At 53.5% G+C, this 117,988-nt stretch overlaps 4 protein-coding genes and 1 non-coding gene across 20 annotated transcripts; all 5 read right to left on the bottom strand.

The window, feature by feature from the left end:
* Positions 1-704: 704 nt before the first annotated feature.
* On the bottom strand, positions 705-57,290 carry SLC43A2 (solute carrier family 43 member 2). 11 transcript variants are annotated; one of them, XM_063798162.1, is made up of 15 exons: positions 56,758-56,775; positions 54,860-55,065; positions 43,757-43,964; positions 42,176-42,231; positions 40,377-40,453; positions 20,078-20,170; positions 18,458-18,591; positions 18,161-18,363; positions 17,694-17,840; positions 13,730-13,741; positions 12,687-12,825; positions 9,527-9,656; positions 4,560-4,633; positions 2,907-3,030; positions 705-2,062 (listed from the first exon to the last, which is right to left on the bottom strand). In XM_063798162.1, exons 2-15 carry the CDS (start codon positions 55,017-55,019, stop codon positions 1,901-1,903), a joined length of 1,719 nt encoding a protein of 572 aa, XP_063654232.1. In that variant the 5' UTR covers positions 55,020-55,065; positions 56,758-56,775; the 3' UTR covers positions 705-1,900. The 11 variants fall into 11 exon arrangements, with proteins under 11 accessions (XP_063654232.1, XP_016786621.2, XP_063654235.1 ...); XM_016931132.3 differs by lacking the exon at positions 56,758-56,775 and adding an exon at positions 55,940-56,034; XM_063798165.1 differs by lacking the exons at positions 13,730-13,741; positions 56,758-56,775 and adding exons at positions 52,994-53,158; positions 55,940-55,982.
* LOC112206188 (small nucleolar RNA U13) lies at positions 43,387-43,490 on the bottom strand. Its single transcript, XR_002940386.1, has one exon. It is a non-coding gene; the product is annotated as a small nucleolar RNA U13 (small nucleolar RNA).
* Positions 57,291-61,583: 4,293 nt separating the features above from the next.
* On the bottom strand, positions 61,584-74,698 carry SCARF1 (scavenger receptor class F member 1). 4 transcript variants are annotated; one of them, XM_016931140.4, is made up of 11 exons: positions 74,453-74,698; positions 74,071-74,132; positions 73,727-73,828; positions 72,335-72,860; positions 69,462-69,680; positions 68,926-69,054; positions 68,652-68,755; positions 67,818-67,938; positions 64,680-64,801; positions 64,448-64,594; positions 61,584-63,332 (listed from the first exon to the last, which is right to left on the bottom strand). In XM_016931140.4, exons 1-11 carry the CDS (start codon positions 74,551-74,553, stop codon positions 62,473-62,475), a joined length of 2,493 nt encoding a protein of 830 aa, XP_016786629.2. In that variant the 5' UTR covers positions 74,554-74,698; the 3' UTR covers positions 61,584-62,472. The 4 variants fall into 4 exon arrangements, with proteins under 4 accessions (XP_016786629.2, XP_016786631.2, XP_016786632.2 ...); XM_016931142.4 differs by having other exon boundaries at positions 64,448-64,557; positions 74,453-74,643; XM_016931143.4 differs by having other exon boundaries at positions 61,584-63,418; positions 74,453-74,643.
* A 308-nt stretch (positions 74,699-75,006) lies between these two features.
* Positions 75,007-78,693, bottom strand: RILP (Rab interacting lysosomal protein). Of its 3 annotated transcripts, none has more exons than XM_016931144.4 (8): positions 78,398-78,693; positions 78,233-78,326; positions 78,021-78,127; positions 77,659-77,904; positions 77,210-77,355; positions 76,695-76,817; positions 75,761-75,844; positions 75,007-75,474 (listed from the first exon to the last, which is right to left on the bottom strand). In XM_016931144.4, the coding sequence occupies exons 1-8, from the start codon at positions 78,623-78,625 to the stop codon at positions 75,297-75,299; spliced, it is 1,206 nt and encodes a 401-aa protein (XP_016786633.3). In that variant the 5' UTR covers positions 78,626-78,693; the 3' UTR covers positions 75,007-75,296. The 3 variants fall into 3 exon arrangements, with proteins under 3 accessions (XP_016786633.3, XP_016786635.3, XP_016786636.3); XM_016931146.4 differs by having other exon boundaries at positions 78,233-78,320; positions 78,398-78,665; XM_016931147.4 differs by lacking the exon at positions 75,761-75,844 and having other exon boundaries at positions 75,167-75,474; positions 78,398-78,665.
* A 758-nt stretch (positions 78,694-79,451) lies between these two features.
* PRPF8 (pre-mRNA processing factor 8) lies at positions 79,452-113,230 on the bottom strand. Its single transcript, XM_016931138.4, has 43 exons — positions 113,088-113,230; positions 112,780-112,890; positions 111,842-112,010; positions 110,435-110,599; positions 110,128-110,346; positions 109,786-109,998; positions 109,237-109,362; positions 109,034-109,139; positions 107,917-108,107; positions 107,597-107,716; positions 107,323-107,512; positions 107,068-107,187; positions 106,824-106,958; positions 105,877-106,006; positions 105,288-105,484; positions 104,817-105,023; positions 104,519-104,682; positions 104,240-104,366; positions 103,960-104,152; positions 103,492-103,679; positions 102,783-103,021; positions 102,080-102,226; positions 101,691-101,901; positions 101,416-101,532; positions 90,199-90,446; positions 89,903-90,082; positions 89,568-89,703; positions 89,290-89,459; positions 88,995-89,124; positions 88,729-88,875; positions 88,343-88,503; positions 87,859-88,050; positions 87,024-87,261; positions 86,751-86,879; positions 85,469-85,582; positions 85,213-85,386; positions 84,169-84,362; positions 82,601-82,840; positions 82,366-82,507; positions 80,471-80,611; positions 80,237-80,376; positions 79,931-80,133; positions 79,452-79,779 (listed from the first exon to the last, which is right to left on the bottom strand). The coding sequence occupies exons 2-43, from the start codon at positions 112,877-112,879 to the stop codon at positions 79,625-79,627; spliced, it is 7,008 nt and encodes a 2,335-aa protein (XP_016786627.1). The 5' UTR covers positions 112,880-112,890; positions 113,088-113,230; the 3' UTR covers positions 79,452-79,624.
* Positions 113,231-117,988: the final 4,758 nt, after the last annotated feature.

Raw genomic sequence — 117,988 nt, forward strand, 5'->3', positions numbered from 1 at the left:
TCTCCGTCTCCCCGGTTCAAGTGATTCTCCTGCCTCAGGCTCCCGAGTAGCTGGGATTACAGGCGCACGCCACCACGCCTGATTAATGTTTATTTTTAGTACAGACGGGGTTTCTCCATGTTGGTCAGGATGGTCTCGAACTCCTGACCTCAGGTGAGCCTCCTGCCTTGGCCTCCCAAAGTGCTGGGATTATAGGCGTGAGCCACCACGCCCAGCCTTTTTTTAAATATTTGAGTGAAATAAAGCCTAGGAGATATGTGTTCCAGGCGCCCAAGCTGTTAATGCGGAGCTTGAATGCGGCCTGGACCTGCCCTTTCCTCTTCTCCTTTCATCCCCCTCCCTGCCGCCCACATCCTGAACTGCTCTGAGCCTGCAGAAGAACCCAGCGGGAATCTTCAGGGTTGTGGAAGGGTGTAGGGATGGAAAGGGACCAGGATTCGCCTGTTTGGCTGGGAAAATCGGCAGAGGAGGGTGGCTCACACTTCTAAGACGTCTGCACAAGCCCAGTTTGTTTGGGGGTTGGGGAGTAAGGTCTTTTCCTGGCCCACTGTCCCTCCCGAGTCAGCAGTCCCCCAGAGAGACGAAGAGCAGCTGGGCACGGCTGGAGCTGGTCGGTGGCAGAGAATCTTGTCCTGCCTTTTCTTCTCAAGCTCAAAATAGGCACATGCAGCTATTAACTGATATGCCAGAAGGGGCATCCCTTACCCGGAGGAAAGTGGATTTATTGCTTTATAAAAAAGAAGTCTAATAAAACTGAAGAGAAAATAACTAAAAATCCAAACATCAACTCACCCCTCTAAGCACGCCCAGGAGGTCTCAAGACACACTTCTGGGGGCAGTCAAGGTGGGCGGGTTGGTGGGCCAGGCGGACGGGCCTCCCCCGTCATCAGCTCCAGGGCCCCACGGAGCCCGCCGGCAGGGGGTGCTGTGGGCCTGTGGCCTTGGACAAGCTCCTGGCCCCACGCCAGGATGGCTCCTGGGCACTGGCCCAGCTGCAGGCCTGGCGGCTCCCGCCTGGTCAGTGGGGATAAGGGCTAACTCCTAGAGCCCACCCGACCCCACACACCCCTCGGACCCACCCACGTCCCCACCCCAGCCTGGACCTCCGTGTCTGCCGGCCACAGCCTTTCGTCCACCTCCACAAAAGCAGCTGTGTGTATGTAGGGGGTGCCCTGGCGGCGGTCCTCAAATTCCCTTCAGGCGGCAGACAGAATGAGGGTGACAGTGAAAACGTGTCCGCGGCATTGGCCCTCGGGGAGGAGGCGAGGGGTCCACCCAGCCCGCTAAAACCTCTCCAGGGCATAAGCCAGGTGGGGCTTCTCCACCGGCCTCCAACGGGTGGGCAGGCCCTGGACAGGCGACAGGGGGCTGGAATTACAAAGGAATTAGCACCAACAACAGGAAGCGGGTCCTTCCTTCCTCAGGCAGCCTCAGACTGGCCGGGGAGGGGGTGGGGGCCAGGCGCGGGCGAGACAGTGCAAGCCTTTGTCCTCAGGCAGGTATGGCTGTGGGCATGCAGCCGAGGGGCAGGTGGCAGGCAGGGGATGGCAGCCCCCTCTGCTTTGGCAAGAGGCAGAATCCAGACACTGGCAGAGCGCCTGCCTGCCGGGCGTTCCTGGCTCCTCCTGCAGGCACCACAGAGACCCCAGGCCCCGGGTCCCCAGGGGGCGGCAGAGCAAAGTCAGGGCAGCCCCTGCGTTCGGCAGGAGAAAACTCGCATGTCCGGGGCCCTCTCCCGTCCTTCCACCACAGAGCTCCGAGGCAGGGCCCCGGGAGGGAGCGTGAACGCTGGCATGGAGACGGCGAAGGTCCTGGGGGTGCGTGGGGTACTCTGGAGGGGCAGGACAGGGGTCAGTCACTGAAGCACAGGCAGGAGACCGCAGTTCCGAGGCGGCAGCCACTACACGAAGGCCTCCTGGTTGGACGAGCCGTTGATCTTGAGGAAGAGTTTGTCATCCTCCTGCCTCTGCTGCAGCTGCCGCTCCAGCTGGCGCCGGTAGCAGATCAGGTAGAGCGGGAGGCAGAAGCCCAGCAGGCTGAGAAGGAGCAGCCCCACGTTCACCTGGGGAGGCAGGGAGGCCACGCATCACAGGGCGTGGTGGTGGGCCGAGGCTGCAGACCCGCCCTCCACTCGGGTTTGGGAAAGGGGAGAAGGTCACGGGGTGGAGGGGGGAGCGAAACAGGAAGGCCCACGAGGTCCCAGGGCCCGTCGTTCCGTATGCCAGCGTCCCAGTTCCCAACTCTTCACAGGCCATGTGGCCACCCTCAGGGCCTGGGCCCCCAGGAAACACGGGCTGATCTGAACCTCTGGGCTTGGAACAAGTTCCTGGTACCTGGTGAGGAAATCTGGCCCTCGGAGGTGGGGCGGGGACAGGAACTGTGTTCTTTTTTTTTTTTTTTTTTTTTTTGAGACGAAGTCTCGCGCTGTCGTCATTCAGGCTGGAGTGCAGTGGTGCAATCTCAGCTCACTGCAATCTCCGCCTCCCGGGTTCAAGTGATTCTCCTGTCTCAGCCTCCTGAGTAGCTGGGATCACAGGCACCTGCCACCACACCTGGCTAATTTTTGTATTTTTAGTAGAGACCTGGTTTCACCATGTTGGCCAGGCTGGTCTTGAACTCCTGACCTCAAGTGATGCTCCCGCCTCGGCCTCTCAAAGTGCTGGGATTACAGGTGTGAGCCACCGCGCCCGGCCCAGGAACTCTGTTCTATTTCTCCCCAAATCAGGTCCAGAGAGGACATGTTCCTTTTCCTGCCTGGCCACCATTCACAAAGGGACTCTTAACCAATCCTAACCAATGCTCCCACATGTCCTCGGGGCCCTGAAGCCCCCGAGGGGGACCTTGCAGCTCGCAGTTAGCAGAAGGGGGCAGGCGCCCATGACCCACCATCCCCCGACCCCTCTTACCCACAGAGGGTCTCCCTGGAGAGGACCCATCATGGCCAGAAACAGCGGCTGCTGCAGAAGGGCGAAGAGCGCGCTGATCAGAGACTGCAGTCCCGTGAGGCTGCCGAACTGGGTGGAGGGGTACCTGCAGGGCAAGCGACAGCTCACAGCCATCCTGCCTCCTGGGCTTTGCTTGGCCCCAGGTGTCTGGTGACCCCGGGCTGCACCCTTGGTGCCAGAGAAGGGTGGGGTGCCAGCCCTCGGATTCCTTCCTGCTGGGCAGTTCTTTTTTTTTTTTTTTTTTTTTTAAGATGGAGTCTTGCACTGTTGCCTGGGCTGGAGTGCAATGACACGATCTCGGCTCACTGCAACCTCCGCCTCCCCGGTCCAAACGATTCTCCTGCCTCAGCCTCCCTAGTAGCTGGGATTACAGGCGCCCGCCACCACATCTGGCTAATTTTTTGTATTTTTAGTAGGGACGGGGTTTCACTACATTGGCCAGGCTGGTCTCAAACTCCTGACCTCGTGATCTGCCTGCCTCGGCCTCCCAAAGTTCTGGGATTACAGGCGTCAGCCACCGCACCCGGCCCTGCTGGGTGGTTCTGCAAAGTGTTTCTCTTTGGACCAGCTCCAGGCCCCAGACTCTGGGGAGGGCCCACCCCACTCAGCTGTGCCCAGGGCCTGTGGGTGTCTGGCTGAGCCGAGTGGAAAGCGTGGTGCCAGCGGGGACCTGCGGTTTGGGAAACAGGCCCAGAGAGGAGTGTGGAGGCTGGGCTTGGCTCTGCAGTGCCCTCGTCCAGAGAAGCATTGAGTAATCGCGGAAACTCAGCACCACAGATCCCGCCCCCTCCCTCAGACCCTGCCAGGACAGCCACAGCTTCCTCCAGGCCTGGGGAGGGGCAGGCGGAGGGCAAGCGGAGCTGGGATTACCCCAGGGGCTGTTGCGGGAATTGGGAGAGAGTTCCGGGCTAAATCTTAGCACATGTCAGGCTCTGCTGGCCCAGAGGTGGGAAAGGAATCCCAGCAACACATGAGCTGGTCCCACATCAGAGACTGTGGATGATGATGTTTGAGTTTCAGTTTTTGGGTCAAGGCCTGAGCCAGAGAAGAAGGAACCACTGTGGTTCCTTTTATGTTTCTGGGGCTTCTTGGAAAAAGATACAGGTTTCATTTTAGCCAGGGCTGGAGAAAGCTACGGCCAGAGCTGGGCGCACTGAGGCTCTGGATGGGCCTGTCTGGTGTATTCTGGACTCAGTCACCCATGTTGCTGCCCGTGATGAGGGCCACTGGAACTTCAGCATTTAGCTTCAGGCAGCCAGAACCTACCCATCCTTCCCAGTGAGCAGCCAGGGCCAGCCCCAGGACTCGGCTGTAGTGGCCCCTGAGGCCATAATGAGCTGCACAGGTGCCTGACCCTGACAGGGGGAACTGACTTCGTGTTGAATGCCAAGGCTTGTGAGCACCCAACTGTCTGCCCACTGACCCGCTTCCCACGAGGTATGGCCTTTCCCTGAAACACCCAGCAGAAACCCTGGTACCTGTCCCCTGAAGCAGGAAGATGGGCCCTTCTGGGACAGGCTGACCCTGCCTCAGAGTCTCAGTCCCACCAGCAACCTCCCCCCGGCCATTCCCACACCCTCGCCCACCAGGCCACCTGCGGCTTCCAGGACTTACACGGCGGCGTACAGGCCCCCGACAGCGGAGTGGATAAATCCTCGCACGATTGTGTGCAGGATGAAGGAGAGGATCTGGGGGAGGAAAAGGCGACTGTGAGCATAAGGCCTTAAGGGACCCTCCCCTCAGCCCCCGCCCTCCAATTCCTGGGGGCTCTCACCCCAGGGGCAGTGTCAGCCTGGAGTTGGATCAACCCCATCCTCCGGAGCCAATTGTGAATTTTCAGAAATTTTGCAAGCCAGTCGTTAACACAGTCATTTTTTGTTTGTTTGTTTGTTTTGTTTTTTTGTTTTGTTTGAGAAGAAGTCTTGCTTTGTCGCCCAGACTGGAGTGCAGTGGCGTGATCTTGGCTCACTGCAAGCTTCGCCTCCTGGGTTCAAGCAATTCTCCTGCCTCAGCCTTCAGAGTAGCTAGGATTACAGGCCCACGCCACCATGCCCGGCTAATTTTTGTATTTTTTAAGCAGAGATGGGGTTTCACCATGTTGGCCCGGCTGGTCTCAAACTCATGACATTGTGATCCACCCGCCTCAGCCTCCCAAAATGATGGGATTACAGGCGTGAGCCACTGCGCCCAGCCTAACCCAGTCATTATTAAAAATTAAATTATAGGCTGGGCAAGGTGGCTCACGCCCGTAATCCCAGCACTTTGGGAGGCCGAGGAGGTGGATCACCTGAGGTCAGGAGTTCGAAACCAGCCTGGCCAACATGGCGAAACCCTGTCTCTACTAAAAATACAAAAAATTAGCTGGGCGTGGAGGCGGGCACCTGTAGTCTCAGCTACTTGGGAAGTTGAGGCAGGAGAATCGCTTGAACCAAGAGGTGGAGGTTGCAGTGAGCTGAGATCACGGCATTGCACTCCAGCCTGGTGACAAAGTGAGACTCTGTCTCAAAAAAAAAAAAAAATAATAATAATAATAATTAAATTATAAGCTGAGAGTGGTTGCTCACACCTGTAGTCCCAGCACTTTGGGAGGCGAGGTGGGTGGATCATATGAGGTCAGGAGTCTGAGATCAGCCTGGCCAACACAGTGAAACCCCATCTTTACTAAAAATACAAAAATTAGCCGGGTGTGGTGGCGGGCGCCTGTATTCCCAGCTACTCAGGAGGGTGAGGCAGGAGAATCGCTTGAACCAGGGAGGCGGAGGTTGCGGTGAGCCGAGATCGCACCACTGCACTCCAGCCTGGGTGACAGAGCTAGACTCTGTCTCAAAAAAAAAAAAAATTAACTTACATAAATTTATGACTAAATAAATAAATTATATTAAAATAAAGGTAATGAATACTCAAAACTCTGAAAAGTCATCACTTCCTGGCCTGGTGCAGTGGCTCACGCCTGTAATCCCCACACTCTGGGAGGCCTGGGAGAATCGCTTGAGCCCAGGAGATCCAGACCAGCCTGGGCAACATGTCAAGACCCCATCTCTGCAAAAAAATATAAAAATTAACTGGGCTTGGTGGTACGTGCCCGTAGTCCCAGCTACTCAGGAGGCTGAGGTGGGAGGATCCCCTGAGCTCGGGAAGTCAAGGCTGCAGTGAGCCAAGATCCCACCACTGCACTCGAGCCTGGCTGATGGGAGTGAGACCCTGTCTCAAAAAAAAACAAAACGAATGAACAAAACCACAGAAAACCTCATCCCTTCCTAATTATTTTACTTGGTTCACTAGAGCCTGTGCACGCATCAGGCTTTTCTTTTTTATTTTTTTGGAGACAGAGTCTCGCTCTGTCGCCCAGGCTGGAATGCAGTGGCACGGTTCACTGCAAGCTCCGCCTCCTGGATTCAAGCAATTCTCCTGCCTCAGCCTTTAGCTGGGATTACAGGTGCACGCCACCAAGCCCGGCTAATTTTTGTATTTTTTGTAGAGACGGGGTTTCAGTAGGCTGGTCTCGAACTCCTGATCTCAGGTGATCCACCTGCGTTGGCCTCCCAAAGTGCTGGGATTACAGGTGTGAGCCGCCGCGCCCGGCCAGGCTTTTCACATCTACTGTAGAAATACCACGTGTCACTGTGACTCTCTAGTTCCACAGTCAGTGGCAACACATGGGCAGCTGGAAATCAGCCACGGTGAGTGCACGTGCACCGTGGAAGTCGGCAAACACTAGAACCAGGGCCCCGCTGACAGACGTGCATGGGCACAGCACTGAGCAAGAGGTTGCTGACCACGGCCTCGAGCTGCCCTTGCCCACCACGGACTGTGCTCCAGGGTCTCCCAAGCCTGGTCACCCGGCCCTCCCAGCAGGTGGCTGCCCTCTCACCTCCCTCGTGAAGTGTTTCTTTGCTTTTTGTTTTGTTTTCTTTTTGTGGTTTGTTCTGTTTTGTTTGGTTTTGTTTTGGGACGGTCTCGCTCTACACCCCAGGCTGGAGTGCAGTGGTGTGGTCTCGGCTCACTGCAACCTCTGTCTCCTGGGTTCAAGCGATTGTTCTGCCTCAGCCTCCTGAGTAGCTGGGATTACAGGCATGTGCCACCAGGCCTGGCTAATTTTTTTTTTTTTTTTTGAGACAAGGTCTCACTCCGGTTGCCCAGGCTGGAGTGCACTGGTGCAGTCTCAGTTCACTGCAGCCTCAACTTCCCGGGGTGCAGTGAGCCGAGATTCTCCCACCTCAGCCTCCTGCGTAGCTGGGACTACAGGTGCACTCCACAACACCTGGCTAATTTTTATTTTTAGTAGAGACAGGGTGTCGCCATATTGCCCAGGCTGGTCCTAGTAAAGTTCTGTCGCTGTCTGTGGGAGGAAGGCTGCTGCTGGCGGACTCCACAAACTCCGAGAGGCACTTTCTAATGGTCCCTGGCCGGCACAAGAGCCATCCTCTTGGCCACCAGGTCCCTGTGGTCGCCTTGTCTTCTGTACACAGCCCTGCCATCCCGCTCAGCAGCCAGGACCTGTTCCCAGGCATGTGGGTGGTGGGGGGGCAGGGGCTGCTCTTGGCAGTGTTGAAAGAGGGCTGTGCCCAGTGCCCACACACACACACACACACACACACACACACACACACGCTGTGCAGGCCTCTCCACCTCAAATGCCTTGTTGCCTTTTTACAACTTTTCTTTCAGTGAGACCTACATAAAACAAAAAGATGACTGTCCCCACTGAGCACTGCCCCTCGACTGGACAAGGCGGTTAGGGCAAAGGTCTGCCAGTCTTGCAGAGAAAGCAGCCCAGGAGGCCAGGGAGGGCCGGAGGGATGCAGCACCCCCTGGGGCCGGCACGAATGTTCCACGGCCCGCTGCGCTCTGCACGCCCAGTGTCGGCACGTACACACAACAGTTCCCACGGTGGGGCACACCTGGGTGTTCAACGTACCTCAAGGCCACCTGTAAAAAGGGAGGGACTCTTACTTCCCTCCTGGACTTGACCCAAGATGCCATCTGGACTCAGGCTACACCTCTCTGGAAGGAAGAGCCACACTCGCGTCCCTCCACCATTTGTAAATTTAGGGATTGGGCCAAAACCTACTGCTAGACCCACTTTCACAGACCAGTGGGTGGAGCCAGGCAGGTGACAAGGGCCACCTTACTCAAAATCTCTGTCAAAAATCAGGTTCCAGAAGCCTCAAACGTTTGGCAAAGAAATTCAGTTTTGTTTTTTTTGAGACACAGCCTCACTCTGTCGCCCAGGCTGGAGTGCAGTGGCGCAATCTCGGCTCACTGCAACCTCTGCCACCCGGATTCAAGCAATTCTCCTGCCTCAGCCCTCCTGAGTAGCTGGGATTACAGGCATGTGCCACCACGCCCAACTAATTTTTGAAATTTTAGTAGAGACGGGCTTTCACCATTTTGGATAGGCTAGTCTCAAACTCCTGACCTCGTGATCCACCTGCCTCAGCCTCCCAAAGTGTTTTGGTTTTTTTTGTTTTTTGTTTTTTTGAGACAGAGTCTCACTCTGTCATCCAGGCTGGAGTGCAGTGGCGCGATTTCAGTTCACTGCAACCTCCGCCTCCCAGGTTCAAATGATTCTCCTGCCTCAGCCTCCCGAGTAGCTGGGATTACAAGAGTGTGCCACCAAGCCCAGCTAATTTTTATATTTTTTGTAGAGACAGGGTTTCACCAAGTCGCCCAGGCTGGTCTCAAACTCCTGAGCTCAAGCAATCCACCTGCCTCCGCCTACCAAAGTGTTGAGATTACAGGCATGAGCCACCGGCCTGGAATGAAGCTTTTGAATCCAGATACGAAGGCACCATCAAGGTCTTCCTCCACTCTGTTCAGTGTAGAAACCCCGTGAGACTCTGGTGACAGGGGAGCAGATGCTCCCACCAACACCACAGATTGGCCAGACCTCTTTGGATGTCAGATTCCAGCTGCTAGAGCTGATACAAAACAAGTAACTCTACAGCGACCCCACACACTTCCGGGAAATGGCATGATGGTGGTATCCACGGTTATGCAAGACGCCCCCAAAACCAAGACATGCCTTCCGGGGAGGAGTCCCTTTGCAGAAGACAATCCAGGTGTCCAGCTCACCCGCAGCAGCAAGCACAGAGCCTGGTAAGGAACAGGCCCTCCGCAAAAAACAAAGGGCTGGTGGGCTGCCCGGTTGAGTGGAATGAATGAAAGTCATCATCTGAGCCGGGCACGGTGCCTCACCTGTAAAATCCCAGCACTTTGGGAGGCCGAGGCGGGTGGATCGCCTGAGGTCAGGAGTTCAAGACTAGCCTGGCCAACATGGCAAAACCCCATCTCTACTGAAAATACAACAATTAGCTGGGCGTGATGGTGCGCACCTGTAATCCCAGCTACTCGGGAGGCTGAGGGAGGAGAATCGCTTGAACCCAGGAGGCTGAGGTTGCAGTGAGCCGAGATCACACCACTGCACTCCAGCCTGAGCGACAGAGTTTGACTCTGTCTCAAAAAAATAAAGTCATCTGCTTTGTTGATGGCTTCCATGAAACATTAAACACTTTTGAGTCTTTACATGTTCCTTCTTACTGCCCCACGTCCCACCTGCCCCTCCCACTCCCCACACCCACCTGGAGAGGCAGGTTGGGAATGAGGCAGGTCACCCCAAAGCCCACGAGCAGCAGGTTGGTGAAGGCGAAGGCCCGCATGGCATTGGTGATCTTCTGGATCTGCCGGTCCCGCTTCTTTTTCTTCTCGCCTCTGTGGAGACACAGAACGTGCAGGGGTGGGAGGGCTCCCCGGAGGAAGCTGGGTGCTCCTGAGAAGTCAGGCCTCAAGTGTCGCAGCACGTAAACTGACGCAAGACTCAGAAGCCACCCAGGCACGTTTTAGGGACTGTGTCGGGGTTGGACCAGCACTACGGACACTCCCCGGCCCTTCTCAGTGGCAAGCTGAGTGTGACTCTCGGAGGGGGTCTCGGGTACGAGAAGATGGCCATCCATACACTGCAGTGCTCTGTGAAGGCTGAGCTAAGACAACGGGGAGAGAAGTAGCCGCGTGTGCCTGAGCTGGCACATGGCAAAGCCTCACTTCACCAGTGGCTTCAAGTTCACCCAAATCTTGCAGGACGCTGATAAGAAGCCAGATACAAGCCAAACAGGGGAGTGAATGGGTTTCCCCTTGTGGGGACAGGAGACGGTAAAGGGGAAATGAGCAGGCAGCAGATGGAACTGGAGTGGCTGCAGGACCTGACCTAGATAGCACAGCACTGTTTTGTTTTGTTTTCTTTTCTTTTTTTGTTCTTTGGGGTTTTTTTCGAGATGGAGTCTCGCTCTGTCACCCGGGCTGGAGTGCAGTGGTGTGATCTCGGCTCATTGCCACCTCTGCCTCCTGGGTTCAAGCGATTCTCCTGCCTCAGCCTCCCGAGTAGCTGGGACTACAGGCGCGCGCCACCTTACCCGGCTAATTTTTGCGTTTTTGTAGAGACAGGGTTTCACCATGTTAGCCAGGATGGTCTCGATCTTCTGACCTTGTGATCCACCCACCTCGGCCTCCCGAAGTGCTGGGATTACAGGTGTGAGCCACCACGCCCGGCCAAGCACCCTCTGCAATTATCTCTTGTGAATGAACGATTACCGATCCCAGTCTCACACCCACGCAGACACCCTGGATGATCCAAGAACGGACCCCAGGTGCTCACAGATGTGCAGGGAGTCCCAGGCCCACCACTTCCTAACTGTGCGGCCCCAGGCAAACTCCTGCAAGTCCCAGCCTCAGCTCCCTCATCTGTAAAATGGGTATAACACTGGTCCCCACTTCGCCGGGGTGTTGGGAGTCTTCACTGAGACACTGTGCATGGAGTCCTCGGTGGAGGGCCTCATGCAATAAACCGTAGCTTATTATATTAAGGTGTGGAGCCATAGAAGACAGCGTTTGGCTGGGCGTGGTGGCTTATGCCTGTAATCCCAGCACTTTGGGAGGCCGAGGCAAGCGGATCACAAGATCAGGAGATCAAGACCATCTTGTCTAACACCGTGAAACCCCTGTCTCTACTAAAAAAATATATATAAAAAAATTAGCCGGGTGTGGTGGCGGGCGCCTGTACTTCCAGCTACTTGGGAGCCTGAGGCAGGAGAATGGTGTGAACCCGGGAGGCGGAGGTTGCAGTGAGCCGAGATAGAGCCACTGCACTCTAGCCTGGGCGACAGAGCGAGACTCTGTCTTAAAAAAAAAAAAAAGAAAGAAAAAAGAAAACAGCGTTTAACTCATCCTCTGATCTTGGAGCCCATCCCTTACATAAAGTAGGACTCCAGTACCTTGTTTAATCTTCACGATCATGAACAACTCTATTAACACATAATATGGTTATAGCAACTTACTACTCAAACTGACCGGAATAAACCTTGCAGGCAGATAACAAAGGGTTGGTGGGCTGCATGATTGAATGCAATGAAAGAAAGTCACCATCTGAGCCGGGCGTGGTGCCTCATACCTGTTAATCCCAGTACTTTGGAAGGCTTTAAGATGGTGTAGCCACTGCCAAGGGGTGGAGGGAGGGTGGTCTTAGGAGCAAAATGGTCTGCTAGCCATTGTCTGTACACTTTCACCTGTGTCTCTTTTTCTTCCGTCTTACTCGATGCTTCTTCTTTATTGTTTTTTCTTTTTGAGACAGTCTCGCTCTGTTGCCCAGGCTGGAAGTGCAATGGCGTGATCTTGGCTCACTGCAACCTCCACCTCCCGGGTTCAAGCAATTCTTGCGCCTCAGCCTCCTGAGTAGCTGGGATTACAGGCGCGCGCTGCCACCGCACCTGGCTAATTTTTTGTATTTTTAGTAGAGACGGGGTTTTACCACATTGGCCAGGCTGGTCTTAAACTCCTGACCTCAGGTGATCCACCCACCTCAGCCTCCCGAAGTGCTGGGATTACAGGCATGAGCCATTGTGCTCGGCCCTCAATGCTTCTTAAACTTTTTTTTAAGAGATGTAGTCTTGCTTTGTCACCCAGACTGGAGTGCAGCAGCACGATCATAGCTCACTGAAGCCTCAAACTGGACTCAAGCAGTCCTGCTGCCTCTGCCACCTGAGTAGCTGGGACAACAGGCACATGCCACCATGCCCGCCTGATTTTTAAATTTTTTTTGAGACACAGTCTCGCTTTGTCACCCAGGCTGGAGTGCAATGGTGCGATCACAGCTCACTGCAGTCTCGACCTCCCCAGGCTCAGGCGATCCTCTCACCTCAGCCTCCCGAGCAGATGGAACTACAGGTGCGCACCACCACACCTGGCTCATTTTTGTATTTTCTGGCGGAGACGGGGTTTCACCACGTTGTCCAGGCTGGTCACTAACTCCTGGGCTCAAGCAATTCACTCACCTCAACCTTCCAAAGTGTTGGTATTATAGGCATGAACCACCATCCCTGGCCAATTTTTAAAGTTTTTGTAGAGGAGGGGAGTGGGGGCTGGCCATGTTTCCCAGGTTGGTCTCCAACTCCTGGCCTCAAGTGATCTCCCTACCCCAGCCTTTCAAAGTGCTGGGATTACAGGCATGAGTCACCGCACCTGGCCTCAAACTTTAGCATTTCCATAGAATTCCAAACAATTTCCATAAAGAGGGGAGCAGTTGAAACGCCTGCTGAGCTGAATGAGTGAGTCTCTCTAAGGGCTCCGGGAGGAGCTGGAGTGCATTGCTCTCTCCCTCTGTCCCACCCACCCTGTGCCTGACATGCAGCTCTGGGGTCTTTCTGCAGGGGCTGCGGGCTGGGAGCCGGGGCACCGGCCCTGCCTACGCACTGGTTGGCGTCTTTCTCCTCGGGCTCCTCGGAGGCGTCTTCACACTCCTTCAGCCTCCAGTCCATGATGTAGCCGATGACGGGGGCCGTCAGCAGGCACAGCAGCTGGAGCACACCGAAGATGGAGGTGTAGAGGCCAACTGTGGAGGAAGGCACTGCGTCATGGGGATGCCTGGCAGACAGCCCTGGAGCAGGGACTGGGCACCAGCTGGGAAGGGGCTGGTCCCCACAGGCTCTTCTGGGGTCTGCCCCAGAACCCCCTGTCACTCTGGGTCTTGCGAGGAGCCCGGAGACCTTAACTCTGAAGTTGAGGATGGAGCACGGGGCAGGTCACCTTCTTCTCGGTTCCAAATCCCCTGCTTGTTTCTAAGAAACAGCTAATGAAACCCAGAGTGTCACAATGGCCTTCCCAGAGCTCCAGGAAGTCACTATGACTTGGGAACTCCTGTGACGGAGGCTAAGTGACGGGCCGTTAGTTTCTGCCTCTAGAACTAGCCCAGAACGGCTGGGCGCGGTGGCTCACGCCTGTAATCCCAGCACTTTGGGAGCCCGAGGTGGGTGGATCACGAGGTCAGGAGTTCGAGACCAGACTGACCAACACGGTGAAACCCCATCTCTACTAAAAATACAAAAACTAGCTGGGCGTGGTGGCAGGCACCTGTAGTCCCAGCTACTCAGGAGGCTACAAGGAGAATCACTTGAACCCGGGAGGTGAAGGTTGCAGTGAGCCAAGATCATGCCTCTGCACTCCACCCTGGGCAACAGAGCAAGACTCCATCTCAAAAAAAAAAAAAGAAATATCCCAGAAAGGCACCGCTCACGGGGCTCTGACGTCAGGGCTTCCATATTCAAAGACTTAAAATGACAGTGGATTTTCCAGGGAAGCAGACGAGGAATGTTGATTGCCCCAGTTTTACCCCCACGGCTCTAGCCAGGAGGCATGTCTGGAGCTTGAGGTGAGGAGCTTCTGGGTTGAACCTCTAGAGACTGGCTGGGAGGGGACATCACAGCATTCCCTGACAATCCCCCCCACCCCCCGCTTACCCGTGGCCATCACTGCATCAAGAAAGCAAAAGTGAAAAAGCAGAAAGAAGAGAGGTTAGTGGCAGAAATCTCAGTGCTACAGAGAGATGGGAGAGGAGGCAGGCTCACTCCATGCCCAGCATGCACTGCATTTCCCACACTGCGTTTCCCGCACTCATTTCCCGCACTGCGTTTCCTGCACTCATTTCCCGCACTGCGTTTCCCGCACTGCATTTCCCACCAAGCGTGACTCGGGGCGCTCAGGGGAGGCAGAGCTGCAGCCAGGCCTCTGGAAGTGGACTTGGGACAACGCCCAGCCCGGGCCCCTGCTGACATCCTCCTGTCTGCTGGTGCCGGGTCACAGGCGGGCTGGTGAATCAGGCCTGTGACGTTGGTGGGTAGCGTGATGGGGAAGTGGCGGGCATGCGGAAGACCTGGTGCAATCAGGGTCCCTGTCACCACACTGCCTGCGGGAAGCGGCTCTGTCACATCTACCTCCTGCTGTGCTCAGAGAGAGGGAAAGGTTAAAGAACCTGCCCCAGACGCCCGGCCAAGGCATCTGACACCATGGGTCTCCTCCAGATGGCCAGAGCTGGTCTCCCTTCCACTCCAAGAAATGGGGACCATGCCTGGGCCTGCTCCCCTTCCTTGGGCCGTGGCCCCCCTGCCGCAGAGGCCTGGTGGCCCCTGAGCTGCTGCTCCGAGTGGAATGTCCTGGTCTAGAGGCCCTTGGCTGCTCCAGTGTCTTAAGACCCATATGTGAGTGCTGGCTCTGACCTTGAACAAGCTACTCCATCGCTCCAGGCCTCGTTTTTCAGGTGTATATGATGATAGTATCTCTAGGCCTCGTTTTTCAGGTGTATATGATGATAGTATCTATCATAAATGATGACGTAAACAGATGATAGTATCTATTTAACTCCCAGATTGTTATCAAGTCAAGGACAACAATAGGAAAACATGTCACCTGTCAACTCTTACAAAGGGAGGGTAGGACAGGTGGCCCCTGACTAGGGGTTGGGGGTGCAGGGAGCACCCGACCCATCTGGCCAGCCACAGCCTCTGTACCCTGCTCGCATTTTCAGGCCTCAATCCCCAAGCACTGTTGGCCCTGAACTGTTTTCCCCTCTCAATTCTGTTTCTCAATGCCTGCTTCTTCCCAGTAAGTGCCACACCCTGAGGGTGGGTGGGAGAGTGAGGCAGCAGTGCCCACTTTGGCTGGGACTGGGCACTGCTGAGGACAGCACGGGCCACGTCTTCCCCATCTCAAGACTGGCTTTTTGGCTGGGCATTGTGGCTCACGCCTGTAATCTCAGCACTTTGGGAGGCTGAGGCACGTGGATCACTTGAGGTCAGGAGTTGGAGACCAGCCAGGAGCTGCAGACATGGTGAAACTCTGTCTCTACTAAAAATACAAAAATTAGCTGGGCATGGTGGCAGGTGCCTGTAACCCCAGCTACTTGGGAGGCTGAGGCAGAACAATCGCTTGAACCCGAGAGGCGGAGGTTGCGGTGAGCCGAGCTCATGCCACTGTGCTCCAGCCCGGGTGACAAGAGCAAAAATCCATGTCAAAAAAAAAAAAAAGACTGTATTTTTGGCTGGGCATTGTGGCTCATGCCTATAATCTCAGCACTTTGGGAGGCTGAGGTGGGAGAACTGCTTGAGCCCAGGAGTTTGAGACCAGCCTGGGAAAAAGAGCGAGACCTTGTCTTTATGGAAAAAAAAAAACCAAATTAGCCAGGCATGGTGGCACACACCTGTAGTCCCAGATACTTAGGAGGCTGAGGTGGGAGGATCCCTTGAGCTCAGGAGTCGGAGGCTGCAGTGAGCTATCAGTTGCACCACTGCACTCCAGCCTGGGTGGCAGAGCAAGACCCCAACTCAAAAAAAAAAAAAAAAAAAAAAAAAGGCGGCCTTTTCCCAGCTGGCAGCACCCTGGCTAGTTAGGGTTTCCCCGAATCTGCAACTCCTGTTTGATGGCGGGTCTCAAACGCTGGGAGGCAGCAGCGTCACCGGTCAGCGGCAAGGCCTGGAGTCTCCATTTGGAACCAGCACCTGGGAGCCTCTGCCGCGGGCGGTCGCGGGGCCGTAGGCGGAGGCGATGGCTCTAGTGCTTTGAGCTGTTCCTCGGCAGCACGGCACACCCCCTCCTGCGGAGCCGCAAAGCTCATGAGTGTGCGGAAAGTGACCCGGACCCTGCAGCCGCCTCTCGGCCAGAGCTAGGGCTATGGGTGTTGGGTGTAACGGGTCACAGAAGGAGGAGGGGGAAAACCAGTGCCTCGTCTGCCACAGACCAATCTTCCTGGCCTGGCTTCCTCTACTTCTTGAAATTGACTTTTTGAACATACGAAACAGTTGGAAACATTCCTCCTGGGCAGCAAATGATTTCTCAGACAGCTTGAGTAAAAGACGCTGACTCAGCAGCAGGGAGATGAGCCTTTCGAGGGCCAGGGACCAGCTCTCTCTGCACACTTTGGGGTTTCCGCCACTCCAGGGCTGAATGTTTATCAGGCCGGGTGTGGAGGTTTACGCCTGTAATCCCAGCACTTTGGGAGGCCAAGAGGGGAGGATCCCTTGAGCCCAGGAGTTCGACACCAACCTGGGCAACACAGCAAGACCCTATCTCTGCAAAGAATTTAAAAATTAGCTGGGTGTGGTGGCGCGCACCTGGGGAGCCCTAAGAGGTCAAGGCTGCAGTGTTCACATCACTGCACTCCAGCCTAAGCAACACAGAAAGAGACCCTGCCTCAAAAAAACAAGAAAGAAAGAGACATGATAGATTAGGGTTCCCCAAAGTGTGTTCCACAGATGTTTTTTTTCTTTTGAGATGGAGTTGCACTCTGTTGCCCAGGCTGGAGTGCAGTGGCGTGATCTCGGCTCACTGCAACCTCCACCTCCTGGGTTCAAGCAATTCTCTGCTTCAGCCTTCCAAGTAGCAGGGATTACAGGGGCCCACCATCACGCCCAGCTAATTTTTTGTATTTTTAGTAGAGATGGGGGTTTCGCAATCTTGGCCAGGCTGGTCTTGAACTCCTGACCTCATGATCCACCTGCCTCGGCCTCCAAAAGGGCTAGGATTACAGGCGTGAGCCACCGTGCCTGGCCTAGACTACCATTTTCACAGTAGAACTGGCTGTTATCTGGTTCCCTTTGCTATCTTTTCCTCTTGATAAAGCTGGATTTCTCATCCCCTAAAAGCCTGATAACTGATTCTTCACAAGTCCTAGGGTATCTTCACCTTGATAAAAACAAGGAAACCATCGGAAAAAGTGGCACACCAGGGAGGCTGCCAATAAAAAGGATTTGGAGTGTTTGTCCCGCCTGGGGATGACTAAGGCTGACTCAGCTCAGGCCCCGGGGAAGTCCTGACTTTCTCTGTAGAATCAAAACCTCTAATCAGCTGAAGACCTGCCCTGTTTGGAAAAGTGGACTGTGGGTTATCAGCTGTGTTTGTTGGAGCTGACAAGCCTCAACTGTTCGCAAGCTCCGAGGAAGTCTCTGCCCCGCCCTGTTTCGTGGTGAGGGATGCAGATCCCAGTGTGGGCCAGTTACCCCAGCGTCTCCAGCCCCGTCCTGACCTCGATGCCCAGGGTGTCCACGCACCCACCGTGCCACTTTCTGGGAGGACTTCGGGCTTGACCTGCTTTCAGCCACGCTCAGGTGGAGCGTTCTGTTCTGTTTTCATTTACAGACACACACGGCAACCCTCCCCCTCAGGCACTGGAAAACACACACCCCACACCCCACACCCAGGAGGCTATTTTGGTCCTTCCCTCCCCTCCTGGACCAGGAAACCCTGATGGGGACATGAAGAAACAGTTGGGGCTGGCAGTGATGAAATAGCTCTGACGGGCAGACAGCGCCTGGGATGCGGCCTTTCCGTGGCCCCGCTGGCCCGGCTCAGCTTAACACATTCCGGCCGGCGGCCAGGGGGCTGGGCTCAGGCCGGGGAGTGACAGCGACTGAGGCTGCCCGGGGCACCTACCTGTCTTCTGGTCGCCGCTGACCAGGAACTTCAGGATGTTGTTCATAGCCCCCATGTAGAAGATGAGCCGCAGCTGCGTGACGCACATGGTGACCAGGCTGAGCAGCAGGATGGGGCTGAACACGCTGTGCATGAAGGAGGGGGCCGCTGCGGGGAGAGGGTGCAGGGCTCAGGGCCGGGGCACACTGTCCCCGCCACCGGGGGGCTGTGCAGATCCCTCCACGCTGGAGGCCAGGAGGGGGCCCTCGGGATGGGCCTGGTGAGGGTAACGGGGTTGGCGCTGCGGTGGGGTCACCTCTTGGGTGAAATCAGGCAAATCCCTTTCCCTCCCCCAAGCCTTCCTGAGTGCCTCTGCAGAACAGGGCGGGCGGGGCTGCCTCCCCTTTTGGGGTGAGGTGGGAATGGGGTGAGCCGATACCCACGGAGCACTCCCTGCCCGTCGCCCGGCTGTGGTCTCAGGCGGGTACCTGCGGCATCCGGCTGGCACTTCACCTCCAGGTCGACGGTGGACAGGCACAGCTTGTGGCCCTCCTGCAGCGCCACCTGCTCCTTGGCGCTCCTCATGGAGCTGCCCACACTCAGGCGCCGGCCCACCGTGGTCACCTGCTTGTAGAACTGCTTCCCTGTGATCTTGTGGTCAAAGCCCAGCCAGCTGAACTTGATCTTCACCCTGGGGCCCCGGGAGAGTGTCTGTGGGTGCTGTCCGGGACCCCGGCTGGGGGGCGGGGGCTGGGGGCAGGCGGGACGGGGGCACCTCTACTTACGAGTAGTCCATGTCCTCCGGCCCCGGGAAGGGCTCAAGGGGCCAGTTAAAGAAGCAGTTGAGGAAAACCAGCCCGGAACAGCCGGCCCAGACCACGAGGATGACGATGAAGGAGACACCAGCATCATAGATGAGCTGACAGGCACCGCGGGGACGGGGTGGGGTGGGGGAGGGGGCAGAGTTAGCCCAGGGAGGCCAGAGCCGCGGCAGGCAGGGGCATCTGGCCACCCCTGCTGTCCCTGTGCTGAGCCGTGCAAAGAGGCACGGCCCTGCCAGCCTGGGCGTTGGGGCATCAGGCACCCGCCTTCCAGTCCTCCCACCGTGCCTGCCCTGCTGGTCATCTGGGCCTGGCGTGTGATTAACCCCCCGACTCGGAGGCCTTCCTGACCGCCCCGCCATGACCACGGCATGTCTCGCAGGCTCATAGTGATCGGCCCAGCAGAGGGGACGGTGCTCCTGGTCCGTCGGCTTGTCTGGCATTAGCAGAGCTCCCTGAAGGCGGGAACCAGCCAGCCCCGTCCACTGATGCTTCCCCAGTGCCTCTGAGAGCTCACATGGCAGAGGCCAAAGAAATGCTCAAGGAAGCCAGGCATGGTGGCTCACTCCTGTAATCCCAGCACTTTGGGAGGCCAAAGTGGGCAGATCATGAGGTCAGGAGTTCGAGGCCAGCCTGACCAACATGGTGAAATCCCATCTCTACTAAAAATACAAAAATTAGCCGGGCGTGGTGGCGGGCGCCTGTAATCCTAGCTCCTTGGGAGGCTGAGGCAGGAGAATCACTTGAACCTGGGAGGTGGAGGTTGCAGTGAGCCGAGATCGCGCTGCTGCACTCCAGCCTGGGCGACAGAGACCCTGTTCCCCCCCCAAAAAAGGAGGAGGAAGAACTTTCGGGATGCTCCCCAGTCCAGGGGCATGAGAATCTCTGCAAGTCCATAGGATGGCTGGCCCCAGAGTCCCAGCTCCCACCACTTCAATGCCCAGGTGGCCAGCCCACACCGTGACCCCCTCTCCTCGCCAACAGCATTCCCACACACACCCCCGAGGAAAGGGGCTTTTACTTAGTGTGAGGGTCAGAGGTAGGAGAAGCCCCTACGGGGCCCTGGCAGACCCACAGGGTCTGGGGAACTTGGGCTGATGGACTGTGAGGTGTTTGCTTCGTCCTGACCCTGTGTGACTTCCACAGGCTCAAAATCCTGCCTAGGAGGGAAACAGCTGAAACACTTGGCCAAGAGCAGTGCTTTGGCTGGCGAGGAGTAACGGCACAATAACAGGAGGCTGGGGGGCTGGCGAGCCAGGGGAGCAGGGGGAGACCAGGATGACGGAGGAGACGGGGGCGGGACTCACAACTGGAAACAGACTCACCCACCGCCCTTTCCCTGCCCCAGCCCCGAAATGCAAAGGCACCTGTGGCAGATCCTGCAGCCACATGCGTGAATCCCGTCCCCTGAGGCCCCGCGGTTTTCATTTGTCGCCCCTGTGATGCCCAGGTGCATCCTGCCCGGGTGGGGGTGGTGGAGAGGGGCCACCCCCGGTGCCCACAATTGCCTCCCTCTTCAGAGAGGGTGGAAGGAGCCTGGAGCAGGCCTCTGCACAGACACCAGTGCAAAATACACGTGCTCACCTTGATTCCTGGAAAGGTGACTGCCGAGGAGGCGTAGGACCCAATCATCAAGGCAATAAACGTGGACCGAAGGTCGCCGAACATGTTGGGCAGCTGAGAGATAAGAAGCAGAGAAACCTCAGTGGGGAGGATGCACCAGGGAAGGGGAGGAGGAGGGGACAGAGAACTAGGCCCCATGAGGCCCCTTCTTCACCTGCGCCCCTTCCTGTGTGACTCACAGGGGCATTAGTTCAGGGGCAATGACCGCTCACTGAAGGTTTCTCCTTCCTGGACTGAGGCTGATGGGGCCAAGGAGGGAGGTAATGCAGAACACAAGCAGTTGTCTGACTTTCCGGCTGGCACCCCTCCCCATCTCTCTGCTCCTGGCAGAGCCCAGGAGCCTTCTTGTCTTTTCAGGGTAACACTGAGATGCCAGAGAACAAAGTTATGAGCCTCAGGCAGCCCTCAGAGGGAGAAAGCCTGTTAAAAATAAGAATCTATTTGGGGATAATAGCATCATTTTATAAATAAAAATATCAGCATCCCAGAAAGACCAGATGTCAGCAAAAACTGCTTTTGGTTTGGAGAGGGTAGGTTTTTGGAAGATGTCAATCAGAATTCTACAGTTCTCTTCGGTCTGAGGATGAAGCTGGCCCAGGATTCCTGCTTCTGAATTTCTTTTCTTTGTTTTGAGACGGGGTTTTGCTCTTGTCCCCCAGGCTGGAGCGCAGTAGTGTGAGCTCGGCTCGTTGCAACCTCCGCCTCCCTGGTTCAAGTGATTCTCCTGCCTCAGCCTCCCAAGTCGCGAGATTAGAGATGCCTGCCACCATGCCTGGCTAATTTTTGTATTTTTAGTAGAGACGGGGTTTCACCATGTTGGCCAGGCTGATCTCAAGTGATCCGCCCGCCTCGGCCTCCCAAAGTGCTGGGACTACAGGCGTGAGCCACCGCGCCCGGCCTCCTGCTTCTGAATTTCTCAGTACAAGCAGGGGATTATCTTCCCACAGGATGTTCGGCCCGAGCAGTTAGCATCCTAGAAGGTCAACGGGAAGCAAGGTCCGGGCTCTCTTCCCAACGAAGCCACCCTCGGCATCTCACATCAGCTCATTCTGGGTACAGGGCAAGAGGGGGCCCACCTGAACAGGACTTCAAGGCTAACTCTTGCTGATTCTACCGAAATCCAGGCCTAGGGCAAACTACATCCTCCCAAAGAGGCACAGGTTCTCTAACCTCAAGAGAGATCACACTGTGTGTAGCAAACCTTTCCTGTCCACACCCAGCGTCCCTGGCCTTGGGGGCTGCCCTCTGGATAGCCATGCCAACCTATTTCATTAAATTCAGGCTGCTTATGGGGACTTAATCTACGTCCCCTCCACCCTCCCCACCACTCCCCATTTGTCTTGAATCTTTTTCTTTCTTTCTTTCTTTCTTTTTTTTTTTGAGACGGAGTCTCGCTCTATCGGCCGGGCTGGAGTGCAGTGGCGCGATCTCGGCTCACTGCAAGCTCCGCCTCCCAGGTTCACGCCATTCTCCTGCCTCAGCCTACCGTGTAGCTGGGACTACAGGCGCCCGCCACCGCGCCCGGCTAATTTTTTTGTATTTTCAGTAGAGACGGGGTTTCACCGTGTTAGCCAGGATGGTCTCGATCTCCTGACTTCGTGATCCGCCCGCCTTGGCCTCCCAAAGTGCTAGGATTACAGGTGTGAGCCACCGCGCCCGACCTTTTTTTCTTTTTTTAAGAGACAGGATCTGCTGGACGCAGTGGCTCACGCCTGCAATCCCAGAGTGCTGCCTTTGACCTCAGAGTTTAAGACCAGCCTGGACAACATGGCGAAACCCTGCCTCTGTATCTTTTTAAAGTTAAAAAAAAGAGAGAGAGACAAGGGGGGGCAGATCACCTGAGGTCAGGAATTCGAGATCAGCCTGGCAAACATGGCGAAACCCCGTCTCTACTAAAAATACAAAAATTAGCCGGGTGTGGTGGCGGGCGCCTATAATCTCAGCTACTTGGGAGGCTGAGGCAGGAAAATGGCTTGAACCCGGGAGGCGGAGCTTGCAGTGAGCCGACACTGCGCCACTGCACTCCAGCCTGGGTGACAGAGCGAGACTCTGTGTCAAAAAAAAAAAAAGAGAGAGAGAGACAGGGTCTCATTCTGTTGCCCAGGTGGGAGTGCAGTAATGCAATCATAGCTCACTGCAGCCTCCAACTTGGCTCAAGTGATCTTCCCACCCCAGCTCCCAAGTCACTGGGACAACAGGCCCACGCCACCATGCCCCAGCTAGTGGTTTTTTTTTTGGAGGCAGGGTATTGCTCTGTCACCCACACTGGAATGCACTGACATGCAATCTTGGCTCACTGCAACCTCCACCTCCCAAGTTCAAGCGAGTCTCCTGCCTCAGCCTCCTGTGTAGGCTGGGACCACAGGTGCGCACCACCATGCCCGGCTAATTTTTGTATTGTTAGTAGAGACAGGGTTTCACCATGCTGCCAGGCTGGTCTTGAACTCCTGACCTCAAGCGATCCATCTATCTTGGCCTCCCAAAGTGCTGGGATTACAGGCATCAGCCATCACGCCCGGCCTTTAATTATTTTTGTAGAGATGGGGTCTCACTATATTGCCCAGGCTAGACTTGAACTCCTGACCTCAAGCTCTTCTCCCACCTTGGCCTCCCCAACTAAATAATTTTTGTTTTATTAAACCTGCCTGCCTGCAAGCAAATTAACTGTTACTGAGCGGAGGGAGTTTGAACTTGGCGACATACCTGTCTGCAGTCACTGCTGCCTGTTTTGCCCACTTTTAAAAATGAGTAAGGGATGTCAGCAAAATTTAAAACCTCTGTGCTTCAAAGGATGCCATCAAGAAGGTGAAAAGAGAGCTGGGCGCGGTGGCTCACACCTGTCATCCCCGCACTTTGGGAGGCCGAGGCAGGCAGATCATGAGGTCAGCAGTTCAACACCAGCCTGGCCAACATGGGGAAACCCTATCTCTACTAAAAATACAAAAAATTAGCCGGGTGTGGTGGTGGACGCCTGTAATCCCAGCTACTCGGGAGGCTGAGACAGGAGAATCCCTTGAACCGGGAGATGGAGGTTGCAGTGAGCTGACATTGATCCATTGCACTCTAGCCTGGGCAAGAGTGCGAGACTCCATCTCAAAAAAAAAAGAAAGTGAAAACAGGCTGGGAGTGGTGGCTCGTGCCTGTCATCCCAGCACTTTGGAAGGCCGGGGCAGCGGGATTACTTGAGGGCAGGAGTTCAAGAAAGTGAAAAGAATGCACAGAATGGGAGAAACTTCTTACAAATCACAGATCAAGAGCTTGCATCTAGAATATATAAACATAGTGCCCAACAGTTATTCAAAAAACAAAAAATAGAACATGTAAAGAACCCCTACATCTCAATAATAAAATGATAAATAACCAATTTTTTTTTTTAGATGGAGTCTCGCTCTGTCTCCCAGGCTGGAGTGCAGTGGTGCGATCTCGGCCCACTCCAACTTCTGTCTCCTGGGTTCATGCCATTCTCCCACCTCAGCCTCCCAAGCGGCACCTCCCATTGCAGGTATGTGCCACCACGCCCAGCTATTTTTTGAAATAACCAATTTTTTAAATGGGCAAAGGATCTGAATAGACATTTCTCCAAAGAAGATATACAAATGGCCAATAAGCATATGGAAAGATGCTCAACATCATTAATCATAGTGAAATTCAAATCAAAGCCACAATGAGATACCACTTGATACCCATTAGGACACCAAAAAGTCACAGTGAGGCCGGGCGCGGTGGCTCACGCCTGTCATCCCAGCACTTTGGGAGGCCGAGGTGGGCGGATCACGAGGTCAGGAGTTCCAGACCAGCCTAGGGAACATAGTGAGACCCCGTCTCTACCAAAAATACAAAAACTTAGCGAGGTATGGTGGAACATGCCTGTAATCCCAGCTACTCGGGAGGCTGAGGCAGGAGAACCACTTGAACCCAGGCGGGGGTTGCAGTGAGCCGAGATCGTGCCACTGCACTCCAGCCTGCGCAACAGAGCAAGACTACGTTTTAAAAAAAAGAGGCTGGGCACGGTGGCTCACACCTGTAATCCCAGCACTTTGGGAGGCCGAGGTGGGCAGATCACAAGATCAGGAGTTCAAGACCAGCCTGGCCAACATGGTGAAACCCCGTCCCTGCTAAAAAAATTCAAAAATTAGCCGGGCATGGTGACGTGCGCCTGTAATCCCAGCTACCTGGGAGGCTGAGGCAGGAGAATTGCTTGAACCCGGGTGGTGGAGGTTGCAGTGAGCCAAGATTGTGCCACTGCACTCCAGCCTGGGCGACAGAGCAAGACTCAAAAAAAAAAAAGAAATGAGGCCGGGCGAGGTGGCTCACGCCTGTAATCCCAGCACTTTGGGAGGCCAAGGTGGGCAGATCACCTGAGGTCAGGAGTTCGAGACCAGCCTGGCCAACATGGTGAAACCCCATCTCTACAAAAATGCAAAAATTAGCTGGGCATAATGGCGGGCACCTGTAATCCCAGCTACTCGGGAGGCTGAGACAGGAGAATCACTTGAACTTGGGAGGCGGAGCTTGCAGTGAGTCAAGATCTCGCCATTGCCCTCTACCCTGGGCGACAGAGTGAGACTCCATCTCAAAAAGAAAAAAAAAAGAAAAAAGAAAAAGAAAAGAAATCCCTTCCAACAGAAGACAAAAGAAATGTGATGTGCTCACACGTGCCCAGGCACGCCCAGGTGAGCAATCTTACTCTCTGGGTACCTGCCTCCCAGGTAGGCTGCAGTTCAAAGGACAAGCCTCGGTTCCCAAGCTCACATATTTGGGCTGCTCCATTACTGCACTGTAGCAAAGGCATCTCCGTGGCCACATCTACCCCAGTGAGAATGCAAATATTTGTTCTGCTTATGCGGAAGGAGGGAAGTGTTCCTGCCCGGCATGCCAGCACAGCCGGCGCAAAGAAAGAAAGAAAGAAAGGGGCCAGGCGCGGTGGCTCACGCCTGTAATCCCAACGCTTTGGGAGGCCGAGGCAGGTGGACCATGAGGTCAGGAGTTTGAGACCAGCTTGGCCAACACAGTGAAACCTTGTCTCTACTAGAAATACAAAAATTAGCTGGGCGTGGTGGTGGGTGCCTGTAGTCCCAGCTACTGGGGAAGAGGCTGAGGCAGAATTGCTTGAATCCAGGAGGCGGAGGTTGCAGTGAGCCGAGATCATGCCACTGCACTCCAGCCTGGGTGACAAAACGAGACTCTGTCTCAAAAAAAAAAGGGGGGGCCCAGAGAAGGCTTGGAACCCAACCAGAAGGGCAAATGGAAGCCCAGAGCCTGGCTCCCTTGGTGCAGGGTCAGGTGAGGCTGACATGTAGGTTGCTGCAGTCACCTTTGGGTAAAAAGAGTGTCTCAAACTTTTCAACAGAGCTAGAGAATGTTCCGGAAAAGCAGAGAGCTTGCTAGCTAGGCATTTTCCTTCTACCTTTTTAATCTCAAGCCTGCCTGCCTTAACCCTAACCTAGGCTACAGACCAACAGAGCCACAGGGCCCTGGGGTGACCATGTGGCCCTGCCTGGTCTTCTGGAGTCTTCTCCCCAGCACTAGATCCAGGATGGGGAAGAGCAGAACCTGGGGAAGAGGCCGACTCTCCATCTGTCCATGGATGAGGCCTTGCCCTCAGGCCTGGACAGGGCAGGGGCCTCCCAGCTGCTCCCTTTGATGCCCTGCCTCTTGCCGCCTGGAACATTCTTACCAGCACCAAGAAAATTCTTCCCAACATGTTATTCTGGTCAGCAGGGCCATTCCTTAGGGGAGTAGAGTGCCTCAGGGGAACCACACTAGGTAGCCTTCAAACCAACACCGACATCTTGTATTTTTAATTATGATCTTTTCCTTAGAACAGCAATGCCTGGGCTAGGCGCGGTGGCTCACGCCTGTAATCTCAACACTTTGGGAGGCTGAGGTGGGCGGATCACGAGATCGAGACCATCCTGGCCAACATGGTGAAACCCCATCTCTATTAAAAATACCAAAAATTAGCCAGGTGTGGTGGCGTGCACCTGTAGTCCCAGGTACTTGGGAGGCTGAAGCAGGAGGATTGCTTGAACCCAGGGGGCAGAGGTTGCAATGAGCCGAGATCATGCCACTGCACTCCAGCCTGGCGACAGAGTGAGACTCTGTCTCAAAAAAAGAAAAGAAAAGAAAAGCATATCCATTGCAAAATGTTTGGAGCAAAGTATAAAAAGAATAAGGTAAAAATCACCCTGAGGCCAGACGCAGTGGCTCACATCTATAATCCCAGCACTTTAGGAGGCTGAGGCAGGTGGATCACTTGAGGCCAGCAGTTCAAGACCAGCCTGGCCAACATGGTGAAACCCTGTCTCTACCAAAAATACAGAAAATTAGCTGGGCGTGGTAGCGGGCGCCTGTAGTCCCAGCTACTTGGGAGGCTGAAGCAGCAGAATCGCTTGAACCTGGGAGATAGAGGTTGCAGTGAGCCGAGACTGAGCCACTGCACTCCAGCCTGGGCAACACAGTTAGACTCCGTCTCAAAAAAACAAAAAACTTTTACTAATGACTTTCAACATCTTTCTACAACTTAAAAAATTATTTGGCCAGGCGCGGTGGCTCACGCCTGTAATCCCAGCACTTTGGGAAGCTGAGGCGGGTGGATCACGAGGTCAGGAGATCGAGACCATCCTGGCTAACACGGTGAAACCCCATCTCTACTAAAAATACAAAAAATTAGCTGGGTGTGGTCATGGGCGCCTGTAGTCCCAGCTACTCGGGAGGCTGAGACGGGAGAATGGCGTGAACCTGGGAGGCAGAGCTTGCAGTGAGCTGAGATTGTGCCACTGCACTCCAGCCTGGGGAACAGAGCGAGACTCCATCTCAAAAAAAAAAAAATCATGTATATTTGTCGTTTTTTTCTATGGGGATGTTAATCTTTCTTTTTTTTTTTTTTACAGTAAGCTATATATTAATTAATTGAATATACATATATATATATATATATTTTTTTTTGAGACGGAGTCTGGCTCTGTCGCCCAGGCTGGAGTGCAGTAGTGCTATCTCGGCTCACTGCAACCTCCACTTCCCAGGTCCAAGCGATTCTCCTGCCTCAGCCTCCCGAGTAGCCAGGGTTACAGGTGCCTGCCACGACGCCTGGCTAATTTTTGTATTTTTAGTAGAGACGGGGTTTAGCCATGTTGGCCAGGCTGGTCTCAAACTCTTGACCTCAAGTGATCCGCCTGCCTCAGCCTCCCAAAATGCTGGGATTACAGGTATGAGCCACCGCGCCCTTCCAATATTTCATTTAACATAATTTCAAAGTAGGTCTGTGCTCTAAGGTGAGCAAAAGAAGAGACATTCTAAATCTCATAAGAGATTTTTTTTTCTTTCCTCTTTTTTTTTTTTTTTTTTTTTTTGAGACACGGTCTCGCTCTGTCATCCAGGCTGGAGTGCAATGGTACGATTCTGGCTCACTGCAACCTCTGCCTCCCAGGTTCAAGTGATTCTCCTGCCTCAGCCTCCCGAGCAGCTGGGATGGATTATAGCCGCCTGCTATGACATCCAGCTCATTTTTGTATTTTTAGTAGAGACAGGGTTTCACCATGTTGGTCAGGCTGGTCTCAAACTCCTGACCTCAAGCGATCTGCCCACCTCAGCCTCCCAAAGTGTTGGGATGACAGGCGTGAACCATTGCGCCCAGACTTTTTTTTTTTTTCCACACTGTTCCTCTGAGTGAGGAATCAGGTTTCAGGACCCTCAATGTTGACAACTAACATTTTACCCTTGAGATTTCACCTAGAGATACCGAAAGAAAAGATAACATCTGTATACAAGAATCGCGTTGCATATTTGCTGCCTCCATAGGGTTGTTGTAGTAGCGACTGATTTTCCACCCCTCCCAGTTTGGTGGTGTTTGTTTGTTTGTTTGTTTGTTTTAAGTAAAATGTCAGAAATGCAAAAATGCTGCATTTATTTCTCTTAAGACATTGAAAATAGTGGAAGTTTGCAGATTTTTAATTCTTCGTAGGTCTGAGCTGGCACTAGACTGCTACCAAAGGGGTCTGTTCAACACGCTAATTCCAGGCTTGTGGACCATCAGCAAACTGCAATTAAACCTGTGGGCATGAATCTTCCAGAGTGGTAGAATCTCATTCCCATATGCCCGCCAAGGTTCCAGGTGTAGCTGGGAAAACCCAAATGTTCCCTGGATCCCGAGATGGCTAATAAGCACTCAGGCCTGCTACACCACCAGAGAGAGCCCCACAGCCAGAGAGGCACACGGCCTGCTTCACACAGCCGACAACCCCACCGGAAACAACCAGTGCTGGGAGCCAAGGCCAAACTGATGCAAAGGCGCTACTGAGCCAGAGCCCTTCTGCACCGAGACTACCCCTGGCATGTACCGCCCTCCCAAAGGTCCAAAGCGATGCAAAGGCGCTACTGAGCCAGAGTCCTGCACCGAGACTACCCCAGGCATGTACCGCCCTCCCAAAGGTCCAAAGCGATGCAAAGGCGCTACTGAGCCAGAGTCCTGCACTGAGACTACCCCAGGCATGTACCGCCCTCCCGAAGGGCCAAACCAATGCAAAAGTGCTACTGAGCCAGAGTCCTGCACTGAGACTACCCCAGATGTGCACCGCCCTCCCAAAGGGCCAAACCAATGCAAAGGCGCTACTGAGCCAGAGTCCTGCACTGAGACTACCCCAGATGTGCACCGCCCTCCCAAAGGGCCAAACCAATGCAAAGGCGCTACTGAGCCAGAGTCCTGCACTGAGACTACCCCAGGCGTGTACCGCCCTCCGGAAGGTCCAAACTGATGCAAAGGTGCTACTGAGCCAGAGTCCTTCTGCACCGAGACTACCCCAGGCATGCACTGCCCTCCCGAAGGTCCAAACCAATGCAAAGGTGCTACTGAGCCAGAGTCCTGCACTGAGACTACCCCAGGTGTGTACCGCCCTCCGGAAGGTCCAAACCGATGCAAAGCCACTATTGAGCCAGAGTCCTTCTGCACCACCCTCCCGAAGGTCCAAACTGATGCAAAGGTGCTACTGAGCCAGAGTCCTTCTGCACTGAGACTACCCCAGGCACGCACTGCCCTCCCGAAGGTCCAAACCAATGCAAAGGCGCTATTGAGCCAGAGTCCTGCACTGAGACTACCCCAGGTGTGCGCCGCCCTCCTGAAGGTGCGTGTGGGTCGACAAGGGCATACAAGCGGCAGGGGGCTGCATAGCAAGGTCTCCTTCAGCTTTGTTTTAATTCTTTTATTTTTATAGAGATAGGGCCTCACTCTATTGCCCAGGCTGGTCTTGAACTCCTGGATTCCAGCGATCCTTCCACCTTGGCTTCCCAAAGTGCGACGATTACAGGCATGAGCCACTGCACCCGGCCAATCTTTGTATATTGATTTTGTGAAGGCTCTTATGTATTAAAGACATTCACAGGCCGGGCACGGTGGCTCACACCTGTAATCCCAGCACTTTGAGAGGCCGAGGCGAGCGGATCACCTGAGGTCAGGGGTTTGAGACCAGCCTGGCCAACATGGTGAAACCTCGTCTTTACTAAAAATACAAAAATTAGCCGGACATGGTGGCAGGCACCTGTAATCCTAGCTACTTGGGAAGCTGAGGCAGAAAAATCGCTTGAACCCCAGAGGCAGAGGTTGCAATGAGCCGAGATCGTGCCACTGCACTCCAGCCTGGGCGACAGAGCGAGACTCTGTCTCAAAAATTAATAAAAATAAAATAAAATGAAGACATTCACAGTTCTATATACTATGAATAAGTTTCCCTAGTTTGTCATTTAACTTCTTAATTCATGGTGTTTTGTTTCTTCAGTTTTTTTTTGTTTTTTTTTTGAGATGGAGTTTCGCTCTTATTGCCCAGGCTGGAGTGCAATGGTGCGATCTCGGCTCACCGCAACCTCCACCTCCCGGGTTCACGCGATTCTCCTGCCTCAGCCTCCCAAGTAGCTGGGATTACAGGCGCCCGCCACCACGCCCGGCTAATGTTTGTAGTTTTAGTAGAGACAGGGTTTCACCATGTTGGCCAGGCTGGTCTCGAACTCCTGACCTCATGTGATCCACCCGCCTCAGCCTCCCAAAGTGCTGGGATTACAGGCGTGAGCCACTGCGCCCGGCCGAGGGTTTTAAAGATCATAAATAGGGTAGGTATTAACAATAGTTACTATTATGATATGTGTTATGACTTAATAACAAGGCAAATCTTCTGGTCAAGCTGCTCCTGGGCACAGCCAACGAGGGAAGTGTCCTCTGGCAGGAATCACAGCTCTGGGAGGAAGAAAAGGAAGCTGACTACAGGATAAAACACGAATTAGTATTCCCCTTTAAATAAATAATTAGTGTCCACAGAGACGGCCTTTCTTCTCCTGTCCTTGTTATTCTGTTGTGACCACACATTGACTGCTGTCAGGATGTTTATGATTTGGGTTTCACTGGTCAAGGTCATCCTTCATGTTCTCTTCAGAGAGGTTTCATTTGACACAAATGCTAGGTACTTCCTAAAAGCTGAAACACACTTTTGACCACCTATTTAAAAACTTTTATTGGTCAAAAAACACCATAAGGCCGGGCGCAGTGGCTCACACCTGTAATCCCAGCACTTTGGGAGGCCGAGGCAGGGGATCACCTGAGGTCAGGAGTTTGAGACCAGCCTGGCCAATACGGTGAAACCCCATCTCTACTAAAAATACAAAAAATTAGCCAGGCGTGGTGGCGTGCACCTGTAATCCCAGCTACTCGGCAGGCTGAGGCAGGAGAATCGCTTGAACCCAGGAGGCAGAGGTGGCAGTGAGTTGAGATCGCACCATTGCACTCCAGTCTGGGCAACAAGAGTGAAACTCTGCCTCAAAAAACAAAACAAAACAAAAACTTAAAGATTAGAAAAGTCAAGGGACTCCCCCAAGCTAGTAATGGTCAGACTGGGGATTCAAGCCAGGCCAAGCCTCTGTGTGTAGGCCCCAGGCCACGCTGCCTCTCTGGAGTCTCCTGTGGCCCCGGCCGATACACACTTCAGTTTGGATCCCACAGCTTTTACATGTGCCTTATTAAGATCCAATCTGCGCCCTTCAACTAGAGGTTTATTTTTCATTCATTTACTTATTTATTTTTTGAGACAGAGTCTCACTCTGTCACCAAGGCTACAGTGCAGTGGCACAGTCTCAGCTCACTTCAACCTCCACCTCCCTGGTTCAAGTGATTCTCCTGCCTCAGCCTCCCGAGTAGCTGGGATTACAGGCACCTGCCACGATGCCCAGCTAATTTTTTTTTGTATTTTGAGTAGAGACAGAGTTTCGCCATGTTGGCCAGGCTGGTCTCGAACTCCTGACTTCAGGTGATCCATCCGCCTCGGCCTCCCAAAGTGCTGGGATGACAGGCGTGAGCCACCGCGCCCGGTCATTGTTTTAAATTTGTTTTTGGAGATGAGGTCATGCTGTATTGCCCAGGCTGGAGCGCAGTGGCTATTCACAGGCATGATCCCTCTACTGATCAGCAGGACACTTTTGACCTGCTCTGTTTCTGACCTGGGCCGCTTCAGCCCTCCTTAGGCAACCTGGTGGTCCCTCACCCCCTGAAGGTCACCACACTGATGCTGAACTTAGTGTAGACATCTCATCAACACGGCACACTATTGTGCAGAACTCCTGGGCTCAACTCATCTGCCCACCTCAGCCTCCTGAGTAGCTGAGACTACAGGGGGATACCACAATGCCCACTCCCCAGCTAGAGATTTCTTACATTCCTTCTGAAGCTCCTTTGAGACCCATCTGCCCCCTGCCCTCACCTCCTGCTGTTGCCTTCGGGCTGACCTCCCCATGGTCCAGCGCCACAGCATCGGATGGGCTTGCATTTGCCTGTGGACTCCCGCAGGTCATCCTGACATCTGGGTCACTCCCCACATTCCCCCTTTCGCTCACTCCGTCCCCAGCTTCCCTGCCTCCACCGGTCTCAGCTGCGCATAATGGCTATTCAGAAGCCGCGGTGCCAGAGTGAGGGCTGAGTGCTGAGCAGAGCGCCCTAGCGCGGGCCTCGAGGGCTGGCGGAGGGGAAGGACCCCAGGAGGGGAAGGACCAGCTTTGCTGCCAAGCAGGAAGCCGGAGAGCTGTTTCCTGACTCACCACCACACTCACAGGTGGGAGTGCAAGCCCCTCTCCCAGCCCTCAGGTGCTTCCCACAGCCCCCTCACCGCCTCTGCCTCCGTGCGGGTCAACCTGTCCTGCCAGCCCGGGCTGTTCACTCACTGCCTCCACGCAGCCTCAGTCACACAGGGAAGCCCGTGACTCTCTCTCTTTCAGCCCCCTGGCTGCAGCATAAACAGGCCGGACCGTGTGACCTTCCCAGAGGGGAAAACAGCAGCTGCAGGGGGCCCCTCCCCTGGCATTCTGGCCATAGAGCATGGCCACCGGACAGGAGTCCCCGGAGGGCCAAGGCCCTGGGACAGTGCGGGCGGGGGAGCTTCTCTAAGATGCCGGACGTACGTGCCTTTTGGCCCAGGGCAGGCCATGGCATTGCTGGCAGGCAGAAACAAGGGGCAACCGTGGCACCCCCAGCCCTGACTTTCCACATCCACGGCCTCCCGAGTCCTCCCTGGCCTGCAGGAGGCTGGAGAGCTGGGTGGTGGGTGGGGGCTGGGGAGCTGGGAGGTGGGTGGGGGCTGGCATTCTGGCCCTCGGGTCCCCTCCAGAGGGAGCCTTGTCCTCAGGTGGCTGGAGTACACACCCAGAGTTCTGTACAACCTGCACAGGCCGGGATCCCGGAACCAGACTGCACAGGTAGACTCTGCCAGGCTGGGCTGTTTCCTACCCACAACAACCGGGCACCTCCAAGCACATGCTGCCCGGGAGAAGGTCCTTGTGGTCACCTTTCTGCTTCAGTGCTGAAGGGAGGGGAAGGGTGTGCTCCCCTCCCCCGGCCACCTCCTGTGCCTTCCCGGCCGGGTCCAGTCCTGCCAATACCGCTGCCCTTTCCGTCTGAACGTGGTCACATGCTGCAGCAAAGTCATGAGGCAGAACCCTCAGATGGCAAATTCTCCCCAAACCAATGGCAAGTAGCGGACTGCCTGAGCTTCCCCAAGGTACAGGACAGAGACAGAGGAAGGTGGGGAGGCACAGCAGGCACTGGGCACTGGCAAGTCCCGCTCACCAGGCACCTAGACCCTCCCGAGCTGGCCGGGGGCCACCGCGGGACCCTCTCCTGGACCCTCCAGAGCTGGCCGGGGGCCACCACGGGACCCTCTCCTGGACCCTCCAGAGCCGGCCGGGGGCCACCGCGGGACCCTCTCCTGGACCCTCCAGAGCTGGCCGGGGGCCACCGTGGGACCCTCTCCTGGCTGCAGACACAGGGTCTACTGAGCCACGGCACTAAACTCCTGTCCCCTCTCTGGGGGCATCTGCCATCCTGCCCTCCTCTCCAGGATCTGAAGAGGGATGTTTATCCTCTTCACTTCCCTCAGATCCCACCTCCCATGAAATCATGCCTTCCTCAGGTTTAAAGTCAGACTTGAAGGAATCAAAAGGGAAAATCCACAGAGAAATGTCTCATCGGGGAGCCTGGCAACATTTTGAAACCCGCTTTTCTGTGTGGCTTCTGCTGAGAAATCCCCGTCCCACCCACGGGGACAGGGGTCAGAGTAATGGAGTGGAAATGGCAGGTTCACAATTTTGGCTGCAGCTGCTCCCATCTCTAAGCAACCCAGGCTCCGGGTTGGAGGGTGGCGACCCCAAGATGCGGCCTCAGCCGCCGGCCGTGTTTGTGCTCCAGCCGATGAAGCGAGTGCAAAGGGCTGTACAAACGCGAGGCACTGAACAAACACTGAGCGTGCCGTCCAGATGTCCCGGGGGAGGCTGAGGCTCCACACCGTGGGGAATGCTCTGCCCCCATGGAGTGACCTGGCGTCTGCCCTCCAGGGATGCCACGCGATGGCCCAGGCCCTGTGCTGCAGGGCCCTGGGAGAGCCAGCACTGGCTACTGGGCAGCCTACCTGACGCGACAGCCACCCTTGCCCCTCGGAGCCTCCACTTGGGAAGGAAAAGCCACCATGGGTGCCGACCTCTTGGGCTCTGGAAGGATGGCTCGTGGCCATCTCCTTCTGGACTACAAGGAAAAGGCGTGTGCCCGCTTGGAGCCCCCTCTCCTACCAGTGGGGGTAACAGCTCGCAGCCCCTGGTCATCTGTAATTAGACCACAGCCCATGCAGCACAAAGGCCCCGGGACCCAGGAAGTCCCCGAATTAAGGCTTCCACGGCAACACCGTCCCCTAGAGTCCTGGGTTATCACAGAGCTATTATCCGCAGCCCCAACATGGTTGTTGAAGATTGGAGTTAGAAATTCCTAAAGGCGACCCTGGAGACTCCTTTGTCCCCCAAATTAGAACACGGGTGGGAGACACAAACAGAAAGTGCCATTGTGCCCTGAGCTTGGCATCTCCGGGAGCTGATCCCGACAGTTCTGCTTTCTGAAGGCCTGGGTTGTATCAGAATGAGATTCGGCTCTGCTCAGCAGAAGCCCCAGTCAGCCCAAGAGTGTTGCTAAACTGCTTCAGCCCTGTGCTCACTGACCTCATTTCCCTTTTGGGGTCTGTTCTCAAGGAGCAGGCACTGGAGCCCTCATCAGAGGCCTCAGGGGGCAGGGGAATGCCCATGGAACTCCCTCCACCCTGGGGGAAGGCGGAAAGAGATGACTTAGAAGGAGAGCTGGCCCATGCAACCAGAGGGTGTGGGTGTGAATGGTGGGTGTCAGCACATGCCCTCAGACGAGGAACAGTGACTTAGCAGCTTCCTGGGGCCTCTGGACCAAGGGTTGGCAAACTTTTTCCATAAAGGGCAAGATAGTAGACTTTTTTTTTTTTTTTTTTTTTTTGAGTCAGAGTCTCGCTCTGTCACCCATGCTGGAGTGCAGTGGCACAATCTCAGCTCACTGCAACCTCTGCCTCCCGGGTTCAAGCAATTCTCCTGCCTCAGCCTCCTGAGTCGCAGGGACTACAGGCGCCCACCACCACATCTGGCTAATTTTTGCATTTTTAGTAGAGACGGGGTTTCACCATGTTGGCCAGGCTGCTCTCAAACTCATGAGCTCAGGTGATCCACCCGCCTCAGCCTCCCAAAGTGCTGGGGTTACAGGCGTGAGCTAGTGTACCTGGCTAAGACAGTAGGCCTTTTGGGCTTTACAGGCCATATGGTCTCTGTCACGACTGCATGACTCTGATGCGATAGCACAAAAGCAGCCATAGACAGGAGCAAACAGGCACAGCTCTACCCCATGAAGTTTTGTTTACAAAAACAGGCAGTGGTCTGGATTTGGCCTGGCAATGGTGGTTTGCTGACTCCTGCTCTAGATCAAAAAATGAAAACCTTGAAGAACAAACCAGCAGCCTCCCTTAGACAGACCTCTGATAGCCAAACGCTTCAAATGGTGATCAGGTGACTCTCTTGCCTGGTCACTCTCTAGCCTGTGTAGCTTTTTGCCTCCAGTGGGAGAGCAAAGAGTGAATAGAAACGCTCCTGCCACAGTGGTTTGTGTGTGTGTTTTTTTTTTTTAAGACGGAGTCTCACTCTGCCACCCAGGCTGGAGTGCAGTGGTGCGATCTCAGCTCACTGCAACCTCCGCCTCCCGGGTTCAAGCATTTCTCCCGCCTCAGCCTCCCGAGTAGCTGGAATTACAGGAGCATGCCACCATCCCAGGCTAATTTTTGTATGTTTAGTACAGATGGGGTTTCATCATGTTGGCCAGGCTGGTCTTGAACTCCTGGCCTCAGGTGATCCACCCACCTGGGCCTCCCAAAGTGCTGGGATTACAGGCGTGAGCCACTGCACCCGGCCACCGCAGTGGTTTTTAGCCTTCACACAGACCTGCCAGAGGCCAGTGAAAGTAATGGACCCTCCCCTCCAGAAAGACACAGCTGAGCGGCACCTACACACGCTTTGTTGGCATGGAATTTCAAGGGTGTGCACGGCTCTCCTGAAGCTTACTCATGGACCATGTAGAGACCTGAAAACCCCAGGGTAAGATCTCCTGCTCACTCGGAAAGAACACTAGTTTCTTTGTATTTGAAAGAGCTCTTACGAGTCACTAAATACTAATAATAATAAAATCAAGAGCACTGTAGAAAAATAGACAAATGACACAAAGAAGCAATTCACAGAAGAAATGCAATTTACCAATAAAGAGGAGAAAAGATGCTCTGTCTCACTAATAATGAAATAAATTTTAAAAATGGCATGTCGTTTTTCATAGGATCAGAGTGGCTATGTTTTAAAGAGGAATGACATGGCACTGGAAGGGACATGGAGGAAAAGACACTCGTGTACGTGCTGGTGGGCCTGTGGTGGCAGGCAGGCTTTTTTTTGAGACAGAATTTCACTCGTCGCCCAGGCCGGAGTGCAGTGGCACGATCTCGACTCACTGCAACCTCCGCCTCCTGGGTTCAAGCGATTCTCCTGCCTCAGCCTCCTGAGTAGCTGGGATTACAGGCGCCCTCCACCAAGCCCGGCTAATTTTTGTATTTTTAGTAGAGACGGGGTTTCACCATACTGGTCAGGCTGGTCTCGAACTCCTGACCTCAGGTGATCTGCCTGCCTCAGCCTCCCAAAGTGCTGGGATTACAGGCGTGAGCCACTGCGCCCGGCCAGATGACCTTTTTAGAAGACTATTTAACAGTACATATTAAATTTTAAAACATGCTAATCCTGTGGCCCAGGGCTGCCAGGAACTTATTTTACAGAAATACATGCACAGGGATGTTCACTTCAGCAGCATTCATAAATTGGAAAAATTGGAAACCAAGCCAAAAGTCCATTAGTTGGAAACAGGTTGAATAAATGATGGTCCATCTATATTAAAGAATAATATACAGAACTGCTTAATAATAAGGCAGATCTCTAAGTACTGACAGGAAAGGATGTAAAAGATACATTAAGGGAAAAGGCAAGTTATCAGAGTTCTTTTTTTTTAAGAAAAAAAAACAATAACACTGGTACATGCAGATCTTTTAAATACTGAAGAAATATATTCCAAACTGATGAAGACAGGCTGATAGAATTTTTTTTTTTAAACAGAGTTTCACTCTCGTTGCCCAGGCTGGAGTGCAATGCCGCGGTCTCGGCTCACTGCAACCTCCGCCACCCAGGTTCAAGCGATTCTCCTGCCTCAGTCTCCCAAGTAGCTGGGATTACAGGCGTGCGCCACCATGCCCGAGTAATATTTTTGTATTTTTAGTAGAGATGGGGTTTCATTTCACCATGTTGGCCAGGCTGGTCTCGAACTCCTGACCTCAGGTGATGGGAACCTTCTCAGCCTCCCAAAGTGCTGAGATTACAGGTGTGAGCCACTGCGCCTGGCAGGCTCATAGAAGTTTAGTCTACAATTCATATTTCTGAAATGTTAAATTTTTACTTTTATTTTTGGGACAAAGTCTCGCTCTGTCACACAGGCTGGAATATAGTGGTGTCATTGTGGCATACTGTGGCCTGGAACTTCTGGGCTCAAGCCTTCCTCCCACCTCAGCCTCCCGAGGAGCTGGGACTACAAGCAACTGCCACTATGCCCTGGCTAATTAAAAAAAAAAAAATTGGAGAGACAAGGTGTCTCGCTATGTTGCCCAGACTGGTCTCAACCCTGGCCTCAAGTGATCCTCCCACCTTAGCCTCCCAAAGTGCTGGGATTCCAGGTGTGAGCAACTGCTCCCAATCTGAATTTTTAAAATAAAATCATTTTTGGGCCAGGTACGGTGGCTCACACCTGGAATCCCAGCACTTTGGGAGGTCAAGGTGGGAGGATCTGTTGAGCCCAGGAGTTTGAGACCAGCCTGGTCAACATAGTAAGACCCCATCTCTAAAAAATGAAAATAAAAAATGTAATGAAAAAAATTTTGTTTTATAATTATAAAACATAAAGACAAAGAATTCTTACTGGCCTATTAGCTCCAACTGCAGGGTTCCTTTTAAAGTCTTTCTTTTTTTCCTTTTTTTTTTTTTGAGGGGGAGTCTTGATCTTGTCACCCAGGCTGGAGTTCAGTGGCGCGATCTCGGTTCACTGCAAACTCCGCCTCCCGGCCTCAAGCGATTCTCCTGCCTCAGCCTCCCAAGTAGCTGGGATTCCAGGGACCCACCACCGTGCCCAGCTAATTTTTGTATATTTTAGTAGAGACGGGGTTTCACTATCTTGGGCCAGGATGGTCTCGAACTCCTGACCTCATGATCCACCACTGCCCTTAGCCTCCCGGAGTGCTGGGATTACAGGTGTGAGCCACCGCACCCGGCCTAAAGTCTTTCTTAACAGGGATTCGTGGTCGTTTTTCAGACAAAGCACCTCTCGGCATTTCGGGGTGTGAGGTCCTCAAGCTCAAGGACCATCTCGTTCCTTTATCTCCGAAATTCAGGCCTGCCGTGACAGAGGCGTCGGGTGACTAAAATAATGGAGGTGAGGCCAGGTTTTTAGTTTTCATTCTGATGAAAGAGCTGCTGGTTTTCGGCCGGGCGCCGTGGCTCACGCCTGTCATCCCAGCACTTTGGGAGGCTGAGGCGGGCAGATTGCCTGAGATCAGGGGTTTGAGACCAGCCTGGCCAACATGGTGAAACCCCGTCTCTACTAAAAATACAAAACTTAGCCAGGCGTGATGGTGCACGCCTATAGTCCCAACTACTCGGGAGGCTGAGGTAGGAGAATTGCCTGAATCCGGGAGGCGGAGGTTGCAGTGAGCCAAGATTGCGTCACTGCACTCCAGCCTGGGCAACCGAGCAGACTCAAAAAAAAAAAAAAAGAAAAAGAAAAAAAGAAGAGGTCCAGAAGCCCCCAGAGCTCCCTCAAAGCTAAACAAGAACCCTTCAATGGCACGACAAGGGAAATCAGAAACCAGAGTGTACCACAAATAGTAATGGTAGGTACTGTGTCTTAGAAACTTTTTCACCGGTGAACTGATGCAGGCGAGGTTTCCTTGATGGACAGAAGCCTCTCTGAAGAAGCTATTATTCTCACTTCTTTCCCAATGGCCAGCTCGGAATGGCACGATTGCCCAACTGGGCGAGCCCACAGAGAATTCCATTCTTCCCTCTGGGAGAGACTTTTTGGTTCCTCTTTTGACTTTCTTTTTTGTTGTTGTTTTTGAGACAGAGTCTGACTCTGTCGCTCAGGCTGGAGTGCAGTGGCTCGATCTTGGCTCACGGCAACCTCCGCCTCCCAGGTTCCAGCAATTCTCCCGCCTCAGCCTCCGAGTAGCTGGGATTACAGGCATGCACCACCCGCCCGGCTAATTTTTGTATTTTTTAGTAGAGACGGGGTTTCACCATGTTGGCCAGGCTGGTCTCAAACTCCTGACCTCAAGTGATCCGCCTGCCTCAGTCTCCCAAAGTGCTGGGATTTCAGGTGTGAGCCACCATGCCCAGCCCCTTTTTTGACTTTCTTTCTTTCAACCCCACCTTCCTTCTGCCTTCCTGACATCGAGAAGGAGCATATTTTGTGATGTCCTGAGGCTCCCAACAAGGGGGTGCTCAGTACCCCGAGAAAACATCTCCCCCAGGCGACTGTCTGTGCCCAGGCATGGAGGAAACAAGAGGAGCAGAAGACCAGATGTTCCCTGCATTTTCCATCTGGCTCCGAACAAAGGCAAAGGTTGGGGCAGTTCCACGGGAGGCGGGTGGTCAGGCTGCTCCATGAGCCGAAGCTCCCGGAGACCCTGATGACAGCTGCCGAGGAAAACAGGAAAAGAAAGTGGGCGGCAGCGTTTTGTCTTCCTGCCTCTGCCTTCCTTGGGCACAAGGCTAGTGAGCTGCTTCCTCAGCATCAAAGCCCAGATCAGAAGGCAGGGAATGTCGGCCAGGCGAGGTGGCTCACGCCTGTCACCCCAGCACTTTGGGAGGCCGAGGCGGGTGGATCACCTGAGGTCAGGAGTTTGAGACCAGCCTGACCAACATGGCGAAACCCCATGTGTACTAAAAATACAAAAATTAGCCGGGTGTGGTGGCGGACGCCCATAGTCCCAGCTACTCGGGAGGCTGAGGCAGGAGAATCGCTTGAACCTGGGACGCGGAGGTTGCAGTGAGCCGAGATCCCCCCGTTGCACACCAGCCTGGGCGACAGAGCAAGACTCCGTCTCAAAAAAAAAAAAAGGCAAGGGATTGTGAAGCCACGCCCCGCTGCCTGTGGACCTCAGCTGAGGAGGCCCTGCCAGGCCACCTCGCCCATAGCCCCTCTACTGTTTGGGACACCCAGGCACATGCAGGCACATGGAAGGCAAGGAAACAGAAACCAATCAAAGCGGCCTCAAATTTAGAAACAGATTACTGAACTACAGAGCTTTAAAAAATCCGTACTCACCGTTAATGAGGTGAAGGTCATACACATCCCACCAAAGCCATTCAGAGCCAGGGCGATGAAGATGAGCACGGAGAGAGCTGCAGGGACATGGAAAGCTCGTGAGTGGAGACCCCAGCTGAGCTCCAGGGAAGCCGGGACCAGCCCAGAGTCCTGCGCGGTGCAGGCTCCCAGTAAATCCAGTAAATGCAGGCCGGGGTTAGTACCTGACATCTGGGGAGTGGAACTGCCCCTTTCTCACCCCCTCCTCTAGGCCTATTTCTTTTTCTTTTTTAATTGAGACGTAGTTTTGCTATTGTCACCCAGGCTGGAGTGCAATGGCATGATCCTGGCTCACTGCAACCTCTGACTCCCGGGTTCAAGTGATTCTCCTGCCTCAGCCTCCCAAGTAGCCGGGATTACAGGCATGCGCCACCACACCCGGCTAATTTTTGTATGTCTTGCCATGTTGGCCAGGCTGGTCTCAAACTCCTGGCCTCGGGTGATCTGCCCATCTCAGCCTCCCAAAGCGCTAAGATTACAGGCATGAGCCACCATGCCCAGCCTCCTCTTGCCTATTTCACAAAGCGTGGGCTCTTGAAAAAGGTGCACACCCATCTTCTTTTCTCCAATTAATATTAGCAGTGTCCAGGCGCAGTGACTCACACCTAGAATCCCAACACTTTGGGAGGCTGAAGCAGGAGAATTGCTTGAGCCCAGGGGTTCAAGACCAGCCTGGGCAACAAAGTGAGACCCCATCTCTAAAAAAAAGTTAAAAATTAGCCAGGTGAAGCCAGGCGCAGTGGCTCACGCCTGTAATTCCAGCACTTTGGGAGGCCGAGGCGGGTGGATCACGAGGTCAGGAGATCGAGACCATCCTGGCTAACACGGTGAAACCCCGTCTCTAATAAAAATACAAAAAATTAGCCAGGCGTGGTGGCGGGTGCCTGTGGTCCCAACTACACAGGAGGCTGAGGCAGGAGAATGGCGTGAACCCGGGAGGTGGAGGTTGCAGTGAGCTGAGATTGCGCCACTGCACTCCAGCCTGGGCGACAGAGGGAGACTCTGTCTCAACAACAACAACAACAAAATTAGCTAGCTGTGTGTGTGCGTGCCTGTAGTCCCAGCTACTCTGGAGGCTGAAGTGGGACGATCGCTTGAGCCCGGGAGGTCCAGGGTGCAGTAAGCTGTGACTGCACCACTGCACTCCAGCCAGGGTGACAGAGAGAGACCCTGTCTCTAAAACAAAACAAAACAAAACAACAACAACAAAAAAACAAACAGCAGGGAGTAGGAGGCCTAAGGAAGCTACTTCACTGAAACCAAAAATACAGATTCCTGAAAATCAGTAGATGAGCCTGGCTAAGATTTTGGTGAAACTCAAGTCCTCTTTTGGTGTTTGCTCTACAAGTCCTTGAACACGGTTGTGGAGCAGGTGGCTTCTAAGCCATCCTTCATGCTTTGGCCTGTGCTGCCTGGAGGGGACTCAGCTTGTGACTTCTGCACACAGCGAGGACCATGCCCCTGCAGCCAGCCTGGTTCTTAGAACTTGCCTCTCAGGTTGGCATCAGTGAGGGGCTGGTTTGGTTTGGTGATGAGATGGAAGTTGCTCATACCTTGGAAGCGCCTGTCTGGGGTGGCTGCTCTCTGATCTCGCCATCTATTTGAGATAAGTAACTGAGTAGAGGCCTAACAGGTGTCCCCTCTAACTTGAGCAGCGAGCAGCAGGCCCAGGACAGTGTCCAAGAGCAGGTGGGCCTGGGAGCAGCTCAGGGCACTCTCTCCCCGGTCCCTGACAGAAGATGGAGGGAGAGGACACTCACCGTTTGGTTTACTTGCTCCATACGCAATCAGCAAGCAGGAAACCGCGAAGCAGGCGCTAAAACCAAGCAGAAACACAATGTTATTTACGATTATGACTTTATTCAGTGTTATTGTTTTGTTTTTGTTTTTGTTTTTTTGGTTTTTCTTGAGACGGAGCCTTGCTCTGTCGCCCGGGCTGGAGTGCAGTGGCGCGATCTCGGCTCACTGCAACCTCCGCCTCCCAGGTTCAAGCATTTCTCCTGCCTCAGCCTCCCAAGTAGCTGGGATATTACAGGCGCCCACCACCACGCATGGCTAATTTTTTTATTTTTAGTGGAGACAGGGTTTCACCATGTTGGCCAGGCTGGTCTCGAACTCCTGGCCTCAGGTGACCCACCCAACTCTGCCTCCCAAAAAGCTGGGATTACAAGTGTAAGCCACCGTGCCCAGCCCATTTTCATTTATATTTTTGTATATGTATTATAAAGCACATTAAGAATGGCATAGGGGGCCGGGAGCCACCGCACTCCAGCTCCAGTTGCTTGGGCAACAAGAGCAAAACTCCAACTCAAAAGGAAAAAAAAAAAAAAAGAATGGCATAGGGGCCAGGCACGATGGCTCACGCCTGTAATCCCAGCACTTTGGGAGGCTGAGGCGGGCGGATCACAAGGTCAGGAGATCGAGACCATCCTGGCTAATATAGTGAAACCCCATCTCTACTAAAAATACAAAAAATTAGCCAGGCGTGGTGGCGGGCGCCTGTAGTCCCAGCTACTCGGGAGGCTGAGGCAGGAGAATGGCGTGAACCCGGGAGGCGGAGCTTGCAGTGAGCCGAGATCGCGCCGCTGCACTCTAGCCTGGGCGACAGAGGGAGACTCCGTCTCAATAAACAAATAAATAAATAAATAAATAAGAAAAATATATATATATAAAAATTAGCTGGGTGTGGTGGCAGGCGCCTATAATCCCAGCTACTCGGGAGGGTGAGACAGGAGAATTGCTTGAACTGGGGAGGCAGAGGTTGCCGCGAGCCGAGATCACGCCACTGCCATCCAGCCTGGGCGACACAGCAAGACTCCGTCTTGAAAAAAAAAAAAAAAAAGAGCACAGATATGCATCATTTATAATTCCATGTGCTTATTATATTGGGGGTACGTGTTGAAAATCTTTTTTCTGGTGGAGCTGTAAGGTCAAACGGGCTGTGGAAACCAGTGTTGTTGGTTTTTTTTCTCATCAGATGGATACTGTGCCAGCTTCGTAACAAGGTTTGAGGGAAGCATGTCTCACACATGCGAGGGAAACCCCAATTATCATGCTTATGAACTACAAAGGGATGGGAAACACATGTTCTTAGTGACAAGCAGCTCCGGTCCCTGGGCGGCCTGGAGCCTGGAACTTTTCTTATTCGGTACTGGAGCACGGCGAGGACCGCAGTACCTGCTGATTCGGTGGCGGACGGGGTAGGAACTCCATTCTGGAGGGCCTTCAGGGAGCTCCACAGTACACCTGATATCAGGTACGACCAGGATACCCTTCTGTGGGGAACTCAGCCCAGGGGGTCCACCTGCCCACTCCCTGCCCCCTAAGGGACCCACACTGACCTGCCCAGCAGCCTGAGCTTCCTCGGGCCATACTTGTCCATGACGATACCCAGGGGCAGGGTGATGGCACTGAGCAGAAAGGAGCCCACAGTGAAGGCCAAATTTAGCATCTCGTCCTGGGCCTGGCAGCTGAGCCAGCCGTTCATCCAGCTCACCTCCTCGTGCCCCGGCTCTGCTGTGCTGCCCACTGTGCCATTGGTGACATTCTCTGTGTGAAGAGGGAAGGAAACCCTGACTTCAGGGTCATGACAGGGATTCCCAAAGATCAGAAGGGCAGGTGCTCATTCAGAGTCCCCCCACTGGGAATGCCAGGGCTGGCTGGGGGCCTCTCGAGGGCTCAGGCTACCCCGCAGCAGGCTTGGATGGCCATTTGGCCCAAGTCCCCTGGAGTGAAAATGCAGAGGTTCTTAACTTTTGTGGGGGCCATGGACCCTTTGAAAAATCCAATAAAGACCTCCCCAGAAAATGCACACCAAGGTTTATCCACAGTTTCAGGAGCTTTGTGTGTCCCTTGAAGAGCAACGAAGCCCAGGCTGAGAGTCCCATTCGAGAGCATCTGCCACCCTAGAACGGCAGACCTCAGGGCCTAGCCTTGGCTGTGGGGCCCCAGACTGGTGAGAACCTTCTCACGGCAGCTATGTCCGTGGGGACAGACTGCAGCCAGTATGGACGCAGAACCCAGACCACTTGGGAAGCACAAGCACTGGTCTCACCCCAATAGCCTGGTTCTCCTCTGTCCATGTGGGGAGACTGCAGCGCTTCCTTCAATGGGAAGTCCAGCTGCCTTCTCAAACACAGAACAGATGCCACCTTCTCCCCCTGATATTTTCTTTTTCTTTTTTTTTTTTTTTTTTGAGGCGGAGTCTCACTCTGTTGCCCAGGCTGGAGTGCAGTGGCACGATCTCGGCTCACTGCAACCTCCGCCTCCCGGGTTCAAGCAATTCTCCTGCCTCAGCCTCCCGAGTAGCTGGGATTACAGGCACCCGCCACCGCCCCCAGCTAATTTTTGTATTTTTAGTAAAGACGGGGTTTCATCATGTTGCCCAGGCTGGTCTCGAACTCCTGACCTCAGGTGATCCTCTCACCTCTGCCTCCCAAAGTGCTGGGATCACAGGCGTGAGCCGCCGCACCCAGCCGATATGCACCTTTCTTATTTTCCTTGCCGGGGTCACAGTGGTGCTGTCCCGTGGCCATGCCCAGACCTCGCTGGGTGCTGAGTCTGGTGTGTTTGCCACACCCAGCCCTTAATGGCCCCCTTCAAAGTCCACCCAGCACCAAAACAACACAAAAAGGAAGAGAAAAGTGCTGTGGCAGCTGAAGATGGAAGGGTGGAGGACGGGCTGGGAACGTGGCTGAGGAGCTCTCCTGGCCGGGACTGCTAGTTAAGAGATGCTGACTAATCCTGCAGAAAACAGGAGCCGACTTTGATTAGACATGAGGTCACGCTGGGAGAGTCAAGGAAACGCTCTTCTTCCGGTAACTGCCTGCCTTCCAATTGCAGCCCTCTGGCGCCAGGGCTGTAGCGCCGAGGTTTGCAAAGGCTTGCTCAGGCCTCTGGGGGTTCCTCCAAGGTTACTGGAAAGGATGCGCACAGGTGGACTCGTGCTTCATGCCAACGTGTGGCCAAGGAGCCCCGCCGGGGCCGTGTGGATGAAGAGCGTGGAACTGGAATCTGGTTTCTAGCTTCCAGTGTTTGTTTCTCCACTTTCTACCTGCATGACCTTGCTCTAGCTCAGTTTCCTTGTCCATAACATGGACATCATATAATGATAAGATCCACCTCCTAGAGTGTGGGGGAAGATCAATGAGAAAAATTCAGAAAACCTTCTGGAGCTCACCCAGGCATAGAAAGCACTCAATAACGAATAGCTACAAGTTGCTGCTGTTGTCGTGGTTATCATGATCATTGCTGCTATTGGAGGCTCCAGCGGGGAATCACAGCACCATCAGCTGGCACAGAGCCGGATGCAGTGGCTGCGGGGAGCACAGTCCCGTCAGCGTGTGTGGAAGCGCAAAGACACGTCTAATCCCCCACTGGGCTGTGAGCCCTGAAGGGCAGGGCCTGCATTGTGGTCACTTCTGTGTCCCCAGTATCTCACCCAGGTCTTGGCCTACAATAGCTGTTTACTGAATGAATAAAAACAACAGGGCCAGGTGTGGCGGCTCATGCCTGTAATCCCAGCACTTTGGGAGGCAGAGGCGGGTGGATCGCCCGAGGTCAGGAGTTCAAGACCAGCCTGGCCAACATGGTGAAGCCCCGTCTCTACTAAAAATTCAAAAATTAGCCAGGCATGGTGGCACATGCCTGTAATCCCAGCTACTCAGGAGGCTGAGGCAAGAGAATCATTGAACCCGGTAAACGGAGGCTGCAGTGAGCCAAGATCACACACCACTGCACTCCATCCTGGGCAAATAGTTAGACTCTGTCTCAAAAAAAAAAACAAAAAACAAACAAACAAAAAACCAGAATCAGGCCGGGGACAGTGGCTCAGTCTGTAATCCCAGCCCTTCGGGAGGCCAAGGTGGGTGGATCACCTAAGGCCAGGAGTTCAAGACCAGCCTGGCCAATATGGTGAAATCCCGTCTCTACTAAAAATACAAAAATTAGCCGGGCATGGTGGGCGTCTATAATCACAGCTACTCGGGAGGCTGAGACAGGAGAATTGCTTGAACCCGGGAGGCGGAGGTTGCGGTAAGCTGAGATTACACCACTGCACTCCAGCCTGGGCAACAGAGTGAGACCCCGTCTCGAAAAACAAAACAGAACAAAACAAAACAAAAACAATGGCACCAGATCACAATGGCCAAAAGGATCGAGAGAGGAATCAACAGAACCACGTTGAATCGAGGGGGGATTTAAGGAGATCAGAGCCACGAGGTTAACCACGTGAAGCCACAGAAATACAACCTCACCAACCAGATTCCCACCTCGGCCACTTTCTCTCGGTTTTCCAAAAAGAAGCTCCACCACACGGTCAGCCAAACACATGGCAGACGGGGTCCTTGAGCCCGTCAGGGTGGAGCTCAGAGCTGTCACGTACACCGCCTCAGCCGACAGGCCTGGGCCACTCGCCCATCCACAGTGGGGCAGCTTCTAGAAAGGAGGAGCTGCTTTGTGAGTTGGTGTTGGTTTCAAATGTCAGCTCTGCCAGCAGCAAAGGAATTGGCTCTGAAGTCAGGGAAAGAGGGTCTCTCCAAAGCAACAGCCATTTCCAGGTTGACACGCAGATAGGAGCAAACCAGCACAGAGGTGACAGAGAGGATGGATGGAGGGGGCACGCCAGGGCCCAGGATGGGTGACTTGTGGGGCCAGTGACTGCACAGGGGCCGTGGAATGACTGAGGGCTTGGGGGGCCGCAGGTTCTACTGCTGCAAGCAGGAGCCACGGGGACAAGGAATGGAGCGGGTGAGGCAGCACTGCCTGAGTAAAGGCACCAGGGACCTCCAGTTACCCCAGGGAGGAACCGCAGCTGGGTCTCTAAACCCATGGGTTTTCTCATCTAGAACCAGAAGATAAAAATCCCAAGGCTAGGCCAGGCACGGTGGCTCACGCCTGTAATCCCAGCACTTTGGGAGGCCGAGGCTGGTGGATCACCTGAGGTCAGGAGTTTGAGACCAGCTTGGCCAACATGGTGAAACCCCATCTCTACTAAAAATACAAAAAAATTTAGCCAGGCCTGGTGGCAGGTACCTGTAACCCCAACTACTTTGGAGGCTGAGGCAGGAGAATCGCTTGAACCCAGAAGGCAGAGGTTGCAGTGAGCCGAGATCGTGCCACTGCACTCCAGCCCGGGCCACAGAGTGAGAGTCTGTCTCCAAACAAACAAACAAACAAACAAACAAAAGTCTTAAATTGATTAGAGATCTGGTCACCCCTTTAACCACACAGGGGAGAGGCAAGGTCAGGGGAGAGGCAAGGTCAGGGTAGAGGCAAGGGTATCTGTCCTTCCCATCTTTTACCCTGGAGCGACTACACACAGGGGCAGGGACCTTGCACTTAGGCCAACAGCCTTCTCGTCTTAAACAAATCCCTGCCGATGGGGCCACCAGGCCCTCTGCCCAGCCGCCCGCCTCCAGGCCGTCCTGTCCGGCAACAGATGCGCCTGGGGCGGGGGAGGTGAGCGGCTTCTCCTGCTTGTGGAGCAATTTGAGAGTCTCCCTCCTGCTGGAGGGAAGGAAGCCCTTGGTGAGCCCAGAAGCTCTGTTGACAGTAAACAGCCCACATGCACCCAGCAGATGCCCAAACAGACACACCCAGGCTGTTCCTCTCCCTCTGCTCCCACCTGGGCCACTGTGGGCCAGGAGAGAGACAAACAGATTAAGCACCCAGGAAGTGCCAAGGCGTGGGGTGGCCCTCTGCTCCCAGCCTGGAGCTTGACCCCGGGCCAGCCTGCTCTGCTCACCCCCAGCCAGGCTGCTCTGCTCCTCACCTGCACCTGTTTATTAAACAGATGCCTCCTCTGGGGTGGCCAGAAGTGGCCCAGCCCAGCCTGGCCAGAGAAGGTGAACTGAGAAGACAGGCAAGAGTTGGTGTGGCCAGTGAGTGCCAAGAACAGGAACAGGGCTGCTTAGGAGGAGACCCAGGCCCAGCGAGGACGAACACGGTTCAGCCCCACTCACAGAAGACGCACAAGATCTTTACAGAGGAATCAGGGAGAAAAGAGGGTGCTGTGGCCCCCCAGGCTCCCCCGAGGCAAAGAGGAGCCTCCCCACACCCCAGGGAGACAAAGGGAGGGGGGCCTCCAAGATGATGCTTGAGGGGGCCAAGAAGTACCTGGCTTGAGGTCCCCTCTAAATTCCTGAGCTGCCCCCTTCCCTGACTAGTCGCTTTCTGAGCCCCCCACTCCAGGGTGCGGGTCCCTGGACAGCCCACCGATGGCCCCTGCCCGGGATCTCCCGTCTCTCAAATCCTTAGTCTATCCGGCAACAGGAAGCAGCATCTCAGTCCTCAGTCCGGCAGGGGAGATGTAGGTGAGAGGTCGGCTCAGACACAGAGCAAACAACAGGCAGGAGGGCACGGACAGGCAGAGGCCATCCTGGGCTGACCAGGGCCTGGCCCCCGAGCAGTGGTCCCAGCAGCGGCTGCCGTGTGTGCCAGCTGCCATGCTCAACGGGTGTGCCCACGCCCTCCCCATATTCCCCACGAGGATACTGTCAGAGTGTCCCCGAGGGATGCTCAGAGCAGGTAAGTCACTTGCCAAAGGTCTCATGGGGGTCCCTGGGGAAGCTGGGCTTGACTCCAGGCTGTCAGACCCCGAAGCTCCCGCTCTTACCACTCGGGCTGTGCCGATGCTGGCCTACCTGGGCTAGAGGCTCATATCCCAGAGAGAAAATGCTGAGAGAACAGAGCCGGGAAAAGGCTGCCCATGTGCCGGCAACACCAGGAGGCCCTGAATATCGCTTGGTGGGAATGGGACTAAGACTCTCCCATGAGGTCCCTGAGAGCCAGCCTAAGCTGGACAGGACCTTCATGGACACCAGAAGCCAGGGGTGGCCAGTGGATGTCTGTGAGGGCAATGAGGTCACGAACCAAGAAGGAGGGAGGCTGGGGCGGTGGGAAGAGCCAAGGCCGCCAGCTCTTCTCTGAGACGCATCCTGAGGCTGCCAGCCCCAGCCTTTAAACCTTCTTACCCATTGCTATGGAATTTTTAAAATTCCAAATAAACTGGGGGAAAAGTTTAAAAATCACATTTATAGCAATAAAAGTGAAAGGCTGGATTTAAGAAAGCTATCCGGCTGGGCGCGGTGGCTCACGCCTGTAATCCCAGCATTGTGGGAGGCCAAGGCGGGTGGATCACGAGGTCAGGAGATCAAGACCATCGTGGCTAACACGGTGAAACCCAGTCTCTAATAAAAATACAAAAAATTAGCCAGGCGTGGTGGCGGGCACCTGTAGTCCCAGCTACTGGAGAGGCTGAGGCAGGAGAATGGCGTGAACCCGGGAGGCGGAGGTTGCAGTGAGCCGAGATTGCGCCACTGCACTCCAGCCTGGGAGACAGAGCAAGACTCTGTCTCAAAAAAAAAAAACCTACCCACATTTGCCTGTGGGTGTGAGGAGAGACTCTAAAAAGACAGGTCCTTGAGCCGGGCGCAGTGATTCACGCCTGTAATCCCAGCACTTTGGGAGGCCAAGGCTGGTGGATCACCTGAGGTCAGGAGTTTGAGACCAGCCTGGCCAACATGGTGAAACCCTGTCTCTACTAAAAATACAAAAATTAGCCGGGTGTGGTGGTGGGCACCTGTAATCCCAGCTATTTGGGAGGCTGAGGCAGGAGAATCACTTTAACCCGGGAGATGGAGGTTGCGGTGAGCTGAGATCATGCCATTGTACTCCAGCCTGGGTGACAGAGTGAGACTCCATCTCAAAAAAATAAAATAAAATAAAATACAAATACAAATACAAAATATTAGCCGGGTATGGTGGCAGGCGCCTGTAATCCCAGCTACTTGGGAGGCTGAGGCAGGAAAATCGTTTTAACCCGAGAGGCGGAGGTTACAGTGAGCCGAGACTGCGCCACTGCACTCCAGCCTGGGCGACAAGAGTGAAACTCCGTTCCCTCCTCCCCATCCCCCAAGAAAACAGGTCCTCGAGGCAGCAGAGAAACCTCCTGTCCACATCTGCAGCTTCACTCAGCCCGTGGGGATCAAGCCTGGGCCTGCTTCCCCAAAGTGGGCGGCAGCCCCTCTGCCCTTGCAGCGACCTCTGTGCCAGGGTGAGAGGCTCTCTCCCACCACCACAGGCGGAGAAACTGCAGAGGTCAAGAGCATACAACTGGGGTCGGTCTTCATGCCCATGGTCAGACTGTGGGTGACTTCCTCAGGCAGAGGCCGTGATGACTTCTGGTTTCTATGCCACCCAAACATACCAGCATGTGGCAAGCCCTCAGCAATTCACACGAGCCTCTAACAGGGGAATTGGATGGTCGCCCTCCTCTATCTCCCTGGCTTCCTCCTGCCTTGGGAATAAAATTCAGTTTCCCCGAATGGCCTCCCAGTCCCTGCAGCCCCGGCCCCTTCCCACTTCTCTCCTCTCCTCCAGGGTGTACCCTCCTCTCCTCCAGGCTGTACCCTCCTCTCCTCCAGGGTGTACCCTCCTCTCCTCCGGGCTGTACCTTCCTCTCCTCCAGGGCGTACCCTCCTCTCCTCCAGGGCGTACCCTCCTCTCCTCCAGGCTGTACCCTCCTCTCCTCCAGGCTGTACCCTCCTCTCCTCCAGGGTGTACCCTCCTCTCCTCCAGGGTGTACCCTCCTCTCCTCCAGGGTGTACCCTCCTCTCCTCCAGGGTGTACCCTCCTCTCCTGAATCACCCCTCCTCAACCTCCAGGCTTCCACCTGAACCGCAGAGAGGCCCTCCCACCCAGCAGGAGCCACATCTCCGCTGCTGTTCTAGCTCCTGGCGCCCTGCTTTCTTGGGGGCCCGACCACCCCCTGGAATTATACGGGTTACACAGGTATGCGTGTGATGACTTGTTTGCTCTGCACCCAGCACGGCACCTTCGTCAATGTTTACTGAATGTTTAGGTTACAGGAAAGAGGGGATTAACGATCCACATGTAGGCCTGGAGCGGTGGCTCACGCCTATAATCCCAGCAATGTGGGAGCCCGAGGTGGGTGGATCGACTGAGCCCAGGAGTTCAAGACCAGCCTGGGCAACATGGTGAAACCCCTATCTCTACAAAACATTTAAAAATTAACTGGGTATGGTGGCTTGCACCTGTAGTCCCAGCACTTTGGGAGGCTGAGGCCGGTGGATCACTTAAGCCCAGGAGTTTTGAGACCAGCCTGAGCAACGTGATGAAACCCTTATCTCTACAAAAAATTTGACCGGGCGTGGTGGCTCACACCTGTAATCCCAGTGCTTTGGGAGGCCAAGGCGGGTGGATCACCTGAGGTCAGGAGTTCGAGACCAGCCTGGCCAACATGGTAAAACCACATCTCTACTAAAAAATACAAAAATTAGCCGGGCGTGGTGGTGGGCACCTGTAATCCCAAAAACAAAAACAAAAAACTAACTGGGTATGATGGCTCATGCTTGTAGGCCCAGCACTTTGGAAGGCTGAGGCGGGAGGATCGCTTGAGCCCAGGAGTTTGAGACCAGCCTGGGCAACATGGCAAGACCCTGTCTCTACAAAAAATACAAAAATTAGCTGAGTATGGTGGCGCACACTTGTAGTCCCAGCTACTGCTACTCGGGAGGCTGAGGCGGGAGGATTGCTTGAGCCCAGGAGTCAAGGCCGCAGTGAGCTGTGATTGCAACACTACATTCCAGACTGGGCAACAGAGCGAGACCCTGTCTCAAATAAAAAAAAACCATCCACAGGTAGCCGCAGCCCCCCAGGCTGACCCTGACCCTGTTGAAGTGGGGGCCACTGGACAACAGAGAAAATGAAGAAAGAGCTCAGGCTTGAGCCATCACATTGCCATCCCAGAGGCCAAGAGGACACAGCTCCGGGAAGCCCCGTGCTTCTCGGGCTGAGAACCCAACTGGTCTCCTGCCCTCACCAGGGGGACGAGGGAGGCATCCAGCAGCCAACACCTGGAGGACGTTGTGCAAAACCCGTTGCCAACTTCCCGCACCCAGGTCCCCAAACCCAGCCTGCCACATCTCCCAGCAGGCAAGGAAGAACAAACTGCGGGGCAGCCGAGAAATGAGCTGTTTCCTTCCTTCTGCCACCTCACCAGGCTGGAACCCAACACCGTGTCTGTGGCGAGATTCTGGCTGGAGTCGTAAGAAAGAGTTCTAAGAACCTTTCAACAGGTTCAGGCAAATTTTCTTTAGAGAACAAACTAAAGCATCGTCCTAGAGCAACACGAAGCTGACAAATTTGCATCTCAATCAGCCGGGCACTGCTCAGGCTTTCACAAGTCTAATTCAATAAATTCAAAAAATGGCCTAACTGCTTCTCTGCAATTCAGCCATGCACCAAGTTTGAAAATGTTAGACTGAAGCAGAAACCTTCACCCTAACTTCGCCAGGCACTCCCAGACGAGCCAAATGCGGGGATTTGTGGCCTGAAAGCAAACTGGTGATGCAGACTCCAAGAATCAAGGAGCAGTGTGTCCAGAGAGATAAGCTGTGTGGAATCAGCAGCCTTCCCGCCCAGAACGTGGGCTCAGCATGTTTGCCAGATAATCAGAAAAACCAAAATCGGAGGCAGGAGCAAAAGTTCGGGATAAGAAGTTGATGTTCAACCCGCAATCCTGACCCTTCACCTTCACTTTGGTTTAGTGGAGTTACCTGTCAAGTCTGCCCAGGGCTTAAAACACCAACTCAGCATCGCGCTGGCACAATCTCTGGGACTCCTCCCACTTAGACAGAGGAAGAAGCTGAGGCTGAGGCAGGAATGAAAGGATCAGACCCAATTCTGCCAAAACCATACAATCAATTAAATCCGTGGACATTCTATTAAAAAAAAACAAAAAACAAACAAACAAACAAAAAACACCTAGAATCTGACCTTCCGACGCCATGGTGGGTTAAAAAAAAAAAAAAAAAAAAAAAAACCTGCCCACAACAGTTCTCTGGTCTGGGTGAGACACTAAAAGCTTTCTCTGGGGATGATGACTTTTTTTTCTGCTTTTTTTTTTTTTTTAACCCTGTGTCCAGCCTGAAAGAGCCCACCAGGGAGGCAAGCAGGAAGGGTCACGATCTCTAAGGGAGGAGAGAGAGGAAAGGAGAGGAAGAAATAAACACTCCAACCTGTGCCTTTCGGGGACAGGCATTAATCTCCTAACAACTCTTGGCCAAAGCAGAAAGCTTGTTCAGGGAACAAGGTCTGACTCTTCCCAACTCCCAAGATTTCTTGCTGATGTGGGGAAAGGCCTGCCAAGAACCCTTAGGCTATTAGGAAATATTTTTGAGTGGCTAAAGGCTAAAGGTTAGTTATAAATGATATACTTTCTGTCCTCTCCCCGCGGCCTCTGCATTCTCCTGCTTTCTCCTGCCCTGAACCTCTCCAGCTAAGCCTCCCTCCCTAGAGACTGGGACACACAGGAATCTCCGGGGCAGATCAGAGAAGGGAAACAGGGAGGCTTCCACAAAGGATTACACCCAGCATGAGCTGGTCCAAAGCTTTCTCTTCCTGCAAAGAGCTCTAGAAAGAAAAGGCCTGCTGCTGGGGATTCAGGAAGTCAAACCTGGGCTACCTCCATCTAAGGGCACTCTAGCACTGGCGACAGAGATTATGTGAGCTCAGCTATTATGCAGCTACCGTTGGGATCAAGGAGAAGGCAGAGGGAAAATTTCCTGTCAAGGTTGCCTAAGAAGGAGGGTAGGAGGCTAGAGGCTGGGGGCTGCTGTGGCCCTCCTGTGGGGCTGAATCTACTGCCCTGTAGTCATCGGGACCCTCCAACAGCGTCTGAAGGTGTGAAGGTGAGTGTGTGTTGGGTGGTGCAGATGTCATGTAGAGAAGCATCCTCAGCCTGCCTTCAGCAATTCCAGTGACAAGGCAAAGAGGAGAGAACAACCCTAACGTTCCCTTCTTCTCTTCCCCTTCATCCCCGTGGGGTTGGAAAGCCACGGAGATGTCCTCAGAGCCCGTGGGGGAAATGTCCTTTGGAGAATCATAAGGCAGCAAAAATAGACAAGAAATTGTGTCCAGCAAGCACTTAGGAGACTCCACAATGGCCTGAGGAACGTCTAGATTCTAGATGAGCCCTCCCTGGGGTGGAGGCAAGGCCACTTCCTCTCCTGCTGCACCCCAGCCCCTTAATCTGGAGTTCCTCTTTCTCACAAGCAGACAGCAACATGTTTACTACCAGCCAAGCTATGTTCCAGGGCTGGGAGGAGAGGAGAGCAGTCCAGCAATGTTCGTAGCGGGTGGAAGGAACACCCTGGACAGCAGGTGGGGTTCTGGGTGGATGGCAGGCCCAGCCTCTGTGGCCTTGCGCAAGACAGATCGCTCTGAGCCTCGATGTCTTCGTCCACAAAACAGGGGCAATGACAAGTACCCGGCAGGGCTGGGTGAGGATCAGATGGGCCTTCTGATACCCGAGAGGCACTGGGCAATGCGGTGCTGTGGCTCGCTAGGTCTTCGCCCCCATCCCGCCCCCTCCCAAAGCCCCAGCTCCAGGAGCCCCCCGCAACCCCAGGCGCTTGTCTCACCTGGCTCGGTACACAGGTAGGAGTAAAAGCCCTCCGACTTGAGCATGATGAGCAGCGAGCCCCAGCCCAGGAGGACTGCCGAGAAGAGGAGGTTCTCCAGCACGGCCGTGCAGGCCATCCACCAGCGGCGCCGATGGGCAGTGGCCAGGGTGGGCGCCATGGTGCGGCGCGGCGCGGCTCCGGCTCCGGCTCCGGTTCTGCACCACCTGCGCACAGAAGTCGGCGTCAGCGGCCGGCCCTGCCCAGCCCCTGCGGCCGCCCCCAGCAGCCCCGACCGCTGCCGCAGGGCTCGGGATTGCCACCCCTCCCCGGCCGCGGCGGCCGGTGCGCGCAGCGGAGGAAGCGAACCCCAGCCCTGCCCGGACCTGGGACACCCCGAGCCCGCGGCCGGCTCGTACCGCTGCCCTCCGCTACGACAGAGCCGCCCCGGCCAGGCAGGGAGACGTCTCCCGCAGCTCACTCCGAGGTAAACTGAGGCATGGAGGCAAGAAGGGGCTAACGCATGCTCAGGGCCGTGGAACTAGTCCTGGCCTGCAGCAGGACTGACATCGCCTGGGGCCAGCATGGAACGCAGCGTGAGGGGGGCAGGGGCAGATCCGAGGGCTGCCTCTCCCAGGGACCCTGACAGGTGCCCTCCCGCCCGCGCCCGAGACCCTTCCCCAGAGCTGGTGTCTTCAACCACAAGATCAGCGCCCAGACCTGCGGAACGGCCCGCCCCGGCGCGCTCATTGGCCGGACGGCGCAGGAACTGCCGCGCCATTGGCCGCCGTCTAGGTCGCTAGGCGCTGCGGCCACGCGAACCCAGCGTGGGAGACGAGGAGCCGGTTCAAACCGGCGGCGCGAGCCAGCAGCGCGACCCCCATCTCGGGCGTTCCCCCGGCAACTCGCCCGTTTCCATGGCCTCGGACCCCCGCGCCTCCATTCCCCAGCCCGCATCTGTTCGTCATCTCTTCCCTGGCGGCCCCTCATCGCTCCATCTCTCTCCTCTTGTTCCCACGTTTTCTCCCTACGCCCCTTCGGCGGCCGCTTCTGCCCCCGCGCCCTCGCCCCGGCCGCGATCCCCTCCCTGCTCCAGCTCACCCGGCTCCTCCGGCGTGTGTCGGGCCCGCCCGGCGCCTTTTCTGCCCTCTTTTATTCCAGCCCTTTTATTCCGACCCCAAGAAGAAAACACTGCCGCCCGCTGATTGGCTGAGCGGGGCTGGAAACAGGCGTCGACCAATCAGCAGCCAGCCCCCCGCCCGCCCCGCCGCGAGCAGAAGCCGGTTCCGGCCGGACTCGGAGACAAACAAGAGAGATGGGGGGCGGGAGGGGCCTGGGCGCTGCGGGCCGGGCCTCGGCTTTGCAGCCTTCAACCCGAGTCACAGCGCGGCCGGGAATCCCCGGCGACATCGGCCCGCGGCCTCTCCAGCTGCCTGACCCTGCGAGGCTGGGGCTCCGGCTCCGCGTCCCGGCCCCCAGCGGACTCCCCCCAGAAGCCGCCGGGCCACCAGCGCCCCCAGCCGGGCTCTCCCGCGGCCGCCCCGCCGTCCCCAGCTGCCCCCTGCGCGCGGGTCACCACGCCCAGATGCGCCGGCTCCGCACGGTGGTTCCACTCTCGAATCCCCACCCCACCTCCTCCCCACGCAGCGCCGCCGTCCCCGCCGCCTCGGGCTTTGGGTCCTGGTTCCTCGCTCCCCCGCCCCGGTGGTTCCCGTCCCGGCGTATTCGGGGCCTGGGATCCCGGACCCGGTCCAGCCGTGGCGCCCCCCCCCCCCCCCCGATGCACCGACCCCTTCCCCTCTCCCCGGTGGCGTCTGCCCGGTCCCTGGAAGTTGGCCCTTGGAAATCTGCAAGGGGATTTGGGGCTGGTCTGTCCCGTCCTAGGATGGGGTCTCCTGAGCTCCCCCCATCAGACTGACCTTTCTCCGCCCGTGTTCACGCACTGCTCGGTCCTCCGGGGACCCTCCACCCTTGATCGTCATCTGGGTGCTCCCTGCCCGCGCTGGCCACCTTCACCCCGTTCCCCGTCCCTTTCAGGGAAGGTCCCCTCTGCAGGGCGATGCTACGGGCCACGTCCGCCAGCTGGTACAAGCTAGGGAGGGTTCGAGGGGGCTCCGGGTCCCCGTCTGATAAGCCCGGGCTCCGAAAGCTCAGCTCCCCGTCTTCGTCCCCCGGATTCGAGGAACTAACCCGACCCGGGAAGACCCTCTGACTGCCCCAGAATGGGCTTGGTCACCCTGGCTCGCTCCGGGGGGCTGGCTTAGCACCCCAGGGCTGCCGCGCGGTGTCCACGTCTGGAATCCCAGCGGTTTGGGAGGCTAAGGTCGGAGGGCCACTTGGGGACAGGAGTTTGAGACCAGCCTGGGCAGCATGGCGAGAACCATCTCTACCAAAATAAAAACCAAAAATAAAACCCCACCACCACCCCAGGGCTGTGGGAGCCCCAAACGCCTCTTGCTCCACCTGCCCCAGTCCGAGTGTGCCCCCTACTGTCTACAATCCGCCCGGGCCACCTGGCGAGGGCAACCTCCCCCAGACAAGGCTTGGAGCTGTCAGCCTGCTGGGGGGCGGCTCCAGCTGTTAACCTACCCGGTTCCTCACCCTGTGGAACCCTTCCCACTCACAAGGTTTCAACTGCCATCTGAAAAATCTCTTTCTTCACCCTTCCCTCCTCTTTGAGCAGCCTGAGGGCGCTGCAGGACTCAAATATGCCTCAAATATCCCCCAGAACTGTCCTCCACATTTTCTCTCAGATAACCATACTACTGTCTACTGAAGTTAGATACCAAGAACCCTGTCTTTTTTCTTTTTCTTTTTCTTTTTTTTTTTTTGAGACAAGATCTCAGGCACCCAGACTGCTGGAGTGTGGTGGCATGATCATAGCTCACTGCAGCCTCGACCTCCTGGGCTTAGGTGATCCTCCTGCCTCAGCCTCCCAAGTAGCTGGGACCACAGGTGCATGCTACCACACTTGGCTAATTTTTGTATTTTTTGTAGAGATAGGGTCTTGCCCTGTTGCCCAGGCTGGTCTCAAAGTCTTGGGCTCAAGTGATCCTCCCACCTCAGCCTCCCAAAGTGCAGGGATTACAGGCATGACTCATAGTGCCCTGCTGAGAACCATCCTTTCATCAGACATTTGTTAGGCAGTCGCTGTGATTCTGCCTCTCCCTCACCGCATCCCCATCAAACTGATACAGCTGTATCTCCTACATATTTACCTAATCGGTCCATCTGTGCCCTTAGGCCCGCAACTACTGTTGTTGAGCCACCTTCAGATTTCAGTTCCTCAAATCCAGCCCCCATCTCATCCCAGGGCACTAAGGGAAATGTAAATGTGACTTCTGCCAAAATCCTTCAGAAACTATTATTTGTAAAACAGGATAAAGTCCCAGTTCCTGGCTGGGCACGGTGGCTCACACCTGTAATACCAGCACTTCGGGAGGCTGAGGTGGGCAGATCACTTGAGGTCAGGAGTTAAAGACCAGCCTGGCCAACATGGTGAAACCCTGTCTCTACTAAAAATACAAAAATGGCTGGGCGCGGTGGCTCACGCCTGTAATCCCAGCACTTTGGGAGGCCGAGGTGGGCAGATCACAAGATCAGGAGTACGATACCAGTCTGGCCAAGATGGTGAAACCCTGTCTCTACTAAAGAAACAAAAAATTAGCTGGGCGTGGTGGCGCACACCTGTAATCCCAGCTACTCTGGAGGCTGAGGCAGGGGAATCACTTGAACCTGGGAGGCGGAAGTTGAAGTGAGCCGAGATCGTGCCACTGCACTCCAGCCTGGGCAACAAGAGCGAAACTTTGTCCAAAAAAAAAAAAAAAGATCTGGGTGATGTGGCACACGCCTGTAATCCCAGCTACCTGGGAGGCTGAGGCAGGAGAATTGCTTGAGCTGGGGAGGCGGAGGTTGCGGTGAGCAGAGATTGTGCCACTGTACTCCAGCCTGGGCAACAAAGCGAGACTCCGTCTCAAAAAAATAAACAAAATTTAAAAGTTCCAGTTCCCCAATTTGACCCACACAGGCTCCTCCCTCTCCCTCCCTCTGAAGGACATCTGACCTGCCTGGTCCCCGATGCTGCAGTCACATGGAATTGCCCGTGGTTTCTGCACCTGCTGTTCTCTCTCCTCTAGCTCGCGACATAGCCTCATTTTGGACAGCACCTCCTCTGGGAAGCCTTCCCTAACCACTCCCCATTAATACTGTTCACTTTATTTGTCCACTGCTGGCATTGTTTTATAATTAGCTATTCGTCTGTTTGCCTTCCTCTCTAACTGACTATGAACTCTTTGGGGGCAGGACGGTGTCTTACTCAACTTTGTATGACCAGCCCTTGATAGAGAAGCAAGCACAAAGCAGTTGCACAATATGAGTTTGTGGAATGAAAACATGAACTCCTGAAAAGGGGCAAAAGGCCAGGTGCAGTGGCTCACACCTGGAATCCCAGCACTTTGGGAGGCCGAGGTGGGTGGATCACCTGAGGTCAGGAGTTCGAGACCAGCCTGGCCAACATGGCAAAACCCCATCTCTACAAAAAGTACAAAAATTAGCTGGGCATGGTGGTGGGCGCCTATAATCCCAGCTACTCAGGAGGCTGAGGCACAAGAATGGCTTGAACCTGGGAGGCGGAGGTTGCAGTGAGCCAAGACGGAAAAGAAACTCAACCTTAGAATACTCATAGAAATTTAAATTGTAATGAGATATAATTGTTGATGGCTAAACACACACACAAAAATTATATATACTTTTTAGAAGCTTTAGTGGCTGGGCACAGTGGCTCACACCTGTAATCTCGGCACTTTGGGAGGCCAAGGTGGGAAGATCTTCTGAGGTCAGGAGTTCGAGACCAGCCTGACCAACATGGCAAAACCCCATCTCTACTAAAAATGCAAAAAAATTAGCTGCACGTGGTGGCACACGCCTGTAGTCCCGGCTACTTGAGAGGCTGAGGCAGGATAATTGCTTGAACCCAGAAGGCGGAGGTTGCAGTGAGCTGAGATTGTGCCACTGCACTCCAGCCTGGGCGACAGAAAAAGACTCAGTCTCAAAAAAAAAAAAAAAAAAAAAGAAGCTTTACCATGTGTTACTTTATTTTTACCAAGGTAAAATAATGAGATACCGTTTTTTAACTGATCAGATTGAGTGTGGAGAAATGGATTCCCCCATAATTTGTGAGAATACAAATCCAGGCAACATTTTTGGAGAAAATTTGGAGTAAGTACAGAAGTGTCTAACTTCCTTACCCTACAACTCAACAACCCTGCTTCTAGGAATCTATTCTATAGAAAAACTTGCACAAATGTAAAAATAAATATGGGGCCTGGCGCAGTGGTTCACACCTGTAATCCCAGCACTTTGGGAGGCTGAGGCGGGCAGATCACCCGAGGTCGGGAGTTCGAGACCAGCCTGACCAACATGAAGAAACCCTGTCTCTACTAAAAATACAAAATTACCCGGGTGTGGTGGCGGGTGCCTGTAATCCCAGCTACTCAGGAGGCTGAGGCAGGAGAATCGCTTGAACCTAGGAGGCGGAGGTTGCAGTGAGCTGAGATCGTGCCATTGCACTCCAGCCTGGGCAACAAGAGTGAAACTCCGTCTCAAAAAATAAATAAATAAATAAATATGGACAAAGTTGTATACTATGTCATTGCTTATTGTATCAAAACAGATCAGAACAACCCAACCTTCCACTGGCGGGGGAATGATTTAAATAATTGTGCTAGATGGAATCTCATGTAGTCATTTTTTAAATAAAGAGAGTTAGCTTTACATTTATGGACATTGAACTATATCCAGGATATGTCGTTAAGTAAAAAAGCAAGTTGAGGTTGGCTGCGGTGGCTCACGCTTGTAATCCCAGCACTTCGGGAGACCAAGGCGGGTCAGGAGTTCGAGAACAGCCTGGCCAACATGGTGAAACCCCATCTCTACTAAAAATACAAAAATTAGCTGGGTGTGGTGGCACACACCTGTAATTGCAGCTACTCAGGAGGCTGAGGCAGGAGAATCGCTTGAACCCGGGAGGCAGAGGTTGCAGTGAGCTGAGATTGCACCACTGCACTCCAGCCTGGGCAACAGAGCAAAACTTCGTCTCAAAAAGAAAAAAAAAAAAAAAAAAAAAAAAAACAAGCTGAGGAACAGTATGCTTAGTATGCTAAAATTTTTTGTTTAAAATATTTGTTGACATGTACACAGAAAAGCATCTGAAAGAAAGCACCTCAACTGTTGATGAAACTCTCTGAGCTCTGAGATAGAAGGGGCTGCCCCTGGCCGGGCGCGGTGGCTCATGCCTATAATCCCAACACTCTGGGAGGCCAAAGCGGTGGAGCCCTTGAGTTTGGGAGTTCAAGACCAGCCTGGCCAACATGGTGAAACCCTGTCTCCACCAAAAAATACAAAAATTAGCTGGGCATGGTGGCGGGCGCTTGTAATCCCAGCCACTCAGGAGGCTGAGGCAGGAGAATCGCTTGAACCGGGGAGACAGAGGTGGCAGTGGCCGAGATCATACCACTGCACTCCGGCCTGTGTGACAGACTGAGACTCCATCTTAAACAAAAAAATAAAGCTCAGGGGTAGGGTTGCCCCTTTTCTTTTCTGACTAGGTAATATGTGAGCAAAGAATTCAAACAAGACCAAAAAGCTGCCAGGGAAAAGTAGATTCTACCTCTCTCTTGACCCACAGATGCCTCTGGGGAGAAGGGAAATCTCCGTTTTACTTTATACATGTCTGTAATGTTAGTACTTTTTATTTTTTTAACAAAGATCATTGCTTTTTATTATACTTTATCAAATTCAATCTAGTAACAAAAGTAAAAAAGAATGTTCACTGTAGAAAATTTGCAAACTATACAAAAGTTTCAGAAGAAAATAAATATCACCTACAATCTCATCTTCCAGAGGAAAAAACCAATTAGTGCCTTTCCCTTGAATCTGTTTTTATACACATACATCCTTTTTAAAAAGTTCATAGGCCAGGCGCGGTGGCTCACGCCTGTCATCCCAGCACTTTGGGAGGCCGAGGCAGGTGGATCACGAGGTCAGGAGATCGAGACCATCCTGGCTAACATGGTGAAACCCTGTCTTTATTAAATATACAAAAAAATTAGCCAAGCGTGGTGGAGGGCACCTGTAGTCCCAGCTACTCGGGAGGCTGAGGCAGGAGAAGGGCGTGAACCCGGGAGGCAGAGCTTGCAGTGAGCCAAGATCGCGCCACTGCACTCCAGCCTGGGGGACAGAGGGAGATTCTGTCTCAAAAAAAAAATTTTGTTTAGCCAATCTTTTATCAGCAAACATGTAGGTTGTTTGCCATTTCAGAAAAAGGTTTGCACATGAAAGAAAGAATAGCCCTTATGAGGCACACAGGGTCCAGGACAGCAGAGCAAAAGTCCCTGCAGGCAACCCGTCCTGACCCCATCCTACAGGGTCTCTGCCCAGGCCTTCCTGGGCCCCTCCGGGAGCACTGCCAGGGGCCTGGGCCAACTGGCCTGGAAGCCTTGCCTTTTCCCTGTGGAGGCGCAGAGGCTCTGGTTTGTCTATCCTGGCCCCGGGATCATTTTCCAGCACACAGCACAGTCTAGTCCATGGGCATTTTCGGTCCCATCCAGTCTCCCCACTCCCCAAATTCAAGGTCATCAGGGTTCTGGTGGCCTGGAGATGGGTACAACATTCTCATACTCAGGTTCCTCCTGCCTTTCCTCTTCAGCCTGCTTCTGGGGATCCTGTTCTGGGGAGCCACACCCAGAGATTGGCTCCTGGGCTCTCCTTGAACTCTCCCTGCCAGCCCCCAGCCCCCGGACCGCTTCCTCTGGTCTGACTGCCATAGGCCCTGTGGCCCCAGGAAGCCCAGCTTTTGGGGCTGAGTTGGGGCTCTGGCCGACAGAGCCAGAGGCCAGGCCAGGGCTGCCCTTTTTCCGATTCAGGGCCTGGCGCGGAGGCTTAGGGATGGCCCTCTTGACCTTGGCTTCTGCCTGGCCTTTCTGGAAGCTACCAAAATGGCGGAAGACAGAGCGGACGGGGCCTTCGGATCCACGGGGCTTCCCCGCCAGCATGTAGATCGTGGTCACAGGGCCCGAGCTCTCCTGGACGCTGCCTTCAATGGCTTCCACGTGCTCAGCCACTGTCCGGCCACCAAGTGGGGGCCGCCGGTGGCCAGTGGCTGAATCCCCGGGACTGGCAGCCGCCGGAAAGGACTCGGGGGCTTCTGCTTCCTCTGGGCCTGCGGACTCTTCGGCGTCCCGGCCCTCAGGACCCGACTGCGCCCCCCGGGAGAGCCTCTTGGGCTTTCGGAGCGGGCTGGAGAGCTCCCCTGAGCTTCGGCGACTCTGTGGCGCAAACTTGGTACCTTCCGCGAAGGAGACCGATGGCCGCTTGGCCCGAGCTAGGCTGGAGGTGCGCGGGATGGCGAATGGCGTGGAGGCGTCCTCAGGGGGCGGGAAAGCACCTGCAGCCAGGCTGGCCTCTGACGACCCTGCCTGGACCACAGGGACCATCCCTGGCGGAGGAGACAGAAGAGCTTGGCTGGAGCTGAACTGGCCACCCCAATGCATCCTACCTACAGCTCAGCATCTTCCAGGAGGCCTCAAAAATAGGGCAAGGAAGAGGGCAAGGATGAGGAGAGTGGCAGAAGGACCAATTCAGGTAGACACTGTTACTTCTGCACTCTTTTTTTTTTTTTTAATTGTAGAGATGGGGTCTCACTATGTTGGCCAGGCTGGTATCAAACCCCTGGCCTCAAGCAGTCCTCCCGCCTCAGCCTCCCAAAGTGTTGGGATCACAGGTGTGAGTCACCACACCTGGTCTCTATACTCTTTTCTCACCACCTCTCCCTACTTTGAAATACTGTCACACTCCAACCAAGCCAAAACTCTTTCGATGGCACACAGCCACATCCCTCTCACCTCTGGGCCTTTGTGTATGCTGTTCCATCTTCCTGAAACACCATTCCCTCCTCTCCCTGACTTTCACTTGGCCAACTCCTACTGATTCTGTTAGACTCGACTGGGATGCCACACACATCGTCCCTGACCCCAGTCACCCCAACATGGCTAGCAAATGAGTCCCTACTTGTATGTCCCCCATGGAAACACATATCACTGTGTCTTGTTATTGTCTGATGACTGCCCGTCTGACTCTAAGCCTGGTGAGGATAGGAATCTGTCTTGTTATCTCTTGCATGCCCGGAGCCAAGAACAGTGACTAACACACAATGGGCCCTTAATAACTGTTTGCTGGCCAGGCGTGGTGGCTCATGCCTGTAATCCCAGCACTCTGGGAGGCTGAGGCGGGTGGATCATGAGGTCATGAGATCGAGACCATCCTGGCTAACACGGTGAAACCCGGTCTCTACTAAAATACAAAAATTAGCCGTGTGTGGTGGTGCACGCCTGTAATCCCAGCTATTTGGGAGGCTGAGGCAGGGGAATCACTTGAACCCGGGAGGCAGAGGTTGCAGTGAGCTGAGATCGCACCACTGCACTCCAGCCTGGCGACAGAGCAAGACCCAGTCTCAAAAAAAAATAAAAATAAATAACTGTTTGCTGGAGGACTAAAGAGGGGGTCGTGGTGGGCAGGGCTGCTCAGGGGCTATGTGGGCTGTTGGGGGGCTACCTTCTTGGGGTGGCACACAGTAGGCAGGAACCTCATCTGCCTCTCCAGACTCAGGATCGGATGAGAAGGAGTCATCAGAGGCCCAGCCGGCAGAGGGCGGCTCGATGAAGCTGTGGTTGAAGGGGACCTCCGGGTCGTGATGTGAGACTGTAGAGACTCCAGATCAGGCGCCTGCAGGACCTGATGCAAAGCCCCGTCCAATCCCAGACCCCGGCCCCCAGCGCCCACTGACCTGTCACCCAGGGTAGCTTGTGGGAGCTGAGGGAACGGCAGGGCAGCGTGGAGCCCAAGCTGGTCAGTGTCCCCCAGACCTGCAGCTTCATCCTGGACACGGTAGCTCCATCTCTCGCTGGCCTGAGGGAGGAGGGTAGGGACAGTGGTCAGTACATAAGACCCACGGTGACCTGGGTCACCTTGGCAGGGTGTGACAGCGTGACTGCCTCTACTTCAGTGGCTTCAGTGGCTCTCTATTGACTACAGAATAAAATCCAAATGATTGAGCCCGCAATTCAGGCCTGCCACAGAACAAAGAGTGGCTCTAGAGTCAGACAGCCGAGTAACAACTCTGGTTCACACTTCACCTCCCTAGGCCTCAGTTTCCGCATCTGTAAAACAGATCCCATCTATCTATCTATCTATCTATCTATCTATCTATCTATCTATCTATCTCTATCTATCCATCTATCTATCATCTATCTGAGCTTTTTGCAGGACCTGGCAGGTCTTTGTTATTATCATCCTAGCTGAGCCCCAGCTCACCTGTCTCTCTCTCTCTCTCTGTTTCTGAGACAGAGTCTCGCTCTTGTTGCCCAGGCTGGAGTGCAGTGGTACGATCTTGGCTCACCGCAAGCTTCGCCTCCTGGATTCAAGTGATTCTCCTGCCTCAGCCTCCTGAGTAGCTGGGATTACAGGCATGCGCCACCACACCCGGCTAATTTTGTATTTTTAGTAGAGACGGGGTTTCACCATGTTGGCCAGGCTGGTCTTGAACTCCTGACCTCAGGTGATCCGCTCACCTTGGCCTCCCAAAGTGCTGGGATTACAGGCGTGAGTCACTGCGCCTGGCCCACCTGTCTCAAATGACACCCCCTCCAGGAAGCCTTCCCTTGTTCCCACTCTGCTCTACCCCCACATGTGGAGGAGACTGCTCTGCTCTTCACCGTTCCTCCAACAGCCTTTGCACCTGTCCTCGTGTCCCTGCGAGGGGCTTCTTGCCACCCTGGGCTCTATGCCCTGGGCCAGGGGCAACTGTATCTGCTCCTCTGTGAATGCCGCACAAGCACACAGGAGGACGTGCTGTCGGACTAGGGCAGGAACTAGTAAGAGAGCACCAGACACAGAGTCCAGAAAGGTGGAGAGGGGCTTCCTGTGTGCCAGTACCAACTAGATCACCTTGGGCCTCAGTGTCCTCTGGGAATTGAGGACATTTATCCTCCCGGCCCCACACTCCCTGTTCCAAACCTCCACGCTGCTGTGAGTCTCAAAGGATCCTGGAATGTGACGAGGTTTCATAAAGGAACAAAGCTCTGCGTAAGCCCCCTGCGCGGGCCCCACCAGCCCAACCCTTCCTCCCCTCTCCGTCTCTCAGGCAGCTACACTCTCTGCTAAACCACTGCACACACATTGATGTCGCCTCCCTTCGTGGGCCATCTGAGGCCTGGTCTCTTTCCCTCCTGGCCCAGAGCCGGACTGCTCCTTCCGTGGTCCCAGCCCTCCTCCTCTGGTCCCCGCCGGTGTCAGCTCTCTGCCTCCCGCTGCAGGCTCCGGTTCGCCAGCCTGGTGCCCATGCAACTCAGAAACTTCCTCATTGAAGGCTTCCGAGGAGGGCAGGCAGCTGACCCGGTGTCTCCAGTGTCTCCAGGCCACGGCCACTGCCAACTACCTCCATCACCTCTGACCCACGTGGGCGACAAGGTCAGCCCTCCCCACCCCCATCACCTCTGACCCATGTGGGCGACAAGGCCAGCCCTCCCCACCCCCCTCACCTCTGACCCACGGGGGCGACAAGGCCAGCCCTCCCCACCCCCATCACCTCTGACCCACGTGGCTGACAAGGTCAGCCCTCCCCACCCCCATCACCTCTGACCCACGTGGGTGACAAGGCCAGCCCTCCCCACCCCCCTCACCTCTGACCCACGGGGGCGACAAGGCCAGCCCTCCCCACCCCCATCACCTCTGACCCACGTGGCTGACAAGGTCAGCCCTCCCCACCCCCATCACCTCTGACCCACGTGGGCGACAAGGCCAGCCCTCCCCACCCCCCTCACCTCTGACCCACGGGGGCGACAAGGCCAGCCCTCCCCACCCCCCTCACCTCTGACCCACGTGGCTGACAAGGTCAGCCCTCCCCACCCCCATCACCTCTGACCCACGTGGGCGACAAGGCCAGCCCTCCCCACCCCCCTCACCTCTGACCCACGTGGCTGACAAGGCCAGCCCTCCCCACCCCCCTCACCTCTGACCCACATGGGCGACAAGGCCAGCCCTCCCCACCCCCCTCACCTGTGACCCACGTGGGCGACAAGGCCAGCCCTCCCCACCCCCCTCATCTCTGACCCACGTGGCTGACAAGGTCAGCCCTCCCCACCCCCCTCACCTCTGACCCACGTGGCTGACAAGGCCAGCCCTCCCCACCCCCCTCACCTCTGACCCACATGGGCGACAAGGCCAGCCCTCCCCACCCCCCTCACCTCTGACCCACGGGGGCGACAAGGCCAGCCCTCCCCACCCCCATCACCTCTGACCCACGTGGGCGACAAGGCCAGCCCTCCCCACCCCCCTCACCTCTGACCCACGTGGCTGACAAGGTCAGCCCTCCCCACCCCCCTCACCTCTGACCCACAGGGGCGACAAGGCCAGCCCTCCCCGCCCCCATCACCTCTGACCCACGTGGGCGACAAGGCCAGCCCTCCCCACCCCCATCACCTCTGACCCACGGGGGCGACAAGGCCAGCCCTCCCCACCCCCCTCACCTCTGACCCACGTGGGCGACAAGGCCAGCCCTCCCCACCCCCATCACCTCTGACCCACGGGGGCGACAAGGCCAGCCCTCCCCACCCCCCTCACCTCTGACCCACGTGGGCGACAAGGCCAGCCCTCCCCGCCCCCATCACCTCTGACCCACGTGGGCGACAAGGCCAGCCCTCCCCGCCCCCATCACCTCTGACCCACGGGGGCGACAAGGCCAGCCCTCCCCACCCCCCTCACCTCTGACCCACGTGGGCGACAAGGCCAGCCCTCCCCACCCCCATCACCTCTGACCCACGTGGGCGACAAGGCCAGCCCTCCCCACCCCACAAGGAAACCAGACGCCCCCCTGCTCCCACCCCATGGCCTGAGCTGTGTGGGGAAGGGACGGGCTGGCGTTCACCTGTCCTTGAGGTCTGATCGGGGGGCCCAGCAGCAGCAGGCACAGCAGGCAAGGCCCAGGAAGAGCAGCAGCAGAGGCACAAGGCTGCCCACGATGAGGGCAGTGTCCCGACTGCCAGAGCCTGGGGGAGCCAGAAACGGGGGATATTCAGGCCTTCCTGTCTCCTACACATCCTGTCTTTGCTCTGAGTTGCCTGCTACCCAGAAGCTTCTTCCTGGGGGTCACTCCCTGCCTCCGGGCAGCCCCTCTGCTGGCGTGTCCCCTCCACAGGTTCTTGCCCCTGAGGCCATGTCAGTGTCCAGCCACCCCGCTGCCCATTTCACGGCTCTAGCCTGGTTTCGCAGGGGCGGGGGCTCTGTCACATCTTCAGGGGGCCCCAGAGCATCCACACAGAGCTCAGGTATAAAGAATGTCTCTGGGCCGGGCACAGTGGCTCACGTCTGTAATCCCAGCACTTTGGGAGGCCGAGGTGGGCGGATCACCTGAGGTCAGGAGCTTGAGACCAGCCTGGCCAGCATGGTGAAACCCCGTCTCTACTAAAAATACAAAAATTAGCCAGGCATGGAGGCGTGCGCCTGTAATCCCAGCTACTCGAGAGGCTGAGATGGGAGAATGGCTTGAACCTGGGAGGTGGAGGTCGCAGTGAGCTGACATCACACCACTGCACTCTGGCCTGGGTGACGGAGCAAGACCTCGTCTTAAGGAAAAAAAAAAAAAAGAAAAGAATGTCTCTGAAGTGGGCCCAGACTCCCTGGTGAGGAACTTGCCCTGGAGCCCATGTGAAGGGCCCACCTTTCCCTGGCTACTGCACCCCGCAGCCTTCTTCCACCTTACCTGGCTGGCAGGACCCAGAGACAGGGTGGCAGAGTCCCTCTGGGCATTCACAAGGAACTGAGCAGTTGTTTCCATGGAAACCGGCTGGGCAGGAGGCGTTGCAGCTATGGAGTGACATGGAGAGGCAGGCTGAGGGCTGGGTGAAGTGGGGGAGGCAGGCAGGAGACGGGCAGGGAGATTTCTGGGCACTGTCCAGGGAAGTTCAGGAAATGCTGCACAGAGGCCCTGACCTAGGCCCCTGGCACTCTCCCGCCCCCGGGATCCCCGTCCTCACCTGGGCCCCCAGTAGCCGGCACTGCAGACACAGTCCCCTGTCACAGTATCACAGGACCCCTGAACACAGGTGGGGCAGGTAGAGCCACAGTCTTCCCCAAAGGTACCAGTGGGGCAGGGGTCTTCACACCTGGGGTGAGGCAAGACTCGGGGAAGGGGAGACCAAGGCAGGCCTGGCCCCCACCGTGGGGCCCCACCCCTCCGCCCCACGCTCCTGGACTCAAGGACCCAACTGGCCGCTCCTCAGCAGTGAAGCTCAGGTGCAAATAGGGCCTTGAACTTGGGGCCAAATCCAGCAGGTGACAGACTACAAGTCCCCAGAGGGCCAGGAGGGCAGGAAGCCTCAGAGGGGAGGGAGCTGGGATCCTGCCCAGGCCCCCCCAGAACCCACTGCTCTCCCCCAGTCTTCAACAGGAGGGAGGCCCCTGGGGCCGCATGAACCTGTGTGTCGGGGAGGGTGGTGCTCTCAGAGAGAGCCGCTGAGCTGAGGGTCCGGGGGGCAGGTGTACCCCACCCTGAACAGAATGGTGCCCTCACCTGGGCCCCAGCCAGCCAGGGTCACAGCGCTGACAGTGGCCAGTATCCGGCTCACAGGCCTCCCCATGTCGGCAGTGAGGGCACTGCTGTTCGCAGCTCTCGCCAAAGGTGCCAGGCAGGCAGGGCTGCTGGCACTGGGTCCCGTTCCAGCCCGGCTCGCAGGACTCACAGCTGCCCGTGTCTGGAGAGCACGGCTCATTGTGTTTGCAGTGGCCACAGCTGGGAAGAGAAGGGCTTCGTGGGAACAGTGGGGGTGGATGGATGGAGCGCCCACCCCCTCCAACCCCTGTACTCCACGCAGGCCTTCGGGGGCCCTGGAGAGTGTTCGGGTCCCACCTGGGTCAGGCAGGTTTGAGCCTCAGTTTCCCCACGTTGTACAATGAAGACAAATGAGGGCTCTTACAGGATCCCATCCCTTTCCTTTGAGGCATCTGCTCTGTGACCATCTTTCCCTGGGTCCCAGGATCATCAGGAGCCAGCAGCCCAGCCAGGGCAGGCGAGTCACCACCAAGCTCTGAGTCCCATTTGCGAGGTCTGCCAGGCCTTCCCTCCTGCTCTTTTCACTTTTCCTTTTTCCACACTGAGCCATCCCCAGGTCTGGCATGAATGGGACTCAGTAGCGTCTTCTACCCCATCATACGAAATGCAAAAAATGTAAAGTGTTTTCACCCAGGGGTCCTCAAACCCTGGGCCATGGACTGGTACTAGTCCGTGGCATGTTAGGAACTGGGCGACAGCGTAGAGATGACCAGCGGGGGAGCCTGACCGCCTGAGCTCCGCTGCCAGCCAGATCAGTGGTGGCCTCAGATTCTCATAGGAGCGCCAGTCCTATTGTGAACTGCGCACGGGAGGGTCCAGGTTCCATGCTCTTTACGAGGATCTAATGCCTGATGATCTGTCACTGTCTCCCATCACCCCCAGATGGAACCCTCGAGCTGCGGGAAAGCAAGCTCAGGGCTCCCACTGATTCTATATTATGGTGAGTCATATAATTATTTCATTATAGATTACAGTGTAATAATAGAAAAATTGTCTGCCACGAAACCAGTCCCTGATGCCAAAAGGTTGGAGACCACTGTTGTCACCAATATAATTTCACATTTGCCATATCTTAATTTCCCATTGATGCCTAATAGTTACCTGAAGTTTCTCCCTCAGATGCTTAACTAGCTGGGATCATATACTTGGGTCAGACCCATTAGTAGGGGAGAAGAAGGGCAGTTTATAAAAGCCATTTAGCTGATCCTGACCAGCATTTTTATTTCTTATTTTATTTTATTATTATTTTCTTCAAGACGGAGTCTCACTCTGTCGCCCAGGCTGGCGTGCAGTGGCGCCATCTTGGCTCACTGCAACCTCCGCCTCCCGGATTCAAGTGATTCTCCTGCCTCAGCCTCCCAAGTAGCTGGGATTACAGGCGCCCAACACCACGCCCGGCTAATTTTTGTATTTTTAGTAGAGACGAGGTTTCACCATGTTGGCCAGGCTGGTCTCGAACTCCTGACCTCAGGTGATCCGCCCGCCTCGGCCTCTCAAAGTGCTGGGATTACAGGCGTGAGCCACCGCGCCCAGCCAGGGATGAAATTTCTTACTGTGAGTGCAGCCGGTCAAAGTTTGAAAGCCACTGAGCCCTAAAGGGACCTTGCTCAGGACCCTTGGTCACTCGATCCACTTATTTATTATTTTTTTGTAAGAAACCATTTTTTAATTTTCTTTTTTTAAATATATTTATATATATATTTTTTTATTATTATTATACTTTAAGTTTTAGGGTACATGTGCACATTGTACAGGTTAGTTACATACGTATACATGTGCCATGTTGGTGCGCTGCACCCACTAACTCGTCATCTAGCATTAGGTATATCTCCCAATGCTATCCCTCCCCCCTCCCCCAACCCCACAACAGTCCCCAGAGTGTGATATTCCCCTTCCTGTGTCCATGTGATTCCATTGTTCAACTCCCACCTATGAGTGAGAATATGCAGTGTTTGGTTTTTTGTTCTCGCGATAGTTTACTGAGAATGATGATTTCCAATTTCATCCATGTCCCTACAAAGGACATGAACTCATCATTTTTTATGGCTGCATAGTATTCCATGGTGTATATGTGCCACATTTTCTTAATCCAGTCTATCGTTGTTGGACTCGATCCACTTATTACCTACATATGGCTTGCTAGCAGTGCTAGTATATTTTGCACAGCAGTAATCGATGAAATGAGCAGGTGAGGCTGGACCTGGGGCAACAAAGCGTTTTTAAAAGTTTTTGTTTTGTTTTGTTTGAGATGGAGTCTTGCTCTCTGGCCCAGGCTGGAGTGCAGTGGTGTGACCTCGGCTCACTGCAACCTCCGCCTCCAGGGCTCAAGCGATTCTCCTGTCTCAGCCTACCGAGTACCTGGGACTACAGGCGCGGCCCGGCTAATTTTTGTGCTTTTAGTAGAGACGAGGTTTCAGCATGTTGCCCAGGATGGTCTCGAACTCCTGACCTCAGGTGATGCACCCGCCTCAGCCTCCCAAAGTGCTGGGATTACAGGTGTGAGCCACCCCACCTATCCGACTTTTCCCCTTTCTCGTTCCTCTGCTTTGTGTGTTTTTTGAGAGGAGCACCGCGAAGCCCTGACCCCTCCTCCCGGCGCCCCGCCCCGGCCACCTGTCTCCGCTCCGCTCCGCCCCGCCCGCTCACAGGTCTCCGCCCAGCCTCGCTCACCTGTGTCCGCCTCCGCCCCCTCCCCCGACCGCTCACCTGTGCCCGCCCCGCCCCCACCCTGCCCCCACCCTGCCCGCTCACCAGTTTCCACCCCTCCCCCTCCCCGCCCACCGGTGTCTGCCCCGCCCCCGCCCCGCCCACCTGTCCCCGCCCCGCCCGCTCACCTGTGTGCGCACTGCACCCCGTGGCTGCCTGCCGGGCAGGGCAGCTCGCAGCGCGCTCCGCGGAAGCCGGGCGGGCAGGTGCACTCGCCGGAGGCGGCGCTGCAGCGGCCCCGCACACACTCGCACTGCTGCTGGCATTCGGGACCCCACCAGCCCGGCCGGCAGGCGCAGCGGCCGGAGTCCTGCTCGCACGGGGAGCCGTGGCAGTTGCAGCGGAAGCTGCAGCGGCGCCCCCACCAGCCCGGCTTGCACACGCAGGCGCCCGTGGCCTGCTCGCAGCGCGCCGCCGCGGTGTTGCACTGGCACGGGCGGCGGCACGTGGACGACCACCAGCCGGGTTCGCAGTGGCACACGCCGGTCGCGGGGTCGCAGCGCCCGTGGGGGCCGCAGGCGCACGGGAACTCGCAGCGGGCTCCCCAGCGGTCGGCCTGGCACTGGCACGCGCCCGTGGCTGGCTCGCACTGGCCGTGCGGGTGGCAGGGGCAGCTCTCACGGCAGTCGGGGCCCCAGTACTGGCCCGGGCAGCCTGCGGGGGTGGGGACGGGAGGGGTCAGCGGGCTCAGGGCCGCGCGCAGACCCTTACCCTGCGTCCCCTTCCGCAAGGAAAAGGGGCGCTGGGCCCATCCTCCAAGAGCCGGGGACAGACCCTCAGAACATCCGGCAGCCTGTCCTGGGCAACACTCACTTCCTGCTCCGCTCTGACCTACAGAAAACCCTTAGCCATTAGTGGGAGGCTCAGCCTGCCACTTCACATTCCAGAACACACTCAGAGATCCTGAGTGGGCAGGGGACTTGCCCAGAGTGTGGCACCGAGGTTGGTGGGCCTTCCTCCATGCCTGCTCCTCCCTGCCGAGATGGATCTCTGCTGGGCTGGAGGAGAGCTGGCTTTCTCCTGATCTCAGGCCTGGATACTGCCCGCCAGGGTGTCAGGAGAAGCCACCTTTCCCCTAGTGATTCCTTGATTCCTGATGCCCACCCTCTGGCTCTCCTGCTTCCCAACCCCTTTCCCTTCCCTCTCTTTCTGCCAGAGAGGGCAGAGAGCCCAGCCAGGGGCCCCCTTCCATCCACTGCCCATGTATAAGGCATATGTGGGAAAGGCAAGTAATACACTCATTTTACAATGAAGGGGAATCACAGGTTTTCTGAGAAGTGGAAGAGGAAGATGCTCAGGTGGGCAGTGCTTTGTGGACGTGGGTAAAAACCCGGTGACTCAGGCCATCTCCCGGGAGTGTGTGTCACTTCCTGTCTCTGGACCGCAATTCCTCAGTGAAGCTGGGGGGGATTCTGGCCCTGCTGTCCTGAGGCTGCATGGCTACCTGCCTCGCCTGCTCCCACACCACTGCCCCCGTACCCAGCTCTGCCCAGCAACTTCATCTGGCCCTTGAGACTCACGGGAGCTGCAGTGGGCCCCAAAGAATCCAGGCTTGCATCGACAGAGGCCCGGCTTCACACACACCTCGTCTTTCTGGCAGGCGTCCGGCCCCTCACAGATGGCTGAAAGACACCCCACCCAGGTTGGAAAGATGGGAGCAGGACCAGGGGACACCCCTGCCCTCTCACTGGCTCCAGGGGCCATGCCTCCTCAAGAGGTGCCCCTTCAGGCCTGGGGGGGCGTCACAGGAGAAACCCTGACTCCTGGTATCAGGAGGGGCAGGCCCCATGGGGTAGGAAGGAAGGGTTGTCACTGGGCTACGGCCTCCCTTCTCCTTGGCTGAGGGTCTGTCCTGGCTACTCACGGATGGTGCATTCTTGATCCTTCTGCCTCCAGCCTGCGCAGCACTGCAGCTCAGCAGAGGGGCTGTGGGGCAAAAAGGGGTCAGCCGGACATGGTGGGGGGTGCAGCCTGGCCCTGAGGAAGGTGGATCACTGTCTCTGGCTGCAGTGGGGGAGGCTGCCTTAGCCCCCTGGGGAGGCCTAATGGATCTTTACAGCTAGGGTCCCCAGCCCCTCCCCTCTCCTTCCCTGACCCTTCCACCATCTGCCCTGGCTAGCCACTACCTGCCAGACCGCCATCAGCAGTCCCTTCCTTTCAGCCTAAGCCCCCTACCTAGTCTCCTCCTTCCCCTAACGGCCTCAACATCGGTTCAGCCACCCGCATCAGACTCCCACGAGACCCACCTGCTGGCCACACAGACGTGCTGCCCTTTGGGGTCCAGCTCGGACCCCTGAGTCCCCCGAGTCCAGAGCAGCAGCAGCGGGAGCAGCAGCCCCAGCCCCATGGCAGGCAGCTCGGTGGGAGCGCTCGGGTTCGTCTGGCCCCCACAGCTCCCAACCCCCTCCCTGCTTCCTCTCAGGGCTTTTCCTGAGGAAACCAGGCCGGAGGGGCGGGCTGCCACGAGGCACCTCCCTGAGAGGGAGGGGGTGGCTGGAAAGACTGACACTCAAAAAAAAGAAAGGGAAAGAAAGGCAATGGCAGGGCTGACTGGCCTGGGCCTGGAAGGGCCAGAAGAATGAAGTTGCAGGTCCCTGGGTGCCGGGGCCAGGGAAGGGGGTGGACTGAGGCTGGGAGCCACGGCTTTCCATCAAGCCACACTCCCAAAGCAAGGCCTGAGCTGCAAGAAGCCACCCCACCCAGTGACTGAGCAAGGAGACCAGCGAGGACCCCTCAGCCTGCCTCTGCTCCTGGCAGGGTTGGGAGGTGGCACAGACATGGACAGACAGGCGAGGAACAGTTTCTGTGTATTACGGGCAGTTCTTTATTACATGAGCTCAGGCCGTCTGCAAAGCCCTGGGAGCTAGGCAGTCAGCTCTCATTTCATGGATGGGGAAACTGAGACTCAGAGAGGCACTCTTATATCTGGCCCCAGAGGCTCAGTACAGAGACGTAGAGAGGGAGGCGGGCTGAGACCCCGTCCTGCCCTGATGCAGGCCAGGATTGGGGCAGACCCCTGGCGAGGGCTGTGAAGGCGGGAGCCCTGTCCTCATTTGAGGCCACACATCCTTCCACAGCCAGACCCCTAAGTCAGGCCTCTGGGGCGGCTGAGGCCCCCAGACAAAGGTGTTCGTGGAGGGCAGAACAGGGCGGATCAGGAGCTGGAGACTGTGGTTGGGCCTCCTCTTCTCCCCCTAGCTTGCTGGGTGCAGGGCTGCTGGTCTCATCCTCAGAGGATTCAGCTTTACCCCGATACCATAGGCCAAAGCTGGAGAGAGACAGCCAGAGGCACTTTGAGCCAGGAAGCCAGAGAGGTCAAGGATATGGGTGAGGGCAGGGGGTGGTGAGAAAAGGGGAGAGGGGGAAGAAAGGGCAGCCTGAGGGAGTGTGAAGGTGATGGGGGCCAGGGCCAGAGAAGCAGGAGGGGAGGGTGGGCTTAGAGCCAAGCACAGCAGGGTGACGGGCAGAGAAGCGGGAAAGGGGATCCTGAGAAGGACCAGCCAGGGCCCTTCCTCCCTCCCCACACTCTTGCCTTTCCCCTTTCCCCAACATACAAACTCTGTATTTTGGACTCCGGGGGTGGGGGATGGTCTCCCTTGTCATCGGAGAGCAGGATCCATGGGCCAGCCTCATCCTCACTGAGACAGAGGAGAGAGGAGAAGTGAGGGCCATTGATCAAGGCCCTGAGGGACAACAGGAATCCAGCAGGGGGGATGGAGGGACTGCAGGGCCCCCGGGGCTGGAGAGAAGGCAACCCTGGGGAGATGCAGGATGTCGAGGCTTTAATTTTTAATTTTTTTTTTTTTTTTTTTGAGACAGGGTCTCACTCTGTCGCCCAGGCTGGAGTGCAGTGGCGCGATCTCAGCTCACTGCAACCTCCGCCTCCCAAGTTCAAGCGATTCTCCTGCCGCAGCCTCCTGAGTAGCTGGGATTATAGGCACATGCCACCATGCCCGGCTAATTTTTGTATTTTTAGTAGAGACGGGGTTTCACCATGTTGGCCACGCTGGTCTCGAACTCCTGACCTCAGGTGATCTACCCACCTTAGCCTCTCAAAGTGCTGGGATTACAGGCGTGAGCCACCGCGCCCTGCCAAGGGTTTATTTTATAGCTTGACACACAGCAGGCCCTGACACAGCCGCGGCTACAGTTTCACCCCCGTAAGAATAAACAGACCCAGCCAAGACAGGAACTTGAAGAATGAATGTGGAGAGGCAGCGTTGTCAGGCAGAATGGACGGCAGGCAAGGCAAGGGGAGTGGTGAGATCCAGGGAGAAGGGCGCAGGCTGGACAGCGGCCATGGGACACAGCCAGACCAGGTCAGCAGGCCCTAGAAGCGGCCAGGCTAGGGAGGCTCAAGGGGTGACCAGGTTGGGGTGACAGCCTCAGTCTGAGACAATGGGCTCAGAGGGTGACCAGGCTGGTCATCAGGCTCAGCAGAATGAGGGAGGGAGGCCTGGCTCCGTGGGAATGCAGGCAGGGACCTACCTGCTCTCTGCTTCCTCTGGTGTCCCTAACATCTTGGCCTTGATCTTCTTCCGCTGCTTCCGGACAGCCACCTTCATGGCCTCGAGCAGAAGGCCGGGGACCCGGTGGTCTGTGAGCAGCTCCCTAAAGAAAAGGGGCAGGGAGGGGGAAAGCCCTGGTGATGCCAGCCATGGGGATGCCAGCAGTGGAGATGCCAGCCGCAGTCCTCACTCCTGGTACGTGTGCACGCAGCTCTTCCCTGAACACGGGAAGCGCTCTGCCTTGCTGACACACTCAGACCTTAAATTAGGTGGCCCCATGGCCCCCTCCTAGGAGAGCTTCCCTGGCTGCTGCAGCTGCAGCCCTTTGTACTGTCCCTCTCCCCTGTCTGGATGACATTGCAGGAGGGCAAGGGCTGTACAATTCATGTCCTCCCAGTTCCCAGCGCAGGCCTGGCACATGTCACTGTGGACATGTCAATGACTGGAGAATGAGGTGGGGTGATCGGAGGCCCCCCGGCTTCCCAGCGTCCTCACCGCTGGAAGTAGGCCAGTTCCTCCTTGAGCAGGAACACTTTGGCTTTGAGTTCATTCCGCTCCTGAAGGATTTGCTCAAACTCCTCCCGACTGAAGCGGCACTGTCCTGCCTCCGAGGGGCCCCCGAGCTGCTGCGCGGCCTCCGCCTTTGGAAGGACAGGCACAGTCAGAGGGTCGCCTCGGCTGGCGTTCCCCCGCCCCAGGGCCATCATGGGAATGCTAGAGGAAGTGACGGGCCGGGAGACTTGGGGGACAAGGGTGCCCTGACAGATAACAGAGCAGTGCTCCAGGTGAGAGCGGGGGCCGAGGCCGGCCGGGGGCGCAGATCTGTCTGCCACCTCCCCGCTTCCTGGCCGACCTGCTGTGCAGCATGCAAACCTTGCTTGAGTGCCCACCGAGGGCTGGACGCTGAGTCCTGGGCTGGGTCCTTGCCCTCATACGGCACTCACCGGGTCCTCAGGGTTCCCTGGGGCGCCTGCGCCGGCGGTCGCCCATTCGGGCTCCTGTCCGTGCTGGTGCCCGGGCCGCCCGGCCTGCCCCCGCGCTCGCTCTTTAGCCTGCGGAGTCGCGGCTTCGCCAGGCTGCTGGCGCTCCCTCTCGCGGTCCTGCGCGGCGCGCAGCTGGGTCTGCACGGCCGCCAGCTTGTGCCGCAGCTCAGCGTTCACCAGCAGGAGGCGCTGCAGCTGCTCCTGCAACTGGGAGCGGAGCAAAGGGTGGGGTGGGCGGGGCACCGAGGGCCCCCGGAGCCCCGCCCCGCGCCCGCCTCGCTCCGCCCCCGCCCCGCCCCGCCCCGCCCGCGCCCCGCCCTCACCGCCTCGGTCTCCTGGCCGCGCTGCCGCAGGTCGCGGTTGTGCGCCCGGAGTTCGTCCCGCTGTCGGTCCGTGACCTCCTTGAGCTGCCGCAGCAGCGCGCGCTCCTCTGAGGAAGGGGCGTTCTTAGCGGCGGCGGCGCGCGGCCCGCGGGAGGGAGGGGAGGACCCGAGCAGGTCGCCACCCGCCCTGCCCTGGCCGGGGCTGCGCTTACCCTGTGGCCCCGCGCGCAGCTCCCTGCGGAGGCGCTCGTTCTCCTCCCGCAGCCGCCGCAGCTCCTGCTCCGCCTGCTGCGCCGACACCTGCAGCTGGGGAGACCCCGGTCTCAGGCTTCGGCCCTGCCGGCCCCGTGGGTGGCGAAGGGAGGGCCATGACTCACCGAGTCCGGGGCGGGCCCCACGGCAGCCTGTTCCAAGAGCTCCAGCGCCCGCACCACTAGCGGCACCAGCCCGGCCGCCGCCTCCGGCCCGAAACGGCGCGCCAGATCCTGCAGCTCAGTGCCCAGGGCCCCGGCTAGATGGTACACAAGCTCCGCGGCCGATGCCGACCCCGCGGCCTCCCGAGACCCCCAGCCAGGCGCCCCAGGCGCCGCCCTCCTGGGCTCCATGTCTCCCAGAGGCTTAGGGCTGCAACCCCCCCCCCCCCCCCCCGCCTCCACTGGGACGGGGAAAAGCGAAACAGTTCCGCCCCAGGAAGCCGTTTAGGGCGGTGTGGGCGGGGTAGAAGCGATAAGGGTAGGGAGGAACGAGGAAGGGAGAAGGCGTGGGGTAGGGAGATAGTGCCCTAGGTCGCCTGGGCCCTGTCCTTTCCACCCCCAAGGTCACAGGAAACAAGACAGCCAACTTCCAGCCAGGCGTCCAAGAGCTGAGGCTCAGGGCTGCAAGTGGTCACTTGAGTGGAGCCCTCCCCACAGGCCCAATCCAGGCTCCGCCCGTTTGGAGTCATGGGGCCAACTTGGCAGTGGCCGGCTCCAGGCGAGAGGTGACAGGTAGGCAGCCGGTCTCTGGCCTCCGCCCGGCTGTACACAAACTGCCTGCCTGTGTGCTTGTTTTCCTGACCAGGACTGACACAGAAAGCTTAAAGGGCTGGGCTGGACACCGCAGCCGCTCAGCACAAGCCACAGAGTTCCTAGACCCGGGAAAGGGCAACTGCTCCCAAAACTGTGGAAAGGAGGCGAGAGCTTCCAAGTAGTTTTGTGGAGAAAGCAGCAAATGTGGTCAAGGCAGCGGAGTGTGAAAGCCCAGCCCCGCCTCAGGTCTCCAGAGTCCAGGGGCTATTTACCCCAAAGCCCTGAATAGGAAGGGGGCCTCACACTCCCCCTTCACAGCCGAGCCCAGCATCTTGCTGTGAACCGCTCCAGTCCGGCCTCCTGTTAGACCTAAATCCAGAATTTGAGTTCGGGGGGAAAAAAAAAAACAAACCAGCCCCTGAACTCCTATTTATACAAAATTTATTATTATATTTTATTCAGGATGACAAGCCATCAGGAGGTCAACAACACAAGCACAGACAGAGGGAAAGAGGCCAAACTGCTGAATGTCAGCGGCCTGTCTGGAGGGGCTGAGGCTCCGGCCTCGGGAGGCTGAAGCAGGAGGCAGGGAAACAGTCAGGCATACAGGTCCTCCCGATCCGCAGAGTAAACCTCCCCCTCCTGCAGGAGAGCAAAGTTGAGGAAGTGGGAGGGCCTGTGCACCTCGTGGTAGAACTCTTTGGGGTTCGCCAGCTGTAGCTCATATTTCATGTTGGGGTCATGCCGAACACCTTCGGGGAGAAGGAAACAGCCAATGTTAACAAGGCTCCTGCCTCATGCAGCCTGCGCCACCTCCAAGCCAGCCAGGCCCCAAGTGCAAAGGGCGATGGCCTCACCTTATCCCTACTGCTATCCCCACATCCCCAGGCTCCTCCCACTTACCCATGAAGTTGTAGTTCCACGAGGACTGGGCAGGGACCATGAAGAAGCCAAGGAAACGGTCCGACAGCAGCATCTGCACCCTCTCATAGTGTGAAGGCAGGTAGCCCTTGGGGTTGTTGCCCTTGTCTGTGTTCTGGCGGCCCCATTCGTAGCCACTGGGGGTCAGCTTGTAGGCCGTCAGTGTACAGGAGCCTGGTGTGAAGCTGGGGGAGGAACGAGGACAGAGTAACAGCTCAGGCCACTGTTCTGGGCCCTGGCCTGCAATCCCTGCCCCACCATATTTCCTCCCAAGGAGCCCAGGCCCACCTGCATGTGATGATAATGGTCTTCTCGCCATCCCAAGATGGGTTGTCAGCCATGATCTTGGCGTGGGTGGTGACATCCTGGGGTGATAACTGCGGGGACTCATTGGGCTGAGTGTGGATCCAACCTAAGGGTTCCATCTCCTATAGGTAAAGAGGAGTACAAAGCTGAATCCCATCCACAGACAGGAATCGCACCAGCTTTTCCACACTCCCAGGCTCCATCACTCCCCAATACCTTGAGGTACTCATGCTGGGGCAGCTGGCCAGGCAGGTGCACGGTCTGGTGAGTGCCCCACTGCGGCACCATCACGATGCAGCGGATCTCCTTCACCTGGGGGTTATCTGGTGGGCTCACCCCATATAGGTATCCTGCAATCTGGAGACAAAGGGGTCAGGAACCAAAACTCTTCTTAGTACCAGGTCAGAGTTGGAGCTGCCAGCCCTCTGTTTCCTTCCTTCCCCCAAGAACGAGGACAGAGTTTCTTAAAACGTGATCAGAACCCCCTGTATCAGAATCAGCTGGGGTGCTTGTTCAAAATGTTAGACATGGACCTCATCTCGGACTTACCACATCAGAATCTCCTGAGTGGGGTCCAGGAATCTGCACTGCTCACAAGCTCCCCAGCTGATTATTAAGCATAGTATTCACAAGCAAATGAGCACACATGCAGCTCAGTGTATTTTCACAAGCTGAAAACATCTGGAAAACCAGCACTTGGTGCTATTTTAAGTTTTACATTATCACCAACAAAGAAAGAGGATCTGTTTACTATAAACTCACCCACACAGGATATTAACAATCTTTTCAAATTTGCCAACCTGACAGCCACTAAATAGTGGGTTTGAGATGGAGTCTCACTCTTTCGGCAAGGCTGGAGTGCAGTGGTGTGATCTCAGCTCGCTGCAACCTCCGCCTCCTGGGTTCAAGCAATTCTCCTGCCTCAGCTTCCTGAGTAGCTGGGACTACAGGCACATGCCACCACGCCCCGCTAATTTTCATATATTTAAGAGAGACGGGGTTTCACCACGTTGGCCAAGCTGGTCTTGAACTCCTGACCTCAAGTGATCCACCCACCTTGGCCCAAAATGATGTTTTATAAACTATAATATCCCTGATACACTAGTAAAGTTATGCATCTTTTCTCTTTTTTGAAGCAGGGTATCACTCTGTTACCCAGGCTAGCAGGCAGTGACATGATCTCAGCTCACTACACTCACCATCCTCCAGGATCAGGTGATCCTCCCACCTCAGCCTCCTGAGTAGCTGAGATTACAGGTGTGTGCCACCATGCCTGGCTAGTTTTGTTTTTTTTTTTTTGTAGAGACACCATTTCATCATGTTGCCCAGGCTGGTCTCGAACTCCTGGGCTCAAAAGATCTGCCCACCTCGGCCTCCCACAGTGCTGGGATTACAGTCATGAGCCACTGTGCCCAGCCTGGAGTGCAGTGGGGTCATCAAAGCTCACTGCTTGCGTTCAAGCAACCTCAGCCTCCTGAGTAGCTGGGACTACAGCCATGTTTTTTTTTTGTTTTGTTTTTTTAGACGGGGTCTTGCTCTGTTGCCCAGGCTGGAGTGCAGTGACGCAATCTTGGCTCACTGCAAGCTCCACCTCACCTCCCGGGTTCAAGCAATTCTCCTGTCTCAACCTCCCTAGTAGCTGCAACTACGGGCGCATGCCACCATGCCTGGCTAATTTTTTGTATTTTTAGTAGAGACAGGGTTTCACCATATTGGTCAGGCTGGTCTCAAACCCCTGACCTCAGGTGATCCACCCACCTCGGCCTCCCAAAGTGCTGGGACTATAGGCATTAGCCACTGCGCCCAGCCGAGTGTTGGGATTACAGGCATGAGCCAGCACGCACACCTGGTCAGGAATTTGTTTCTGACCATATCTGTTCTCTTCCAAATACTATCAGGCCAATACTACAATTACTACCTTCTCTCAGCTGCCACAGCTTTTGCTATCTCATGGGGCCAAAACCCACCTCGTTGTTTTGGCTATCCTTGTATAATTACTCATCCATGAATCTTGAAACCAGCATCTCAAGTTCCAGACAATCTCAGGTCTGAGTTTTAGGCACAAAATGTGTTGGGCACACACTGTGGCCTAGCTGAGTCCACTTACTCACTTGGGCCCGAAGGTCAGATATGCAGATGAACTTCTTAAGCACATTCTTGGGAAGGATGTAGGTGTAGCCAGTCTCCTTGATGTCGTCAGATGAAACATAGATGTGATTGGTCCTTAGGTGCAGGTTGGCAGCAGAGATGGCCCTAAAAACAGGCAGGGAGTGTCAGCATTGCTCAGCCCAGCACCTTAGGTAGTGCAGCCGGCCTTTCCATCCCCACCCTCTTGCCCGACAGTACCTGACCCTCCACTCAGTCTTGGATGAGAAAGTCTGGGTCTCATAGTTGCTGGTGGTGGAGGTGATGATCTCATCGCCATGCTTGTTGACAGTGCGAGTCTGTGTTGCCGTCAGCTGCGATTGTTCCTTGGTCTGCTTCTCGATCTCAGCGATCTGCTGCCGCTGCTGTGACGGTGCCGAGATCTCCATACCCAGGATGATGTCTCGAATTTCTGATTGTGTCAGTGATGCCACGTTCACACTGTGGGGATGGTGTGGGTTATATTACAAGGATCCCTTCCCCTTGGTCACTTCTGCCTCAATGGAAAGGGTGTAACTTGGTAGGACAGGACAGCCTATACTCACGCCCCAGACAATCCACAAGAGCTGCTTCTACAGAAGTGTGAAACGGAGGTGCACTAACACTTCCAAGATTCGTCAGATCCAAGCGGGACGGCACACTGCGTGTGCACCTTCCCACTGTTTAGCATCCATAAACCCACGCTTCCTTGACCAAAACAATGCTCTGGCATGGAACTGTTCTCAGAAATGGAAACCCCAGAAACCCTAGAATACTGGTTCTTAATCAGAGGTGGTATTGTCCGTCACCCTATGGATAATTTTGGTTGCCACGATGACAGGGAGGGAGACGACGGGAGGAAGGTGTGTGTGTGTGTTGGCAGCAGTCTCGGATACTTAGGGTCTCGGATGTTCAAAATTCTTCCCATGTATGGACAGTAAAGAAATGCCCTGTTTGAAATGGCAACAGTGAGAAACAATGGCCAAGAGTCAGACTGAAGCCCTAAAACAGGGACGCTTCCCATACTATTGGAAGACACTGCCGTATCTCTCTTCCTCGAGACTCTGTAAGATAATTTCTTTCCTTGTTTTCAAGACAAGAGTCTCGCTCTGTTACCCAGGCTGGAGTACAGTGGCATCATCATGGCTCACTGCAGCCTCAAACCCCCGGGCTCAAGCAAGCCTCCTGCCTCAGCCTCCAAGAAGCTGGGACTACAAGCGTGTACCACCACACCTGTTTTAAATTTTTTTTTTTGGTAGAGATGGCGTCAGTCTCTTGTTGATCAGGCTGGTTTCAACTCCTGGCTCATGCAATCCTCCCACCTTGGCCTCCCAAAGCGCTGGTATTACTAGCATGAGCACTCAAGCCTGGCCAAGACAAGATAATTTCTTGAGAAACGTCTTTTTTTTTTTTTTTTTTGGAGACAGTCTCACTCTTGTCGCCCGGGCTGGAGTGCAGTGGCGTGATCTCGGCTCACTGCAACCTCTGCCCCCAGGTTCAAGCAATTCTCCTGCCTCAGCCTCCCGAGTAGCTGGGATTACAGGTAAGCGCCATCGCAGCCGGCTAACTTTTGTATTTTTAGTAGAGACGGAGTTTCACCATGTTGGCCAGGATGGTTTCAAACTCCTGACCTCAAATGATCTACCCACCTTGGCCTCCCAAAGTGCTGGGATTACAGGCATGAGCCACCGCGCCTGGCCTTCTTGAGAAACTTCTAAGCCTAAGTGCTTCCAAAACCCCAGAAAACCGTATATAGACCTCCTGTCTGTGTCCCCACCAGCACTGCTCACTTGTTTTTCTTGCCGTAGTCAGCCAAGATCAGATCCTTGAGCTGCACCTCGACCTTGATCCATTCTTCGTCAGTCAGAGTGGGCCAGATGTGGTGTGGTTCTGTAATAGTAGTCTTGTCTGGCTTCAGGATCACTTTTGCCCGATCATTGTTCACATGTAGGGCACGCAGAATCAGGATGAGACGGGAGAAGGCCTGGGAAAAGATTTGGAAGAGTGGGGTAGGTCAGCTGCTTGAGGCTCTCCCACTTTAATCCTAACCTTTCATGAAACCCAAGAATTTTTTTTTTTTTTTTTTTGAGACAGAGTCTTGCTCTGTTGCCCAGGCTGGAGTGCAGTGGCATGATCTCGGCTCACTGCAAGCTCCGCCTCCCAGGTTCATACCATTCTCCTGCCTCAGCCTCCCGAATAGCTGGGATGACAGGCACCTGCCACCACGCCCGGCTAATTTTTTGTATTTTTAGTAGAGATGGGGTTTCACTGTGTTAGCCAGGATGGTCTCAATCTCCTGACCTCGTGATCCGCCGCCTCGGCCTCCCAAAGTGCTGGGATTACAGGCGTGAGCCACTGCGCCCGGCCTTTTTTTTTTTTTTTAGACAGTCTCACTCTGTCGCCCAGGCTGGAGTGCAATGGTGCCATCTCGGCTCACTGCAACCTCTCCCTCCTGGGTTCCAGTGATTCTGGTGCCTCAGCCTCCCGAGTAGCTGGGCCTACAGGTGCATCCCACCACACTCGGCTAATTTTGTTGTATTTTTAGAAGAGATGGGGTCTCGTCATGTTGGCCAGCCTGATCTCAAACTCCTGACTTCAGGTGATTCACCCACCTCAGCCTCCCCAAGTGCTGGGATTACGGGCGTGAGCCACCACGCCCGGCCCCAAGAGTTGATTTTTAACTTTAAGGTCTTAAACTCTCATGAAAGTCAACAGAGTTCCCACCCACTCTATAGGCTAAAAATGTGAAAATGGCGAAAACCTAAGACACAGGATCTTCTCCTAACCCTAAACCCGCTCCTCCTCCAGCGATCTTCTCTTCCCGAGGTTCATACCGTGTAAGATGAAATAGTCTTGAGCCAGTCGTCATAGAGGTTGAAGAGAACCATCTGGGGCTCAGTGGCTTTAAGGATGAGATCCCCAAATTTTTCCACCTTGAGACATGCCTGGAAAGGGAGTTGGAGCTCCGATCCTTTGATGACAATATTGGGGAAGTCCAGTAAGTGCACCTAAGACAAGATTAAATCCAAGATGAGAAACAGCCTAAAGGTCTCAAGGTCTCTTTTCTCCTACCCCACCCCACCCTCTTACCTCCAGTGGGTCCAGCATGCCCTTCCTGGTGACAATGATCTGCTTGGGCTGCTCCTCCACAGGCAGAGATCGGATCAGGGCGGCCACCTCCTCAGCTGTCTTCCACTTAGCCAACTTAAAATCAAGAGAGAAGAAAATGGAAATTTAGTCTCTGCCCTCCCAGATCAACTAGAACAGAATATCCTAGTTTTGAAATAATCCAACTATGTTTCTATTGAACACTGATGTTAAATGTTAGGCACTTAGAAGGTACAAAGAGTATCAAATGGCCGTGTCCAATGAGCAGGCTGACAGCCCCTTTCAACAAGACAATACCACAAGCTGACACGTGAGTATGTGCTAAACTATACACTGTTTTACAGAGTTCAGGAACAAAAGAAATTAAGGCTACTAGGATCAGAAAAATGCTGCACAAAAAAACGTGTCTTAAGGAGGGACTGTGATTAACAGAGCAAAGAGGGGAGTTCATTCTAGAAAGAAAAATACAAGCGAAACACAGATGTGGAGATGAGCATCAGGGGTTTGGGCTACTAAGATCCTGGACTGAATGTAAGATGAAACATGCTATAAATGTAAAGGAAGAGAAACTGGCTGGACAGATACAGCCCAGCCAGATGTTGAATGTCTAGGAAGCTAAAGAGGAGTTAATTCAGCAAGAGTTCTGAGGTAGAGAAAAGATTTGGTCAAAGTGGATGTTTCAAGAATATGCGTTGCTGGGCCGGGCACGGTGGCTCAAGCCTGTAATCCCAGCACTTTGGGAGGCCAAGGCGGGCAGATCACGAGGTCAGGAGATCGAGACCATCCTGGCCAACATGGTGAAACCCCATCTCTACTAAAAATACAAAAAATTTAGCCGGGCATGGTGGGGGGCACCTGTAGTCCCAGCTACTCGGGAGGCTGAGGCAGGAGAATGGCGTGAACCCGGGAGGCGGAGCTTGCAGTGAACCGAGATTGAGCCACTGTGCTCCAGCCTGGGCGACACAGCGAGACTCCGGCTCAAAAAAAAAAAAAAAAAAAAAAGAATATGCGTTGCCTTTGGAAAAATGATTTTTGATAGCCCTGTTCAAGGTTAGAAATTCAGGAAACAGACCAGCTGGAAGGGAACGAAGCACCTCATACACTCTTGGACCTCCCACAGAATACTTCCCAAGGTATTTTGGGGATAAGTTCAAATGAGATGTTCTCAGCCTTTCATCTAATAAACCAGTAAATATTACCAAGTCCACCCCAAGAATAAGAGGCAACATGGTTCTACGGCCTCTTCATCTTTAAACCTGCTCACCTGCCCCAAACGCTTCTGTCCCGCCCACACGGACGTGTGGATTATCTTGAGGAACAGCTGCCCTGTGCGTGGGTTGAAGATGAAGATGGCTCCGTTGATGGGCTTGGTTGTCAAGTTCCCTTCAAAGGTCTAGAGGAGGATGGCATTTGTTAGCATAGCCTACACAACACATCCCCATCCTGCCTTCTTCCCAGCATGTGTACACACTTAGCCCATGACTCTCCCACAGCCATGTACAGAGTCCCGCACCTATACACTGCTGCTAACACTCACCTTGTGAATAGTCACTCTGTAGACGTTGGTGTCATCCACAAACCAGATAATCTGGTTGGAGAAGAGCTCACCATAGTTCTGAGAAGACAAATAAGGCTCAGTGGGCTCAGATGAATAGAGCTGTAGCCCCTTGCGGATCCGTTCACGTAACACATACAGGGCAGGGTTTGCCTTCATGATCTTGGCCATGGCCTGTTGTATGAGAGGCTTGCTGCCTGGGAACCAGTTTCCATAGGCACTGTGAGGATAAAAGGGTCAAGAAAAGTTAAGACGAGAATGACAGCCCCAGAAACAAGACAAGCTGCCAACTCTACAGAGGAAGAAAGACTGTTCGCCAGGCTGACAACACTCTGCTCATGTGTACATACAGGCTGGAGAAGAGAATCAGTGACCCATAGGAGGAATGGGCCACTTCCTCTCACTTAGGTAAAGTAAAAAAGTATGACTACCTTAAAGTATGGAGCTAATGGAAAATACATGGATTATCTATTTATTTATTTATTATTATTATTATTTTTCTTTGAGATGGAGTCTCACTCTGTCGCCCAGGCTGGAGTGCAGTGGCGCAATCTCGGTTCACTGCAAGCTCCGCCTCCCGGGTTCAAGTAATTCTCCCACCTCAGCCTTCTGAGTAGCTGGGACTACAGGCGCGGACCACCATGCCCAGCTAATTTTTTGTATTTTGGTAGAAATAGGGTTTCACCATGTTGCCCAGACTGGTCTCAAACTCCTGAGCTCAGACAATCTGCCCACCGCGGCCTCCCAAAGTGCTGGGATTACAGGTGTGAGCCACTGCGCCTGGCCTGAAAATACATGGTCCTGAGCCTCAACTCACCTGTGCAAGTTATAGGCCAGGTCAATGGCGATGAGTACACCTGTGGGCGAAGGGTAGATACTCATGTTGTCGGTGGTGTAGTCCAGGAACTTGGCCCGGGCGTAGCGCTCAATGTCGTGGGAATCATAGTCCCCCCAGCGCAACTGGATGTCAATCCAGTATTTCTGGGTGGTGGTGCTGTCCATCACATCCCTGAGGATGAAGAGGGTTCAAGCTTCTAAGAAACCATGGGCATAACCAATGTCCCCAGAACCAGAACCACTTAAATCCCAAAACCATCCCACCCACTCCACCAACTTGTTCCAGGTCAGCAGGACCCCAGAGAATCAGCAGATCTGACTAAGGGTGTTGACAGGCTCCAAGCGTAGCACTGGCTCCAAGTTTGAAACAAAGGCAGACAGGACAATTCCTAAAGTTGCAGGGCTAGAAGAACAGGAAAACGAAAGTGTCCTGGCTGCCTAGGGCTGGGTCCTGAGGCACTTACTTGGAGTCAGCCAGCAATGAGGGCCGGGAGACATTCCACTTATAGGAGGCAAAGAGCAGGATATCTGCACAGGAAGAGTTCATCTTATATGACTTTCGGGGATGGATTGTCTCCTTTTGTACTGTCTCAATTTCCAGTGCATCAAGTTCCTGGTCAAACACCTGAAGGAAAACATGGAGAGATTAAGACTTGTTAAGGAAGCCCAATTAAAATCAGAGTTTGTACAATAAGATAATGAGGCAATAGGAGTCTCATCCTCAGAGCTTCCGGGGTGGATTTCCCATATGCAAAAGAGCAAGCTGAGCTGACTCTGTACAGCACGCTCTCCCCGCGATTCCACCTGAGCTGACTCTGTACAGCACCCTCTCCCCTCGATTCCAGCCCACCTGACATAAGTCCATAACGATGCTCTCATGGATCTTCTGCCACAAGTGAGCTCGGAAGATCTGGATGAGAGAGATCTTCAGCGTGGGGATCTTGCCGTGCATGAAGATACCCGTCAGGTCTAGCTGCACCTGAAAGCCTACATATACCTGCCAGGAAAACGACAATGTGACATTAGAGATCAAGAGACTCGGGCGCTCACGACATAACCAAGGCAAGAAGCAGCAACTGTCTTTAGCTTCCCCTCTCCAGTGTCAATCACACTCACATTGGCTCGATTAATGGTCGGGGACCACCAGAGGGTGAATCTACGGTTGGGAATCTGGTTCAATCCTGATCGCTGAGCATTAGTTAGCTTCTTCCACTTCATAGATTCCTCAAAGCCACTGGCCTTCTCCCTGGGGAGCAAGAGAAGCAGGTGAGGTGATATCCTGCCATCTCCCAGCACACTGCTAACCTCCTGGAGGTGGCTGTCTGGGAAACACCACAGGAAATCACAGAGGCATACAAGAGATGAGCTCAAAGGGTTGTGACAGGTCCCTCTAAGAGAGGAGAATCCTCACCAGAAAAGCCCCTCCCAGGTAGGGAAGTAAGTGCCCTTAAAGAGTGTGTGTTCCAGAATGCCTTCCACACCGCCCAGGGCCTGGATCATGTCTGTACGGTAGTTGTTCAGGTTCCAGAGCTTCCCATCATGCCGCTGGTGTGTCCACCAGAACGGATTCTGCTTCAAAACCTAGATGGCAAGGCAGGCACGGTCAAGCTTCTGGGTGCCTATTGCCCCAAGTTTCGGGGATAGCCATGGATTTTCCTGACTCAGGGAAAAGCTCCTCCCTCTACATACCTGATACTGCTTAAAGTCAGTTCTGACACGCCAGCCCTTATCATAAGCCAGTGTGTGCCGGTCCTTCTGGAAGAGGGTATTGATTCGAGGAATGCCACGATCCCATGAATCTTCTAGGTCTTCTAAAGTCAGGCGTCTTCCAAAAAAAGAAAGATTCAAGTCAAACCGTGATCTCACATGAGGAGCTCAGCACTCCTTCCTGGCCAAAAACAATTAGGGGCAGTAGAACCAGCCTTCTCCATACAACCATGGCATGCTCTGACCCTGAACACCACACGGTTCAAAGGCCACCACTGCCCCTGCCCCAGGGTTGGCATGCCCTCCTAGGTGCCCACCTGTTCTGAGCAATGGCCTCTTGCCTCTTGAGTGCGTACTCAGCCCAGACCCGCTGAGAATCAATGAACTCGCTCTCCCATGGCTGTATGTAGCGGTACAAGTTGGGAATGAGCTGGTCTTCTTCATGGCTCATTCCTGAACGAAAGTGTGTGATACCTACATCTGTCTGTTTGGACCACCTGTTTGGGGGTACAACCAAGATTACAGAAAAAAATAAAGCCTAAAACTAAAGAAATACCCACTTCCCTTAGGGCCTGAGCAATAGGGTTTAGAAATACGTTGAACCAGGCTGTACCTGAGGTCGGATTGGGGGATGAGCACATGGCCCATTGAGAGCATGCCGAGTCCACCCAGCTCCTTAGGGGTGTAGAACACAACCGGGGGGAACCGACTTGGCATCTTGGAGTTGAGTCCAATCTTGATACGTGTCTGGATCTTGTTCTCACACTTCACCAGTAAGTCCAAGAGCTCTTGGGTGTTCACCACAGCCTCCCGAAAGTATGTCATAAGGCCAATGAGAGCTGTATTCCACTTATTCACAATCTAAAGGTAGTAGAAAAAAAAGTAAATTATAGAAGAGCCAGGGGCGGGGAGGGTGGAGACTACTTGATCCAGTTAGTTTTATCCCTACTACTAAAGAAAGATTTGAGTTCAACATCATTAGTCACTAGGGAAATAGAAAGCAAAACCACAATGAGGCTGGGTACGATGGCTCATGCCTATAAACCCAGCACTTTGGGAGGCCAAGGTGGGAGGACTGCTTGAGCCCGGGAGTTGGAGACCAGCCTGGCCAACATGGCAAAACCCTGTTTCTACTAAAAATACAAGAATTAGCCGGGTGTGGTGGCAGACGCCTGTAATCCCAGCTACTCAGAAGGCTGAGGCAGGAGAATCGCTTGAACCTGGGAGGTGGAGGTTGCAGTGAGCTGAGATTGTGCCACTGCACTCCAGCCTGGGCAACACAGCGAGACTCCATCTCAGGAAAAAAAAAAAAAAAAAAAAAAAATGGTTCCCCTGGGCCAGGTGTGGTGGCTCACACCTGTCATGCCAGCACTTTGGGAGGCCGAGGTGGGTGGATCACCTGAGGTCAGGAGTTCAAGACCAGCCTGGCCAACATGAAACCGTCTCTACTAAAAATACAGAAATTGAACCCAGGAGGCAGAGGTTGCAGTGAGCTGAGATTGCACCACTGCACTCCAGCCTGGGAGACAAAGCAAGACTGTGTCTCAAAAAAAAAAAAGAAAAGAAAAGAAAAAGAAAAAAAAAAGCACACCAGATGGAGCTATACAAACTAGTGAAGAACACCAGAAATGGTAAGTATGTGGGTAAAATGCAAAAAATATTTTTTCTCATTTTGCAATTTCTACAAAAGATAAAGGCTGTTCAAAGCAAAAAGAGTAACAAAGTATTATAGCACTTATAATACATGTACAATTAAAATGTTATGACAAAAATACTACTAAGAGTGGGAGTGGAACTTAAAGTGTATTATTCTAAGGTTCTTGTACTATATGTGAAGTGATCCGTAGTAGACTAATGGTCAAAGTAGATCACAGTAAGTGAGCGATGTATATACTGTAAACCTTAGAGCAAACAATAAGAAAAAAACCATGTAGCCAAATAAGTGCAAAGTGGAGATAAAGTCACAAAACAACTAAATTCAGAAGAAGGCAGGACAAGAGAAAAGCAGAAAAAATAATAATAAAAAAAAAGAATAAGACGGTAGATTTAAACTGAGCTACATTGCCACATTGATAGTTACATTAACCTTAATTGAGGTATTTAGACCATTTGTAAAGCAAACATTGTCAAATTGGATTTAAATAAAAAGGCCGGGCATGGTGGCTCACACCTGTAATCCCAGCACTTTGGGAGGCTGAGGCGGGCCTCGGGGTCAGGAGTTCGAAACCAGCCTGGACAGCATGGTGAGACCCCCGTCTCTACTACAAATACAAAAATTAGCTGAGCGTGGTGGCACGCGCCTGTAGTCTCAGTTTCTTGGGAGGCTGAGGTAGAAGAATCGCTTGAACTCGGGAGGCAGAGGTTGCACTGAGCCAAGATCATGCCACTGCACTCCAGCCTGGGCAACCAAGGGAGAGACTCCATCTCAAAAAAAAAAAAAAAAAAAAAAAAAAAAAAAAAAAAAAAAAGAGCCAACTATATGCTGTCTATAGGAAATAAACTTTAGTTACAAAGACACAGATTAACAGTAAAAAGATGGAAAAATACACCCATGCAAACTCAAAACAAAGCTGGAGTGGCACTACTGATTAAGACAAAGACTTCAGACCATGGAATGTTATCAGGAATACAGAGGGATATTTGATACGATAAAGTAGTCAACTCGTTCAGAAGACCTAATAATCCTAAATACATTATGTAACTAATAACAGAATTTCAGAAATGATGGACCTGAAAGACAATAAACTCACAGCTGTAGCTGGATCTTTCTCTCAAGCAAGACAGGGTCTTGCTCTGTTGCCCAGGCTGGAGTGCAATGGCACCATCTCCACTCATTGCAGCCTCCACCTCCCAGGCTCAGGAGACTCTCCCGCCTCAGCCTCCCAAGTACCTGGGACTACAGGCGTGTACCACCACACCCAGCTAATTTTTGTATTTTTTTTGTAGAAATGGGGTTTCGCTATGTTGCCCAGGCTGGTCTCGAACTCCTGTGCTCAAGCAATCCACCAGCCTCAGCCTCCCAAACTGCTGGGATTACTAGAGATTTCTAATACTCCTCAGTAATCGATAGAAGTATACAAAAAATATCACTAAGGATATAGAAGACTTAAGTAATGTAACCAACTGACTGCACCTAATGTTTGTAAAACAACCTAACAATAGCAGAATACAGATTAACAGATATTTTCCAGCACACATAGGACAGGCACCAAGAGAGATTGTACACTAGGACATCAAAAAGTCAGCCTCAGCCAGGTGCAGTAGCTCATGCCCATAATCCCAACTCTTTGGAAGGCTGAGGCAGGAGGATCGCTTGCGCCCAGGAGTTTGGGTCCAACCTAGGCAAGAGTGAGATCCCACCTCTAAATGAATTAATTATTAAAAAAAAAATCTTGATACATTTCTTAAAACTAAGATCATATAGAACATGTTTCCTAATCATAATGGAATCAAAGCAGAAACTAATAAGGGAAACCCCCAAATATGTAAACAGCATAATTTGAAACAACCTAAGGTGAAATATGAACTCATAAGGGAAATTAGAATATACTTTTAACTAAATAAAAATGAAAACACAACATATTAAAATGTGAGGAATGGGGCCGGGCACGATGGCTCATATCTGTAAGCCCAGCACTTTGGGAAGCCAAGGCGGGTGAATCACGAGGTCACGAGTTCAAGACCAGCCTGGCCAACATGGTGAAAACCTGTCTCTACTAAAAATACAAAAAAAAATTAGCTGGGTGTGGTGGCGGGCACCTGTAATCCCAGCTACTTGGGAGGCTGAGGCAGGAGAATCGCTTGAACAGGGTAGGCGGAGGTTGCAGTGAGCCGAGATCGTGCCACTGCACTCTAGCCCGGGCAAAAATGTGAGACTCTGCCTCAAAAAAAAAAAAAAAAAAAAAAAGGGAGGAATGCAGCTAAAGCAATGCTGAGAGGAAAATTTACAGAAGTGAATAATTCTATTAGAAAAAGAGAAAGGTTGGCCAGGCACGGTGGCTCACACCTGTAATCCCAGCACTTTGGGAGGCTGAGGTGGGTGGATCACGAGGTCAGGAGATCGAGACCATCCCAGCTAACACGGTGAAACCCGTCTCTACTACAAATACAAAAAATTAGCTGAGCATGGTGGCAGGCGACTGTAGTCCCAGCTACTCAGGAGGCTGAGGCAGGAGAATGACGCAACCCAGGAGGCGGAAGTTGCAGTGAGCCAAGATCGCGCCACTGCACTCCAGCCTGGGCGACAGAGCAAGACTCCGTCTCAAAAAAAAAAAAAAAAAAAAAAACGAGAAAGGTCAGCTGGGCACGGTGGCTCATGCCTGTAATCCCAGCACTTTGGGAGGACGAGGCAGGTGGATCACGAGGTCAAGAGTTCAAGACCAGCCTGGCCAAGATGGTGAAACCCTGTCTCTACTAAAAACACACAAAAAAATTAGCCGGGCGCGGTGGCAGGCACCTGTAATCCTAGCTACTCGGGAGGCTGAGGCAGGAGAATCGCTTGAACTCAGAGGGCGGAGGTTGCAGTGAGCTGAGATCGCGCCACTGCACTCCAGCCTGGGTGAGAGAGTGAGACTCCATCTCAAAAAAAAAAAAAAAAAAAAAAAAAAGAAAAAGAGAAAGGTCCAGGCCAGGTGCGGTGGCTCACACCTATAATCCCAACACTTTGGGAGGCCGAGGCAAGCTGATCAGGAGGTGGTCAGGAGATCGAGACCATCCTCGCAAACACGGTGAAACCGCGTCTGTAGTAAAAATACAAAAAAAAATATTAGCCGGGTGTGGTGGCGGGCACCTGTAGTCCCAGCTACTCGGGAGCTGAGGCAGGAGAATGGCGTGAACCCGGGAGACGGAGCTTGCAGTGAGCAGAGATCGCGCCACTGCACTCCAACCTGAGTGACAGGGCGAGAGACTGTCTCAAAAAAAAAAAAAGAGAAAGGTCCAAAATTGATAATCTAACCTTTTACCTTAACAAACTAGCAAAGGAATGGCTATGATAAGAGAAGAAATCAATGCAACAAGGCCAGGTGTGGTGGCTCACACCTACAATCCCAGCACTTTGGGAGCCCAGGGGGGTGAATTACCTGAGCTCAGGAATTCAAGACCAGCCTGGGCAACATGGCGAAACTGTCTGTATCCAAAATACAAAGAAAAATCAGCCAAGCATGGTGGCATGTGCCTGTGGTCCCAGCTACTTGGGAGGCTAAGGTGGGAGGGTCTCCTGAGCCTGGGAGGCAGAGGTTACAGTGAGCTGAGACTGTGACACTGCACACCAACCTGGGTCATAGAGACCCCATCTCAAAAAAAAAAAAAAAAAAAAAAAAAAAATCAATGCAACAAAAAAGAGAAAAACCATAAAAATTAATGAAACCAAAGCTGTTTCTTTGAAAAGCTGAATAAAACAAGATAGCAAACCACAAAATACCAAATGATATAGTCAAGACTTTAAGGCAAAAAATGTCTTCTGAACAATTATTGAGGTGAAAGAGTGCGTTGGCTGGAGTTACTACAGTAATCTGCCTTGAGCAAATGGTATTCAGACAAGCAAGGAGAAAAGACTGCAGGTGAGATAACAGCTCAAACCCTACTATGAAAGCTAGACTGAGCATCTCGCATGTCCACAGGATGAGACAACCAGGCAGATCTACAGAAAGGAGGGGGGCCGGGTGCGGTGGCTCATGCCTGTAATCCCAGCACTTTGGGAGGCCGAGGCGGTTGGATCATGAGGTCAGGAGTTTGAGACCAGCCTGACCAACATGGTGAAACGCTGTCTCTACTAAAAATACAAAAATTAGCCGGGCATGGTGGCAGGCACCTGTAATCCCAGCTACTCAGGAGACTGAGGTAGGAGAATTACTTAAACCCGGGAGGCGGGGGTTGCAGTGAGCTGAAATTGTGCCACTGCACTCCAGCCTGGGCAATAGAGCAAGACTCCCTCTCAAAAAAAAAAGGAGGGCCAGGGGCCAGGATGGGCTAGATACTGGGGTAAAGGCAAGTGGACGATTCCCATTAGGTTTAGTAAATTCTTGGACTGCACTTGGAATTGCTGATGTGTGTAACGGAACACAGTATTTCTGTTGTAGTTAACAGTGCTCTATCCCTGAAGGGGAGGAGGCATAAATTCCTGAGGAACCCAGTGTTCCTTTACTAAATAGCAGAAATTCCTGGGGGATAAGGGGAGGCAAGAAGGAAAATAATATTTACTCAGGTCTACGTGTACTAGGTACCATGGTAAGAAATTTATATATATTATACCTCTTATGTCTTCATAAAAAAACAAGTTATAGAACTTGCCCATGACATAGCTTTTTTTTTTTTTTTTTGAGATGGAGTCTCACTTTGTCACCCAGGCTGGAGTGCAGTGGCGCAATCTCAGCTCACTGCAACCTCCACCTCCGGGGCTCAAGTGGTTCTCCTGCTTCAGCCTCCAGAGTAGCTGGGACTACAGACATGTGCCACCACACCTGGCTAATTTTTGTATTTTTAGTAGAGATGGGGTTTCACCGTATTGGCCAGGCTGGTCCTGAACTCCTAACCTCGTGATCCACCTACCTCGGCCTCCCAAAGTGCTGGGATTACAGGCGTGAGCCACCGCACCCGGCCTATTTATTTATTTTTAAATATAAACAGGATCTTGCTATGTTGCCTAAGCTGGTCTCAAATTCCTGGGCTCAAGCAGTCCTCCCACCTCGGCTTCCAAAAGTGCTGGGATTGCAGGCATAAGCCACCATGCCCAGCTTTATCATGCAATTTACCAAGTAATATGGCTTACTAAATACCCCGTTTCATTTAATTCTCACAAAAGCTGTCTGAGCTAGGTCCTATCAGTATCCCTATTTTACAGATGAGGGAATTGAGGCCCAGCATGGGCAATATTCCCAAGATCCCAACTAGTAATATGACAAAGATATGATGTGAACCCCATCTGACTCCAGAGCCTGTGCTTCTAACCACTAGAGTCAACTGCATCCTTACCCTCTCAGACACTCCTCCACTCCTCAGCCTCTAACTTCTGATATCCAGTTCCCTGATGCCTACAATTCTTTCCCAGGCCAACGGCCTCTTCTGCTCTCTCTCCTCTCCCCTCTTCCAGTATCTCAATGGGGTCTAGCATTCTTTTTTTTTTTTTTGAGACAGAGTCTTGCTCTGTCACCCAGGCTGGAGTGCAGTGTTGCGATCTTGGTTCACTGCAAGCTCTGCCTCCCAGGTTCCTGCCATTCTCCTGCTTCAGCCCCCCCAGCAGCTGGGACCACAGGCGCCCGCCACGACACCCGGCTAATTTTTTGTATTTTTAGTAGAGATGGGGTTTCACCGCGTTAGCCAGGATGGTCTCAATCTCCTGAACTCGTGATCCACCCGCCTCGGCCTCCCCTAAAGTGCTGGGATTACAGGTATGAGCCACCGCGGCCGGCTGGGACCCGCACTCTTGATTCCCTTGCATTCAATCCCTTACCACTCTACAACTGTCTTCTAACAGAGCTCTATTCCTTAATCACCAGTGTAATCTATCCACCTTCTGCATCCCTGTCACTGAGTAGCTGGGTGATTCTGGGAAAAACAAATGCTCAGAGTTGTCTTCCCAAAACCCAGCTGAGCTCCCAACACACCTTCCAATCCCTCTCAGTTTCTTCAGCAATCATCATACCCTAATACCATGAAATTCACTATGCACAACTCTTTCCCCTAACTGCAGCCCAAGAAAAGCTGAAAAACTCAAAATCCTGTTATAGCTTCCCACTAACCTCATCGATATCCACATCTTTCCAGACCTCTTTCCCGTCAGGTTCAGAGGATTTTTCCTCTGCTTGCTCTTTATTCTATCCCTAGGGAGACCCTCTGCACCTCTGCTCATCAATTACCTACTTTTCTTTTCTTCGAGACGGAGTCTTGCTCTGTCGCCGAGGCTGGGGTGCAGTGGCATGATCTTGGCTCACTGCAACCTCTACCTCCCAGGTTCAAGCAATTCTCCTGCCTCAGCCTCCCGAGTAGCTGAGATTACAGGCACCCGCCACCGCGCCTGGCTAATTTTTGTATTTTTAGTAGAGACGGGGTTTCACCATGTTGGCCAGGCTGGTCTCGAACTCCTGACTTGGTGATTCACCCACCTTGGCCTCCCAAAGTGCTGGGATTACGGGCGTGAGACACTGTGTCCAGCCAATTCCACACTTTTCTCTTGTACACTCAACTGCTACTGGGCTCCTTAATTAAAACACGCTCAAGTCACTGTCATTCAAAAACACCTGCACTGACTTACAGCTCCCTCTAGGTGGCATCTGATGTCCTTCCTTCTCTTCAACTGGCAAACAGATTGTCCTTGCTGTCTCCACTCACTCACTTCCCATGAAGCCTCACCCACTGCCATCTGGCTTCCATCCCTACTATTTCTGTAACAGCTCCTGCTAAGGTCACCAATGACGTCCTAACTGTCAAATCCAATGGATACTTTTCAGTCCTCATCTAACTGAAATGCTGTTAGGCAACTGACACTGCTCAGCATCACCCCAATTCTGGACACGTGTTCCTGAAGGCCTTGGTTCCAAGACCCGGCACCCTCCCACAGGTTCTGACCACACTTCATCTTAGTATTCCCCACAGTTCCAAATTCCTCCCTCTCCCCTTCTCACTCCACATTGTCCCTGGGTGATGTCACTCATTCTTGAGCTTTTGACCTTTTGTGGATAGGCTCCGAAATCTACATCTTTAATCCAGACCTGTTCTCCATGTTTCTTCAGACTGCTTCTCACCTAGGAACCTCTAAGCTATCCCTGACTGCTCTTACCTTTCTAGTTTCATTTCTCTCCCTGGAATGTCTCACTCATACTTTTTAAATCAAATCTAACAGCTCATCAATTAAAGAGGCACCACTAAGGGAGCAGGAGGAATCAGGAATCTACACATGTGTATATATGTACTTAAATATGTATCTTGGAACTGAAGAAATAAGGTATAAATAAATACCTGGGGAAATCTCCATCTGAATGTTCTCAGGAACTTCAAACTTTATATATCCTAAACTAGATTTCTTTATCTTCGATCCTAAACCTGTTCTTGTTCATGTGGTCTTCCAGTTGGTGGCACTAACACCCACCTAGTCACCCATGCCAAAATCTGCACATCATTTTTGACTTTTCTTTGAGCATCCCAGGACCACAAAGTTCTGCTGATTTTATCTGCTAACTTCTTATCAAATCTGTTCCCCTCTTCCTACCTCTAGTTTCAGTGCTCTCATCATTTTTATTGATTTATGTATTTTTTTGGAGACAGAGTCTCACCCTGTTGCCAGGCTGGAGTGCACTGGTGGGATCTCAGCTCACTGCAACCTCCGCCTCCCAGGTTCCAGCGATTCTCCTGCCTCAGCCTCCTGTGTAGCTGGGATTACAGGTGTGTGCCACCACGCCCGACTAATTTTCATATTTTAAGTAGAGATGGGGTTTCCCCATGTTGGTCAGGCTGGTCTCAAACTCCTGACCTCAGGTGATCCACCTGCCTGGGCCTCTCAAAGTGCTGGGATTACAGGTGTGAGCCCCCGCGCCTGGCCTGCTCTCATCATTTTTATCTGGACTTCTTCAGTGGTCCCCAAACCTGGTCTCCCATCCTATCCTTTCAGGTCCATCTTTCTCACAGCTGCAAGAGTGAATCATCTAACACAGAAATTTGACAAAGTCTACATCTGTAGTGTGGGAAGTCAAAAAAAAAAAAAAGAAGAAGAAAAACACATCTGACAAAGTCACTCTGTGCTTAAGACCCTTACATGATTCTTCCTAAGGTGTGCGATGCCCTCCATGATATGGCTCTCCACTATTTACCTAGCCTCATCTCTTAACATTCCCAATTCCACAATTTACTCCAGCAAACCTTGAACTTTCCATGGTCCCATGTACACCAAGCTAGTTACATCGCCACACTTCTGGCTAAAGGAATGCTCTCCCTCACCTGTCTCATCACATGCTACTTCTTTCAGGAATCCTTTCCTCTTCCACTTCCAGACTGGGCTAGAGCAATCACTAACTCTAGTGCTCTCACAGATTCCCAGATACAGGTTAATCTAAAACCCAAAATGCTCACAAAAAGCTGAAACTTTCTGAGTCCCAACATTCTGAGAACCAACATGACGCTCAAAGGAAATGCTCATTGGGGCATTTCAAATTTTGGATTAGGGATGCTGAACCTGTAAGTATAATGAAAATATTTCAAGGCTGGGCACGGTGACTCACATCTATAATCCAGCACTAGAGAGGCTAAGGCAGGAGGACTGCTTGAACCCAGAGTCTGAGACCAGCCTGGACAAGAGAGTGAGATCCCAGCTCTACAAAAAATTTAAAAATCAGGCCGGGCGTGGTGGCTCACACCTGTAATCCCAGTACTTTGGGAGGCTGAGGCAGGCAGATCACAAGGTCAGGAGTTCGAGACCATCCTGGCTAACAGGTGAAACCCCTTCTCTACTAAAAATACAAAAACTTAGCCGGGCGTGGTGGCAGGCGCCTGTAGTCCCAGCTACTCAGGAGGCTGAGGCAGGAGAATGGCGTGAACCTGGGAGGCGGAGCTTGCGGTGAGCCAAGACTGCGCCACTGTACTGCAGCCTGGGTGACAGAGCAAGACTCCATCTCAAAAAAAAAAAAAAAAAAAAAAAAAATTAAAAATTAGCCAGGCATGGTGGCGTATGCACCTGTGGTCCCAGATACTTGGGAGGCTGAGGTGTGAGGATCACTTGAGCTGCAGTGAGCTATGACAGCGCCACTGCCCTTCAGCCTAAGTGACAGTGAGACCCGGTCTCTAATAAAAATAATGAAAATATTAAAAAAGAAAATCTGAAATCCAAAACATTTCTGGTCCCAAGCATTTTGGATAAAGGAAACTCAACCGTAATGCAATAGTTCTAAAACATAACAGAACGTATCCTTAACAGACTTAACTAAAAAACAGAAAACATTCTGCGCATGCAAATGCCGCACATTTAGAGATATGAAGGTCGGAATGCAAGAAAAATGTTATAGCTAAGAGTTACTCTAATGGAAACCAGAGTAAGGTAACTTTTTTTTGTTTGTTTGTATTTTGAGATAGAGTTTTTGCTCTGTCGCCCAGGCTGGAGTGCAATGGTACGATCTCGACTCACAGCAACGTCCGCCTCCTGGGTTCAAGCAATTCTCCTGCCTGAGCCTCCCAAGTAGCTGCGATTACAGGCGCCGGCCACCAGGCCCGGTTAATTTTTGTATTTTTAGCAGAGACGAGGTTTCAGAACTACACTGGACAGGCTGGTCTCAAACTCCTGACCTCAGGTGATCCACCAGCCTCGGCCTCCCAAAGTGCTGGGATTACAGGCGTGAGCCACCGTGCCCGGCCGAGGTAACTTTTTAAATTTTGCAAAACCTTAAATATACGTAGTTCAAAATTCCTCAGATTTTTCTTTCTCAATTCCGGTTGCCTTCGGCTGGGCCTCTGAAGGTAAGTGAAGGAGAAACGAACCCCGAGATGCCTACGAGGGCTGCTTTTTCACAGGTTCTCTATGCCACTGGTTAACATGACTTAGATAAGCCCCTGAGAAAATGCAAAAATAATGCTTTTCTGTTCAAAATAATAAATCCAACTTTTACTCTTGCCTTAATTTAGAATCATCACAAGTCCACAAGAAGGAGGCTACACAATTTCTACAAGGAACGCTCAGAAAATAACGATGAAGTGACCTGACATACTATAAGCCACTATGGCACAGAGCATGGAAACTGGCACACTAAGCAAAGAGGAGAAGGAAGCAGCCAGCAGGGGACGAAGTGAAAGGGGTGTGAAATGAGCAGAGGACAGCAGAGGACAAGAGGGAAGCTGGGCATGACGGCTGTACCTTGGTGAAGGTGGTGGACCCAGAGGCCATGAGAATCTGACGCACGCGGTTGTGGAAGCGCTGCATTGACTCATCGTCCACACGCAGGAAACACTGAGCTGTGCGCTCCTTAGTAACCTAAACCACAAAGTCAAGGTTAACGTGTCCGAGGAACTCCCATAGAAGCAAGAGCCAACTGTGCCCACCACTCAGTCTTTCCACCCAACAAGACTCCGGTGACTGACCCAGGAAGTGCAGGCGCGTTCATGTCACTCCCAGCCCCGCCCAGGCTGTACCTCATTCTGCAGGTTCCAGACCCCGTCCTTGTGGGTGAACTCCTCATAGCTGGTGCGGCACTTAGGCAGGATGCGGCACTCGAAGCCACACATGTTGAATAGCAGGTTGGGGTTGTCCTTACTGTACACAGACACGAAGCTGTTCTCCCACTGAACTGTAGTCACTGACCGTGGCAAGCGGTTCTTGATGTCCCAGAATACTGCCCGGCCTCTGCCCACAGAGAACACATGGTCACAGCAGTTTCTTGGAAGGAACTTCCCTTCAAAGGCCAACTGATGACATCCTGACACAGCCACGCCTCTCCCACCCAGGACGCAGCCTCAGGTATGCCCTCTCTGGGCCCTTAGCCTATGTCCTTCCAGCTCACACAGCCCCAACCTAGACTCACAAGTTAACATCATGTTTCATGAGGCGCATGCGGGCATCTCGGGGCCAGCACTTCTTGTTATTGTAGCCAACGATGTTTTCATTATTGGGGTCAGGGTGCTCTGTCAGGTAACGTTGAATCAGGTCCCGAGCCTCATCTGCTGTGAACCTACACCAGACCAGGTACATTGCTGAGGCCCCAGTACACTGAGATTTGGGACACCCACAAGTCCTCCAGCTCCATAGACGGAGACCCCACCCCATCCTACCCCCACCCTCCCCGGGCTTCATTCCATTTTATTTTATTTTTATTTATTTATTTTTTGAGACAGATCCTCGCTCTTTCCCCAGGCTGGAGCGCAGCGGCGCAATCTCAGCTCACTGCAAGCTCCGCCTCCCAGGTTCACGCCCTTCTCCAGCCTCAGCCTCCCGAGTAGCTGGGACTACAGGCGCCCGCCACCACGCCCAGCTAATTTTTTGTATTTTTAGTAGAGACGGGGTTTCACTGTGTTAGCCAGGATGGTCTCGATCTCCTGACCTCGTGATCCGCCCGCCTCGGCCTCCCAAAGTGCTGGGATTACAGGCGTGAGCTACCGCGCCCGGCCGCTTCATTCCATTTTAAAGCCCCAACAGCAGTTAAGTCAACTCAGGTACAATAGCTGATTTCAGAAGCAAAGCATATGCCTCAGTACCCTGCAAGGCTAGGAATCCAGGAAAGCCCTCACCTGAAAAAAATATGGATGCGATCAATGTATCTGCAGAAGAGACGGATGGGGTGGGCAGCCTCAGTGGCTATGTCCTGGAAACTGAGAAAGTCATTTGGCATCTGAGGGGGCCCAGCCATCTCACTGGCCCGGTGCAATCCCAATACAAGCAAATCCATCACCAGGCCATAATACTGCACGATGAATGAGGCAAACTGCAGGCCTCTGATGATCCCATATGAATTCGTATGGTTCATGTCCTAGAAAGAAAGAACTACAATTCTTAACAACGTGAGCCATGCCCCAGGATTCTCCAGGGTTAACCTCTTTGGTTCTCCCCTCAGCAAATTCTACTTTTTTCCACTCCCGAGGCGGAGTTGTGCTCAGTCACCCAGGCTGGAGTGCAGTGGCGCAATCTCAGCTCACTGCAACCTCCACTTCCCGGGTTCAAGTGATTCTCCTGCCTCAGCCTCCCGAGTAGCTGGGATTACAGGCGCCCACCACCACACCCAACTAATTTTTGTATTTTTTTAAGTAGAGACGGGGTTTCACCATGTTGGCCAGACTGGTCTCGAACTCCTGACCTCGTGATCTGCCCGCCTCAGCCTCCCAAAGTGCTGGGATTACAGGCGTGAGCCACTGCACCCAGCCTCCTCCTCAGCGAATTCTGAGTCAGTGGGCCAGACAAGCACTCCACACACAATTCCATGCTACTGCGCCTAAGACGCACCTTATAGTTGATGACGACGTTGTTCTTGGCTGTCATGTAGTCGGCTATGTTGTGGTCCACGATGAGGCGCAGCAGCCTATTGAGCAGAGTCAAGTCGATCTTCTCATACATCTTCTCAAAGCGGGATTCCAGCATGACATTGCACTCGCCTTCACTCGTCTCCCACACGTCCTGCAGGTTATTGATGCCTGAAGAGTAGCAAGGCAGGTCTCCAGCAGGTTAGAAATCCTCTTGCAAGACTAGCCCCACAGTAACTATCATTACCTTCCATAACCAATCCCATTATGATTCCACGTATTCATCTGGATTGCTTTGACTATGGGCTTTTCCTCAGTTTAACACGAATACTACTTCCCTTTACTACCACGCATCAAGAGAGTAAACCAATCATGCTGCCCAGATGAGATTTTTGACGTAGAACTAAATTCCTGCCCCGTTCCTCACAGGGCGATCTCATGAAAGTTCTACCTTGACACCACTTGTAAACAAGCAGCGGAGGTGGTTCTGTGTCAGCAGGCTTAATCCAGGGTGGGAACAGGCGGCGCTTGTCGGCTTCATACCACAGGTACTGGTCCAGGTAAGCATCAGTTATCTTCTCCAGGGGCTCAACGTCATATACTGGAACAAGGTGGCTATAGAGATCCATGAACTCAATGCCCACCTGTGGGACAAGGAGGCTGGTTCACACCAATCCACCAACTGCTACCTTTGGTAGAACCAAAAAGAAAACTTGGGAGGCCTCACTCACCTCTTTGAAGGCTCTCTGTGTGAGGAGGTGACGCTTGATGCGGGACAGCGCCTCGTGGGGGTTATCGTAGGCCTGCTCGATCAGACCTAGCTCCTCCCTCTGAGACTGGTTCAACCGAGACTTCACACTGACAAAAGCAATGGGAAGGGTGAATGGGAAAACTAGGAGGAAGTAAAACCAGGAAAGACTGGGGCTACACCTTCTTTCTTTGGACTCTGAGGATGACGCCATTCCCTGCTGTCACCTTCCCAGCAGGAACCTATCTACCCTACTACTCACCTATAAGCTTCCTTGAGCCGCTCCAATGCCAAGATGAGCAACTTGGTGTCATGCTTATAGGAGAGTGGGGGGAATGGGATGGGTGAAAACCTGCGGCTTTCCAACCAATGCACTGTGGTGGTATATACTGCCACTGCTTCCTCCGCTGTGATGTAAGGCCCGTCCTGTAAGGTGGACATGAAATTAGCCTCCCGCTACAGCCCGATCCCGCCAGAACAAGGTTCAGTCACAACTCTACAGTCCTCCCTCTTGCCCACTCCCCCACCACTCACACCCAGCCCAGCCTACTCTGCCCAACCTTCAGGTAGTTGTGCTGCCGCTCCTGTTCTGCCTTCAGATAGAGCCGGGTGAGGCGGCCCAGATTCTTTTTACAAACAGTCTTGTCCACAGTGGCCCCTCGGCGGATCCGTTCTCGGTTGTAGTGGGCAGTGTTGGTCCACCAGTCAGCCTTGGCCTTCACGTATCGAAGGATCATATTCTCTATGGGCGTCGGCAGCCCGGGGACCTAAAAGTCCAAAAAGCACAATCAAGCCAGGATCCAGCCAGGCACTGTGGCACACATCTGTAGTCCTGGCTACTCAGGAGGCTAAGGAGGATCGCTTGAGCTCAGGAGCTTGAGGCCAGCCTAAGCAACATGGTGCTTCTTTTCCCTGTCTAAAAGGGAAAAGAAAAGAGATTGGAGCCAGATAGCCCCCTAATGATTCCCGAAGTGGTAATCCTAACCTAAAGACGGATGTTTACGCCTCCAAGGAAATAAAGAGACACCCACCTTCCAGGGAATGTTGGCTTTCCAGCAGCGCCAGGCTTCACTGAGGTGCTGCAGGATTGTCCGGGCCTTGTTCTGCTTGATCCCTTCAGGCATCATGTCCAGAATATCATGCATCACAGCTGCCCGCAGCTCAAGGTCAAAATGTGACTCCACTCGCTGCTTTGTTACTGTCTTTGCCACCCCCTTTGAGTGTCGACCTGGAAGTAGAGAGTCCCAAGGGGATTACAAGGAAGATTCCTTGCTTTCAATAAGGGTCTCTACCTTCATGCTCCTCACTCATTATGGTTATTAATAAAATTAGGTATTAACAAAGCGTCCCTATGCCCAGCATATGCAAAAAGACGAGCTACCTTAAACATTCACAACTATGCTTCTGAGGAATTTCCACTCCTGCAAATGCATGACTGCCTCTCAAGGCCCCAGAAGGAAGCCCAAGAAATAGAATACTAGGTCAGACTCATTTCAGAACTGGACCTAAAGGCAATCCAGTAGGAAGAGTGCTCATACAAGAGCAGGGAACAGACTCAAACAGGGGCAGGTACTTTTGAAGCAATAACAGGAGAAGTTGGACACAGAGAAAACCACTCACCTTCAAACTGCCGGGCCAGGAGGTTGCCAAGCCATCGCTCCAACAAAGGGGTAATGCCACGCATGAAAAACAGCCAGACTCGCCAACCGGCAGCCCAGAAGCCACAGCCAGGACCCTTCCCTACAGGGCCCTACGATCCCAAGCAGAAGTTAAGAATACAAGTTAGCAATGCATTTAAACAACAATAGAAACCTGGGCAGAGGTGGGGCATATATGTATAATATACATACGGAGGAATGTATGTATGGCAGTAGAGGGGTAAAAAGAAAAAAAAACTCTGGGACCTCAACATCTAGAACAAAAGGGTAAATGAGAAACCTTAAGGCAAAAACCAGGAATAAGATCGCCCATGTGAATTTAAAGGAGCAGTAAGGACACAGTCATAGCTGCTCTCCAAATAGGTCCCTGGAAAGAGCCCTGTCTAAATGTATACATGAAAAAAGATCTGAGAAAGTTAAGTCCAGTGAGGCTGGGCACGGTGACTCACGCTGGTAATCCCAGTACTTTGGGAGGCCGAGGAGTGTGGATCACCTGAGGTCAGGAGTTCAAGACCAGCCTGGCCAATACAGTGAAACCCCGTCTCTACTAAAATTTCAAAAACTAGCCAGGCATGGTGGTGCGCGCCTGTAGTCCCAGCTACTTGGGAGGCTGAAGCAGGAGAATCACTTCAACCCGGGAGGCGGAGGCTGTGGTGAGCCAAGATCGTGCCATTGTACTCCAGCTGGGGCAACAGAGAAAGACTCAGTTTCAAAACAAAACAAAAATTGCCAGGCGTGGTGGCAGGCACCTGTAATCCCAGCTACTCGGGAGGCTGAGGCAGGAGAATTGCTTGAACTCAGGAGGCGGAGGTTGCAGTGAGCCAAGATCGTGCCATTGCACACCAGCCCAAGAGACAAGAGTAAGACTCTGTCTCAAAAAAAAGAAAGTCAGTAAAGTCAGGGTCTCACCGTGTTGAAACGATAATAGATGAGATGCTTCAGGTCCTTGCACATGCGAATCTGTCGCATCAGCTTGTATTTGTATCGATACATGCCCGTCAACTGCCCAACATGGGCAAATATATACTGCAATCCATCTGCCAGCTGCAATACAATTGCCCCATCAGACCTGGAGCTTAAACCAGCTCCACGGTCAGCACAGGCTTCCTCCAGCCTCCTCACCCAGGCAGGGGTTGGGAATACCTAACCTTACCTGGAAGGCATCCACATTGCCCAGCCGATACTGCACGTGACTATCCACCACCAGCTTAGTCAAACGCAGAACTTCCCGACACAGGTGGAAAGCATTCCCAAAACGAGATTTCTTTCTTTCCTGGAGAAGATGCAAAAAACAGAAAGAACGTGAATGAGCAATGGACCCAACTGATGTATGCCTTCATCAGTAGCCAGAGGAAAACAACTGTCCGTCCTTGAAGCCCAGGAGGCCCCTAGGGTCCAATGCAGGTACCTTGGTGGTGAGCGTTTTCACAGGCTTGAGGTTGAAGTTGTAGTCCAGGTGCAGGTAGTTGAGGTTTTTGCGGTGAATGAGAAGGTTGAGCATGTTGTAGCCCTGGCGGCAAACCTGGAGCCCAACCTCCACCCAGTCCAGCTTTGTGGACTGAAAGAATTTGGTGGCTTTGAAGGAGCGGAACAAATACCTGAGGTGGGAACATGGAGAGTAAGAGTCAGCCTACTGATATCTCTGGAACAGAAGTCTGCGCAGGGGCCCTGGGGCACCTTACCTCTTCTTTTGAGCCTTAGGGGGCCGATGCTTCAGGGCATTCAGCACATAGTACTTAAGCAGCTTCTGGTAGGAGACCCTCACTTTCACAGGCTGCCCGGCAGGACAATGCTCCCGATACCTGGAAAAATAAGCCCACCAGAGTTTGGCCATCTCTTCTTCCAGACACTCTGCTAAAGGCTGCAAGCCTTGGGTTGTCTACCATTTTTATGAAAAAAAAAAAAAAAAAGAATTTAAAAAAAAGGCTACATGCCCACCTAGTTGGAGTCTTTTCTCCTACACATCCACTATCATTCCCCCTGCCACAGGGAAAAACCTTACCAGTTCTTGACAAGGGGTATGTCCAGGGCCCGACGGGTGCGACCAGAGCGTAGGTTGAAGGGCCGCGGGGCCCAGAGCAGGGCAATGCCATTGGCTGTATTGTCTGTATAGAGGGGTGTGTCCTTCAGGAAGGGCTCCACAAACTCCGGGAGCTCAAATTCCTCATCATCATCCGGCAATGGTTCCTGGCTCTGAAAAAGGAATCCCTCTAAGGGTTTAGCTCCTGCTGAACTAGGTACAGACTTAAGATGAGGGAAATTCTCTGGGGCCAAGCACAAAGCCTGTATCTGCTATGGAAACTGGGCTGTCTGACAAAAGCAGCCCTGAAGTGCCAGCACAAAGGAAACCAAGACAGCAAAGAACAAGACAGGGCCACCAGGAAAGCAAGCGTCACTTCTCACACCTCAACTGGCTGACCACCAGAAAGCCTCCCAATGGAGCCCCAACATCACAGGAGGTCAACATTGCAATCATCTCCCACCCAAGCTCCAAACACTGGGCTTGGACACAACGGAACACAGATGAGCATCAAAAACATTATGGTAAGCTTAAGAAGCCAGTCACTGAAGACTACATAGTGTACTATTCTATTTCATTCTATTATATGAAATGAGTAGAATAGCCAAATCTATAGACAGAAAGTAGATTAGTGGTTGCGTAAGGAAGTTGGGGAGAAATGGCGAGTAACTGCTAAGGGTTTCTTTCTCAAGTAATAAAAATATTCTCAAATTGCATGTCATGACAGTTGGGACAACTCTAAGAATAAGCTAAAAACCATCAAATTACACACTTTAAATGGATAACTTGTATGGTATGTTAACTACATCTCAATATAAAGGCTAAAACAAACAAACACAATAGAGACAGACCAGGACAGATTATCTAGAGCACCCAAGAAAAGAACCATAAAGTCCAGAAGGATAATCACAGAAACCAGGATTATACCAATGACATGTTTTAAAGCAAATGCTGAATTCTCATATTCGCTTATAGCTCAAGGGGAACACTTAGCAAGACGGAAAACACGTCTCCCTCCACCTGAGCGTTTAGTAACGTCAGCCAACCTCACGCATTTCTCCTAGAAGAGCTGAGGGAAAGCGTCCCTTCCCTTCCTCACCTTGACCGAGTGCCTATGGGAGATTGGGTTGATCAAAGGGTCAAAGTAGAAAGCTGGCAAATCAGGATCCTCAGTTTTGATGAATACAACATTGGGAGTATGGTACCTAAAATGAAAGGAAGAGTCAGCCAAAGTTTTCCCGCTCTGGCCCAACCTAAACAGCAGCCTTCTCCTTTCCAAATGTTGTGTTCCAGGTCTCTTACCAGGTGAGGTGGACATGGTGTGGAAGATTGTTGTACAAGTAAGGAAAAGCAATCTTGTACTCAGTGCGGATAGGCTGCCGGATGATAATCTTGTTAATATCGTTGAATTCATTCCAGTCTTCATCCCTAGGGTACAACATCAAGAATAAGCAGACTTTTTTTTTTTTGAGACAGGGTCTCACTCTTATCACCCAAGCTGGAATGCAATGGCATGATCATCATTCACTGCAGCCGTGACCTCCTGGGCTCAAACAATCCTCCCACAGCTCAGCTTCCCAAGTAACTGAGACTACACGAAGCTGCGAGTGTCACCACACCCAGCTACATTTTTTGGTAAAGATAGGGTTTTCCCATTTTGCCCAGGTTGGTCTCAAACTTCTGGGCTCAAGCAATCCTCCTGCCTCAGCTTCCAAAAGTGCTGAGATTACAGCGTGAGCCACTGCACCTGGTGCAAACAGACTAATTTGGAAGTTATATCAGGACTTTAAGGATCAAGATTACGTTTTATTCAATTCAAAATGTCTAAAATCCCTAATCTCTCCAACTCACTGTAGGTTGATGTCTCGAACAAGAGGTTCAAATTTGGGTCCTCCAGGAATGGCCATATTGAGTGCCTTGGACGTAAAGAAGGCCTTCAAATCAAACAGGTAGAAGTAGTTATCATCCACCAAGTCCGTCAGGAGCTGATTAGCCAGGCGGTAGAGAGTCGACATCATAGGTAGTGTGAACTGCCAGCGCTGGTAAGTGGAGCCATTTACATACCTAGGTAAAAAATGAAAGGCCCACCTCAAGTAAGCAGCTAGACAAACCCATACCACCTACTGATCTCCCAGGACTCCTTCTGCGTTTCCAGAACTCCTCTCAGGAGTAGTATCTCCATCTATCACTCACTTCCTGCTGTCCCTCAACGGCTGGTGGTCATAGAACCAGTCCAACACAGGGGCGTCCTCCTCAGGGTCCAGCTCTAGCTGAATGGCCTCCAGTGGCTCAACATCTAGGATGTTGTCAGCATAGTCCAAGGGCGGCTCCTCATCATCAAAAGGGGGAAAACGCATCCTCTTGAAATGCCTCCTATCTCTTTTTTCTCGGCGCATCATAATCCACATTGACCTGGAAGGCAAGAACATCACACAACCATTTCTACCCACTGCCTCCCAACCACCACCACCACCACCCACCATATTTCAGCCTTTCTCACCCCCACTGGGAGATGTAGACAGGTTCAATGACCCAGGGAATCTCATTGACGAAGGAAATGGCTCCAGTGATGTGGTACAGCACAGGCACATCCCGAATCTGCTCCCAAGGCATAGGCATGTTCTCCAGGAGTTTGAGGACTGCGTGGGGCATGTACTTTAGGGCACTGGCACATTAGAAAAAGAGAAGGCTATCAGAAATGACGAGGTGTTCTGCTACCTGTCCCATGCAGAGAAGCCACATGTTCCTGTTCCACAGTAAATCCTACCTTACAATCCAAACTCCCAAACTTAGCCCACAGGCCCTTCCTAACCAGAAACCCTGCCTCTCCCTCTCCAACTTCACCTTGCACCACTCTTCTTAAACGTCATAATCCCACAATGCTGGTATCAGATCCTCTAAATCAACGGCTATCCCTCTGGAGATAGCTTTGCGGCTGTCTCACATCCTATTCCCTCCGCATCTTCCCATAAATCATAATAAAGCATTCGCCATACTTCACTATCACCAGTTGTCTCATGTCTATCAGGCCACTAGACTGCACACTGCAGAAAGGCAGAGATTGTTACCCTCTGCTCGCTACTATATCCCTAGCAGCCAGCACAGTTCTCAAAGTATTTTTTGAAATAAACAAAACTTCCAGTTCATTACATGCCAAACATTTTTGTGTCCAAATAGAACAGGAATCTGCTAAGACATCTGTACCTGTACTCGCCCAGTTTAGAGCCACAGAAAAAACAGGAGTAGGGAAACCTCTGAAATTAAATACCCCAAACACAGAATTCAGGTCCCTGAGGAGCGACAGGCTGCCACTATGCACAGTATCCCACTCTGGACTTCAACCAGCTCAACCATAGGGACATCTTATTTTTCATTTTTTTTTTTTTTTTGAGACAGAGTCTCGTACTTTCGCCCAGGCCAGAGTGCAGTGGCGTGATCTCGGCTCACTACAAGTTCCGCCTCCCAGGTTCACGCCATTCTCCTGCCTCAGCCTCCCAAGTAGCTGGGACTACAGACACCTGCCACCACGCCCGGCTAATTTTTTGTATTTTTAGTAGAGACGGGGTTTCACCGTGTTAGCCAGGATGGTCTCGATCTCCTGACCTCATGATCCACCCGCCTCGGCCTCCCAAAGTGCTGGGATTACAGGCATGAGCCACCGCGCCTGGCCAGGGACATCTTAAAACATCATCAACAGGACAAATTAAAGCACCAGTCCCAGATCGGGAAGAGGGGGAAACAGACTGCAAAAGTGGAAGATGTAGAAATTATCAGAGACTCCTAATGGTTTTCTCCTTTCTCTTATATCCACCAAGATGAGCTGTCAAAGCATCAATCCAAGACTGTGGGACATGGAGAAGGGAAAAGGGACAAATTCCAAATGAAATTATTTCAGGATGTTCCTTACCCCAAGTAAACCCTTTTGTCATGGCGGAACTTCCTGTTGGTCATGTCTCCATGGTCTCGAATGATCTTCCTGACATGTTCTGGGGGCATGTCTTCCTTCTGGGCATCCACAAACCCAAACTTCCGCTTTTCTGCATAGCGCTTGGCCTGCAATTGCTGCCATTTTCGAGCTGGAAAGGAACCTCAGTTTAAAGGCCTGCACACCCTCGCCTAATCCTCTTCACCTCTTGCCCTAGGGTAAGCTCCTGTCAGTGAGTGTGAGGGAGGAGCAGGCACCAGCAGGAAGAAGCACCCCTTGCCAATTCCCTTACCATTTTACTCTATTTTTCCTTTCATCACATTGATCACTATCTGACTTTTTTTTTATTTTTTTGAGAGTTGTTTCGCTCTGTCTCCCAGGCTGGAGTGCAATGGTGCGATGTCGGCTCACTGCAACCTCCGCCTCCTGGGTTCAAGCCATTCTCCTGCCTCAGCCTCCCCAGTAGCTGGGATTATAGAGACGCGCCACCACACACGACTCATTTTTGTATTTTTCGTAGAGACGAGGTTTCACTGTGTTGGCCAGGCTGGTCTGGAACTCCTGACCTCAGGTGATCCGCCCGCCTGGGCCTCCCAAAGTGCTGGGATTACAAGCGTGAGCCACCGCGCCCGGCCTGACATTTTTATTACAGAGCCTCGAGGTTTTGTTATTGTCTATCTCTCCCGCTGTAATTTAAACCCCGTAAGGACAGGAATTTTGTCTCCGTCACTACTGTACCCCCGCTGGATCAGCGCTTGCAAATAATACGCGCTTAAAATGACTTGATGAAAAATTAACTGGAAATAACAAGGGAGCTGACACCTCAGGAGCTGCCCAAACGGGGAGGGTCCCCACCCGCCTGCGCGCGCGCACACCCGCCCCGCCTCCGGCCCGCGCGCCGCTCCACACTCCCGCCTCACCTTTCTCCTGCAGCTTCTCCTCCGACATGTAGTCCGGTAGCGGGGCTAGAGGGCCAGGCACCGGGTTACCCGGCCCTCGATAAGGAAATACTCCGGCCATATCCGGAGAATCTGGGGAGCGGCGGGATAAAAAAATTCACTAACCACAGGCCCGGGCCCACAAGAAGCGCAGCAGAAAGGCGTCCGGGGACCCCGGCCTGCAGTCCCGCCACACAGTGCATCCAGCCCCGCCCGGCCTAACCCCTTCGGTCACTCGCCCCGACCCGACCACGCCTCCCGCAGCCCGGCCTTAAACGCCTGCCACGCACCTCACAGGCCCTCACACAAGAGGCCGCTTTCCCCGCAGCGCAATGGCGGCCAGTCTGCGTCCGCTCCTCGTTCCCAGCGCCGGGAAGTGCGCAACCCGAGTTCAGCAGTTGATCCAGTCGGCGCCGAGGTGCTCAGATGGATTAGTGAGACGACCAATTAGAGTTGCACACTGCGCCGAGGAGGCGGGCCCATAGGCGGAAAGGCTTTGAACGCAAGGGGGTGTGGTCGGGGTGAAGCCCCGCCTCCTCCATTTCCGAGGCTGTTTCTGGGGCCTCTGACAGACCTCAGCGTGATGGGCTCCCGGCGTCGCACTGTGAGAGACCGAAGTCTAAAGGGTTTGAATAAATTTGCCAAGATTGCGCATTGTACGATGTCTGTTGTCATCAATGTGTACATGCAATGCAGTACTAGCTCCTGGACAGTCATTTGTTCATGCATTCATTCATTTAACCATCACTGTCTACCAAGGACGAGGGATAAAGCAGGAAAAAAGACAACCAGTAGAGTTCACAGGGGAGCAGAAAGGCAGGCAAGAATTAAGACCTTGGCCGGGCGCGGTGGCTCACGCCTGGAATCGCAGCACTTTGGGAGGCCGAGGCAGGCGGATCACTTAAAGCCAGAAGTTCGAGGCCAGCCTGGCCAACATGGTGAAACCCCGTCTCTACTAAAAATACAAAAATTAGCCGGGCGTGGTGGCGGGCGCCTGTAGTCCCAGCTACTCGGGAAGCTGAGGCAGGAGAATCGCTTGAACCCGGGAGGGGGAGGTTGCAGTGAGCCAAGATCGCGCCACTGCACTCCAGCCTGGGTGACAGAGCGAGACTCTGTCTCGGGGGAAAAAAAAAAGTCTGAAATTCCGTGGAGGGTGCAGAGGAATTGTAACCCATACAGCCCCTGAATCTAGTTGAGAATTTACAAATCAAAGTGAAATAATTAGAAAAAAATTCAAAGGATGTCAATGTGCTTTCAGAACGGTAAAAATTTTTTAAATATTCCTTTTGTTTTTTTGAGACAGGGTCTCACTCTGTTGCCCAGACCGGAGTGCAATGGCGCGATCTCAATTCACCACAACCTCCACCTCCCAGGATCAAGCAATTCTCCTGCTTCAGTCTCCAGAGTAGCTGGATTACAGGCACGCGCCACTACTGCCGGCTAAGTTTTGTATTTTTAGTAGAAACAGGGTTTCACTATGTTGGCCAGGCTGGTCTCAAACTCCTGACCTTACGAAATCCTCCTGCCTCGGCCCTCCCAGAATGCTGGGATTACAGGCATGAGCCCCCATGCCCGGCCTGAAATCTATTTTTTAATGCAATGGGGAGTTTCAGCAAGGGCTGGGTGTTCTGAAGGTCCCTACAGTCAAAAAAGACAGAGGAGAATTGTTAAAGATTTGATGGAGATGGATGGATGTGAGGATTTCATAAAGGTAAATGGAGAGGAAGGAAAAAGGTAATCCCAAGTGGTAGAACTACTAGAAAGAGTTAAGAAAGAAGCCGGGCACGGTGACTCATACCTGTATATCCTAGCACGTTGGGAGGCAGCGGCGAGAGGGTTTGTTAAACTCATGAGTTTAAGACCAGCCTGGGCAACATACTGAGACCCTCATCTCTACAAATAATAAAAATATTAACCAGGCATAGTGGTACATGCCTGTAGTCCCAGCTACTCGGGAGGCTGAGGTGGGAGGATCATGATGGCACCACTGCACTCCAGCCTGGGTGACAGAGTGAGGCTGGTTTCATAGAAAAAAAGTGGGGGTTTTGGTTTGTTTTTTGTTTTTTGAGGCAGAGTCTCGCTCTGTCGCCCAGGCTGGAGTGCAGTGTCACAATCTCGGCTCACTGCAACCTCTGCCTCCAGGATTCAAGCGATTCTCCTGCCTCAGCCTCCTGAGTAGCTGGGGTTACAGGCATGTGCCACCACACCCGGCTAATTTTGTATTTTTCGTAGAGATGGCGTTTCTCCATGTTGGTCAGGCTGGTCTCGAACTACTGAGCCCAAGTAATCTGCCCACCTCAGCCTCCCAAATTGCTGGGATTTCAGGCGTGAGCCACCGTGCCAGGCCAAAAAAGGTTTAGAAATAGAAACTAACATGGCATGCTCTGAAAATAGGCACCATATCAATCTGGCTGTGCTAGAAAGTCCAACATCATCATTATCATCCTCATCATCATCATCACCATGGTAGTGAAGTCCTTTCACCTGTGTAAGGTTCACTATGTGCCAGACATTGCTCTAAGCCCTGGTGAAATCCTACTATGGTCTGTAGTTTCATTAAGAGTATTGTGGCCGGGCGTGGTGGCTCACTCCTGTAATCCCAGCACTTTGGGAGGCTGAGGAGGGCGGATCACGAGGTCAGGAGATCGAGACCATCCTGGCTAACACGGTGAAACCCTGTCTCTACTAAAAATACAAAAAATTAGCCGGGCATGGTGGCGGGCGCCTGTAGTCCCAGCTACTCGGGAGGCTGAGGCAGGAGAATGGTGTGAACCCGGTAGGCAGAGGTTGCAGTGAGCCAAGATCGGGCCACTGCACTTCAGCTTGGGTGACAGAGCAAGACTCCGTCTCCAAAAAAAAAAAAAAAAACAAGTTCTGGGGGGTGGGCAGGGGGCAGCTGTGGTGGCTCACGCCTGTAATCCCAGCACTTTGGGAGGCTGAGGCAGGTGGATCATTTGAGGTCAGGAATTCGAGACCAGCCTAGCCAACATGGTGAAAACCTGTCTCTACTAAAATACAAAAATTAGTGGGGCATGGTGGCACATGCCTGTAATCCTAGTTACTTGGGAGGCTGAGACATAAGAATCGCTTGCACCCGGAGGTGGAGATTGTAGTGAGCTGAGATCATGCAATTGCACTCCAGCCTGGGTGACCGAGTGAGACTCTCGCTCAAAAATAAAATAAAATAAAAAGTTCTCAAGCTACGTGAAGGGTACACAAGAACTCTCTGTACTATTTTCAAAACAGCATTATTGAGATAAAATTTGCACTCCATGGCCACCATGCTGGCTCATGCCTGTAATCCCAGCACATTGGGAAGTCGAGGCGGGCGGATCACCTGAGGTCAGGAGCTCGAGACCAGCCTAAGCAACATGGTGAAACTCTGTCTCTACTAAAAATACAAAAATTAGCGGGGTATGGTGGCGCATGCCTGTAATCCCAGCTACTTGGGAGGCTGAGACGTAAGAATCGCTTGCATCTGGAGGCAGAGGTTGCAGTGAGCTGAGATCGCGCCATTGCACTCCAGCCTGGGCAACAAGAGCGAAACTCTGCCTCAAAAAAATAAAACATAAAAAATTGCAATCCATAAAGTTCACTTGTTTTCATGTGTATAATTCAATGATTGTTAATGAATTTTAATTTTAATGATTCAAAATTAGTATATTTACAGACTTGTGCAGTTACCACTATTGAGTTCCAGAACATTCCCAGCACCCCCCAATGAAATCTTTTACACATTCACTCCCCCATTTCCTCCTACCTCCTATTCCTCAGCCCTAGGCAACTACTTTTCTGTTTTCCATCTCTATAGATTCACCTGTTCTCAACATTTGATAAAAATGGTATGATAGAATAATGAATTTTTGTGTGTGTGGTTGTCTGCTTTTACTTGGCATAATGGTTTTGTGGTTGATGTTGTTGTTGTTATTTGTTTTTCAGAGATGAAGGTCTCAGTCTGTCATCCAGGCTCAAGTACATTGGTGCTATCATAGCTCACTATAACCTCAAACTCCTGGGCTCAAAGGGTCCTCCCACTTCAGCCTCTAGAATAGCTAAGACTGCAGGTGCATGTCACTAAGCCTGGCCAGCATGATGTTTTATGATGTTTTTGAGGTTCATACTTGTTATATTGTTATGGCATGTATATCGTCTTTGGATAAATATGTATTCAGATCCTTTACCCATTCTTTTTTTTTTTTTTTTTTTTTTGAGATGGAGTCTCGCCCTGTCGCCCAGGCTGGAGTGCAGTGGCATGATCCCAGCTCACTGCAAGCTCCGCCTCCGGGGTTCATGCCATTCTTCTGCCTCAGCCTCCCGAGTAGCTGGGACTACAGGCGCCCGCCACCATGCCCAGCTAATTTTTTTTTGTATTTTTAGTAGAGACTGGGTTTCACCGTGTTAGCCAGGATGGTCTCGATCTCCTGACCTCATGATCCACCCGCCTAGGCCTCCCAAAGTGCTGGGATTACAGGCATGAGCCACCATGCCCGGCCCTTTTTTTTTTTTTTTTTTTTTGAGATGGAGTTTCGCCCTGTCGCCCAGGCTGGAGTTAGTGCATGGAGTGCAATGGCACAATCTGGGCTCACTGCAACCTCTGCCTTCCGGGTTCAAGCGATTCTCCTGCCTTAGCCTCCCAAGCAGCTGGGATTATAGGTTCCTGCCATCACAAGCCCAGCTATTTTTTGTCTTTTTAATAGAAATGGGGTTTCACCATGTTGGCCAGGCTGGTCTTGAACTCCTGACATTGTGATTTGTCCGCCTTGGCCTCCCAAAGTGCTGGAATTACAGATGTGGGCCACGGCGCCTGGACTTTTTTTTTTTTTTTTTGAGATGGAGTCTCGCTCTGTTGCCCAGGCTGGAGCACAATGGTGCGATCTGGGTTCACTGCAACCTCTGCCTCTGGGGTTCAAGTGCTTCTTCTACCTCAGACTCCGGAGAGTAGCTGGGATCATGCAATTGCAATCCAGCCTGGGCAACAAGAGCGAAACTCTGTCTCAGGAAAAAAATGGAAAAAAAAAAGAGAGAGAAGCTTGATGAGTTGGACTTTATTCTCCTGCCTCAGCCTCCCGAGTGGCTGGGATTACAGGCGCATGCCACCACACCCGGCCATATCTCATTATTTAATTGACGATTTTCATTTTTTTCTTTTCTCAGTTTTCTCTTTCTGGATCTTCCGTTATTTTGATGTTGG

The sequence above is a fragment of the Pan troglodytes genome, chromosome 19 (assembly GCF_028858775.2).
Source record: "Pan troglodytes isolate AG18354 chromosome 19, NHGRI_mPanTro3-v2.0_pri, whole genome shotgun sequence".
NCBI classification, from domain to species: Eukaryota; Metazoa; Chordata; class Mammalia; order Primates; family Hominidae; genus Pan; species Pan troglodytes.

Excerpts from the sequence above, each read along its gene's own strand:
- SLC43A2 (XM_063798162.1), bottom strand. The coding sequence starts at position 55,019 with ATGGCGCCCACCCTGGCCACTGCCCATCGGCGCCGCTGGTGGATGGCC. Across the intron at positions 3,031-4,559 it reads GGGGGCCTGTACGCCGCCGT|GTACCCCTCCACCCAGTTCG; the intron begins GTAAGTCCTGGA and ends CTTGCCCTGCAG. Across the intron at positions 2,063-2,906 it reads TCCAGGGAGACCCTCTGTGG|GTGAACGTGGGGCTGCTCCT; the intron begins GTAAGAGGGGTC and ends CTGCCTCCCCAG.
- SCARF1 (XM_016931140.4), bottom strand. The coding sequence starts at position 74,553 with ATGGGGCTGGGGCTGCTGCTCCCGCTGCTGCTGCTCTGGACTCGGGGG. Across the intron at positions 68,756-68,925 it reads GCCGGCTACTGGGGGCCCAG|CTGCAACGCCTCCTGCCCAG; the intron begins GTGAGGACGGGG and ends GTCACTCCATAG. Across the intron at positions 63,333-64,447 it reads CTGTGTGCCACCCCAAGAAG|GGATGGTCCCTGTGGTCCAG; the intron begins GTAGCCCCCCAA and ends CTCCTCCGCCAG.
- RILP (XM_016931144.4), bottom strand. The coding sequence starts at position 78,625 with ATGGAGCCCAGGAGGGCGGCGCCTGGGGCGCCTGGCTGGGGGTCTCGG. Across the intron at positions 76,818-77,209 it reads GAACTGGCCTACTTCCAGCG|GGAGCTGCTCACAGACCACC; the intron begins GTGAGGACGCTG and ends CCTTTTCTTTAG. Across the intron at positions 75,475-75,760 it reads GAGTCCAAAATACAGAGTTT|CTTTGGCCTATGGTATCGGG; the intron begins GTATGTTGGGGA and ends GTCTCTCTCCAG.
- PRPF8 (XM_016931138.4), bottom strand. The coding sequence starts at position 112,879 with ATGGCCGGAGTATTTCCTTATCGAGGGCCGGGTAACCCGGTGCCTGGC. Across the intron at positions 107,188-107,322 it reads TGAAAACGCTCACCACCAAG|GAAAGAAAGAAATCTCGTTT; the intron begins GTACCTGCATTG and ends CATCTTCTCCAG. Across the intron at positions 89,460-89,567 it reads CTGACTTTAAGCAGTATCAG|GTTTTGAAGCAGAATCCGTT; the intron begins GTATGTAGAGGG and ends CTTGCCATCTAG.